At 41.2% G+C, this 144179-nt stretch overlaps 1 protein-coding gene across 6 annotated transcripts; it reads left to right on the top strand.

Moving 5' to 3' along the window:
* Nucleotides 1–41320: 41320 nt before the first annotated feature.
* On the top strand, nt 41321–140990 carry SLC24A4 (solute carrier family 24 member 4). Of its 6 annotated transcripts, none has more exons than XM_064142688.1 (18): nt 41321–42328; nt 44561–44671; nt 99789–99865; nt 101563–101637; nt 104430–104514; nt 107024–107127; nt 107815–107889; nt 108873–108898; nt 109562–109615; nt 110563–110705; nt 115926–116095; nt 118043–118187; nt 127147–127313; nt 130046–130160; nt 132253–132365; nt 132921–132986; nt 133553–133593; nt 134722–134807. In XM_064142688.1, exons 1-17 carry the CDS (start codon nt 42172–42174, stop codon nt 133574–133576), a joined length of 1707 nt encoding a protein of 568 aa, XP_063998758.1. In that variant the 5' UTR covers nt 41321–42171; the 3' UTR covers nt 133577–133593; nt 134722–134807. The 6 variants fall into 6 exon arrangements, 4 of the variants coding, with proteins under 4 accessions (XP_063998758.1, XP_063998729.1, XP_063998750.1 ...); XR_010302157.1 differs by lacking the exon at nt 133553–133593 and adding an exon at nt 138482–140990 and having other exon boundaries at nt 41323–42328; nt 134722–135668; XR_010302156.1 differs by lacking the exon at nt 133553–133593 and adding an exon at nt 138482–140990 and having other exon boundaries at nt 41323–42328; nt 134722–136133.
* Nucleotides 140991–144179: the final 3189 nt, after the last annotated feature.

Below are 144179 nucleotides of genomic sequence, written 5' to 3'. Positions count from 1 at the left end.
TCCCAAAATCCATGTGGTTTTGCAAAGCATGTAAGTCGCTCTGCATGTGTTTTGTCATATGAACAGTATTTGGTCCTGCTGGCACCTTTAAACTTTTTACATCTTTGAAATCCTTCCTATTTCATATAATTTTCACTGTTTGAATCCTTAAAAAAAAATTAGGTTCCCTTGTACTTATATTTTTGAGAGAAGAAGCTGTGCCAGAATGCCTTCACAGATCCTGAAAGTGGTAATTACATAAATGGAAGTTACATATACGTACCAGCAACCTGGAGCTGCACTGTTTCTAGCTGTAAATAGATATGTGGCCTAGGAAAGTTTAGTGTGGTGACTGTTGATAATAGAGGCATGCAAGAACTGTGGACAAAGTCAAGTATTTCCTTTTTTATCCCTTTTTTTCCTTTTTTTTTCCTTGATATTGTTTCTATTTTCACTACTACTTTTGGTCACACGTGGCTTCTCAGAGGAAAGCCCCCACTTAAACCTCTTACTGGTTTCTGTTTTTCACAAGCTTGTGACAATTTTAGTTGTAAAAGAAAAGAAAGAGGGGCTTACAGTGGGGAGAGCAGGACCAAAAAGGCTAATAGTGGGGAGAGCAAGCTCAGAAGGCTGCTAGATAAAGGAATGCCAACTTGGCCATGGTGAGAATTTATCTTCTGTGCATGGTAAGTGCTAATTAAAAATAGAATTAATAAAAATCAATGTTTTTTGTTTTTTGTTTTTCTTTCCTAGCAACAAAACTCCAGGAAACTCTCAGGTTTTCACCTTACCCAAGTTTATCTAGATTTTGACTTGTAAAAGAAAAATACATGTGTTATTGGGTTTTTTAATGCAGCTTTACTCAGGGAAGTATTTGGCTGAAAGATGCTCTAGTTTGACTGCATAAATCTTTCCTATAAATGATATACTGTCTATTGAAAAATACTTTGAAACTAAACTTCTGGGCAGCCTCATTTTCTGTACTTCAGTGAGTCTGAGGCCTGAAATCAGGCTGCATGTAGATTGCAGTTATGCTGCAAATTGCCTTCCTTCAGCATTTCTGAAGGTTGCTGTTTTTTCACTAAATATTTTTGTATTGGTAGCTCCTGGCATGTGGCAGCTTTTTATGTTGCCACAGCACCGACCCTGTGCTGTATATAGCTAATGCTGCAAGTGCTGTCTCGTAAGAAAGTGGGCTGCCTAGGAGACTGAAAACCTAAGGCCTTAGGCAGTAGACTGAGTTGTACTCAGAAGAGGAATCTAACATTCATAAAGGGGGTCCAGCACAGCTTTCGTAATTTGCAAGGTCTCGACGTTCCCCTAGCAAGTGTTAGTGCAACTTCAGTGCTGCCCTGCCTTGGCCTGGCTCATGATCACTCACAGCAGCACAATTATGCTCTTTGGATCTCCCCAGGGCTCTTCTGCAAACACTTTATGCCTACAGGGTGTGTACCTGGTGCATTGACAGTACCCAGCTTATGTGGTTTTCTCAACACTACCTGAAAATTTTACCATGCAGAGAATATCTAGCTGCTTCTCAGAACAGGTTTGTGATTTCTTTGTATTCCTGCAGCTGTGCACATGATTTGAGAGCTAGGATCCAGCCCTGACAAGCTCAGAAAGAAAGTCATGAGATCAATTTCTCCCTTTACTAAGGAATTCATATTAAAGTTGTTATTTTTATCAGATAGGTGACTTAGAGGGAAAAAGCATATTCAATGTAGGGCTTGTAGAAGCACAATATTGTCTTCGTCAAGTTGTAACATCACTGCTGATGACGGTTTTGCATCAGTGATTTCAAACAAGGACATTTTCTGCAGCTAATCCTTGAATAGATGAGCAGACACTAACAGCCTGAAGACATTTCTGTATATTCTGAAACTAATTCAGTATCTTGGTATTTTTTCTAACAAATGATGAAGTATTTATGATAATGAAAGCAATTGTTTTGTTCTTCCTCCTCCATCATCTTGTTGTAAATAATTTCTTTAATCCATGACAAATCTGTTGAAAGCATTCAGAGAAGAAGCTCTAAAATGCCTTAGCACCCAAAAGGGTGCTCTGTGTCACCATTCATTCTCACAGCCATTATCTTCTCAGTGCCCCAGTTCAGTGGAGATGGCCTCTGAAAATATTTCTATTGTTTTCTAGAATCCTTTTTGCAAGAATAGTATCCAAAAGATGACAGGAACATCCACCTATATTATTCACTCTTAATATCAGTACACTCTTTTGGTCTTTTTATAAGCGACCCTGGGTGAAGAAACCTGTGGCGATCTGCAACAGAGCAACCTACTTAGCTCTGCTTTGAGGTGGGCCTCTTCTGCCTCTTCTTAAATAAAAGGTGGCTCAAAACTTTTTGCAAATGCTATTCAGTAACTTTTTTCTTATCACAGAGAGGGAGCTGAGCTTAGTAAATGTCTTTCTTGCCTGCAATTGTTAGTTTTTCGGGTTATGAAAACTGGGATTTTGTAAAAAACTTGTGCTGGCTTTTCTCTGATTAGCCTCTACATTTCACATAGAAAAATATCTGATTTCAGTATTTCTTTTCTGAACACTCACTTTGCTGCCTGTTCCCTTTGTAGAGCAGTGTGTACCAGCATGCTGATGGCTCTGTGTCATTCAGCTACGACTCTTCTCAGAAAAACAGTCTGAAAAGATAATTTCAATTGCAAAATCAACACTTTGCTTCTAGATTCATCCTTCTCCACTGGTAACTAATCTAATCGAGGGTTTAGGTGGATCTTGCAAAGTTCTCTCCATTAGCAGTAGAAGCCAGGGGTGAGTGTACTCCTGGCTCTTGACTAAAATCTGAAGCATGGTGAGATGAATCTAGTTCACTGCCTCATGCTCTTTGTGCATGTTTAGTGGAGTTAAAAACGGCATCGCAGAACACAGGACCCAGTCTCGTGTACTGGAGACTGCTTTTCTTGTTCACAGTAGGGCCTTGCAGCAGTTATTTCCTGTGTGCTCTTTGAGCCCACTCTGAAAGCAGAACTGCTGTTTTCTGGGCAGCCTTTTTCCTGGTGCTTGTTGCCTGCTCTGTGGACTGCAGTGAATCAGTTACCTCATCCTTGGTTTGCTGTTACCCGCTTTTTGCTGATGATAGGAAACTGACAGAGTGAAAAAGTAAGGACAAAAATATCCATGATATTTAGGCTCTGGAGGTAGCAAGGTTATCTTTTAGCACTTCTAGCACTAACACTTTTAGGGCTAGTCCCCTCCTTGCTGAGGTGCAGCCCTTTTCTGAGAAGGTGTTTGGGTATAAGACTCTGTGTCTGTATAGCTACAAAAACCAATGTCTGGTAGTGAGCTTAAGCACTGAATGGTAATTACCAGTATCACTTAGTTGGCAGGTTACTCCTAGCTATGGCTGAGCTATATTAGTTGGCAGTCTTTGTGGCTAAGGGAAGATAATGCCTTCACAGGCAGGATGGAAGACACTGCAGCCTCTGACTCCCATCTCAGTGTCCTGACACACTCCAAGCCCTGCTTTCTTAAACTCTCCTGTGTGCCCTTATGCCATGCTGCATGGCACATATATTTCACTTGCTACAAAATTATCACTCTGCTGAAATCATATGATGTGTTTAATCTTTACATGGGCCTTCGAGGCCATGCAGGGTCAAGTTTATGCAGTGTGGATGTCACTCGGTGTGTGTTACCTGGCCTCAGTCTTGGTTATTCTGCAGTACAAATAAAGACAGAGAGTCTGGAGCCAGATATCTCTGTGGGTAAAGGGCAGTTGATGGGGGTGCCAACTGTAAGGCCTGGAGCTAAAGGAGCTCCTGGTGTTTAGGACAAATGGAGAAGAGCCATCTGCAGCACAGAGGAACTGGCAGAAGTCTCTTCTTTGGGCCAATAGTAATGTCATTCCAGGATTTATGCAAGGAGATTGGGCAGCCAAGAAAGTGATGCTCTGAAGGAAAGGCTGAAGCAGCCATTGCCCATTGGGATTTACCTGTGCTAGTTGCCCAGGTCTCTAGCCTAGATCTGTAGTCTAGGACAAAAGCCACGTGATTCATTTGTCCTGTATTAGGTTTCTAAAAGATCTTTAGATATTAGTGGAGTACACCCTGAAATCAGGTAGGCAACTACACTTGGATGAATGGCTGTCCCCTTTGTGCTGGGACTTCTGGGGAAAGTTGATAGCCTGAGCCTGTTTTGAGTTGTTGATTGTTTGTTTTTTTTCCCTCTGTGCTGTTTAGTACCAGAGTTAAATGCAGCAGAAGTTGCATTCACTAGGAACATCTGCACATTTGACGTGACTGTGAGCTCTGGCACTGACAGCTAAAACAGAGCTAAGATGAATCAACTTGATCACAGATGTTAATGTCTGCCTTTATCACAATGAAGAAGACAGGGGGGAAAAAAAGCTATGATTTCTGATCATTTTCCTTTATGCAAGTCTGCAAGTTGGTTTTTTTTCTGTACAAAAATAGAAAATGGGAAGTAGGTTTTGGTCAGACATATCCTCTGTAAATTCTATGTTTTGTGTTTCTTGAAACTGTAGTTACTGACTAGCAACAATAAAACTAGAGGGGAAAAATAATGTAGTGCTTCAGACTTGCGGTGTTTTGAAACCACCAAATGAAGTCAGAAGCTCATGCACTAATCTCTGATGTACATGGTAGTACTGGCAGGAGCTGGGTATGTATGTCTGTAATGTGGGGAGTTAAGAGCAAATTTCAGGTGATAGGTCTTGCAGTTAAACCAGACAGGGCCTCTCTAAATCCTCTATCAGCAGCATTTCATAATGCTCACTAGGAGGCATAAGTGAAATTTTGAGTAGTAAGTTACTAGCCTGAGGCTCTAAAAGCTGGAAATCACAGAGATTTATCAACTGATGAATGCAGAGTTATGCCCTGTCAACAGATTACCAAATGCTAATACTTTAGTCCTGGCTTTGCCCTCACAGTGCTGTGCAGTAATGAAGGTCATTCTATAGCTAATTTAACCTTTGCAACTCCATTTCCCTGTCACAAAATAGAACAGTAGGTGATCATGTTTGCAGAAAAGATCCACTGATGGGAAGAACTAGACAGCAACTTCTGAGTGTGGTTGTTTGCTCACATGCTGATCAAGCCTTTTCTTTATTCTCGTTCTGTGATGGCCTGCGTGTCCTTTCCCTCACCTTACATGCAGTGATCCTCCAAGAGGAACCGAGTGGGAAAGGCCATAGGAGACATGTATCAATGCCCCTGTATTCCTAGCCTGAGGATTATTCATTAGCTGACTTCCCCTCAGCCCAGTGACAGGCTCAGCAAATAACTCTTTGGATGTGCCTTGCTCTCTTCATTGTATAAATACAGCAGCAGTTAATTCTCTCTGAATATGGTCTATATTGTCAAGGAAAAAAGCCAAACCCCTTAATTTGCTCCTTTGGTGAAAGATTAGAGTAATGTTTACGTGACTTTCATTTGGAATCTCAGTTCCACTAGGTTCACTCAAATGTTTAATCAGCATTGCTAAAATGTTTTAGCAACTTCCTACTGAACCTCAAGACTATAATTAAAACTGAGACTGAGCAATTTATTTGCAAGCCTTTAAGACAATGCTGGAAATTATCTTCCTTTCAGAAATGCATCCTCCAGAAGTACAGAAAGTCATAGCTTTCCTTTCACCTGCAAAGAAGAATTAAATTTCATTTTTCATTAAGACTTTTGCACATTCACATTCTTCCTGTCGAGGGAACTTGTTCTGCTAATAGCTACAAAGATCTCCAAGCTCCCAGAAAAAAGCCAGAAAAGACTGTAACAAGCAGATGTTTCTATAGGACATCAGGGTTATGCATGTAAACCAGACATGGCCTATGGTTCAAATACTGTACCAAAGCCTTCAGTTCCAACAGTGCACCCTGCCAGTGCAGAGGCCCTGGGGAGAACTGGGGGGTTTAGATGGGTGCTCTGGTTCCCTTCCACCAGTGTAGCATGCACCAGATAAGGCTAAACAAAAGTCACGTACTGTTGCTGCTCAGTTCTGCCACTATTTTAGGGTCTTACCTGCAAAATCCTCTACTCTAACATTTACTGGGCTAGCAAATGCCACTGTCTGATGTTTTCTTGCATTTATACAAACACCCACTAATGACTGTGCACTCCATCTACAGTCATGTGGGACCAAGCCCCAGAAACAACTGAGGCCAAATTTTGGTGCCTGGTTCCCAGTCTGCAACAGTGGGATTCATTCTTGTTCTCTCTCCCTGTCAATACTTTCCTAACCTTGGAGGTTTCTAAGCTAATTTTTTTTTGCAGGCTCAATCAGGAGAACTTAATTTACTTGTGCAACAAGCTGTACTAGGTCTGGCTGCAACGGAGTCAGTTTCCTTCATCGCAGCCTGTGTGATGCTGCTGTGAAAAGCAGGTTTCTCAGAGGCACGTTCTGGTGATGTATTGGGTGTAGATGGCAAGTTTCTGATGCTAGGGAGTGGCATCTGTGAACAGAAGGATTGTCCTTGTGCTAGACACAGCGCATTTCAGCTGGCTCTGCAGTGAACCCACAGCAGGACTCAGCTGGGCCCTTTCTTGTGTTGAGGGCCCAGAACTGAACACAGTACTCCAGGCGAGGTCTCGCCAGAGCAGGGTGGCAGAATCACCTGCCTTGATCTGCTGACCATGCTTCCTTTGATGCAGACTCGGATGCAATTTGTCTTCTGGGCTGCAAGTGTGCATTGTTGGTTTGTGTCCAGCTTTTTGTTCACAAGTACTGGGGTAAAATGCAGAGGAGGGCAACGAAGCCAATGAAGGGCCAGGGGAATAAATCTTACAAAGAGCAACTCAGGAAGCTGGGGATGTTTAGCTTGAAGAAGAGGAGGCTGAGGGGGAAATCTCATTGCTGTCTACAGCTACTTGAAAGGACATCATGGAGAGGCTGCTGCTGGTCTCTTCTCACAGGTAAATAGTGATAGAATAAGAGGGAATGGCCTCAAGCTGTGACTGGGTGGGTTTAGTCTGGACACTGGGAAGCATTTTTTCACAGCGAGAACGGTCAGGCATTGGAATGGGCTGCCCAGGGAGGTGGTCGAGTCACCAGCCCTGGATGTGTTTTAAAAGTCATTTGGATGTGGTGCCTGGGGATATGGTTTAGGGGTGAACCTTGTGGAGTAGGGCTATTGGTTGGACTTGGTGATCCCAAGAGTCTTTTGCAGCCTGAATGTTTCTGTGATTCTGTGAAGTAACACCAAGGTCTTCCCTGCGGGGCTGCTCTCTACAACATCACCCCCAGCAAGTACTGATTATGAGGTTTGTCCCTATCCAGTTGCAGGACCTTGCACTTGGCTTTGCTGAAACTTATGAGATTCACCTGGGCCCAATTGTCCAGCTTGTCCAGGCTTCTCTAAATGACATCTCATCCCTTTAGCATATTGACAGCACCACGCAGCTTTTCACAAAAGTAGAATGTTAATGTGTTGTATCTTCTGACTTTGCACATTAGACAGGGACAGCTTGAAGACTGCAGCTTCTAAGCTAAACAAATCTGAGACAAACTTGCAGAGATCTAAGAGCATTCTCAGAGTTCCCTCCTGAGTCTTTTCTTCCTGTGCTATTCAAAATAGCCTTTTTAAAAGTCAGGAGACATGGGCTCCTCTTAATCCCTATTATACCATGTTGCATTTCAGTACTCTGGGCACTATCTCATAAATTGTTTTCTCATGAGGGAAAAAAAACCCTACAGGTTTTTTTTAATTACCATCACTCCATGGAAAAGAGAAAAGACTATTTCAGTTGGAAGAGACCCACAATGATATCTAGTCCATCTGCCTCACCAGTGCAGGGCTGATGAAAAGTTAAAGCATGTTGTTAAGGGCCCTGTCCAAAAGCCTCTTAAACACTGGTAGGCTTAGACCATTGACCACTTCTCTAGGAAGTGGTCTATGTGTTCTAGTGTTTGACCACCACCTTGGTAAAGAAATGTTTCTAATGTCCAGTCTAAACCTTCTCTGGAGACAAGGTATGTTAATAAATGACTTTTGTCATGGCTGTAGCTATCTTTACTTAATTAGCTCAATGAATTGTAACATTTGCTCACATATAACACTCTGCGAGTAGCCAGGTGGTTGCTTTTAGGCAGACAAGTTTGGCAGTAGCCTTGTGAGGATTGTGAAGGCTTTCTGTGAAAATCAGCAGTGTGGGCTGATATTCTTGGATCATCTGTGAAACCAGTTCTGATGAGGATATGGTCTTGGGCTATATGCACCTTTATTTGGGGTTTTCCAGTGATTTTTTTTAACTTCTTCATGTCTTAGTTTGAAGTTCCTAAGTCTGGTGCAGCTGCTGACTGTAGACAATTAGTTCAAGTATTTTTGGTGAGTTTCCTCTGAGTCCTGAAGAAATGGACTGTAAAGCAGCTAGCACTGGAATAGCCTCTTCAGATTAGTTTTGGAAGTTGTCTCTTTGCAAGTTATGAATTATTCACATACTAACAAAATCCCTTTAAAATATAGTTAAGTATTGAGTTTTCTGTTCTCTCATCAGCAACAACTCTGTCTGTAAAACCCCAGGGAGATCAGGTGAAAATCAGTGCAAACAGCAGTGGTACTTTTCAGACTCTGGTGATTGCTCAGGTGACACCAGCAGGTGGTCCATCCCAGTTGCAACTCTTTGTCAGTAGTAAAGTATCTGACTGTTCTCAGGTTTTGTGCATGTCTTGAGTCCTCCCTCTCTTTGGGAATGTGCAGTACTGAGCAACACAGCTATTTTTTTTTCCAATTAATCCAGTCATATTACCTACATCCCAAATGTCCTGATGACATACCTACCCGTTCTGGGGTCATCATGCGATTTTGCTTGACTCTGATCAGGCACATGTGCTGCTACATAAGGATCTGCAAACACTGTTAGCTCAAACATGTGTTCTGATCTATTTTGGGACTTTGAGAGAAATAACAAACCATCTGTGACAAGAATTTTTTGAATACTTGTGTTTAAGCTGAGTTATCTTGAAAGGTAGATGTGGGCAGGACCTCAAACTTCACATGTGAAATACTTTGATTATATCTGTTTTGTGGGGATGCTTAACTTAGGCACTTTGCATCTTTAGTTGACACAAAGAGTTAATTTCTTGTGGAAATACATATTTGATTCATATGGTAATAATATTTTTCTTCCCTCTTCCTCTATCTCTTGATTGGTTGAAAAATTCTGTTATTGGTCTGCATGTGTCAAGTGAGAGGACATTTCTTTGGCACTTCTACATGGACTTTGTGGATGATGTTTACTGTTCCTCAGGCTGTAACAGTAATTTTTCATCAAATGACAGAGTGAAACCTCTAGAGACTGAAATCTCTAAAATATGGAGCTTGCGACAGTGCCGTCCACTTTCTAGTGGTGTGCTAAATACATATGTAGAAATGCACTTTTCCTCACCTTTATTTATTTATTTTAAATCATAGAATCAACTAGGTTGGAAGAGACCTCCAAGATCATCCAGTCCAACCTAGCACCCAGCCCCATCCAGTCAACCAGACCATGGCACTAAGTACCTCATCCAGGCTTTGCTTCAACACCTCCAGGGACGGTGACTCCACCACCTCCCTGGGCAGCCCATTCCAATGCCAATCACTCTCTCTGTGAAGAACTTCCTCCTAACATCCAGCCTGTACTTCCCCCGGCACAACTTGAGACTGTGTCCCCTTGTTCTATTGCTGGTTGCCTGGGATAAGAGGCCACCCCCCACCTGGCTACAATATCCCTTCAGGTAGTTGTAGACAGCAATGAGGTCACCCCTGAGCCTTTGTATTAAATCTTGCTCTGGTTTAAGCATTAGTTCTTAAATGCTGGGTCTGAATGTCAGTGGTTTAGTTTTCACCACACAAGGAAATATTTTTACCCCAAAGTATAGATGGGAAACCTGAAGCAGAGAACTCCTCTGTAGCCATCAGTAGAGAAGGCTTGGTGAAAAAGTGGCAGAGAAAGGCCCTGTGGGTGTACAGCTGTGCTGGAGTCCCAGCTACCCAAGCAGAGCTAATGAGTTTCGAATTGAGGTGTAGGGTAATCGTTGATTCTCCTATAATTTACATCAGAGGAAGCTAGGAGCCCTCACTCTTTGGTTTTCAGTGCTACCTTGTAAACATAGCTTGAGGATCTGGATGGTGCAGAGCCAGGATGATTTAAATGCATTATTTAAATAGATACAGTGACTATCTTACTGAATCTCAATGAACTGCTTAGGTGTGAAACTCCAGTTGAAACGTTACCCCTAATCAAGCACCAGGAGAAAAGGAGCTTTCATATTTTCATTGAGCTCCAGTGTTTCATTTTATCTCTTAATAACAGTTTCCCTGTTTTATTTACTTTGTATTGAGCCTAAGATCAAAGGAATAACTTTGTTAAAAAGCAATCAATTCTGATCAATTTAATAAGCAGCAAAGTAATTGCTTTGAGTAAATGAAAAGCTTTTAGCCAAAACTACGTGGCTATCAGTCTGTGCTTGCTGGAACTGCTCTGTGCTATGTGTTTCAACTTCTCTTGGTTTCCACCTCACTCAGTCCCCGGGCAGTACAGGGCCTGCCCTGCAGCGCTGCAGGTATCTGCATGGTTTTCCCACTCTGGGAGTGTGAGCAGCTTTAGTCTACTCTACTCACGCAAGAAAGACCTGATTAATTACACCTTGGAGACTTTCTTGGAGTTGAGGATAAACAGCAAGCAAGTGGAATTTTATTAACTTCTAATCTAAGCAGAACTTAGCCAGCTCTTGGTATTAAGTGTAGAACATTTCAGTTTATGTCTTTTTCACTTATCAAGCAGCAAGTTAGTGTGTACGCTCAGGTCATTTACTTCCTGAGGCTTTCACATAGCAGGGCCACCTTTCTGGAACTCTTTCTATTCTTTAAGACATAAAGTTCAATTTATCTCCCAGCTTCTGGTATTAATTATGTTCCAGGCACTAAACCTTACCTTTTTTGCAGACCAGTTAGGACAAGATATTTCTTCCCCAGAAGAGACTGCTTTGAGCAAGGTTTTTCATTGTTCAAATTGTGCAACTACTCTGTAGTGTCAAGGCAAGTAGGTAATAACTGGCACTTGCATTAGCTTCAGGATGGGAAGCAACTCTAACTGACTGGGTCTGCCTCTTCTCTCCTGTTGGCTGTTTGTGATACAGACAAGCCTGCAAAGAGGAGCAGGATAGAAAAAGTGAGAAAAGCAAAATAAAGACACAAGACAGAGGCTGAAGCAACAGAAGACCAGCACCTCCTGTGGCCACAATTCAGATTAGCCAGTTAGGCAGGACACTTCAGCAGTGCTGCAAAGAGATGCACTCTTTGCTATAGCCAATGCAAGTGTTGCACCAATGCCTATATCCTGGTTAGGCATGCAAAAATGTATGTGAAAATGATGACCATTGTTGAGTCCCCTACAGAAAAATTGGATATTTGCCATTGAGGCTGGAACAGCTCACAGGGGTCTTGTGGCATGGAATATTTGACAACAGAACTGAATATAAGCAAAGGAAATGTCTTCAGTAAAAGGCCTGATCCAGCTGTACTTGATGAAGGAAGATGTCTTACCAATGATTTGGAAAAAAAATGAATTGAGCATGGGCAAGATTTGAAAGTTACTGATGGATTTTGATACTGCTATTGTAACATTCAATCCTACAAGTAGGCTGCTGTGACAGAGTGACTGGGTCAGACTGCATGGATTCACCAAGTGGAAGTAATGCTTGAGATATCTGATCATTTCCTATGATGAAATTACTGTCTTGATAGATAAATGTCAAGAGCAGTGGATATTGTCCACCAATTTGACTTCAGCTGTTGACACTATCTCTTAGAAGATCCACACAGAAAAGTAGACACTGAGGTGGACTGAAATTTGGCTGAATGGCTAGGCCCAGAGTGTGCTGATCAGTGGAACACAGTTGGAGACCAGTACCTAGTAATTCACCCAAGGGCTCAGATTTAGGTCCAATCTTGTTTAACATCTTAATGAATGATCTGGCTGATGGGGCAGAATATACACCTCAGCAAAACCGGGAATGGAGGTTGATATACTGGAGGGTCATGCTGTCATCCAGAAGGACAGTGACAGGCTGGACAAATGGGATGACAAGTACCTCTTGAAATTCATCAAGAAATGTAGTCCTGCACCAAGGGAGGAACAACTCCATGCACCAACATGTGCTAGAGGCCACTCATGATGAAAAAGCAGCTCAGCAGAAGAGACCTGAGGAGTCCTGATGGGCACCAAGTTGAACAGAAGCCAACAGTGTGCTCTTGCAGCAAAGAAGATCTAACAGTACCTGTTATGGGTTTGTCAGTATGTCCAAGGAGGCAATCTCTTCGGCATTGGTGAGTCCATACCTCAACTACTGCATCCAGTTCTGGGCTTCCCAGTACAAAAGAGCCTTGGACACACTGGAAAGAGTCCAGCGATAGGCTAGTAAGTTGATTAAGGGATTAGAGCATATCTGCTATGAGGAGAGACTGAGAGAGCTGGAACTGTTCAGCCTAGAGCAAAGAAGGCTTGGGGGTGGGTGGGTCTTATCAGTATATGTAAATACCTAAAGAGAGTGGAGCCAGGCTCTTTCCAGCAGTGCTCAGAGACAGGACCTGTAGTAATGGACACAACTGAAACACAGGTGGTTCCCTTTGAACCTCAATCATTTGGTGACCTTTCTCTGTAATGGACTGTGAAGGTAGAGGATGAACCTATAGTTTGAGTCAGACTTAATACTGAGCATCTTTGCTTTAGCTAATTTAATATATGAGAACAATTTCTTGGTGTAATTCTGTTCCCAGATCAAATAGGTTGAACTGGAGTGTATTAATACAGGAGTCATCTGTCTGAAATCTCTGGGGACTGAAGACAGTACTTTCAAAAGTGCCAAAAGTAGGTGTGGCAGATGAATGTGAGCATTTCTGTGTGCCAGATTACATGTTATATCATCATGCTTATCTTTTGCCACCCACGACTTCCTCAGCATGCACATCTTGGCTTGGGTAACATGAGAAGAGCCCTGAGGACCTTGCATCCTTCTTCAAAAGTAAAAGATGTGAAGCAATTCAGCAGCTGATGACTGGGCAAGCCCAGGTACAACAGGGTAGTGTGAGAAATGTACACAGACACTGAGTAGTTCTTTATGCTATTAAGGGTCTCATGCCATGGCACTTGGACTGTGCTTTTTGAAGTACACACCACATAATTGTGTTTTCATTGTGAAGCTCTAGAGATACTTAGTACAGGAATGTAACATCTCACTATTGTGCTTTCTGATGTTTGATAGTAACCAGCTATTCAACTAGAAAGTAGTGTCTGCATCATTTCTACTATAGATTGGTGCTATATAACCTGACAAATACATTAACCTGTTCACTTGACTGTAGTTTGTCTAAGTGGTTCAGTCTAGGCTTTCAATTCTTTTAGTCAGAGGGCATTTATTGCTTTTGAAGTAGAGTACCCTACTTGCCTTCCCTTTTAAATACTTCTACTATAAACCAGTTGCAAACACTAAAGCCAAACTAGAAAAGATTGTGGAAATCATCAGGTGAATACTATTATTTCTGATACAGCTTCAGGTAATTTCCCTAACAAAATAAGGGATATATTTCTTGTATTTCATACTGCAAGTCTTGCCGATAAGCCAGGTACTAATTAACATAGCCTGCATTTAAGATTCCCTAGAGACAATCAAAGAACAAAGGTCCTGAGAATTATCAACAACCAAAGCTAAAGGTAACTATTGAATTCAGATCAATCTGATGTTTACCAGAATGCATTTGGCTACAAAGACATGAAGTAACCCCTGTAATCCTTTAAGTGAGGTTACTCCAATCATAAAGAGGCCATAAAAATAGCACTTGAAATTTAAGAGGTTTATAGTGGTCAGTGCCCTAGACTAGTTGTTCCAAAGAAACATCAAAGGAAAATGTTCATTGCACATAAAGCTTGTTAGTATCAGGAGGCCATTTAACACCTCTGACAGCTTTCAAGCCGGGAGAATGGTGCTTCTTTTTCCTGTCTACACAACTGGTTAACTCTCGGTTCTGGCCCTTCCTCTGCCACCTCATCTGCAACAAACACACACAAGAAATCTTTTCTTATACAACATTTACATGATGCTCTTTCTTTGGAGTGTGCTGTTACACTCCACTATAAATGTGATCAAGTCTTTGCTTTTTCACCTTAATGTTCTAAATATGTCAAATCTCAAAGTATATTCTATTTTGGGAGCATTTTGGCATTCTTATATATCAAGTCCTCAGCAACCCCAAAGTAGAGTGATGGTTAGTGTCCAAGGCTGCAAATCAGCTTATCTTGGTTGCTGATATGACAGAGACACGTGTCTGCAACTAGTAATTTTCTCTTGCTAAGATGCCTTTAAGGGCTATAGGGAAGACTTTAACACATCCAAATTGACAGTTTCTCCCAGACACGTTACTTGCATCTTCTTAACATACAATTCTGGGGCTGTTAGTGTAGAAAAAGCAGGAAGAACAATTTAAACCTTTTTGAAATTGAGCAAATTGGATTGTGGTGGCTAAGTTCAAGTGAAAGCTTCTTGTATATGAAGAGCTTACAACTATTTGGCTGGCAGAAAGCCATGCGATCTTATAATTAGAAGGAGATTTCTAGATCGTCACAGTTCCTACTGCTCCACTGGCTGCATGTGTGCAAGTGCAGAATCACAGAGGTACTGAAATGGATAGTGACAGATGAACAGCAAGAAGGCAGGATGCCACTGCTCTGTTGTCAGGTCTGTCACTTGCTCTCCTTGTGACAACTCTGTTACTGTAATTTCCGCTCTTATTTATCACTTAATGCCGAAAAATCAGGAATGATCTACTTGGTTTCCAGTGTGGTAGGTACTTTGCAAACACAGGCCAAAAAGGCAATTTCTGCTTCTAACCCCAAGCTTGCCCTCTAAGAATAAGATATGGTCCATCAGGATGCAGACAGCTAAATGGGAATACAGTGGAGACATTATGCTTAGTATCAGAGGCAGGAAACTCCAGCACCAGCAGCCTAGCTAGGTGGTAGCATTTTGATGACACCACGGCAAAAGAGAATTTCAGGAATGTTTGAGAGAGCACATAAGCATATTTGTGTGGTCAGCAGGAGCTGGCAGGCTCCTGCTGATTCAGAGATACTCCTTGAGCTGTGCTATGAACAGGGTTTTCAGACATGCCAGTGACTACAGTGCAGATGTATGTTTTTCCTCCATTCCCCTCTGTTTCCTGGCACAGCACATTCTGCTAGCATGTTTCAGCAGGAATAGGCATCTGCAGAGGCTTTCCTTCTGTGTGGAGAGGAGGTGCAGTCCCAAGGGCATGAGCTTGGTCAGCCACAGTAGACAGGAGATGTTTTGAGAAAGATGTTACATCAAGGCCATTGCACTTTCCTGCCACCATCAGCACCTATTATCCCTTTCTTTTCTCCTCCATCTGCCTGCTGGAACAAGTCAATGAAAGAGGGATCAGAGAGACAGTCTGCCTGGAACAGAGCTGCTTCCTGGCAAGTCTGCCCACAGAAAACAACTGTGTTCAGTAGGACCAAGGTGGGAGAAGGCTGAGAGGGCAGAAGTGTTTGTGGAAAAGTGCTGCTGAAGTGCTACAGGAAGGCAGTATTTTTATGGACAGAGGGCCAGAAACAGTGGTTGAGGACTTTCAGTTTTAGCCAGTTCATGGTGTGAATGTCCCACCTTCTCTCTACCTTCCCAGTCATTCATCTACCTGTACAGGATAAGGGTATGCTGACTTTACTTAGAATCATAGAATCAACCAGGTTGGAAGAGACCTCCAAGATCATCCAGTCCAACCTAGCACCCAGCCCTAGCCAGTCAACTAGACCATGGCACTAAGTGTCTCATCTGGGCTTTGCTTCAACACCTCCAAGGTAGTGTTAATTGGATGCTATAAGGTTATACTGATACATGAAACTTCTTTATAATTCTGTTCTCAAAGTGTAAAAATGCAAAATATAACTTACCCAAATCCTGCAAATACATTTTTCCCACTCTTCACGAGTGATTTTGCTAACTAGAGATTCTTCCACTTCCAGGCACCTGTTATTATATCATTGCAGGTAGGAAAAAAAATCAAATTAACTTCATTAATTTTAGTAAGCTTTATTAGTCTAAAGGAACAGTCTGAAGAACATGAGGTTGTGGGGGAGGAAGATCTCTTCAGTTTCCTCTCTGAAAGACACCTTAATCTAGCCAAACTTGCATTAAGCCAACAGCCTTTCAGTGGTTTCCCAGGTTACAGTTCATTAGTGTTGGTATCACAGGGAACCAGGTAGCACACTGAAATAAGGACACTGCAGATTTCATTGTTGCGTGGTGCTGACACAGGACTCATCATACAGATGATTAGACAGACTGTGGTACTTCACATATTTTTAACTTGGGATCTGATGAGAGTTTTAGGAATAGGAGAGCTGGTATAAAGGGTCCCATGTAAATCCACAGTTCAGAGCAGCAAGTGGTGTTCTTCCAAGCTTATGGCATTAACAGCCACTATAGCATAAATGACACCTGTAGGTGAGGAGGATTAGTTTGCAGAACACTGCTGGCCTGCTCTTTCTAGAACCTGCATGCTGGCAGGTTTTGTGACTCTAGGAGGGATGGATTAAGGCCAAGGGGACTGCTGTAAAACTGGCATTGTGAGATAAGGCTCAAGTGTGTGGTTACAGGAAATAAACACACTTAGCACTGTCTCCACCCCAAGAAAATATCTCCTTCTGCTACATAACAAACTGTGCCATTTAAAGGTCATGGCAAGACAGTGGAGATTTTCTGCATTTTTGTGCATTTGGAGGAAAGGTGTTTTCTGTGGAGAGACATGGCATCTTCACAGGGCTCCAGCACCTTGTTAGTGCAATGATCCACACACAGGGAGCATCTTCCAAGGACCAGAGCCATCAATAACCAGTCTAGGAGTTGAGACTGCTTATCTTGGGTCCCGTGCTTGTCATACTGACTAGCACTGCTTCTTCAGCCTCTGTACCCTGCTCCATAGGTGTACCTCACCAGCTATCTTCCTCTAGCTCCTAGGGACACATAGCTTTGATAATCAGTGTTTGATGATGCCCATTGCTGTGAGCTCCAGTACAATATTTCTGTAAAGTAACAGCAGCAACAGAAACATGCAGGAAGGAAGAGTGCACCTTTTGTCCTTAAAAAAAAAGCAGCATGGCAATATATACTAAAGAGCTGACTTCAGAGTTACTAATAACTAAGCTTCATAGTGATTAAAAGCTACTGAAGGAAAAGATGGGCCTGGAAAATGAAAACAGGCTTCCTCAATCTTTTTTCCATTTGTCCTGTGAAGGAGAAAGAGGGATCTTCAAGATCCCTCCCCACCCAAACCATTCTATAATCTTTGTAGAGTCTATAATCTTTGTAGAAACTCTCTAAGAGTATATTCCTTCCTCAGTTACTTTCTTGGATTTGCTGATGGATGGTACAGTTCACTGCACAGGTTATTGGTACATTCAGGCACCAGTTTCAGTATTATTACTACAGTCTGTGGGCTAATTAGTTCTTGCACGGGAAGTTAATGAAATACAAAGATTCTTTACTGCTGATGGTCTCAGTGCAACAACTGTCTGGAACAGATGAAAAGGCTATTGACAGTAAAAAATTACCATTATAGAGAACCACATGAATATAAATCTCTCAGAAAAAAAGTAGCATACTTTTAATCATAGAATCATAGAATCAGCCAGGTTGGAAGAGACCTCCAAGATCATCCAGTCCAACCTAGCACCCAGCCCTATCCAGTCAACCAGACCATGGCACTAAGTGCCTCATCCAGGCTTTGCTTGAACACCTCCAGGGACGGTGCCTCCACCACCTCCCTGGGCAGCCCATTCCAATGCCAATCACTCTCTCTCTGGCAACAACTTCCTCCTAACATCCAGCCTATACTTTCCCCAGCACAACTTGAGACTGTGTCCCCTTGTTCTGTTGCTGGTTGCCTGGGAGAAGAGGCCACCCCCCACCTGGCTACAATGCCCCTTCAGGTAGTTGTAGACAGCAATGAGGTCACCCCTGAGCCTCCTCTTCTCCAGGCTAAACAACCCCAGCTCCCTCAGCCTCTCCTCATAGGGTTTGTGCTCCAGGCCTTTCACCAGCTTTGTCGCCCTGTGTACCTCTTCCTCTAATAGTGGCCCTATTAGGGTCCATGTGCAATATCTCCCTAATGCATACACTTGGGTTCTTGTTGGATGTCTGCATAGTTCAAGGTCTCATCATTCTGCAGTTCTGATAAAGTCCTGCTTACCTGCCATCTGAGACTTGTTCTTCTGTCTAAAAACTGCTTGACTCTTCCCAGTCTGAGTTAAATGTGTCACAGCTCATATGATCCCCGAGACAAACACCTGGATGGAATGGTAGCATTTTAAGCAACATTAATGTCACTGAGAAAACAAATGTCATGTGCCCTTCACCTCTGCAAGGTACTTCTGTACAGTGTTGCTAACTGGAGCTTTCATTCAGGTGGTAACTTCATCTGTCTAATAGATAAGGGCCAGCAAATCCTTGGACGTGGACTTGCAGGTACTTTAACTGCAAGGTAAATCAGACAAGATGGGAGTGGCATTAGAGCAAAAATTCTGCTTGAATTCAGGCAAACTAAGAGTAAAGGGATAGAGAGCTAGCCCATTGCATGGCCTGGGATGTCTGTCTTGATACTGAATAGCACAAAGGAAAAGAAGAGAAAAAGAATCACTATCAAGAAACTTTATTACAGCAACACTGTGGATTTTCTACCTCTGCAGGGTTGGACTTAAGGGAAGGATCAGTTTATTAGCACTAGCATGTAGATATAATGCTAATCAGACTAAGCTCAGCCATGCCACCAGCTGCAACTAGGGAAAACTTCTAGGTCTGTTAGGGGGAGCATCAAACCAAGAAAGACTGTGTAAAAGCCTAGTGCTGCTTTAAAAACCATTTTAACTTTCAAAAGATGCGATAAATAAAAGGTTTTGGGGATTTAGTGATAAAAGATCTGGAGAAACAATCAAACAGCATATCACAAATTAGTCAGCTCCTGGATTGTTACTTATAAAAGGTGAATGTGTCAGAAATAAGGATAAGGTGAATGTGGTTGACAAAGACTGTTCCAGGGGCTCACGTTAACTTTATTAAGAGCCACAGACATGTGCAATGAACACATTCATCTGCAAATGCAGAGTGTGAGCAGTGAAGAGACTGAGGTAATTAGTTGGCTCATGAGAAACAAGGAAAATACATTAATATATGTGCAAATGTAAAGGCAGATGAAGCAAATTAAATATAAAGGAAAACATGAAGATACGATGGAAAGTGGAGGAATGCTAGTGGAAAATGTTTTGCATATCAGATCATGTGTAGTAATTGCTGCTGAGTTTATAAATAAGTAAAAGGAAAAATAGAGAAGCTCCAAACTAAAACAAAAAGCAGCAAGTTCGAATGTGAGATTTAGTACTTGTATAACTTGATGGAAGGCAAATAATTTTCAAACATCTGACTGCAGAAGTCAGGCAGAGATACACAAACAAATACAGCACAACATCCAAAGACAGTACACAGTTTCTTTAAGACCAAGAGGCAAAACTGGAATGGTCACCTGGCAAAAACGAGTCATGTAATGGAGAGAAGAGAGTGAGGCAGATTTTTGGGCCATAGAGAGGATGGATAGCTTTCTTGTCAAAGTCAAGTAACAGCTGTCTTTCAGGAATGCTGGGAAAACTTATGTAAGCTCAGCAAAGTTCTCTAGGTACTGGATTCTGCACTGCTGACAGAGTAAAACTACCCTCAGTATGATGGAAGATGTTAGACTGACAAATCTAAGGATAGGGAGCAAATCAAAGCATTTCACAATTGCCATGAGGAACACAAAATGGTTTTGCTGAATGCGATTGGAACTGCTGCTCTGTTCTACATTACAAAAGAATGAGAGTGGGACAGAAAGACAGCTGTTGTCTTACCTAAAACAACATTCCAGAATGAAAAGACAGCAACTACTGAAATGATATGGACAAGAAAAGCCTGGATGAGGCACTTAGTGCCATGGTCTAGATGACTGGCTAGGGCTGGGTGCTAGGTTGGACTGGATGATCTTGGAGGTCTCTCCAACCTGGTTGATTCTATGATTCTTCTGAAATGTCAATGAACCAGTGAGATGAACAGAATATCTGTACAAACCCAACTGACTCTTCATACCAGAGATCATGACTCTTCATAGCAGAGATCTAATGAGCGAGGATGCAGATACATGGCCAAAAAATTAAGGTGTTCTGATTGCAAAAGATTAAGCAGCAAAAAGTACCCCACTTTTCCAAAGCAATGATTTTGACTCAGAAAATGGGCAAAGCTGAACACGTAGATAAAGCACGAAAGAGCTACTGTTCTAAACTGAGAAGAAAATATTCTCTGTTGCTAAGGAAAGTCAGGACTTAGTTAACTCGCCCTTTTTTTCACAGTGGATGCAGAATATGCCTCCTGATACACATTCATGGAATGATTGCTGTATGAACTTATGTAATATATGTAAATATGTTTTTTTTTTCATATATCTATATAATATATAGATAACTTTTTTCATAGATATTCTTCATGCTTAGTTTTGCTATTTCATTCTACTGTCATTCTTGAGCATAGCGTGTGGAGATGTTCCTTTACTAGCTTAGGGGACTGCATACTCTTAGCAACCCAGCGTGTGGTTTGTTGCCAGCTGATCTGGCTATTTACCTGCCGCCTTCTACATGTGGGCAGAACAGCCATTGGGCTGTCCTTACTGATGTCCATACTTAACTCAGTTTTCATAGAGACAGAGAAGAATTCCTCTGCATTTGGCAAACATGCCAGTTTTAGGTAACAGTTTAGCTCTTTCCAGGATAATGAAGTATCATCTGCTATAGTGGGAAGTCCAAAGCACCAGTACTGTTTTAACTCGCTGAGTATTTTTGGCTACTAGTCTTAGATTTTCATTCCTAGGCAAAATATGCATACATCACGAGCTTTATTCCTCCTTAGTACTGGGGAGTTTAAGGTTTGCTGTATGGACAGCATTTGACAGGTAGATAGTGCACTGTTCTCACTTTGCAGTCATACAACCCATATTTCCATGGACCTCCACAAACAAAGGCATATCACATACTGCCTGGTAGTCAGCATGTGAATATGAAAGGTTAACTTGCAAGCAGCAACAGAACAAAGGGACGCAGTCTCAAGTTGTGCCAGGGGAGGTCTAGGCTGGATGTTAGGAGGAAGTTGTTGGCAGAGAGAGTGATTGGCATTGGAACGGGCTGCCCAGGGAGGTGGTGGAGTTGCTGTCCCTCAAAGTGTTCAAGAAAAGCCTGGCTGGGGCACTCAGTGCCATGGTCTAGTTGATTGGACAGGGCTGGGTGCTAGGTTGGACTGGATGATCTTGGAGGTCTCTTCCAGCCTGATTGATTTTATGATTATGATTTATGAATGCCCCAGTAGTTAGAGAATTGACATGTGTTTTCTGCACTGCTGAGCACATTGGTGCATGCTGATTTTCTAGGGGTTTCAAAATATATCTTCCTCTCTTTCTTCTGTTAATAATTCCTAATGGAATGGAGAATCTGATGTGCACTCAAAAGAGACTTCCTTCACCCTTACTGTTTATATACATGCAACTGGAAAATTGAGCTTCCTTCATGCACTGTAGGTGCTGACTTAGTGGCACACCCTATAAATAAGGTCCAGTTTTCAAGGGCTTTGTTAGCATTTCCTTTGAGGCTTCTTCTAACACACAGACTCATGTTGTAAGTGTCCTAGTTTGTTCTTTTATTTTGCATGTAAAAATTCAATCCATTTTGTAAGTCATTCTCAGTCAAGCTGCAGGGATATCACTGTTTGGTTTTCATTTAACTTTGCCAGGATTATACTGCTTCCTGTCCCAACTGTGTAAGCTCTATAGCAGTTCTTTTGGTCTCTTTATTTGTAGCTAAGCTTATCTCAATGTGATTTCTATTTCTTTATTTCTGAAGTGTTACCTTTATTAAACTTTGGCTTTCTTAGATAAAATATGAAAGAAATACTGCAGAGGTGCATAGGGAAATCTGTTATATAAATGAGCGCTATCTCTTCTTTTCCTGCAGAAATGGAAGAAGTCTTTATTTAGGGAATTTCTCAAATGCATGAAGAGAATGAAATTCTGCAATTTCACTCCACATGCACACTGTTGATTTTGCTGGGGTTTCTAAAAAGAAAAATAAATTAACACCACCCACCCCCTCCCCCAAATTAACACTAGACTACTACTGAGAAATCTGTTGCTGGGCTCTATAGAGTTTTCCTTGATTCTGCTTCTCTGAAACAGTCTTGTAATACAAGCCTCAAAACTGCTCAAATAGAGCACTGTGATGACTTAGTGAAGCATATTATCTTTGATATTTTTCACGTTGCCCTGTGTACAAGTGTGTCTAATCAGATGATGATTTCGGAAGCCTGGATCCATCACAGTTGTCAGCTGAGGTTTGCTGAGTCTTTCCTTTCATTTGTTTTGTCTGCAGAGAGCCATTTGTAAATTGATCCCAAGCAGCTATTTGTCCTGCAATTACTACAAGGAAAATTTGGATAATGATGATCGGGCAGTATTCATTTATTACTCTTGTTCTCTTCTGCATTGTCATCTTTTTTATGGCTTGCCGTGGTGTAAGGAAAAGATCTGTTTCTTATTAAGAAAAACAATGAATTTAAACCCTATTGATTTCTCTAGGGGCTGATTCAGTTGTGCCCCATGTTAGTCACAACCTTGTCAGGGTCCTGATCACAGTAATCAGTGCATTGAACAATACAACTAGTGCTCAAACTCTGAGAGCTGGAACAGTTGCTGAACTGACAAATGAATCCTCAGTTTTCATGTTCTTCAAAAATGTTGTAAAATAGGGCTGGGAGCCATTCAAAGCTTCAATGTTTTGCTGTCTAATGAGAGCTTCTTATGACTATGTGGCTGTGTGTATGTGATGCTGTGGACCAAGGTAAAATATGAACTGTATTAGTGATTTTGTGTCCTATCTGTACTCTTCATCATGCAGCTCTTGCTCTCTATATGTATTTTGTAGGCAAGTATTTTAATTCCTACTGTGAAGTCACTTTTGGAGACGCAGAGAAGCTGATATTGATGCAGAGGTTAATGTATCTGCCTTGAGGCTATTCTTCACTTGGTTTTTTTTTAGCACAGCCAGCCCAGCCCTGCAAAGGGAAATAAGATGTTGGAAAAGGTAAATGGCTTTTTCATACTGAATAATGCCTTTTCCTGTGACTAGTTTAAAGGTACCCTGAAATACTCCTCATCTCTGATAAGTGATCTCATGGGAAAGAGTGAGAGAGAGTGATTTATGTGGGGCTTCTTGAAACCGAAGGACACTAACTGGGTTCATCTGGGGTTGCTTCCACCAGCCTCTGTGCAATTAATCCTCATTAATATCTGTGTGAGATGAAAATCAGTCCCCTACAGTATTGTTATAGTAAAGGAGAAATGTAGGAGGTGATTAAATTTCTTAGTGGAACGCTATAGCAGGAACTATGGGGAGATATTGCAACAACAGAGATGTGCATGACTGGTCAAAAATGAGTGTTTGCCTGGGGACTGATTGTGAATATAGACACTTTCTGTTTGAACAGCAGGAAGAAGGAGCAAAATCATGTGGAGAGGATGAGCAAAATGAAGACACAGCTTGCCAGAGGGCACAAAGAGTGACACTGAGAAAGGCTGTGGAGGTGGAGGGTTAGCCAGACCAACGAGGCAGTTGCAGAAGGAAATGGCCACCTGTGGCTTGGGGGTCTGATGTGATCAGCAGGACAGAAGTTCACCTAGCTTTTAAAGTAGATCTAGAAAACCTTAAGTGTGGATAAATGGCTGCAGACAGTGTATGGAAGAAAAAAAATGACAAAGCATATCAGGAATAGATACTCTTTTCTAAAAATTAAAATGCAGCATTTTGTAAAATATTCTCAATAGCTTTTCCTGGTGGACTGATAAGCTACAATATTTGGAGAATCTGAAGTTAGCAGTAGACTTTGTTCCAAAATGAACTTCTGAAATATTTGAGAATGTAGAATCATAGAATAGTTTATGTTGGAAGGAACCTTTAAAGGTCATCTCATCCAACACCCCTGCAGAGTGAACAGGGACATCTTCAACTAGAACAGGTTGCTCAGAGCCCAGTTCAACCTGACTTTGAATGTTTCCATGAATGAGGTATCCACCACCTCTTAGGCTGGTTCCTGTGTTCCACCACCCTCACTGCAAGAGGTTTTTTTCCTTATATCTAGACTGTATCTCCTCTCTGTTAATGTAAAGCCATTATCCCTCTTCCTATCATGACAAACCATTGTCCCCATCTGTCTTATAGGCCACATAACTGTTGCGGAGGGCAGTAATAATTCGTGGCCGAGTCGAAAATTTATCAAAAATAGATATTTTTTATTTTTACAAAACCCGCCCCCACAACTATATATATAAAGATTAATTTCGTTTGATAAACAGGTTAAGTTGCATGAGAATTCTACGAGGATACCATTAATAATCTGACTATATATATTTGGAAGTCAGTTTTTGGAAAAGGCTTTAGCTATTAATTAATAGCGGTTTCTTACTAAATTAAGCTAAGCCAAATAACTCACTCAGGCTGGCTCGTGCGGTCGGTCTTCCTCCTCCAGCGGCTACAGGAGTCGTTAAGGGTCGTTAAGGGTCGTTAGGCAGACAAAGGTGTGCCTAACACCAAAGCAAGTCCTTAGTCTCTCTCTGCAGTCCAGGCACAGGAGAGTGAGCGAACTCGTCCAGGCACACGCAAAATCCAAAGCGGGAACCCCAAAGGCGGGAAGACCCCCAATATTTATACCCTTCGCTAGACAAAGGGCAGAGTTACCACACTTTAGGCGCGAAAGCGCACGGCCAATCCCAGCCTGGCTCCAGCGCGGGAACTCACGGGGCAGTCGCCGCCCCCTTCTCGGCTGCAGGGCAGGCGAGGGGGGGGAAACCAGGCGGCTTTTCCCCTTCCCCCCCGAAGTCCGGGCAGGAGAGGAATTTAGGGGTACAGGACTCCAGGACAATAACATATAAGGCTAAATTCTGGAAGTCCAGAGACATCAGCAAAGCAGACACAAAATTTGGTAAGATCAGGATTCTAGAGACTAACACACTTGAATGTGGCTTGTGCACTGAAATTGAAAATGACAGAATAAAAATGTGTAATTGCAAGGGTAACAAGATGAGGGAAGAGACTTCCAAAAATAGACATACATACATTTTTGTTTTCCAGCTTATTTTCTCCTTTACTGGCATTGACAAACACATCCTGGAGCAACCCATGGTTTTTCCTCTTGCTCTCAGTGCAGGGTCATAAAGACCTGAAAACAGTCCTCTGTGCTGTAACTCCCACCCATCCTCTCCAAACCACAAAGCCACGTGCTCCGTGATGATTTCTCCATGCCTGTTTCTTTCTTTTCCAGTACTGGTGAAAATGGAATGACTAATCATGACAATGCAAAATACAAGAATCACTTGGGTTTAGTATCAATGTTTTAGTGTAATTTCATCACCCACTGGAACAAAAATGCTAACCCAGTCTCTGACACAACTTCCGCTACTACAGTACAGTGTGGGGCTCAGGAATTACATGGTCCATGGAAGTGCATATTCTGCCTTCAGCAGCAGCCTGATAAACTAATAATTCAGTCCCCTTCTGAGAAAGCATGGACTAAGGAGGAAGTTGTCCAGCAGATCACACAGGAAATCATCCTTTCCAAACTTCTCTGAGGAGATGCCATCCTGGAGAAGATGGTTGTATAGAATCATAGAATCAACCAGGTTGGAAGATACCTCCAAGCTCATCCAGTCCAACCTAGCACCCAGCCCTAGCCAGTCAACTAGACCATGGCACTAAGTGCCTCACCCAGGCTTTTCTTGAAGACCTCAAGGGATGGTGACTCCACCACCTCCCTGGGCAGCCCATTCCAATGGGAAATCACTCTCTCTGTGAAGAACTTCCTCCTAACATCTGGCACAACTTGAGACTGTGTCCCCTTGTTCTATTGCTGGTTGTCTGGTAGCTTCATAAAAAGCAATAGACAAACCTTGGGTTTGCTCACATTTGGTATTTTCTCTGACTTTGTTTTTGGCTTCCTCTGCTTCTTTGCCCTTCACTTGGACTGTCCTCTATTCTGCCTCATTACATGCAGTGTAATGTGGAAATTCAGACAAAGCATGAATGCTGCTTTGACAGCATGAGGCATGTGGTAGGTCTCTGTGGGGCAGGACAGAGTGTGCTAGGAAGGGATTTACTGCTCCCAAGCTCTCACTGTATCACAAGGCTGCAAAATACACTCATGTGGGTTTCCTCAGTCTTCAGGAATAGCATGTAGTGGAATTACTACTCCCAGGTTCACATTTCCTTTTGCCCTGAGCTGCTGTTTTGCATACTCCTCCATGAAAGGGTACATTTCTTCTTGGACACAGCTTTCAAAAATAAATGCAATAAACATATGACTTCAGCATCTCCTTACCCCCACACACTGCATCATTGTACCAATCTTAAAGCCCCGAAGTATAATTATACATCTGGAAAAAAAATCTTAGATGCATTCTCAAAAAGAAAATACATTTGTCCACAGAGATTTTTAATGGAAATCACATCAGTTGTCATTTCATAAGCAAATATGTGCAGTCCTTCACAAGACCTCAGCAAAAAGGAGAAAACCTGTGAAGTCAGGTTAGGAGAAACACCCTGCTAACAGAGTAAGAAATTAGCAAGACTCTCACGGAGAGGCTGGATGTCTATGAGTATAACTGTTACCCTGACTCATTAGTGTGGTGGTATGGCTGTTACCCGCCCCCCCACACTTTAGAAGGTACCTCAGCTAACTCAGCTGGACTCTGGGAATATGAATGAAGCTATTTATTTACAGCTAGCACAATATACAAGCAGATATTTACAGTATATACAGTTATATACAGAAATATACAAGGTAAAAGTAATACAGAAACACAACTCCCCTCCCAGAAACCTGAGTCCCCAGGAGGGGCTCTCAACCACCCCTGCACCTTCCCCCTGCCCCTCTCAACCTTACCACAGTCCTAAGAAAGAACAGAGGTTCAGCCAAGAGGTTAAGAAGCAAAGGTGAGTGGCAGGAGATGTTAGGGAGATTCAGCTCAGTCAAAACCGAGTCCAAGAGTGAAAACAAAATGGTGAGAAATGTTGTCTAATGTTTACATTCTTCTTCAGGAGTCTCTGAGGGAAGGAGACATCACCAATGTTTTCCTTTCACAGCCAATTATCTACTTTTTCTTACCAAAACATTCTAGCCTGCTTCAAACTAGCACAATTAGCTACTGTAAACTGAAAAAAAAACCCAACCCAAACAACCCACAAGAGTAAAAATCCCACCAACTCCTCAAGTTTCAGAGTTGAAACTAATCTCCACCTACCTGACACTAACAGCCAGTCTTCTCGTTGAGATTCAATTTCTTCAGCCTTCTTTTGCAACTATTATTACTACTTGGTGCTCAAGACATGTAGTGGACTAGCTTGATTTTGTATTTGTTATCACCTGCAAAGTTTCCCATCTTTAGATAATTACATTCTTCAGTCCTTTGCATGGTTGGATGGTCGTTAATACTGATTCTTATTAAGTCTCTACATACACACTCACAAACATATATCTATATTTACAATGTGCAAATTACTTTCATTTGACTTAATGGAGTGATGTATCGAGGCATGACGGTGTGTGCACGTTGTAAACAATTCAGAAGCGAAAGAAGCTGCATGAGCCTTCAGAATAAATACTGCACATCACCTAAAATCAGATAGACATTTGATTTCACTTCCTTAAAATTCTTCAGCTGGTGAAAGGCCTGGAAGACAAACCCTATGAGGAGAGGCTGAGGGAGCTGGGGGTGTGTAGCCTGGAGAAGAGGAGGCTCAGGGGGGACCTCATTGCTGTCTACAACTACCTGAAGGGACATTGTAGACAGGTGGGGGGCCTCTTCTCCCAGGCAACCACCAATAGAACAAGGGGACACAGTCTCAAGTTGTGCCAGGGGAGGTCTAGGCTGGATGTTAGGAGGAAGTTCTTGCCAGAGAGAGTGATTGGCATTGGAATGGGCTGCCCAGGGAGGTGGTGGAGGCACCATCCCTGAAGGTGTTCAAGCAAGACTTGATGAGGCACTTGGTGCCATGGTCTAGTTGACTGGCTAGGGCTGGGGGATAGGTTGGACTGGATGATCTTGGAGGTTTCTTCCAACCTCCTTGATTCTATTCTATGATTCTATGATTCAGGTTGGAAAACAGATAGGACTGAGAAGTTTAAAAGTGCAGTTGAGCTAGAGCTAAAATATTTCATCTCTCTCCCCTCTAAGCCTGCTTCTCAGTAAAGTCTGCGACTGTAAAATGTTTTACTTGTTAAACAGCACTAGAGCTTTTAAAGTGTGATGATGCCCTATTACCTTTGAGCTTGTCAGAGAAATAATTTCAAATGCCCATTCAAACTAGCCAGATATTTCATCAAGGCAAATAAAAACTTCCAGTATTTGTAATTGTGTGGTCATAATTGTAGTGTTACAGTTTAGCTGTCTAGAAGTTAAAAAAATAATGGCTAGGATACTGACCTGTTATAAGTCAGCATTTGAAAATCCCTGATGTGCCAACACTCTGTGTCTGCTTATCACAACTAACTCTCTAACCCTGTCCACAAAGCTCTGAGCCAAGAGCACTGTGTCAGTGACAGCACAACCCAGTCCAGATTTCATATAACTCCACTCACAGTAATTGGTTCACCTTCCTGTTGAAACACAGGAAAAAATAATTCAATTCTGGGCATGATTATTATTCTGTGAGTGACTTTAGGTGTGGGTTTTTGGTTTTTTTTTTTTGAATAGTGGCTTGCTTACAGACTGGATGATGAGCTGAAAGATTTTTATTCTCTTAGGTCTTGGCCCAGGGTCCATTAGAGTCAATGACCAGCAACTTAGACAGGAACACTGAGAAAAGCAGAAAAGTAATGAGATGTTTCAGACGAGAGATCAAACAGCTCTTCACTCAGAAAGGGTACTTGGTGTAACCATTCAAGGGAGTAGTAGTGTATGTGTTTATCACCACATGTTCAGCAGTACAAATCCTGAAGTCTGAGCATTGCTGTGTTCCCACCTTAAGTGAGCAGGCATGACAGGATGTCTGCCATGGCCGCTAGTGCAGCCATGGCACATGGAGTTGGAGCCGTGCCAGGCATGGAGCAGAAGGAAAGCAGGAGGCAGCCTTGCTCTGGAAGCTTCTGATCTGTTCTGGAGAGACACAAATAAAGCTGTGCCCTTTCACTCAGTTTTCATGGCAAAGTCACAGCTAAGCCTCTGGAGATTTTGTCATTTTGCTTTGCATATAATTAAATATTCACTAATTAAGTGTAATTTAAATACTGAAAACTACATTTTGAAGAGTATCTGAATCTTCCACAGTAGTTGCCTTATTTCTGCTGGATTTTGTATTGTTTTGTTTGTTTGCTTGCTTGCTTTTGTTTTGTTTGTTTTAAATTTATTTGCTAGAGTTTGGAAGGCTAAGGCAGAATACAGTTCAGTTACACAATAGCTTGCTAACATTCACCTCAATGATCTGATTTGCTTCCATCTTAATAATCTGGGCAGGAAAAATATGATAGATTTCCAACAGTGAGGAAAACAAATTGCATAAAACACAGCTCATCTCTTCCTTTGCACAGTCAGTGTCAACAGCGTAACTAATTATGTGAGAGATTCCATCAGTCACAGGGCTAAATACGACTCAGCACTTCAAAAAATGATTGTGAAATGGACAGCAGATCAGTTTTCTCCACATAAACATTTATTTAGCTGTACTGTTGTGCTAGTTCAAAGAGATTTGATATAATTTATGTGTGTCTAGAGAGAATTGCATAAACTATATTTTATTGAAAGCTATGGAGTGAATATCTTTCATGATGACCATTGCAACCTCTCTGATGCCCTGATGTGCTGCCAGCCTGTTGTGAATTGGCCTGGCTGTACCTCTCCATGGGTAGGATCTGCTTCTCAGGTTTGCTAGGAGCAAGGTCTCATCAATGTCCCAAACCTCAGGATATCAGTCCTCTCACACTCTCTCATAGGTTCTTTCAGTTGTGAGCTATGTGGACATCTCATGTAGATATCCAACCCTCCATCCAACCCTCCAGGAGCAAGGCACTCTCAACAGTGAATGGTTAGATCAGTGTTTCAGGTCAGTAGGGTATGGCCTGCCCTTTCTTTCTTCAAGGTGCTCCTAATGTGCAGTGGCAGCTGTTTACCTGCACAGAGCAGACCACCAAGTCTCCTATACCTGTAATGCTTCTGTGTCCATGTGAATCCATGTGAATTAGAAAAAACGTTGCTCCAAACAGAAAGACTCTTGAGAAACTGAAAGTCAGTAAAAACCTCAGTTGGCCCTAAGGGCAACCCTTTGGGCAGGTGCTGGGCATCCCTCCTGAGAAGGCTAGCTGTGGAGTGGCTACTACTGGCTAGTCTGGGCACCAATAGCCAGGTATGCAGCATGCAAAACAAGCCAGAACTGGTGGTTTGCTGGAGATGTATCCCACTTTGCCAGGCCACAGTGATAGAATTCTTCTAGTGGCCACTGATGGTAGGAACAATTCTTTTAATCATCAAGGTAATTTCCAGACCTAAGGAGAGGTTTTAGACATTGCCCAGGAGCCTCCCTTTGCTCACAGGTGAAAGTGCAATGTTTTTAAGCATGGTCTAAAGGAATAGTAATCAAATGAAGAGCAATCAAAGCTCAAGTCTAATGTTCTGTTTCTGCTCTGTTACGAATGGAACATTTTGTGTGGCATATTTAAATGCACTACATGTTTCTTTGTTCAGTTTAACAGTGTTTGAACTCAATATGATCTTCATTACATAGGATCTTCTTGAGCTTTTGTTGCCTAATACACTTATATTTTCCTTTCTTACCCTCACTGCAGACAACACCACACAGTTCAGTAAAGCTAAGGCTGTGTAAAGATGCAGGAAATTCTTTTATAATGTGAGCACATAGCCAAGAGCTGTTCCTTCCCATAATTGAGAGAGGTAATTACGGTATTTCAGGATATATGGTGACAGATTGACAAAGGTATGCTTTTATATTTATCCACAAGGATAATTTAATACCCACTTCTAAGCAGAATGGCTCTGTGTATTCATTTGCATAATTGGAAGGGGCTTGCCATATCTAGCTGCATTTTTGCTTCTACTAATGCTAAGCTTCTTTTTCCTGTAGTCTGATTAAACTTTCAAATGTCTTGGATCACAACTCTCCAATGCTTGCAGCCCACTGCTACTGATAGGGACTGCTTTGTTTGATGAAGCTAGTGTTGCTGACCCTTAACAACACCGTTTCAGTTGCCTGACCTTGCTGATGACTAACTCCAGTGGTTATCTCCAAAGAGTGGTATTGTCTCTTGTATTAAAAAGGCCTTTAGGCACCCAAAAATTTGCACAAGGAAATGTTATTGTCTTGTCACAGTCTAAAAGGTGGCCTCTTATCACTATAAGAAAGGAATAAATACAAACACATGCTCAACAGTAGTCCAATTAATTATACCATTTTAAATCTCATGTTAGCCCAAAGCACATCTCTAGATTTACTGTTGGATGACTTTCTTTCATGTTTACTGCCTCCTTGCTCCATTGTTTCCATGGTAACACTTCTGAAACATGCTTCTTTCTGAGGAGGTGAAATGTAAAGTGGCTGGAATATCTGAGTGTTTAAATATTTAGATGAAAACAACAAAAAGATGGTGGGGTGAGTCAGACATGACAGGTAGGTGACACAGTAGTTGCTATCAAATTGGACTATGCAATAGTGCTGCCTTTGCAGTTCTCCTACTACAAGCTGAAATGAGCAGCCATCTCTGAGGAGCTATGCTGAACCTGGGTTAAGAGGCAGCTAAGCACACATGACCAAGGCTGGCTGAAATCCATCTGGTGGTCAGTACCAAGTGGTTCTCCCCAACACTCCGTACTGGGACCAGTTATCAGCGATTGGGACAAGGGGATTAAGTGCACCCTCACTAAGTTTGCAGATGACACTAAGCTGGAAGGGAGTGCTGATCTTCTTGAAGGTAGAAAAGACCTACAGGGGGACACAGATAGGCTGGATCAGGTGGGCTGAGACTAATTGTATGAGATCTGACAAGGTCATGTGCTGGGTCCTGCACTTGAGTCACAACAGCCCCATGAAACACTACAGGCTTGAAGAAGAGTGGCTGGAAAGCTGTGCAGGAGAGAAAGATCTGTGGGTGACACCTGGCTGAATGAGGCAGCAGGATGCTCAGGTTTCCAAGATGGCCAACACCATCCTGGCCTGTATCAGCAATCGTGTGACATGCAGGAGCTATACTCAGCACTGGTGAGGTTACATCTTGAATAGTGTCTTCAGTTTTGGGACCTTTACTACAAGAAAGACACTGAGGGGCTGGAGTGTGTCTGGAGGAGGGCAATGAAGCTGTCTGGAGAACAAGTCTTATGAGGAGTGGCTCAGGGAACTGGGGTTGTTTCAGCGTGGAGAAAAGGAGGCTGAGGGGAGACCTTATTAGGAGACTGTAGCAAGGTGGATGTTCATCTCTTGTGTCTAGTATCAAGTGATAGGATCACAGGGAATTGTCTCAAGTTGCACCAGGGCAGGTTATTAGAAGAAATTTCCTCACTTAAAAGAGTTATCAAACACTGAAATAGGCTCTCCAGGGACATGGCTGAACCACCATCACTGGGGATGTTTGAAAGACCCATAGATGTGGTACTAAGTGACAGAGTTTAGAACCAGACTTGGTGGAGTTAGATAATGGTTGATAGGTGTTTTCCAACCAAAAATGATTCTATGAACATATGATTCTAAATAGCCCACTGCAAGGAGTTAGGAATAGCAAAGGCACTAATTTGCAGGAGTGCTGTATTTATTATTTGAACATTAAGTGATAAATACTTATTGTTAAAATCAGCAGTAGCTAGGCATTGTCTTAGCATTTTACTCTGAAGTCTGTCAGCAAGTTAATGTGGAAATACTGTAAAATGTGTTAAAATATGCCAGCTTTTGCTTTGACCATGACTTGTCATTAATGGTGATGTTGCCTGGGTTTAGAGGAGACTCTGCTGTGGATGTGGCAGGGTTCATAAACTTAAAGGGAGCTTTCAAGGAGAATGTTCTTGCAATACTGCAGCTAAAGTGATGCCTCTCTCTCCTGCTACACTGACTCTTTTCAAACTTGCAGTACAAGACTTGGTCTTCAAAGTGGATGTAGTGGTGTTCACTTCCCTATCTGAGCTCATTTCACTCACCTTTCCAATTCACTTTGATTAAGGTCCTCTTTATCTGCACCCACAGATGGCTGTGCCTAGCCTACTTGCTTAAAACAATCTCTCTATTCTTGTGTACCAAAGCTCTCCCTTCCTTTCCTCAAATTCTCCTCAAACAAACACCTTTCCCCTTGGTGCTTTGAACCTGGACTCTGAACCAGCATTCTCTGGTTTTGCCTCTCCTTTCTGATCATAATGAGAAGCAAATTAACTCTCCTTTCTTATCCCTTCCACAGGAGACAACATGAAACAGCAATGAAATAAATGACCTGAATTCCTCATACAAAACACTCCACTGAGCACTGTTCCCACTCACTTGATTTCTGTGATTGCCATTCCCTCCAGACTATCATTTAACATGATTTTATACATTGAATTTATCTTCCCAGGGCAAGGTTGTTTTCTTCCTACTGTCTATAAAGGCTGTAGCCAGCCTGCTCTAGGGTAGGGTGTCCCTGCCCATGGCAGGGGGGTTAGAACTAGATGATCCTTGTGGTTCCTTCCAACCCTGACTGATTCTATGATTCTAAATCTTCCCCCTCTCCAATTGACAGTTACAATTCCTCTTAGCTTTAACATGAAAGATTTTCAATGGAATATATTTTCTTTTTTGAAAATCTGTGGTCAGATGAGGGGGAAAATTCCCAGAAGTCTCCAAGCTCTGCTCACTAACAGTGTTAAAAAAAGATGCTAGCCAAAGTGGGAGGTGTAAATTTTCTTGATGTTATTCACCATCATTTAAAAAGTTTTGATTGGCAGTCAAACAGCAGTTTCAGTATCAAGACAGATATGAAGTTTTGAGCAAGCCCACTCAACCTTAAGGAGAGTCCATACTGCCTTAGAAAAGGGGAATGAATGGGGTGACCTTTCCAGGTTCCTTCTAGTCTCTGCATAAAGACAGTTCTCACCTTTTCAGTATTGCTGTTTCAAGGACATCGACTGCCAGGACATTCTTTCCTATGCTTGCTTATGTTTGTGTTTGGAGTCTGCAGTTTGTTTTCTTCCACAGTCACTAAGGATGAATCTTTATTCTTCTTTTCTTAATGATTTCGACGGACTAATCTAATGAGGGAAAGGAGCTGCCCTGTTGAATCTCTCTCAGCTACCCCAACAGGACTTTCACTGAATCTCTTCAGCCTCTGGGCTTTCAAGTGCTGACATCATCTGAGGCTTTTTTGTGTGTGTGAATTCTCCACAGCTTCCTCCAGTGTATGCATAAGATCACAGCAGCCCGTGGTTTGGGCTAAAAACATATAGATGTTGAATTTTTTTTCTCACTGTAATGAATCAATTTCACTTAGTTAATGATCCTTCTCCTTCTGAGTGACTAGCAAAGGATTTTGGAAACAGAGCCTAGCAGGTATGAAAGCTGAAGCTGTACAAAAGTATGATTGATTGAAGTGCATGAAGACATCTCCTCCATAGCTGTTTTGAACTTCACTTATTTTATAGACATACAAAAACTTTCCACAAAGAGAACAAATGGAGAATATTTTACAGAACCAAATTTAGTTCCTTTATCTGGGAAAGGAATGAGATTATGGAGAACTGACAGAGACATTGCATATTAAGGTATAGTTAACCTGCAGAGCTCAGACCAGCTGGAATCCCTCTTGTTTAGCATGATGGTAGCTTAGCTCATTCCTCATGGTTATAGGTAGGCAGTCAAATTTCTCCAAGCCTCTGGGAACAGGGCTTAGAGTCAGTATTTACCTCAAATCCATGCGTAGATTTATGGGGAAATTTGAAGAAGAGAAAGGAATTCTGTTTACAGAGAGTGAAAGAAGTGAAAAACTTACACTGGGCCCAGATCAAGAGATGGTGAGCAAAGTCATGTGAAGCAAACAGAGGAAAGAATACGAGTAGCTGAGAAGTAGGCAAAAGCAAAATTGATTGAGTGTGGAGAAGAACAGAAAATCACTGACAAAATGTAAAAAAAACAACCAACAAACATAAAATCAGTTGAAGCTGTGAAGCTGGGATACAGTGGGAATATTAAGCCTGAGAAACTGAGACAGAAATGGTGTGTGTGTAGAGGAGGACATGCTGCAGAACAAAGTCCCTATGGTTTAACCCTCATTTCAGTACAGCTTTATGCATGTGCCTGAGTTTTTCAAGCCTGACAAGCATTTAAGCAGATGCCTGTATCCTTGGGAAATGTAGTGGGCTTTAAACATAGATCCTGTGATGAATTTGGAGGCCTTAGATAATACAGTGTAAGCAGCTAAATATTGAAGGCTTTCTAACAAACTCCCTTTTACAGGTATGTATTGATGGAGACCTTATGGGCAGATGGGCACACTGAATCCTACTGATACGGACAATATCTCTCATTCTATGCTTCAAGAAGACCTTTTGATGGGCTTAGAGAAACATATAGCACCAATGCACCTAAATTAAAATGTGTTAACAGCACATGTGGGACATCAGGAGTCAACTGATCTTATTTTCTTATAGCTTAAAGTAGATCACATTAAGAGCCTAGATTTGGTTGCTACCTTTTGTTCTTATTGTATAGCAAGAAGATTATATGTAGCAGCCTGACCTCCTTCCTGAGTTTATGAGGGGCTGTTTATGGCATGTAGGATATGAGGAACTCTTGCTTGTACCATTCCTGCATACTGTGGGAGAAACCCTCAAGTAGGGTCTGGGTAAGTGTGTGGCTGCTAATCAAGTGCTGAAAGTGGAATGTAACCATAGATGTTCCTCAGAAATAGAGGAACTTGAGATTACTGAAGAGAAATCAGCAGCAAGAAGAGAGAGCACGATACAAAACACAAGGGAGGAGTTGGGCAAGTTAAAAGAAGATATTGTTCCATATTACAGTGTGAGACTGACTGGTTCAGGGTTATTTACAGCCTTTGAAGCAAAACAAAGGTCTGAGTTAAGCTAAAAAAAAATGTATTAAGGAAAACATCTGCCTTTGAACTGTGCAAAAGTACAATGTGGTAACATAGCTGGAAACTGTCCACTTGAACTGAAAAATGGATGGGAGGTTAAAATCTGAGAATGAGTAAAAAGATGCTGAGGATCTTAACACAAGTCCTTTGATGTGCCCTACAGCTGGAGTTTCTCTGTAAATCCAGTGGTCCCATTTCAGGGTTTACCCACTGAAGAGACTGGTGGAATCATCAGTGCTGATGCCAACAGTGGATGTGTTTTCTAAATTTCAGGTAGGGTTCAGAAAGCACCTTTGATCAATGCTGAAAGAGCCACCTGGGCATGCCCCTAAAGACATATGGTAGCCTACACTGGATTTCAACATTCTGATATTGACATACTAATATTTGCCTTCTGCCAGCGAGGGATGACATGGACTCCACACAATTCCATGTGAATCCACTGGAGACCTTTATGGTTTGTTATGACCCTGTTTATATAGTCTAGAGCATACAGCACACGCCTACACATTAGCATAATCTAGGCACGTACAGCCTGGTCTTTTACATACATCACACCTTGTTCTTCCCCTTAACCAGATGTACCTTTCTTCCCCTGTGGGAGGCATCCTGGAGCTGTGGGAACATAGGTCAAAATGCTCATACACTGCTTGTTATTATTCCCTCTCACATTGCATTCCCACAGCCTTCTACAAATTTATATTGTCAAGTCATACTACCACGTGCTTCTTTTCCAGGGACTGGGTTCTATAAAGGCACAAGACTGTCCTCTTCTTGACAGGCAGGTGATTATGGACAGCACCAAGCTAAGGTTCTCTCCATGGCTTCCTCATATGAACCACCCTGAGCAAATGGCAAATGTAGGATTCCATTCTCTTGCTTCATCAATGCCTTTTCCCTCAGCTGAGTGTTTATGGCTTATAAGAGATTTTGTGATCTCTTTTGGAGGGAATATTGTTGGCTTTTCTTTGATACTAACTCTTGACCTTGCAGACACAGGAGTTGATACGAAGGTGATGGTTATATTAGTTGGGAAAGCTGGACCTGAATAGGCTTCTAGGGCTAGTTAAGTGTTTGTCACAAACAATTACCCCCTAACCCTCTGAGTTTCTCAGCTGATGACACTCTCAGCTCTTCTGTGTGGATACAGTCTTCATGGCCAACTAACAGCCTCAGTTTCCAGATACCCTGCTTTGCTGCTGCTTTTCCTCCTCATTTTAGGGGATGCCATAGAGAATGAATCCATACATACTTCTCTGACTCTCAACAGCATCAATATTTTCTTCTGAGATAAGCTTCTCTCATGGATCTCATGCCATCCAGAGGGACCTTGAAAGGCTGGAGAGATGGGCCCATGCTAATCTCATGAGGGTCAACTAGACCAAGTGCAGGGTCGGGGCGTCTGGGTTGGGGCAATCCTAAGCACTGATATAGGTTGGCCAGTGACTAGCTGGAGAGCAGCCATGAAGAAAAGGACTTGGGAATGCCGGTGGATGAGAAGCTCAACATGAGCCCCCAGTGCACACTTGCAGCCCAGAAAGCCAACCATATCCTAGGCTGCATCATGAGAAGTGTGGCCAGCAGGTCGAGGGAGGCAATTCTCCCCTCTACACCACTCTTGTGAGACCCCACCTGGAGTACTGTGTCCAGTTCTGGAACACCTATTACAAGAAGGATATGGATGTGCTGGAATGTGTCCAGAGGAGGGCCATGAGGATGATCAGAAGGCTGGAGCACCCCTCCTATGAAGGTAGGCTGACAGAATTGGGGTTATTCAGTCTGGAGAGGAGAAGGCTCTGAGGAGACCTTATTGTGGCCTTCTAGTATCTGAAGGGGACCTACAAGAAAGCTTGAGAGGGGCTTTTTAGGATGTCAAGTAGTGATAGGACTGATGGGAATGGATCTAAGCTAGGGGAGGGTAGACTTAGATTAGATGTCAGGAAGAAGTTCTTCACCATGAGGGTGAGACACTGGAACAGGTTGCCCAGGGAGGTGGTAGAAGCCTCATCCCTGGAAGTTTTTAAGGCCAGGCTGGATATCGCTCTAGGTAACCTGATCAAGTGGAAAGTGTTGGAACTAGATGATCCTTGAGGTCACTTCCAACCCTGACAATTCTGTGATTCTGTGATCTCCTGTGAGCTGCTTCCCTATTTCAAACTGTTACTCAGTTCAAGTTACTAATTTTGCTTGAGATGAAAACCATGCAAAATTGGCAGTGCTGGATGAAGCTAACATTAGTCTGTGCTACTAGTGAGGCATTGTAGTGTGGGATATACACAAAAGTTAAATGTTCACAAAAATAGGCACAGTAATAAGAAAGACTGTTTCTTGCACCTGGCTTAGTTTAAGAGAAGTGCTACTTCATATTTTCATCTTAGGCAGTCCTAAGCATTTGCTTTTTTGCCTCTAACATTCTATCACCACTCTCTCATACACAGATACATGGGTATCTCAAATCAGAGCAAAGGGGTGGGACATCATCATGATCTCTGTGTGATTGACTTGAACTCCCCAAACAGATCCTCCAGGTGTGGGTCCTTCCTGCTGTTCAAGGGAGAGGGAACTGCAGCTGAATTCTACAGCACACAACTTCCCTTTAAGACATCCTACGCAAAGTTACCCGATGCATTTTTGCAGGAAACACCAAAACTGAAGTAGTTTGTAATTCTGTTCTGAAAGTTTAGTATTCAAGAACGATTCAGGCTGCCCTGTGATCACCAGACTGATTAAAAATGCTAATCAGAAGCTTGTATGATTAGGAGCTTAGTCCTGTCTGAACTTTGAGCTGCCTCATTTGCATACACAAAGGAGAGACACACACACAATCACGCTGAGAACTGCCTTCATAGGTAGCAGATTTCTTTTCTGTAAAGGATGCACAGAAGATCACACTTTTTGGGTTTTGTTTCTTGCTTTCAGTTCCTCATGGGGACAGTCCCTGAGTTTCAACAGTCACTAACTGTTACCCCTGAAACAAACAACTTATTAACAGCCAGAAAAAGTAAAAACCCCTGTGTCAAAAAGGGCAATATACGACTTGCATTCCTGTAACTGACCATGTGCTTTGGTGTGATCCATGTGATGTTCATAAGACCTGACAGAATTAATGAAAATCCCTCACATGTGAAGCCTAGAACCTCTAACAATGCTTCAATTCCATGGCCTGTGTGTAAACAACCTATGGACACACAAAAAAAGGGGTATCTGTGAATCACAGCCTCATCTCCATACCCAAACATCTCAATTCCAGACAAACTTCTTATTGCATGTCTTAATATCAGTAACTCTTCATATCAGGACTACCATGGCTTTGAAAATTTCTTCTGAGTAAAGAGCAAGTAAAAGAATAAATCTGATAAATATGAAAATCAAAAGCAACCTTTGTCATCTATGGGGGCAGACCCAACCATCAGGACAGACTCTCCGAAGCCATGGTCCTTGTCTACTTTATCACTGAAGACTGTAAACTTAGGGGAAGTGGATACTGAAACAACAAAAAATCTTGACAATCTCTTCCAGTATCACCATTCTTCCATTGCCAGACAAAACCTTCATACAGCAGACTACGATCTTGTCATCACTGCAACTATTATTAAGCACAGAACAAGAGGATGGCAGACTGATAATCACATTGCCACTCTGACTGGAAAGAGAGGCTTTAGTTCCAGAAAAGAAGTGATAAAAGCCACGTGAAGGTCTGTCTGTTACAGGCATTATGACAGCTGACAGGTTATGCAGTGGCATCTGCCTATGCAGTGGCATCTCAACTGACATGGCCAACCAACCTCCCTGGAGCTTAAAGGTCTTTAGTGAAAAAAACAGAGTCTGTTATAATTAATGGTGCTAATTTAAAGAGCTCCATTGCCTTTATGCAGATTCCTATGCCTCTGTGTCTAATTAGCCTGTAAGTTCTTTCAGCCAGGGATGGCTTTCATCATTCTGGGTTCAACTGTGAGAGTTCCTACATGGCCATGGAAGTAAATAGAGGGGCATAAACTGACATATAATCTTCTCTACTACCTTTTTCTTGTAGTATGCAAGAGCTTTCCGAGTTACTTTTCCTCTCTCAGTAGCTACAGAGGTAATTAAAGAGAGAAGACTGGGACATGCCTTAGTGCCTTTCTTCTAACATGCAGCTATTTTCTTCTTTACTGTAAATCACAAATGGAAAGGTTCAGCAGAGCCTCAGCACGCTTGGAGCTTGTACAGTTAAGGCACACAAATTTCTGTAGCTATGTGCGTGCAAGCAAGCAACAAGGTTAACACAACTACTTCTCTGGTCCTCCATCTTGAGGAATCCCTCTGCACTGGAGGAAACTGGTCAGCCTTCAGCATGAATCTAGAACAATTTCACATACAGCATGTACATGGTCTAGTTGATTGGTTAGGGCTGGGTGCTAGGTTGGACTGGATGATCTTGGAGGTCTCTTCCAACCTGGTTGATTCTATGATTCTACCCGAACACCATGCTAAGACACCTCACCAGAGCAGATAAAATCAATAAATATAATAAAAGCCCATTTGCACAAAGATGGGAAAACGCACAGGATTAGTGCTATTTCAGGTGTAAAGATTTGCTCTTGTAGCTTAGGATATCTGTATTATAACGGTGGCACCAATAACAATGCCAGATACAAAGCGTTACACTTTCTTCAGTACAAGGTTAGATCCGGCAGAAATCACCTTAAAGGCCTTTGGCAAACCAAATGCTGCATCAGAAAGCTCAGATGAGATGAGTTAATCTCGTTGTACCTCCACACGCTCCCTGACACGCACAGCATCCTGGATCCCTGGAAGGAACACAGAACCAGTGCCTGTGTGGTTACAGGAACTTTACGGAACTGTTGTCTTTGGCTAACAGCAATCATTTAATTAATGCAACAAATTGTGGTTAAAATAAATTTTGCTTCAGGGCAGCCTGGAACTAACCCCTTGTAGGAAACGGCTCGTTCCCCTTGCTGTCCTAAACACAACGCCACATGCACTTCAGCGTCAGCTAACTACAGCGGGGATGGGAGAAGTGCCGCGTTCCCTCAGGGAAGTCCATTTTGAAACGCATCTCCTGGAGACAGGTGGAAGAACCCAGGTGCCATTAATGCCTGGCTGACTCCATTCAGCCTCCGGCCCCTGCCCGCCCTCGCCCCTAGGCAGTGCGAGCCGAGCGCCAGCCCTCCCACCTCCCCAGTGGTCCCGGCACCGTTAGTCCGAGCCACTACTTCGGCATGGGTGTCACAGCACCTGCCACTGGCTGTTCACCTCCCTGGCCGGATAGTCCCCCCACCAGCGACGCCTAGAACGGGTAATTCCTGCGGCGTTCAGGGGAAAGGATTAATTTGGCCGGTTAATTCCGCCCCCTCTCCTCCCCCAGGAAGGGAGGTACGTGAGCGTTGCCATGGGTGCTGAAGGAGCACCCAGAAAGTTGCAGGAGAGGGGCGGGGAGAAGGGGGCCGGGCGAGCAGCCGACGGCCGAGGCTGCTTGCTCGCTCAGCGCTGCTTGTAGAGCCTAGGGACCAGCTGCTCTCGTGGCGACGGCTGTTACGGCGCCTGCCCTCAACGGCTAGCGGCGGCAGGGAGGAAAGGGGTAAACTTGAAACTTGGCCGGGGCAGGCAGGGCGCTCCATGGATGTCCTCGTCACTCGGTGCTGAACCGCAGCCCGCAGCGTTTTGTGGGGAGGCTGCTGCAAGAGGACCGCGGGGTGCCGCCGCGCCGTCTCCTCCGCCGTCGGCCATGGTGCGTGTGGGGCGCGGGGCTCAGCCCGGTCTCGGAGAGTGACGCCGCGCCCTCCCCCCGCTCCGTTCTGCCGCCTCTCTCTTCTCCGCGCCCCCGCCTGCCTCCACCTGCCTATCTGCTTCGGCGCTAACGGCCTGAAGCTTTGGGCATCGGCTTCTCTCCGCGCTGCAGCCCACCCGACATGGAGCCGTCTGCGGGAAGCTGCCGGGAGTGATTCTCGCTTTTCGCCCGACCTGCTGGCCGCCCCCTCGGCGCCTGTGCTTGCTCCGATGGAGCTGGACGAGACGCGACTCGCCCCGCCGAAGACCATGCTGCTTATGCTGAGGAAAGTTCGCAAGAGGCGGGAGATGCTGCTGCAGCAGCTGGGCTTCATCTGCGCCATCCTGTTCTTCGCTTGGTGCATGTCCAGCCTGCTCTCCAGACTGGGTGAGTGGCTCTGGCGGCGGGACTGGCGGACCCTGGCAGCACAGCTGGAGCGGCCCGGGGGCTGTCGCTCAGTGGGGTGACCGGCACTTGTCGGGGTCGAGCGTCCGCGGCTGTGCCCGCTTGGAGCTGGCGGAAATACCCCAGCGGGTGGGCAGTGCGGGGGTCCTCAGGAGGACCCCCCGCGCCGGGCAGGTGCGCGGCTGCAGTCCCGGGGAGAAGAGGCAGCAGCATCGCTGGCTCCTGGTGGCTGAGGGCTTCCCGGTACCGATCCCGCCCTGGCGGCGGTTCCCCGTGCCTCTCGGAGGGGGCTTCACGTCGAGTATCGAAGGGGAATCACGGGGCACCTGCGTGCCTGGGAATGGCCCTGAAGTAGTTTACTCCCTGCTACTGCACCAGAGCTGAGTCCTCTCCAGTCACTTGTGGTCCCTTCTTCAACTTTGGGCCACCTTTTCGTTTTTATCCTTGGGTTGTAAATTTATCTCCATCAACTACCATGCTCCTTTTCTCCACCTTTTTCCTCCAATCTCTTTCACCTCTTCCCTCCATTCTTCCCTAAATTACATTGCGGATTTGACAGAAAAATTACTCGTGTAGGCAAGGAGCAGCGTTAACTTCATGTCTGTAGACTCTGTTGCATCCTTTGTGCAAGTGCAGTGTTGGTAAACTGACGAATTCATAATTAACTACGTTATTTCCAGTCTTTTAATTCATTTTCTCTGCCACTCCCTGTTTGCTGGCACAGTTTGGGGTGTAAGTGTGCAGCTTTAGGCCCTCTCCCTGAAATACGCTTTTCATCCCCCAGATAGGAACTGTAAGGTTGCTGGGACAGCATAAATTCCTAGGAAGGACTGGCAACAGTCCTTCAGGTTTTAAGAACAAACCCAAACTGAGCCCATGTTGTGCACATGTTTCATGTAAGAAAGTCAGTGTTCAGCAGAATTGGGCTGTGTTACCTGCTTTAAAGCTGAAGTTAAAATGTGTGGTTTAAGGAAGAATGTGGTGAGACTTGGTGTATTTTCTAATGGTCTTCTGCCCAAATTATTGCCTAGGTTGTTTGAAATGTATCTAGGAAGGCAACAAACCACCCATATAAGACTTCAGTGTACTAGTCCGAAGTACCATACTGTTACTCTTAGTAATTTCAACTGCTTTTTTTAAGTGTGATTTATGCTGTTGCTTTATTTAGAACTACTTGTCATGTCAACACTTTTCCTTTTTTTCCATGCACCAGCTATTTATTTTCATGAACTTGCTTTGTAAAAGCAAGTAATTGGGGTATTATGAAGTTTACATACTTCAGGGTGGTGGTTTTTTTTGTTTGGTTGGTTGTTTTTGTTGTTGCAGACAATAGTTTTTCAGAACTGTTTCATGTTTATGTTAAAGATGTCATGACTAAGGGAAGTTATTAAGTTCTGGGTTATCAACCCTTATAACCTAATTTCTGATGGTATGCTGCATCAGGTAGTTTTCTTCAGCTGGATAATTCATATTGCATCCATGAATGCTGTGCATCTGTTCTCTGTGTTTCTTGTGGCTGTAGCATGAGCGTATTGCAGCAAATACTCTAGCCATACTAACTTCCAAGATTAAAGAAGTATTAATAATGGCAATCTAAGATTTGCCCTAATGAAGCACAAGCAATACATGGTGATTGAATATAAACTCTTAAGATCAGCTGTGGAAGAATTGTTACTATAGTATGTTCATGTGAAGTGGATAAGGTTGAGATGTGATTTAATTAAGAGGTTCTTTTCTTTCTTTGATTATTATAATTGCATACCCTGCATTATCACAAGTGCTCATTCTTTGTTCAACAAGTTGCATAGGGAATGCTTCTGGAATGCAGATGACTAAATGGAAGGATGATGCTTGTGACAGTATAGTCAGGCTACTTTCATCTGTAGAACCATTAAGTGTTGAGTTTCTTAGGTGTAGGCTTCAGAATTTGCTTGGTGCCGAATATTACTCTGTCGTGGGTCACAGCCATGCATTCTGATAGCTGAAGCATGCTAACAGCTCTGATAACTGCACCTTCATTGCTAGTTTCACCTATAGTAGCTAGGGGCACTTTGTGTATGTACGTTGGCGTGTGCCGCAGTGACACCTTGATTTTGCTGTGTTACTTACTAATGGTCTGCACATGTTTCTCACTAGTGGGGACATAGAATCCAGTTAGGTTGATGCAGGAAAGAAATAGTGGCAATGGGCATAACCTCTTTCTGTTTAATGTAGGCCGGGAATCAACTATTGCAGACAAGCGTGCTTTGTCAGGAATATGGAGGAATAGAAGGTTGATGGCATCACCTAATGGGACACATGAAGGAAAGAACTGTACAGAGCCAGGTAAGATGAAGCAACTTTGTGATGTCTTTTAAGTCTTCATGCATTGCACAGTGCTGTCACGACCAAACTGCAGTGCTGTTTTAAGGTAAACATTTAAGTGTCCAACTTAAAAACCTCCGGGACTGTTCTGTGTAGAAATAAGGTTTGTTGTGCAATGCAAGCCATAACTTTAACAAAGTTAATGCTCGCATATAGGAATGATTTGGGCTCATAATGAAACTTGTGCTGACAGTTTGATTTTTCTGACTTTGTCTCTTTTGGTGGTTATTCCAATCTACCTGATGCTGTACATATTGCACTGGCAATGAGAGGTGTATTCTTGAAACTCTGAGTAGCTAAACCTGCTATATTTGAGATACCATCTGAGCACAGCTGTTTCTGTTCATTACCATTGTACATTTAATCATGTTTTGCTTATTTTATAATACACTGTGTATTCAGAGTAGGAATTTTTATTGTGTGGAGTGGGATAATGATGTAAATAATATGGAAACCCTGGAATCCATTTTACTTTATCATATCTATCGTGGACAGGTGGTGATAATTGAGGGCAGGGACAGATGATGCATTTTAATACCAGTGATGTCCATAATGCTTTCATTTCCCCATCTGTCTTTCCAGTGTGTATTTCCTTTCACTCTGCCTCTCTGTTTTTCATGGCATGTGGGAGACAAGATATTTTGCCAGTGGCACTAGCCAAATTAATTTGAGGTTCAGATTTTTTTTTTTTATATATGACTCTTTGAACATAGCAGAGTCTGTGCCTTCTTGCAAGCAGTGAGAGTATGAGATCTGGGATGCTCTCAGCCTCGGGCACTAGAAGAGTTTGAAGCAGTACTCCCCCTCTTCAGTTGCTTTGTTGTAATGCTGAAGGACCTGCTGTGTAGAATGAGGGTCACTACTGTACTTAATGCACTTCTGAGAGAGAAGTGGAACAACCTCGCACAATGTGGTGCAAAAGCTTTAACTTCTGTCGTCTTGTCCACTTCTGTTGCCACCAGCATAAGAAGGACATCAGCTGCTGGGAGCAGTTCCCGAGGAGGGCCAAGAAGGTGATCAGAGTGCTGGAGCACTTTCCCTGTGGGAATGGGTTAGGAGGCTTGAGGCTGTTCAGCCTGGAGAAAAGAAAGCTAAAAGGGAGACCTTATAGCAAGGCTGAAGAGGACCTACAAGCAGACAGTAACAGAACAGCTGGAATATCTGAAAGTGAATGAGGAAAGCGACTTTTTGCAAGGGCTTGTAGTGATAGAGAAGCGAGGGAATGGATTGAACATCAGGGAGGGTAGATTTTAGACTAGATCTTAGAAAGAAATTATTCACAGTGAAGATGATGAGAAACTAGAATGGGTTGCACAGGGAGGTTGTGGATGTAAGGTTGTGGGGAGGGCCCCAGAGTGTCAAGGCCAGGATGGATGAGCCCTTAAGCAGTCTGGTCTAGTGGTAGGTGTTCCTGCCCATGGCAGGGGGGTTGGAACTAGATGATCTTCAAGGTCCTTATCCACTCAAACCATTCTATGAGTCTATGAATCTTGATGTCCCAGAGCTTCACTGTGCTTCTGTTAACAACTTTGTGGGTTGATTTACTGCTACCTGCATCTGTAACCTTAAGGTGCTGTTTATTTGTCAAAGTTGTATGCAGTTGATAAAGACAAAAATGACCTTACATAAACATGTAATTATTCTTGATGAATAGTAAAAAAATACTTTTATTTTTCTCTGTATATGTGGATGCATCAATGTGACCATGTCTGAACACATGCTTCCATCCAAGCCAGCAAAGGCCACAAAACCATAGAAGCTGGGTCAAGGAAATACCTATCCAAGCTTCTGATGGGGATTTCCATTAAATATGAGTGATAATAGTTTTACAATGACATGGTAAAACTGCTGAGGGAAATATGTATACTTATATGTAGGAGCAGTGCTAACTTCTACAGATGTTTAGAATAAATACCTGGGCTCGCTCCATTCCTCCAAAATGTAAGATTAGTTTAAGAATAACTGGAATAAATAAATACAGCTGGCTTATTTTGATATGTTTCCTGAAATTCAGATCACTGTGATGAACTTCCCTCTGTAACCACAAGAGCTGAATGTGTGAGGCCCAAATATACCTTGGGATGCTGAGGTTTTAAGAGAAATATCATGAGGCTCGCTGTAATGATTTCTAGTCACAGCGCTGGAATTAGTTGTTTTCAAAGATGTTACTTCTTCTGGAACACACATTTACAGATCAAATCTGTCTCAGGATTGCAGTTGTAGCATTTTTAGTTGTTTCCTGTTATTCTGAGATTCTGTACAGTTCATCTCTGTAGTCTTCAGCTGAAGAGGGTCTTGAACAAAGCTGGTGAGGGGCCTGGAGCACAAATCCTATGAGGAGAGGTTGAGGGAGCTGGGCCTGTTTAGCCTGGAGAAGAGGAGGCTCAGGGGTGATCTTATTACTGTCTACAACTACCTGAAGGGGCATTGTAGCCAGGTGGGGGGTGGCCTCTTCTCCCAGGCAACCAGCAATAGAACCAGGGGGCACAGTCTCAAATTGTGCCAGGGTAGGTATAGGCTGGATGTTAGGAAGAAGTTCTTGCCAGAGAGAGTGATTGCCATTGGAATGGGCTGCCCAGGGAGGTGGTGGAGGCACCGTCCCTGGGGGTCTTCAAGAAAAGACTGGATGAGGCACTTAGTGCCATGGTCTGGTTGATTGGTTAGGGCTGGGTGCTAGGTTGGACTGGATGATCTTGGAGGTCTCTTCCAACCTGGTTGATTCTATGATTCTATGATGCTGCATGAGTGGCTATATGTAAGACAGCTGCAAATGAAGGAGATAGCTGAAAAAACCTGGAACTGATGCTTGTTCAACAGGAATGGTGGTTTGGTTGTTATTGTGAAGTAACAGCTTCTGTAGATTTGGGGGGCTTAAGGTTGGTTTGGTGGGGTTTTTTTGTTGGGTTTTGGGTGTTTGTGGGTTTTTTTTCTTTTGATAGACTGTTTTGGTTTGCTACCTTCCCCCAGAATGGGCTGCCCGGGGAGGTGGTGGAGTCGCCGTCCCTGGAGCTGTTCAAGGCAGGATTGGACGTGGCACTTGGTCTAGCCTTGAGCTCTGTGGTAAAGGGTTGGACTTGATGATCTTTGAGGTCTCTTCCAACCTTGGTGATACTGTGATACTGTGAAAGTTGGTGAGAGTGTGGCTTTTCAGTTGGAATATGCAGGCTTGCAGTCATATGCTTATCCCAATGTAATGAAAATCTCTGGAATGTGCTATCAAACACTTTAAATGCCTAGACTTTATTTTGGCCTGTTTTTTTTTGTTAATCTTAAGAGTAGATACTTTATATGTAGTATGAGGACAGTACTCTCTCTAGGCTCCTTTATGAGAAGAACTTATTATTATCTGTGTCATTTCTGTAACTGCCTTAAGCAGCAGGGACCCTGCAAATCCATGTGTGTGTATATCGTATATAGCAGTTTTCTTATGTGTGTTTAGGATAAAAGAATTTCATAATACCTTGGGAAATGTAAGTTCTTGCTGAGAGCCTGTTAATCCTTTGTGTCGTCGTGGTGCCATTGCTGTGTTCCCTCTTTATTAGCTTCCCACACAAGTCTGAAGCTTTACTCCCCTTTTCCCAAAGGCTTTCAACAAAGTGAATTTATTGCCACTTCACCCACTTCTTACTTGCAAGCACATAAACAAAAATAAACCATTTTTGTCAGAAATGGAAGCTATAGAAATCTACAAGACCTTGCATTTCATGACAGTGGTGAGAAGCACTTGCCATTGGTAATGTATCTTGGGAGAGAAACTCCTATGAGCTTCTAGAAGCAATGTAGGAAGTCTGTGAAAGCTGCTTTCTGCTAGAAGCTCACATAGCCTACACTCTGTGAGAGTGTCTTATTTACTTCTGAAAACATTACAGGTGCTCCTGAGGCCACTGTGTCAGAACAGAAAAAACTTTGCAGTCTTGGCAATGTCACTTTGAAAAAGAACCCTGAAGTTCTGACAAAGGAAGGAAAATGCATGTGTGTATATATATAAATAACAGATGAGAAAGGTTTTCTGCCATTTGGTGATTGGAGGGACTGGTATTGAGGAATATCTAAGGTGCTACACATTTTTTTTCTGACAGTGACTATTCTTCAGCCATAAAGAGTTCTGGATACTTCTTATCCCTTAACAGCAGCAAAGGAGCTGTAGGTCAGCTGCCAGGAGGAGATGGAGAATTTGTGAGCACCAAGCCAAGTTCAGTTGTGGTCTGGACTAAAACCAGATCATCACCTAAGTGAACCTGTCATATTTAGGTTGGACTGGATGATCTTGGAGGTCTCTTCCAACCTGGTTGATTCTATGATTCTATGTTCTGCAGCATCTTTCATTAAAGACCTTTATTGGTTTGAAAGTATCTCTTTGCTGGAAGTTCCTTGGACATGAAAAGATACGAGTCTTTGTATTGTCCTAGAGCTGGGCTAGAGGGCTTCTAGGTTGTACATGGAAGGCTTTGTGCTTCAGAAATTTCTAAAAGACTTGAGATTTTTGTATTGTGAATCTTAAACTTCCTTTGTATTGAGTAACTATCTGGATGGCTGCTGTGCATGTCTCTGAGGGAAACCAAACTATCTCCATGGCTTCGAAAACTTTTTCCAGGGTAAATATCCGTGGGAGGAGAGGTTGATTTAACCTTCAGTTAGTGCTGAGGTTCACTTATATCATTCAGATATTCCAGCTGTTCTGTTACTGTCTGCATATACCATTGCTAATGACAGTAATTGGATTGATTTAGATGGTGGTTAGTCCTTTACATTGCACACAAAAGAGGAAACTCCATTTGGAATTTGAGAAGACATTGGTCCATGTAGAACATCAGAAGGTTTGAAGTTCGGTTTCATTTAAATAAACCTGAAAATCTGCATTGGTGACAAGTAATAGGACAAGAGGAAACAGCCTTAAGTTGTGCCAGGAGAGGTTTATCTTGGAGATTGGGAAGGATTTTTTTCCCCCAGAAGGGCTGTCAAGCCCTGGAAAGAGTCTCCATCTCTAAAGGGTTTGAGAAGCTGTGTGTAGATGTGGTGCTGAGGGACATGGTTTGTTGGTGACCTGGGTTAGTGGTTGGGCTTGATGATCTTAAAGGTCTTTTCCAACCAGGATAAATCTATGAATCCTTAGCTCTACTTTAAGTACCAGAACAGGAGAGTAGTTGTCTCTAGTGTCTTAACAGATCTCATTAGTTTGCAACCATTTTTTTTTGCCTTATGCAAACTCTTCACTTCCATCTGCCATTGCCTTGCTGGGCAGATGGCACTGCAAGCTAGCAAGTCTGATTTATATCTTTTCTGCTCCAATGGCTTGCCTTGTTGTTTCACAATGTTCCCATGACTCCATGTCCTCCAGAACTCTGAGTAACGTTTCCAGCACAATTGCAAGCTGGGGTGACTGGGTGGTGTGATGTTGCTAACCGTGTGACTCCAGTAAGGTCTGCTAGCTGCGAAAGCAACTGATCTGGGCTCCTTTCTGTTGTGAGTGGTTTGAAGTAATGTCTATATACAGTACAGAGACTAGTTAAACTTAATTGCTGTGAATTAGAAATATTTCAGAATACATTTCCATTCATCTTTTGACACTAGCCTTGAAACTGGAAGAGTCAGTGCAATTTTCTGACCATTGGCATGTCAGCTGTAGACAGTTCATGAGCTACTTGCAGCGACTTTGTTCAAGTGTACTTCTCCCATTATTATCAATAGGTAAAGTTGAATTGTGGGCTGAGAGAAAGGCAGGGGTTAGCATTGCTTTCTGAGCCAGACATTTTTACTTTAGAATTAAAAGGCACCTTGTAGTGATGCTTTCTCTTCCTGCAGTGAGAGAGAAAGAGTCAGTCCTCTAAAGTGAAATAAAGTGTGTTCCCCAGCAGCATGTGTATAACTGAGTTCTGACTTGGCATCAAAAGTCATTAAGTCTGTGTATATTTTACACTGTTAGTTATAACTTTGGGGACTCGTGTAGGATATGATTCACTGCAGCAAAACTATGGAAGTCTTAAGACGGTTTTGTTAGCACACCCTCACTCAGATTGACACACGTGTTCTCTTACTGTGCAGTACCTAACACAGAATGCCATGGTCTCATCGATGCAAATAACACAACACAGCTCCAGTCTGTAGTACAAATATTCCTCACTAGTCTAGCTGTCTGCCTTACTGCATAGAACATGTGCAGCCATCAGTAGTGTGATAGATTTCACAGTTGCATACCTTTTGATTTAAGATGTTTCTTTAATGTCTAATAGCCCCAAAGATGAGGAAATTTACAAACCCTAAATATTACATTCTTGTACTGATTTAAAAGGAAATGGAGACAAGGAAAGTTAAAATAAAAACGTAGTCTTGGTTGGTTTTTACATATAGGTGCAGTGTCCAGCAGCTGTGTGAAGCATGGAGCTTATTTCTGTAGCCACTTGTCATATACTTGGGGGGTTTTATTTGGTTTGGGTTGTGTCTGAGCTCACTCTTGTCTCTGCACATGCTGAGTGGTAAATGTTACTGATTGTGATCTCTCTTGGATGGTTTCTTGTTTCCAGGGTAAGACAGATGTGTGACACTTTAAAACTACTTTTAGTGCACTAACGTGTAATGGCAAGTTTTTTGTCTGTGGCTTCCAAGGACTTGTAATCAGAATTCACAACTAGATTTAGGTTGAACTTCTGTCACTCCTGCCTGGCTTATTGATGTCGGTACTAAATGGGTTGGCAGGTAGATCTGACTGAAGTTAATTGGGAAAAGTGTTTTGGTTTATTTTTTTTTGTGAACCAGTTTGGGAAATGTGCTTTGTCTCTGTCTAGAATTTTTTAAATAGCCAACCTTCTCTCTGAGCTGTTCATTTTCTATCAGTGTATTGAAACTGACACCCAAAATAGCAGGAAGAAATGAGACAAACATCTCTCTGTGCTTAGGCTCAACTTGCCAGCGGCATCCCCTGGAGAGCAGAGAAGGGAAGACAAACTCTAGGGTAATTTATCCATTTCCCCAGGTCTGGGTGCCAGGTTTGCAGGAAGTAGTTTAACACACAATAAACAAGTGTCTGACTAAAATGCCATTTAGAGGTGCAGAAACCTAGGGCAGATGAAACAAAAAGAAATACTGTTTAATATATGATTCTACATTAAACTTAATAAAAATGTTACTTGCTGTAATCTTAATTTCTTATGACTGAGATTTATTTACAGTTGATTTTAGTTCAGTTGAAGCCTGCTGTTGATAAGAATTTTTGCAAGTTGGATCTGTGATGTGAAGCCAAGAAACAAAAATGAGAATTCCTAAAATGTAGCAACTCCAGAAACAAATTTAACATCTGTAGACACCAGCCATTGCCTTCTTTTGATTTTTGCCTATATTATAAACCATATTCCTGCAGCGTTTCTCAAATGTTAATGTAGTAGTAGTGCAACATCTTTTTCCTGTGGCTGCAGACAATCCAGGCAAATGGCAGCTGTGTAAATTAGTGACCTGAGGCCAGAGAGGAAGTAACTGGTAGAACAAAGATTCAAACTGAGATACCTCAGCCCTGATGTAGGCTCCTGCAAAGGTGACTCTTCAACAGAAGTTTGGGCTAATGTGACCTAAGGTTCTATCCAGACTGCATTTTCCTGTGATCCAATATGGAAACAAAATGAACTGCATTTTACTGAGGACATATTTGCAGTCCTGAACTGTGGATTTCAAAGTCAGTGAGACCTGGGCATGCAGAACTCCTTGGTATTGCTGACTGTCTCACCCTTCATGTGGGATACTGTATGAGTATTTAGATCAGAAAGACAGTTTTCTGTGGAAATGTGTTCCATTTTCTGCTTGGAAAATTGTGCTCTTGGTATAAAAGCCATTGTTTAATTTACCCATCTCTGTATCTATAATAATTTTGTTTTCACTCCTTGCTATTTCCCTTCTTGACTGTGACATGTTGCCATGTACTGCAGCTGCCTTTATATCATGCACAAACGTTACTACACATCACTTCACTGTTGTAGGAAGCAGGTTAAAAAGGTGTGGTACCTGACTGTGTGAGCATTAATCCATGTTCTTGGAGTTGGCTGAGGACAGTGTCTTGATGAGATCCTGAACTGTTTGATAGATGTTAACGTTCTGTGTCATTACTTCATCTCTGTGCTCTCAGTGTGTCATCAGTGCATAACTTGCATCACCAGTGTGGATTGGTCAGACAAAACTGACCAAGCACAGAACTGGATTGTAGGGAAGTAGATTGTGGCAAACATATGGAGGTAGGTAATGGTCACTGGAAATTGCAAGAAGGATAGGGTGACTTGGAGGTTTGCCACTGGGTGGTAGGTACTGTCCATCAAGTTAAGTTACAGAAGGGCCATGTTCTAGCCTTGTGTTTGGTGTATGAAACTGGAAATAATTGCACTATACATTTTAAAATTTATATTTTAGTTTTTTTTTGTTTTATCTTGTGCTTTTATCATGGATTAGATACAATGAAGAACATTTTCAGAGCTTGTACTAACAATACCACGTAGATATAAGGTAAGATCTTCAGTAAGCTGAAGATGAGCCATCAGTGTGCCCAGGTGGCTAAGAGAGCCAATGGCATCCTGGCCTGCATCAGGAACAGTGTGGCCAGTAGGACAAGGGAGGTTATTCTTCCCCTGTACTCAGCACTGGTCAGACCACACTTTGAGTACTGTGTCCAGTTCTGGGCCCCTCAATTCAAGAGAGATGTTGAGGTGCTGGAACATGTCCAGAGAAGGGCAACAAAGCTGGTGAGGGGCCTGGAGCACAAATCCTATGAGGAGAGGTTAAGGGAGCTGGGCCTGTTTAGCCTGGAGAAGAGGAGGCTCAGGGCTGATCTTATTACTGTCCACAACTACCTGAAGGGGCATTGTAGCTAGGTGGGGGGTGGCCTCTTCTCCCAGGTAACCAGCAATAGAACAAGGGGACACAGTCTCAAGTTGTGCCAGGGTAGGTGTAGGCTGGATGTTAGGAAGAAGTTCTTCCCAGAGAGAGTGATTGGCATTGGAATGGGCTGCCCAGGGAGATGGTGGAGGCACCGTCCCTGGGGGTCTTCAAGAAAAGCCTGGATGAGGCACTTAGTGCTATGGTCTGGTTGATTGGTTAGGGCTGGGTGCTAGGTTGGACTGGATGAGCTTGGAGGTCTCTTCCAACCTGGTTGATTCTATGATTCTAATTTAGAAGCCTCACCAAAACCTGAGCCTCAAGTCTGAATCTCCACGTTTGTTTTGACATTCAGAATGACTGATTTAGAAATGTAGTTGGGCACAGTGTGCTTTTTCATTATAGTAAATTAACTTAAGATATTGTTCTGCTAATCTTTTAGATAAGAATCCTCATAGTTGAATTTTTTTTCACAAGTTATGAAATTTTATTATATGCATCTTTAGGGTTTGAACTGAATGACCTTTAAAGGTCTCTTCCAACCCAAAACATTCTGTGATTCTTCAAACACCATAAATTAGTTTTTACAGAATAGATGTGGTTATGCACCTAGCAGGTTGAAAATATAGTATGAACCTCCTGACAGTTAAACCTGCATCACTTCTATTCTCCAGGATGGCAAGACCTTCAGGCAGTAGAGTGATGGTTTAATTTGTTCTTTAAAGTTGACAAAAACTAAAGATATTAGAGTAGAAAATGTAATAGCCTTAGAAACTGAGTCAAATATATTTCTGCTGGGGTTTTACTGGTAGGTTGAAGTAGAGCAGAGCATACACTTCAGGTGGAACACAATCTATGTGTGTGTGTTGATTCAAGTGTTTACTTTTTTACTGAAATTAGTGGTTTAATGTTAATGACAGGTGTGTTAATGGTCTTGAGAGTCACATTCTCTACTCACTGTGGGGAACAGAGGGCAAATGCACCACTCTATGGGCAAGAAGATAATTTGGATTCCATCTTTTCAATTTTTATACTTGCTTGTGGACTGTTTGTCAAAACCTGAGGAATTGTTTTTCCCCTGCAAGTGAGGTACTCAGTTCAGTGGATTGAGGGTTCAGTGGGCTGTGGTCTTTTGCACAGAGATGTTTAAACCTTTGATAGCAAGATATGAATATTAACAGATGGTGGGAAACATTGACACTTTGGGAGTGGTAAAGAAGTTCAAAGAGACTACATTGGGGAAAAAAGGTGTGTTTTTTTTCAGGTGTGAATCAGCTTATGCTTTGAATTTTGTGAGTTCCTAGCTCAAAACAGACGCCAGAAGAGACATTCATTCTTCAAGGCTACTGGCAGCATATCTCTGCTGGTCTGCAGTCTTACAATTGCCCTTATAGCCATGATGGTTTACAGCAACTAAGGTTTCTAACCAACATACTCATTGCTGAATGGTGAGATTCTATTTCTGATTTAGCTATTTGGTGAGAATCCTCTCTCTTCATGGAAACGTGCAAAGAGATTTAATTGATTGATTATTTCATACTGCTTCAGTTATGCTCACAGGATCTTTGACTACTGTTACCTAAAATTCTTTTTCTTACATTCTCGTGCTTTTCACAAGCCTTCTCTTTCCCTGTTGCTGCTAGTCCTTGTTTGTGTCCTTTCACTTGCACTGGAACTCTGAGATGAGTTTCCAGTGTCTGTTTGCCTTTTCTTATTTTTGTGTAGCCCCTTGTAGAGTAGTATGTGAAAGAAACTTAGCTGCAATATTATAGTTCTCTCCTTTTTTGAATCTTTTCCTGAGCTGTGAGTAGCATGGCACTCTCAGGAGACTGGCCAGCCAGAATTGACTAGACAGGGAAGAAGTCAAAGCTACAATATTAATCAATCTTGTTTCATTTCTGCACAGAGGCTTCGCTAGTTGAGGGTGGAGGGAGATGATGAGGGTCCCTATAGAGAAAAAGGGGAGGACAAGACTGAAGAAGGCAAAGTAGCTTTCCCAAAGTCTGCAGAGAGGGTCAGTAGCTAAGCTGCGTTATTATTTATTTAGTTATTTTTAGCCCCTTAATCATGAACTGTAGCCATACAATGTTCTTTGGGCCTGGAGCTGTTGCTGCTCCCACTCTTTCTGTGTGTTCCTTCCTGGTCAGCTCATATTGACTTGACTCTTTTATTGGGTGGAGTTTTTTTGGTGGTGCTTTTTTAAGATGAGAAATGTAACTTCTCAAAATGGAGAACTTTTTCCCCTCCTGCATCCTTTTAATGAAGCCTAACATGGGGCACCAAGACTAATTACTAGTATGAATGAGGCAAGGATTTACCCAGAACTGCTTCAGCATGCAGAATGTTTCTGCTTCTCAGTAAAGGTTGTCAAGGGAAGTATCCAGCTTGCCTCTAGAAAGTAAATTGATTGCCATCATCATGTCGTTGAATGGTAAACTACAGAGCAATTAGCATTTCTCTTTCTTCTCTGCCTAGAAGGAGAAGTATCAGTGAAGGAACCTTGGAATGTACAGCTCTTTTGGGATGCCTGGCTGGCCCATCTGCCAGTCAGCTGCTGGCCACAGAGAATGGAGAAGAAAAATTGTGACTAGAGATGTTGCAAGTCACAGTCATGGGGATTTTTTTTTTGTTTGTCTTTGTGGCTTTTTGTTTGGTTTTGTTTTTCTTTTGAAGCACTGTGGGAGAGGGGCTGTATAAAATACTAACAGTCTTTTGCCATACTGTTGGTAGTGAGCACTACTTGTTGCCTACAGGATGAAAAAGGAAAGAAAAGGCATTGCATAGTATTCTCTTACGTGAGCAAACCTTGTGTGTGTGCCTGACTGGAAGTGTTTTGAATATTTTTGTGGGTTTTGTTTAATTTGATTTGGGCCAGGAAGTGAAAAGAGGCTTTGTCTTGGCTGTAACTGCCTTTTGAGTGAAGAACAACTACTTCAGATGTGAAGTTAATCAGTTATGGGGTTTAATTCTGTGTAGTTTTACTATAGTTATTTGATTGTCCAGGATTGATTAGTAACAACATGTGATGGGAGTGTTCTTACTTGGAAAGAATATCTGGGATCATCTCCAGAACTGCTTTAATCTGTGGATATTCAGGGCAACTAAGGTTAGTAAATACTACTTAGGTAATTAAAGGTTGGAGCTGGGCTGCTTTCTCTGTAGGACAACAGTCTAGCAAAGGGAAGTTAGGCAATGTGGTTCAGTATTATCTTCTGTATGGGATGGAGTCTGGTTTCACCCAACTCAGAGTGTGGGTTGTTATTTTTGTGTCATGGGGTTAGAATAGTGGAAGTAATATTATTCTTCATACAGTCTTGATGGTAGCACCAGTAGCACAAATTTCTTATGTTGGAGGGACTATTTGTTAGTATTTGTGAAACAGTGGTATCAGCTTTGCACTCTAGACTCAAATTTGCTTTGAAGAAAAAGTGTGGGCTGGCTAAAGAATGGTGAAGTCTCTGCTAAATAACAACCATGGAATTGTCTTTACTTCTTCAATGGTTTGTACATATAGATTTTAAGGTACTGGGCAAATCTGTACATGTAAGAGCCATGTTACATGGAAAAACAGACAGTTGCCTTGACCATGCAAATACTTGGGGGTCTTAAACCTCATTGGCTGTTGAGATTAGTGAGATATGATGGAATGCACAAAATTCTGCAAATAAATTCTTCTGGTTTTGATGGTCACTTTCAAAATGCAGTGTTTTTTTTTCTCAGTTCCAGCCCTGAAGGGTTGAATACTGTATGAATGCCACTAGCATTACTACTCTGCTGGAATGAAATTCCAGATGGAATGGGAATAGTGATGCTTGTTAAATAAAAAAAAGTATAATCTTCCTAACTAAAAATTTTCCTTTCCATCCAGTAACTGATTCCAAATATTTTTGGTCATATCATTCTGCTGACTTCAGACTGAATTTTTACAGTTGTGCACTGCAGAGGTTCCACCTTTGACAGATACTGTTTTGACAGGGCACAGCTGTGATCCTTGTGTCAATTCTGTACTTCTGCAAAGGGTTTTCGTCTGTCAGGGGCAGCACATCTGATAACGTGGCATGTATCTGAAGTGTAGAGTGGAAAATGGGTGTGTTGGACAACATTGGCTGTGTGCCTGCCTGTGCTAAGGCGCTTAGCCCTGTGATATCTCGCTGTGCTCACGTTGTAGTAGGGGGGTAACATGATTCTGGGGTGCCTGCAGATATGACCCCTAACTGGCATCCTGATCATTGTTGTAAAAAACAGATTATCATCTGTTGTGTAGAAAACTAAGCTCAGTCACCGTACTAAGCAGAGAGAGGGTTTTTTTGTGTTCCTACTGTTTGGAGTGTTTGCTGTGAAATTTTGCTCCTTGTTTTCTAAGTTACAGATGTGTTTCTTTATTTGAATAACTGTTTTAATGCAGTAGCTGAAGCTTGCATTCAGTAGTTCTGTGCCTTGACATGAAATAATGCTCCTGCAGAAGTTTATACACTAGTCTTACAATCATAGAATTGTTTCAGTTGAAAAATACCTCTAAGATCATTGAGTCCAACCATCTTTCCTGCAGGAAACCAAGATCCAATGTTTCCACATGGCATGAGGACCAGGAAATCTGCTGTGGCTGCAGCAGAAACTGACTTCTGTGATTTCCTTTGTCTACATAATTTACTTTTTTTTTTTTTTCCTTCCCCCAGGGAGCAAAAAAAATCATTGAACACTAGTGGGGAACCTTGATCCCTTTATCTCTTCTACAAATATACCCAGTAAGATTGGGTTCTGAACATGAAAAACATCTTTATGCTAGTAAGCATTGTTCTGCATAGAGAATGAAGCTGATCCTGGCTTGCCCAGTGATAGATTGGCAGCTACACAAGTGCAAAAAAATCTTTTTACAGGCAGATAAGGAGGAAAATTTATCTTTAATATGGGGAAAACAAATGGATTACTTGTTTTAAAATAGTGTATCAGATTAGGCCTTTATGGGAGTAATAACTCAAAGTTTTACACTCATTATGTTCCCAGTGAATGCATTTATATTCTACTAAATGTATTCACCTGTTAAGGACACAATAGTAGCTCACTTCATGAGGGTGATTACTAAAAATGATCTTACTCTTGTTTGTTTCAGTGGTGTAGCATACCTTTCAGTGACTTGCTATTTTAGATGCACAGTGACTTTATACACTTAATCTTGGAGAGGCAACTTGGATCGTATTATTTAACAGCTGTGGATAAAAGCCTCTTGCAATTATGAGATTAACCAGAGTTACTCTATGTTTTGATTCTTCCTGAAGTCTGATAGGTGAACACAGGAGTGCTTTGATTGGACATGTGTTTTGACTTCTATTTTTTTTCAAGTTGTTGTGGGTTTGTGGGTTTTTTTTTTTCCTTTTAGCTTTAGAGAAAAATTCTGTTAGTTGAAAGACTTCTGGAGAATTTAAAAGGTTTAAATTTCATGGATGTTCCTTCAGATGCTGCTACGAATGCCAGGCAGCTCTGCCACTACAAAATAGCAACAACAAATGAGATGAGGAATTTGGCTTGGTCTATGTTTTATGAGAAAACAATTCAGATCACTTGATTTTCTTTGAACTCAGGAAAGGGTTGTACTTTTTCCCCTTTCAGGAAAATACTTGCTCTCCAATATATTGAGACAGAAACACATAAAGTTGTGAGAAAAATGATACTGTTGTGAGATATTAACTGATGACAAAAATATCTAAAATACTGTTTTGGTTTGTTGTTTGTTCTTCTCTTCCTCCTCTCCTGGAATACAAAAGTTACTACATGATGTAAAATAGCCCTGGTTTTTAGAGCATGATGCATCTTTTTATTTCTTTGCTCTTACCAAAAAGATTTATGATGTAAAATATTTTTTGGGGGGAAACCTGTTAATTTAGATGGTTGAAAACAGGGCCAGGTTGACGTTAATAAATCAGTGCAGCTCGTATTTCTTGATGTTGTGTAACAGCTACTGATGTGATGCTAGAATTTAACCTCAGAAAAAGCTGATTAGTGTAAACCTCCCACACTGCATTGAGGACAGGCTGGAGTGACATCTCTGCTAAAGTGATGTGACCCACACAAATGTGGTTGCACTTCACTATTGCAGAAACAGTTCTTTATCTCCACATTTATCTAAGTGTATGGTTTGTGTTTATTTACTTTGGGTGTTTGGATTCATTTTAATTTAATTGACTCTGGTTTTGTCCACTTTTTTTGAAACTGAGTCTAGGAAGTGAAGTTTTGAAGTTGAGTTAGTGGCACATGAACAGCAGTTCCTGGATAGTAGGTCCAGTTCATTATTTCTCTTCTCTTAAGCAGATGTTCTGACTAGTACAGCACTTCGGCACAACTTTAAACATGTAATTATCCTGAAGTTGAAATTACTGATCCTTTCTCAAAATTGAGACATTCCCAATACTTCCAGTATCCATCAGGAAGGATAATTCATGTTTCAGCTTGTGGTAAGGCAGATTGGGGGACTTAAATTCACTTGGAAATCAAGGTTTTTGAGATTTTATTTTCTTCAAAGGAATGCTGTAGTGCTGTAGCCCCACTGGCCCTTCCTAAGACACATCAGTAGGATTTCTACACAGCAAATGCAGCATTAGACTGCTTCATCTAGTCAAATGGGTCTTGCTATTATTACCTACAGATGTTGCGTGCATGCAGAAGTGGAGATTTTATGTTCTTGTCTATTTACATGGTCTGTAAAGCTAGTAGTGTGTGAGCTGACCATCTAATGACCTTTAAAAATGCAGCCTTTGGAGACATGAAAAGGGATTTGTTAGTAGACAGATTTGTTCTATCAAGCTCCAGGTTATTTATGGAAGTCTGGAATTTTGTGCTCTTGGATTTAAAGTGTACTGTGTAATTTAGATCAAAGGCAAAGTATTAACATCTTAATTCCACTGAGAGAAATTATCCTTCTTTTTGGCATTCTCAGAGATACTACGTTTAATTCTTGCTACTAATACAATTTAGAGAGAAAGAAGTTTTCTCTTAATTTGTTGTGAAGGCATATTTCTTTCATAACAGGACTGCATAGCAGTCTGTGAAGCTTATTTGTGATTTTAAACAGTGAAAGTCTATTCTAAAATCAAATAGTACAAAACCAGAGCTTGCTGTCAGTTGATTGTATTTCATCTGCTGTGATATGCTCAGTGGATTTATTCACATACTGAAATAATCACTATATATTTGATATTATCTTAGATTGTATTTACAAGTAGCAGGAATAAGGGAAGCTGGGGAAAGGACATTTCACAACTTACTTTTGGTGTTCAGGAAGACTGTTTAAAATCAGCATAGATGGAAGATGTTAAACTGGCTTTCTGTGGACTTCTACAACCTACTTAAAAGTAATGATTTATATATCTGAAGAAGATCACAGTGAAACCGATTTGTCTTGTGGAAAGTAAAGTAGCCCTTGCTTTAAATGTTTCCCTCTCAGAGAAGGAGATGATGAAAATTAATTACTTCCGAGCAGTCTCCTTATGCTATCTTTTGCATAGAAGTACTTTGACTCTTTGTAGGTTACTTTGGGTGGTAAACCAGAAACTGTAAATCTCTTTGCTGCTGCTTGTTGTCCTTGGCCTGCAGAAAAGTGCCAAGTAACATTAGCAGGTGTTGCATGTGGTCTGAAAGCAGTATCCTTCTTAAAAGTTGATTTCTTTACCTATTTTGTGTATCCAAAGATAGGGAACTCTACTGGGAGATTATCAAAACAAAATACTGTAGTATGAGTTGTAACCCTGTGCGTAGAAATTGGTTTTTTGACAGTGAAATAGCTGACATGTTACTGAACACTAATTGATTCCATTCTTATTGAACACAATAAGGAAAGTTCCCTTGAGCAGAAGAGGGAAATGGGATGTATAGTGGGATTTGAAGGGTGTAAATACCTAGATATACACAAATTCTCAGCGAAACCTTTGGAGCAAAGTTTCTCAATTCTCTGGCTCTCATTTGAAGTTAGATGTCTGGCAACCACATGGAGTACATCCTTAGAATTACTGGATACCATGGCACTTCAATGGTAGTGGAGAAGTTGGAGAAAACTTTCTGCCATGTTGTAGAAGAACTATATTTTTCTCTCTGGAGTGCTGTAGGTATCTAACCACAAATCATACCTGCAGCACTCCCAGTGAGGTTGGTGAGAACTTCAGAACATAAGTCCTTTTTTTTACTGGTACTTCAGGTAGGATTGGATGAGTTTCCCTCACACTAAACATAAGGAGCTGTTGAGATGGGGGACAGTAAAGCAGCAGAGCCAAAGTCTCTGACTGTAGGGGAAGACTCATGTTGAAAAGTCAGAAATTCTTGTGGAGCAAGTTGCTGAGTGTGAAGCTGTATGCCTTGTTAGCATTGCTTTCTCACTCATTTTGGACTGTCTTTATTAGTAAAGGTGCAAATAGACAATTTAGAAATATACAGATAACCAAAATTCCCTCCCAAACAAAGCAGCTGCCCAGAAGGGGCTTAAAGCCATACTCTCTCCCCACCTCTCTCTTCCAGACAGACAGTCAGCAAAGCTTACTTGTTATCTGTTAGTGGAGAGATTAAAGCGAAGCAAAGGACAAGCAATTAGATCTAATGCTTAGGAGCGAAGAAGGCAGAGGAAGAATAAGTTGTTCACATTTTGGCTTTTTCCCCCTTTCAGCAAATCAGTGAATGATATAGACTTTATTTTCTTTTTTGCAAGCAATTATCTAATTTCTCTCATTAAAATATTTCAGTTAGCCTCAAATTGGCACAGGGCGGTTAGCAGATTTGTAATGCTGTTTTATTCTGTTACTGGAGAGAAGTGTTGCTCAGGTACAAGCATGTTGCCACTTTCCCCAGATGAAGAAAGCTCTGCTCACGTAGCTGAAATTGTCTAGGGAATCTGTAAGATAAACAGGCAGGTGCTGAATTCTGTTTCCTCCAGAGATAGGTAACTGCTAGTGTAGGCTTCCTGAATCATTTATTTAGATTTATTTATTCAGGTTCTTTGTTAGTCCTGCTCTAAATTTGGTGGTTCTGATCTAATTCTCTGTGGTGCAGGCCTCATTTACAGAGTTTGACTAGAAATAATTTTGTCTCGAGAAAGTACAGTGAAGTCACACACTCTAGGCTGAGATGCTTTGCTGCTGTAATGGAAGCTGCAGAAATACTGCAAACAGAAAGACAGTCATAGCTTCAGAATACTCATCACTAGGCAGTTCTTATAGTCATAGAATCAACCAGGTTGGAAGAGACCTCCAAGATCATCCAGTCCAACCTAGCACCCAGCCCTATCCAGTCAGCCAGACCATGGCACTAAGTGCCTCATCCAGTCTTTTCTTGAACACCTCCAGGGATGGTGCCTCCACCACCTCCCTGGGCAGCCCATTCCAATGCCAATTACTCTCTCTGCGAAGAACTTCCTCTTAACATCCAGCCTAGACCTCCCCCAAACACAGCTTGAGACTGTGTCCCCTTGCTCTTTTGAGGGTTGCCTAGCAGAAGAGACCAGACCCCATCTGGTTACAGCCTCCCTTCAGGTAGTTGTAGACAGCAATGAGGTCTGCCCTGAGCCTCCTCTTCTGCAGGCTGCACACCCCCAGCTCCCTCAGCCTCTCCTCACAGGGCTGTGTTCCAGGCCCCTCACCAGGTTTGTTGCCCTTCTCTGGACACCTTCCAACATCTCTCTTGAATTGAGGGGCCCAGAACTGGACACAGTACTCAAGGTGTGGCCTGAGCAGTGCTGAGTACAGGAGAAGAATAACCTCCCTTGTCCTGCTGGCCACACTGCTCCTGATGCAGGCCAGGATGCCATTGGCTCTCCTGCCCACCTGGGCACACTGCTGGCTCATCTTCAGCTACTCTCTACCAGTACCCCCAGGTCCCTTTCTTCCTGGCTGCTCTCAGCCACTCTGTCCCCAGCCTGTAGTGCTGCTTGGGGTTGTTGTGGCCAAAGTGCAGAACCCTGCACTTGGCCTTGTTCAGTCTCATCCCATTGGCCTCTGCCCACCCATCCAGCCTGTCAGGGCACAGGTACAATGTATCTCAAGATACATTTAAATTGAACATTGCATTTTTGTAGTAACTTTCCCAAAAATATTTAGTGACAAAATTACAAACTTTTAAAATTACATACTAAATGTTATGCTATAGTTACTGTATTTGCAACTTTTAAATAATATTCACTCAAAACCAATGAGGACTGCAGCCTGTTGTTTGGTTTGGGTTGGGGGTTTTGGTGGTGTTTTTTAAACTCTTGAATATTTGGTCTTGAGCTTATAGTGAGCACTTACTATTAAAAGTTTAGTTCCCTGTAATGCATTTGAGGAGAGTGAGTTCCATGTGCCATTAGCCATTTAAAATTCAAACTTTTAACTGTGTAGACCAAGAGAAAGGCATCCCAAACAGCTTGCATAGTCAGGGCTGTTAGAAAATAAGCAGCCTTCACAGGCAGTGTTATATGATGCAAGTATGTTTTGGTAGAAGCCCAGCTAAGACTGTGGGAACACAATCAACCTCTTTCTTCATTGCTGTTGAGTAGTATTTTTTTTTTTTTACATTTTGCTTTGCTTTGTCTTAGGCTTTTGTGAATTGCTTTCATTAAGACACCCGAGCTGGGCCTGTTTAGCCTGGAGAAGAGGAGGCTCAGGGGTGATCTTATTACTGTCTACAACTACCTGAAGGGGCATTGTAGCCAGGTGGGGGTTGGCCTCTTCTCCCAGGCAACCAGCAATAGAACAAGGGGGGACAGTCTCAAGTTGTGCTGGGGTAGGTATAGGCTGGATATTAGGAAGAAGTTCTTCCTAGAGAGAGTGATTGGCATTGGAATGGGCTGCCCAGGGAGGTGGTGGAGGCACCGTCCCTGGGGGTCTTCAAGAAAAGCCTGGATGAGGCACTTGGTGCCATGGTCTGGTTGACTGGCTAGGGCTGGGTGCTAGGTTGGACTGGATGATCTTGGAGGTCTCTTCCAACCTGGTTGATTCTATGATTCTATGATTCTACTACAAATAAGGTTTCGGAAGAATATGGAAGAACTTCATGTATGTGTGACCTTGAAGGACTTTGCAGTTTGCGTTGTTGAAGGCATTTCTGCTCTCAAAGAACAATTGACAAGAGATGTGTAATATAGCTAGGCATTTCTACTATTCATTTCTTACTGATTTCCTGTAGCACAGGAGAAAAGTTTAGAAAATAAAAATTAGGACACTGTGCTTATTGTCACCTTCTGCATGTGGAGAATGTGATTTCAAAGCACTAATTCTTTCTCCTGGATTCTGGCTCTCAGTGTTGGATACTAGGAGTATTTTAGGACTCTTGTATTCTCCATGCTCTTCCAGGACTGGCAATTTTCCTCCTAAACGTTGATAGTAGTACCCTAGACTGACTTTTCCCACCAAGAATGCATTGCTGACTTAACTTCTCAAACACCATTCGTTGCTGAATTTGACATGCGAGGTTCCTTCAGTCAAGCAGTCAAGCTGCCACTGCTGCTGTCACTGAGTGCTGCAGGCACTCTTCACGTGGGACTGAAACCTGCACTAGAGGATTCAATTCTTTTGAATTCTAAGTATATAGAAGCTGAGACTGTTCATTAGACATTGTCTCATACATCACCTTACTGGGTTTTATCTCCTACTGTGTACGTTTCGAGCACTTGTATTTTTTCAGAGCATCTACTGAGTAGCAGCATTATTCATACTATATTGTTCTAAATTCTGCATTTAAACAACTCCCAGTCTTTATATCCCCTCTGTGCATTATCAGTAGCTTGTGTGTGCAGCGTCACTAAAACGTGGGCAAACTGCAGGCTTTCTGCATGTCTCACTGTTTCTTGGTCTTACTTGCCAAGTATGTTACAGCTGAGTAGCTGAGGTAGTAATTAGACTTAATAATTTTGGGGCATGTATAGCAATGCTGCTCCTATCTGAAGAACATAAACTGTGATAATTTAGAGGTACTTGCTGCAGTGTGTATCTCTTTTTAACTAAGAGGAGTTGAACGGAGAGAGCGTATTTAGTGGAAGTCAGGAGGACATTGGTCTGTCACCGGAGAGTGATGTGGTGATGCTTGTGCCTTTCTCCCTCTGCACTTACAGCTCCCCCTCGTGTCCGCAGAGATGATGTTTCTGTCTGTATCATTTCCTTAGGGAAGCGGCAAAGCTGAAACGTTTGTTCCTTTTCTTTATGGTATTAACGAATTCTGTATTCCCTCCTCTTTGTGAAAAGCAAGTTCGCTTCCTATCAGTCTGGTAGGTGCAGTGCGGCACAGGAAACAGAGATTTGACTGATCATATCCCTAAAAAATCTATGGAGCCATACAACATCTGAGGATACAGTCAAGGACAGGGCTCAGAACCACGTTCTCTGCATCAGCAGAACATTTCCTTTATGTCCTGTTACCTTTGGATTAGCAACCGAACCTGTCCGTTTCAGGCAGTCAGTGGTCAGCATTGTTCTGTGGTTGCAGATACTTGTATGTAGATTGTATGCCTCGGAGCACTTGTTAAATATAGATGGCTTCAGGGGGAACCCTAGGGTTTGAACGCTGAGAGACCAGACTGCAGCAGAAGTCATGTTGCTGTAGCATAGTTAGCTAAAAACCCCTAGTGCTGAGACTCTGAGCTGAGAGATCCTGTGATGTATGTCACATGCCTGCCATCACTGATGTGTGCATGTGTGGTCGGCGACTGAAGCACAGCTGTGTTTTGCCATGTCAATGTTTTGTTAGCATCTCCAGTGTTTGAATATACCGTGGAGTAATACAGGTCATTCCAAGTGAATATTCATCAAGTCTGCATACTGTACCGTATTCTACTCCAGATATCAAAGTAAAATTGCTCTCAAGTAGAATATTTAGAAGGTTGTAATATTTATTTATCAAAGATGTTGTTCTCTGTGCCCCTGCCTTGTAGAGCAGAGAGACTCATGAGTTCAACAAGCACAAGCTTCCAAATGGAATTGCTATTAGTACATCTTTGCAACCTCATTAAATGATATAAATTAGCTTAATTATATAATTCTACATCTGTGGGTGTTTTAAGGAAATATTTTAAAATAAACTGCCTGCTTAGTCTCAGGCAGTACCTTATGAAATTATGGCCCCAATTCAGGAGAGCGTTTAGGAATGTTGTGAACAGGCTCTGACAAAGGTAGAAATTCTGATGCCCTTTCACAAACTGTGAAACAGTACTATTGAAAAGAAAGATTGCTTGTGTGAGAAGAACCAATATTGATCTTCTAATTATTCTGTGTTCCAGGCACGCAGTAGATAATGCTCAAGATTAACATAGATGGGTACTTTGACCCTTAAGGAGCGAATGTCATGTCACCATTTCATTTCTTTTGGGTTTATGACCAAAGCTAGAGGTTTCTTCTTGCATGAATTATTGATCCCGTTCCAAGTGTCTTCACTCCTCGAGCCTCTCTAAAGAACTGATCAGCAGACGTTGCTCTAGGGAGCCCAGTTGAGTATATGCTCTATTAAAGTGTGTTTTCTACATAGGCGGCCTACAGTGCTCTCTCGTGTGAGCTTCTCACTTACTATTAATGTAAGGTAATTTATTGTTACAACCTGTGCTGCTGCTATGGGCAGAGAATAAGTGGGCCATATTTACAAACAGAACTAAGGTCTGGAGCAAATTCAAGCACAGTAAGAACTGAGACTATGCCTAAGATGAAAACAAAAAGGTTTGAACAGGATATGAGACAAAATATTTTTCACCATGAGGGAAGCCAGGCATTGGACCAGGTTGCCCAAGAGGGTGTGCAGCACCCATCTTTGGATATTCTAAATATGTGGTTGTATAGGCACCAGCTTGTCCTGCATTGAGCAGGAGGTTGGTCTCTGAGGTCGCTTACAGCCTGAATTTGTCCAAAGTCTTGTGATCCACAAAGCGCAAGGAGAGAAAGAAGCACCAGAGTTTATATCAGAGTTCTGGTCCACACTGGATATTGTGCATGTTCAGTGTTGAGGTGCCAACACTATTTGCAGGCCTGAACTACTTTTGCAGATGTTTTAAGTGGGGTGTTTGGAGCATATAATTTCACTGAGATATAGGGCAACAGTGGCTGTTTTCTCTCAAAGCTGTAGCTGAATGAGCTACAACAATGCCTGCATTTTGTGGAGCTTTCTAGGAGTTAGAAAGCTTTCTTAGGGAGTGCATAGTGAGCCTCATTGTTTCCATCACAGCCTAAGCAGGTTCGAAGGAGCATGCCCTAATGAAAGGACTATGAATTAGCCTGACTGAGGGTGTGGTCCACCCTTCTGGCTGAAGCTGGATGACTGTGCAGGCAAAAAAGTGGTGCTAGTGTGCCTAAGCGTAAGTGTAGGTTAAAAAAATCTATTCATTTCTACTTTATGTAATGCATAGTTTAGAATTTCTTGTCTTTCCTGGAACTGACAGATGACAATTTGATCAGGGAAGAGACATGCCTTACTCTATAGCCCCTTGATCGAGCCAGCAAGTTGGAGGGGATAAGTATATGGGGGATTATTTACATGTGTTTTAGGTGCTTTCACTGCCAGCTTATTTTTCAATGCCTGCATACAAACCAGACAAACTATAAAGCTCAAGAAAGAGGAGTGATTATTTTACTGATCCCCTTTAGCATACCCATTACTTCACTATTCCTATTTCTCAGGCTGCTAGCTAACAGAATAGCATGCAGATGGTTGGCATCATACAACCCCAGCATCTTTCCAGCTGTTGGTTTAAGAAACAGCGTGTGGACCTGGTGCTTAAGATCATGGTTTAGTGTTGACCATTCTGTGCTGAGTTGAATGTTGGACTGGATGATCTTTGAGGTCTCTTCCAACTGGATGTATTCTGTGCAGTTCACAGAATTACGTTCTTCATCAAGGTCATATGCTCTTAGCCTAGATATATATTTTTGTGGAAACTTTAAGATTGTAGTTTTCTTTGTGCACTTTTTGAGTGGCTCAAATACAAATGAGGAGCTACTTCAGCTTCTCTTTGAAGTTTCTTCAAAACATTCAATTTGGCAAAACCAGAAGCAGTTTTTTTGCCAGCATGCTATTTTTGTAGATGTGTGGCTCTTTTTAATACATCTCTTCTTAGTGTATTAGCAATAAATGGAAATCACACCTCCCCAAAACATCAGTCTTATAATATGGCTAGCCAATAAATTAAACATTCAGAGCTAGTGGGAAAACAAAAGAGTTGAAAGAGCGTGCACCTCACTCTTAGTATTTTTCTGTTCTTCTCACTGTTTTTTCTGTTGAGTCAAATTATTAAGTATTTGTCAGAAAATTGAGTCATCTGTGAACACATGCTCAAAGAAATTGTGGAGCACATTTTGATCTGAAAAGCATTGTAATTGTGAACCATCAAAAGCTTTTCCAGTGTGTGTCTCTTGAAAAAGCGTACCTGCTGTACTGTAAGCAGGATAATGCCTGCTGTTTGTTAGTACTACACATCAGTAGATGTCTTGGAGCATTAAAGCATCTAGCCAACATTTTGCTCCAAATATAATGTGCCTCAGTTTCTAAAGGGGTTATTTTGATTTTGTTTGTATTGTGCTTTCTGACCATATATGCATGAGAAGCATTGATAGCGTAAGAAAATGGAATGCGAAATGTCTGTACTCACAATTACTGAAATCCACATTTATTGCACACGCAAGCATGTGTCAAATCCATTATGTAGTTAAGCCCCACACATATGACACATGACACAATTAAATGCAGTGGACCCTGCTTTTATTTTCTGTAGCATTTGTGTCTGCATGGGTGAGTAAAGGGATGTGTACAGCTGTCCATATGCCAGTACAGGCAATCTGTCAGAACCTGGCCTCAGGCGAGGGTTAGTAGTGCTCGGCTGCTATGTCTGGTGCTGTGCAGCTGAGTGGAAATTGTCTGGAATTATGTGAAATGTTCAAGCTCCTTCTGTGAGATGCTGCAGCAAAACTGACTTAAGAGACCTAACCTTTAACCTCTTGTTTTGAACTCTTTACTCTCATTTACTGTTGCCTTTTATTGTCCTGTAAAACAGCTCAGAAGAAGTTCAAGGTAAAGAACTGCCCTTATTTGAAGGCATCTCAAAACAGAAGTATATGCACAGCTGAGATGGTGAGGAGAGCAAAATTGGTAAAAAAATGATGTGGCAGGGCAGATACAAGGCAGGAACTTATTATTCCTGCTTTGTCATCACTTGAGGCATGGATAACTTCTTTTTCCTTTTTATTGCATATGGAGTTACAGCATTGGTGCAGCATCACCCAGGAGGGCAAACCAGCTTCCTAGGCCTGCCTTGATCCCCTATTGTGCAATACTGAAATGCCCATAGCTTATCTATACAGATGTGCCTTGCTTGTTATGGGACCAAAAATATCTGAGCCTGTATATGATTCTTCCTCTAGCAAGAAAGTGGCTGCTCTCCATACCCCAGGTAAACAAAGGACTAAGGGATACTTCCTGCTCTGAGCTTTAAATATTAAAAACAGAAAATGGAATTAACTTCAGCTTTCTAGAAGGATGGTAGACACAGAGTATAGATCTGATAAACACTGTATTTTGAAATCTGAGCACACATGTGCAGGCTGGGAATGCTGATTGTGTTATTTAAGTACAGATGTGCAAATTTAAGTGCTTTGTTAAAATGCTGTAATAAAGGAATGCAGGTGTAAAAGTTATGAATTAACTTTTCATCACCATTAGAACGTTAGTAGCTTCTGTTGATTCAACTAAAACTACTGTGTAGGTTGTGAAAAACTCAGTCAAATACAACTGTTTGTTTTGCTGTAGGTTGACACACTGAGTGTAGCAGGTTTGTCTTCTGGGGTAGGATGTACTCTTAAGAAATATTAAAATTGCTGTAATATTTTTGAGGACCAGAAATAGTTCAGTTTCTTGTCTTTTATTGACCAAATTCTTTAATATCTTGACTATTCCATTGGAGTGGTCAAAGATTTCTCCACCTTAAGCAGGATTTTAAAAATCTGTTCAGTTTTATGTCTCAAACTTCCCTTTGTATCCAGTATGCCAGAGGCACTGAAAATAAGGATTTAAAGCTGATGCAGAACTCTCCACATGTCTAGGGGTTACAATTATATAGAGTGCCTTCAGCATTAAATGGTGCTGCCTGCAGTTGTTTCTGTCATGCTTACTAAAGAGCTTGGAATTCATTGTCCATGAAATTTGGTCTGGTTTATATTGAATCAAAGCTCCATTTGGCTACAGCCAGGCAGGATTTAGGGTAGATTTTTATTTCATGACTTAAAGTTAGGAAAAAGGTGGTGGTACTGCTGAGGCTTAAAGATGAGCTCACTTTATTATTAAAGGATTATTACAGATTGATTTATTCCTAGTTTAACCCCTATTCACCACACTGTGCCTCTCACTTATTTGATCAGGTGTAGTAATTGAGGTGCTTAAGCATTTTATGCAAGGTAACAGCTTGATTATTATTGTTAGTAGAATGCCAGAACTCTAACAGTGATAAGGAGTAATACTGGTCTGTTTGATACATGTTCACTTTGCAGTTATAGAAGTATTTTTAATCCCTAGAATAACCTAGACTTCAGTGCTGTAGGCATTGCTCAATTCTTACTAAAAAGCCTAATTGTTGTTTAAATCCATTAGTACCCTGTTTAAGTGTTTTAGTAGCTGCCCAGGCCTACATATTTTTCTCTCTAGGTACTTCTCAGTGTGATCTCTTATCTGTAGTGCCTAGTTCTCGCTGAGCACTGAGGAATTAAAGGCAATTCCTACGCATCCAGCTGAAGAGACTGGAAAGAGTGTCATTGCAGGAGGACCTCTGCTCTTTTAAATCTCTCTCTTTTAAATGCACTTTGATAGAGGACCTTCTCACTACATATAAATAACATGGATTTTTTTTTTTTCCTATTGAAGTGCTGTTAATTGTTTTTTTTTTTTTTTCCCAAAAGTAATTGTTCAACTTCTGTCATCCTTTGGGATCCCTCAGGTGTCTGTTATTGACATTCTCAGTTCTCTTCGCTCACTCTGCCATTTTTGTGGCAGTGACTCTCCTTGTCTTTCTTTTACATTTCTCCTGTGGCTGTCACCAAAATCAACCTGCATTTAAGATTTTTTTTCCCTCCAAATGCACTAAGAAACTCCTTTTGTTAGCTCAGACTGTCAGCTTTTGTGAGATCTCAAGAGAGACATAAGCCTAACAATTTCCCTTGTGAAACTACAGTAAAGTTCACAGTATCACCAAGGTTGGAAGTTAACCTGCTTCGTGTGTATAGGACCTAGGTAACTTGTTTTTGTCTAAATAAGTAGTGAATTAATTTGATGCATCTGGTAATTGTTTTGTACAGTGATGTCTGACTCTACAACTGAGATACCCTAGTGAGTAAGATTTTACACTAATAAAGTACTATTTATGTCTGTAATGTGTGGATACCAAGAACCCCTAGCATGAAGAGCCCCTGCTTTTACAAACACTGAAGGACATACACTTGGTGTGAGCCTCTCTGAGACTCAGGGACCCTGACTAAAGTAGCCTATCATCTTTTTTCTCTTGTGTTGTGAAGGGGTTTTGTTTGGGGTTGGGGGGACAAAATATGAGGCTGAATTTAAAAGGGTTTAAATAATTTAATATTATATACACAAGGAATTCCCCCCCTTTCCCCAAACTTATATACAGCTGCCCCACACAAGTTCTTTGTATGCGGTTGGGAAATTATATTACAGAATGTCTATTTACAGCAAAACATCAGAAATTTAGTAGAGGTTTTGGAGAGGTTTGGATAGAGAGAGTTTAGTGGCATAAACGTGCCACAGGTAAAGTCTGAAAGTCTATGCTGCTCAAATCAAGGTTGCTCAGTTACTCACTGGCTGGAGTCAGTCTCGGGAATCCCAAAATAGGCATAGCAAAGCCACGTTGTTGACCCTCGTGGGCTTGAATAGTTCAGTTCCGGGATTATTGGGGCGCGCTGTCTGAGGCTCCACGGGCACGGTCGGGCTGGGAGCGGCGGCTGGCCGGGAGCGCCTTGGTTGATCTTCCCTGGGCCGGTGCGAAGTGCCATGGGCTGGAATCAGGCAGCGGTGGTGGCCCCAAAAGCGGCAAAGAGGCAAGGAGCAGTGGGTGGAGGAGAGTGGCAGGAACACTGAATTGTCCCTTTTATGAGATGTGTGCCCAAGATTGATGATCCTTGGCCACAGTGCTGTCCAGTAAGAGCCTGGCAGCAGGCCAAAACATGCCAAATAAGGTGAAATCCACGGGTCTGGTACCCCCAAATATGGAGAGGGCTCAGGTGGATCCCCACCCTAGGCGCATGAGCTTACACATTGTGTTTACCCCAACCTTGCAAGCAGGCAGCCCAGACTCGAAGGCACCAGGCTAGTTGTGCTCCTTTGGCCCCCTTGGTTTGTTTTCCCCAGGCTTGGGCAGGACAACACCTTTTGGGGGGACAACATGTCCGGGCAAGAATAGGTTTGTAAGCACGGCCCTTTGGGGCCTGTGTGCCCTCCACCACATCTTGTTACAGAGCTGAATGCCTTAGTGCCCATATATTTATCAGTAATTTGGCATGATTTGTTAGATTTTTCTAAATCTTGCAGTTTAATGTATCTCATTATGAGGACAGGCTACAAGAGTGGGGACTCTTCAGTCTTGGTAAGAGAAGACTTTGAGGAGACCTTATAGTGGCCTTCCAGTATCTGAAGGGGACCTACAGGAAGGCTGAGGAGGGACTATTTAAAAGGTTTTGTAATGACAGGATGAGGGGTAATGGGTTTAGACTTGAAGAGGGGAGATTTAAACTGGATGTTAGGAGGAAGTTCTTTACAGTGAGGGCGGTGAAACACTTAAACAGGTTGCCCAGGGAGGTTGTGGATGCTCCCTCCCTGGAGGTGTTCCAAGCCAGGCTGGATGAGGCCTTGAGCACCCTGTTCTAGTGGGAGGTGTCCCTGCCTATGGCAGAGGGTTGGAACTGGATGATCCTTGGTGTGCCTTCCAACCTGTGCTTGTTTGAAGCAGGCTAGAATGTTTTGGTGAGAAAAACTAGATTACAGGCTGTGGAAAGAAAACAATGGTGATGTCTACTTCCCTCACAGGCTTGCCGAGATGTGTAGGAACAAGAAATAAAAACATTAGATAATCACTCTCACTTGGGCTGCTGGCTGAGCTGCATTTCTCTAACCTCACCCTCCATTTTGGACTAATCCACTTTGCTTCCTAACCCCCTGGATGGACCTCCATTCTTCCTTGGGACTAGGGTGAGGTTGAGAGGGGCAGGGGGAAGGTGCAGGGGTGGTTGAGAGCCCCTCCTGGGGACTCAGGTTTCTGGGAGGGCTGCTGTGTTTCTGTATTACCTTCTACCTTGTATATTTCTGTCTATAACTGTATATACTGTAAATATCTGCTTGTAGATTGTGCCAGCTGTAAATATAAGCTTCATTCATATTTCCAGAGCTGGCTGAGTCTAGCCTGGGTGATTTCTAAAGGGGGGGGGGGGGGCGGGGGGGAACATCCAAACCACAACCTAAACCTTTCTGTGATTATATCTTAAGCAGTAGTGATGCAGAACTATACACTGCGATGTGGGAACATTGACTGATGCAAACGAATATAACTGCCCTGAAGTCTTTGGGAAACTGGCACTTCCATCCAGCAGGAAATGGAATTCACAAAGCCAAGTCTGTGATAATTTCACAGTAAAAAAGCAAATGAATGTTTTAACAACAATTGTAATCTGGCTTCAAAAAAGATTACTTAGCAATGTAATGTATTGTCTTTAAATCCAGGGTGGATTAATAAACAAATTATTATGTGGAGTTTCTTGGCATAACCTGTCCTGTAGTAGGGTAAATAGAATGTTAAGATACCTTATCAGAAAGGCCCCTTCTAGCTTCGAAACATGCAGATCTATAAAAACTTATTAGCAAAGAGGAAAAAACATTTGCTATAACGTTATTCTAGGATATTACCTCACTGATTTTTGCATGTGCTTTTGAGAACTTGGTATGAAATACTCAGAAGACAAAAAACACTGCATTTCTGATTTGAACTTTTGGAGAGCACTGGAAAAATGATCTCAGATCAACAGGACCATTTAAAAGAAAACACAACAGTTGCTGTTTGTAAGAACAGTAGTTGGAATTTGGAAACATGATGTTGAAGAAAATAATCTTGCCCAACATAGGAAAGGTGATCACTGCTTCATATTTTGTCTTTTTAATTTTAGACCTTATTCCTAGGAAATGGGAAAGCACACAATAAGTGAACAGAAGAGTTACTGAGACAATTAGTACCTTCCCCCTTTTAAATTTTTTTTTTTCTTTTTTTCTTTTTTTTTTCTTTTTTTTTCCCTTCGTTATTTTTTATGTTATTTGAGACTAATTGTTCAGATTCTTGGATATACAACCAGTCTCAGTTGAGAGATTGAAGGCTGAAACCTTTTTGTTAGTAGATTTCAGCTTCCCTGAAGCAGGACCACTTGCAATGAACAATGTAATTCTAATGATGGACTAAATGGTTTGCTTTCTCCCTTCCAGCAGGAAGGCATTTTTCCAAGATCTCTGTGTGCTAAGTCACCAGTTCCAATAGACCAGCTTAGATAAGAAGGGAAAAATAGACTGCAGCAAGATGGACACATTCTAGGTTCATCAGTTGCAAGGTCTGTGAGACTTCTTTAAATGGTTTTGCACATACCTGCTGTCGTAAGGTACATCTTTTGATTCTGGCTGGATGTTAGGAGGAAGTTCTTCCCAGAGAGAGTGATTGGCATTGGAATGGGCTGCCCAGGGAGGTGGTGGAGGCACCAAGTCTTCAAGAAAAGACTGGATGAGGCACTTAGTGCCATGGTCTAGTTGACTGGATAGGGCTGGGTGCTAGGTTGGACTGGATGATCTTGGAGGTCTCTTCCAACCTGGTTGTATCTATGATTCTATGATTCTAAGTAGAATGCAGGTCATCATTTACACCACTTTTCTGGCAGTGTGTGCTATTCTTGGTAAAAAAGCATCTGTTACTTATTTTTATGGTAGCGTTGAAGTTGCATTTGATAACCATTGGCCATAAAAGTCGAGACACAGAAAATGTATAATATGATTGCAATAATGATATACTTTATTCATTAGTACAAATCCAAAAGCACTTGATCTTTCCTTTTCTCTCTTTTTTTTTTTGCTTTGTATTTGGTTGAATCATATGTCACACCAAAAGAGAGATTTTCAAGGCAAATTGGATTTTACAGAGGAGGTGAAAGGTTCTTGTCAGCTTACTTTAACAAAAGCATAGACTTAATTAGTTTTTCAGAATACTGACAAAAAGGGTTACAGATATTTTGCTCACTTAATTTTCTTGCAGAGGTAGTAGTTTCTTGGGAAATGATTTTCATAATTACCTGATATTGTTTTACTAAATTTAATTTTTGACAGTTGATGATGTTTTGGCAATGCATACTTCTCAACCTCAGAAGGAAAAAGCTGAAAAAAATAAGTGTCAGCTGGTCATAAGAGAAACTTTAATGACTTAGGTACCTATAAAATGAGAAATTAAGAGGATAAGCAAACAGCAGTATGAATTTTGAGTATCTGAGCATTCTGTGTATTTGTCACTTACTTTCATGTGATGGTTGGTTTATATTTTTGTTTGGGGCTTTGTTGAGTTTTTTTGTTCTTGTGTGTTTTTGTGTGTGTGTTGTGTTGTGTGTTTTGTCCCTACTGAAACATACTGCTCTGTTTCAGAATAACTTGGCAGCTGGTGTCTTTTGGGTAGCAGATCTTCAAAATTAAAAATGTAATACAGGAAATTTTACTGGTTCCTTAAGGCTGTTTCAGCTTGAGTCACAGTTCTGACAGTTCCAGGGCATTATCTTATGGGACAATGGGTGATGTATGTACACAAGCTTTTTGCATACAGACTCAGAACTTATGCAAGTGATTTAGCTTACCAGATTCCTCTTTGTAATGGCATTTGAATTACAAAAATAGCCCAAAAAAATCAAGATCCAGCCCCAAAACCTATTTAAAAATGGCCAAAAGTGTCTGGCAGAATGAGAGGTAATTAGAAACTTATTCATTGTAAAGACATGCCTGCCTGCAAGTGTCTTGGACTTTGTCCAAACTTATGACAATGGCATAGCAAGTATGTGGATAATACTTCTATGGAGTGTCTTAGGCAGCAGCTGTATCTATCCTTTATTTGTTTCACCTCTTCTTTTGTACACGTTTATGGTGAGAGTTACATGAAAGTTGCGTTGTGATTAATGTGTTGAGTTCTGTTCTCTTTGCAGAATGGAGAGCAGTAGATTACTGTATACAGACCCTCCCCACCAGTTATACACTAGAATTTGGCAGGATTAAATAAGATTCCTGTGTTCCTTTCTAAACTTCAGCACTTCTGTATGACTAGACAGATGCCAGCTTGTTCTGTGCTTAGCTAGAGCTGCACCTCCCTAAAAGTAGCCAAGACAAAAATTAAACATGAACACTGCAATCTCTGTGTATTGAAGAGATTGAACATACCAGCGTGTTGTCTCTGGTGAGAGAAAGGTCTGGCTGATGATGGAGTAGAGGCTTTTGGGGCAGAGTTTTTACTGGTCTGCACCAGTTCCTATTCTACTGGATTTCCTGCCATTATTCTTCACTTATGGCAGACAAATATATAAAGCCTTTAGTTTTTTGGATTGATGTGTCACACAGTATCACAGTATCACCAAGGTTGGAAGAGACCTCACAGATCATCAAGTCCAACCCTTTACCACAGTGCCCAAGGCTAGACCATGGCACCAAGTGCCACATCCAACCTTGCCTTGAACTGCCCCAGGGACGACGACTCCACCACCTCCCCAGGCAGCCCATTCCAGTGCCCAATGACTCTCTCAGTGAAGAACTTTCTCCTCACCTCGAGCCAAAATTTCCCCTGGCGCAGCCTGAGGCTGTGTCCTCTTGTTCTGGAGCTTTTTTAGCAGTGCATGAAGTTCCTTTACTTTAAAACATTCAGAACAGTCTTAGTAGAATTTCTTGTTGGGTTCACTAAGTGTAGTATCTCTTGTATTACACTGCATGAGGAAATGAGAATTTTAGACTTTTTTCCCCTAGTATAATGGAATTTGAACTTGCTAGCTGAAATGTCTCATGTTGATTTAAGGGATTTTTGGCCCTGAATTTCAGTGAAATCAGAATAGAAATAAATCCTCCAGTCATCTTTGCAAACTTTGAATCCTCTTTTTTTTTATTAGGTGTCACTCTTCTGTGCTGCAGTTTTGTAAGACCAAGAATAATGGCTCCAGCTTCTTAACTGCTTCCGTTAATTGTAATAGTAAAAACTTTAACTCAGTCCTTTTGTATCATGTTGTGACCAGAGCTGCCTTAAGATAACAGTTTTTGAGAACTTCTAAAAGGTGCAAATAGAAGCAGAAGGGGGAGTTATTAGTTAGGCTATACTGTAATACAGTGTAAAGACTTAGAAGAATATATAGGAAAATGTTACATACCTTTGCTCTGGCTAACAATCTATTGAAATAAAAAGGCTAAATGTGGCAGCAAATGGTCAGGTTGGATAGTTGCTCAGAAGTAGGTGTCTATGATCATGATACTCAGACTTCATTGGAGGCACCTGTGCTTGAATAAATCAGCCCAATGGACCTTCAGCACCTTCAGTCAGAGAAACACAGTGTAGGAAAAAAAATCCGGGTCATCTAGATTCATTCTGCATTGGGACAGAACTCGAACACAGAGAGCAGATTCAGGTCTTAAAACTTCCGTCCCATGCTAAAAGCCTTCTTCCTTCCTTTGACTCTCCAACAGTTTTATTTGAATCAGTGTTACGGTGGAATTTAGGAGCTGTATAATTGAAAACATAATCGCAAGATTTTTAGCAGTTACAACTTTGAAAGTGGTATTTGGTGGCCTTCAAAAATGTACAACTGTGCTCCTAGTGCTGAGATCTTCCTTTCTTATTTTTATCAATTGTTGCTTTCAAGTATGGCTGTTCAGCACAGCACTACCTTCTAGTACATCTGTGACAACCATTATATTGCTTGCTTTGTGTTTAAAAGCTAAAGAGTGCATGTTATTTTACACTGAACTCAATTTGATCTCAGCTGTTGAAATTCTATTTTCCTTTCTTGAGGACAGTTACTCAATTGATGTGGTTGTATGGGAGAGAAAAGATGTATTAGTAGATTGTGTTAAGTGAGGGTTTACTTGTACATGGTTGCAGAGGTGTTTCAAATGTAAGCTAACATGCTCAAGTTTGAATGCAGTACAGGGAAGTCTGAAGTAGAAGAGGATGATTCCAGTTCACTCAATTCTATTTCTTGCTCAGTGTGGTCAGTTTGCTTTTTACCAGGTGAGTTGAAACAGTACTGGTTTTGCTCCTGCAATTCAGATCTCTTGCTGGTGGAAGGGCAGATGCTAGCAGGATCGGATAGCATTGGAGTTTGTAGAGTTGGACACTTCCCAGCATGGAATGTTGTATTGTCTAAAACTGTTTTCTCTGAGACAACAGTGGGTGTTTTGTCCCTCTGCACAGCACGTACTTGCATCACAGTGGGTTTTTTCTTTCTTTTTTTTCTTCCCCCCCACCTTGATGAATTTCTAGTTAATAAAGAGACAAGATCTTGAGACTATTATATTTAATACCACAAAAGTCTGGAATGTTTCCAACAAAATCACCAGAATAATACACACATGAACATACATGGACACACATTAAAAAATAGATATGACTAGCTCACATCTGATACTGCTGATACAGATGCAAAGGCTGAAGTAATAAGTCTGTCTTAAGAAATATCCATGTCTCCTGCATCTTGAAATTGTATTCTTTATTCTTACTGGGATGTTTGTCTGCTATTTAGTGTAGATGCTGTTTACCTAATCTTTAATTGTAAACCTTCTTCGTATCTCAATAGTCAGGAGAGACAAAATGGTGAAGAAGGGAAACAGATGACAGAAGGGAACAGAATAGTAGCGTAACTGGAATAGCTTATTCATAAACACTGTTCAAATGTTAGCCAAAAAGTGATTTCAGTTTTGGCAGAGAAAAGATTCTTAAATCTTAAGGAAAATGGTCTTGGCTTGGGCTGAACTCTGCAGTAATTTTTCACCATGAAAATCGTTTGGTGTAAGTAAATACTACTGTGTTTGTTGTGCTGTGTTTTAGAATTCAGTGTTGCAAATTATGGAAGCCTTGCAGATTAACTGCCCTGAACTGCAAGTGTTACCTGACTGAAGGTGTTTGATCATGTTCTTTCATGTGTTAATTGTTTTCATGAGTTCTTTGGTGGGAATTACAGTTGGATTGTTTTGATTAAAATGTTTTGAACATCTGTGGTTCCCACAGGTTCACTCACAAAGAAATATGTGGGGCAATTGCCGTTTGTTTGTGTGTGTATGTTTCCTTAGGGAAAAGGCTGAGGAAGTTCTTGACATATCTGTATGCTTCCTCTGATGCTGCTGCCTCTGTTTCCTGCTCTTGTCTTTCTTTGGTGTTGTGCTCTGTTAGCTGTCTTCTACTTTGCTTATGGTTTCTTTGGCCTTTTTCTTTTGATATGATTAGTATTTCTTCTTTCTGTTGCCTTTGCTTCTTTCTCACACCTTTGTCTCTGCTCTGGTGGATTCAATTATAACTTCTCTGGTGGTAGTTTCCAAATATGTGTATGTGTGCTTACTTATTACACGATTTTCTGTTCTCACATCTTCAACCTTCAGGCATTTTTTCCTGGATGTCCTCGTGTCTCATCGCATCCCTGAATGTTTAGACAAAATGGTACATCTTTTTACCTCCTGGTAGTTATTTCTTACCATGTGTGTTTTGTGTAATTCCCCTCTCCTCATTTACGTTTTCTGTACTTCCTATATACTCCATACTTGTTTCATTCCTCTCTTAGATATTTTTGTCTTTGTAGAGGGTATTTTAATTTCTTCTCCAGTATATGCTGATTTTTCCTTTTAAAACCTTTTACTCACACAGCACTTCTATCAGTGGCAACAAAGCTGGTGAAGGGCCTGGAACACAAACCCTGTGAGGAGAGGCTGAGGGAGCTGGGGTTGTTTAGCCTGGAGAAGAGGAGGCTCAGGGGGGACCCCATTGCTGTCTACAACTACCTGAAGGGAGGCTGTAGCCAGGTGGGGGTTGGCCTCTTCTCCCAGGCAACCAGCAATAGAACAAGGGGACACAGTCTCAAGTTGTGCTGGGGAAAGTATAGGCTGGATGTTAGGAGGAAGTTCTTGCCAGAGAGAGTGATTGGCATTGGAATGGGCTGCCCAGGGAGGTGGTGGAGTCACCGTCCCTTGAGATCTTCAAGAAGAGACTGGCTGAGGCATTTGGTGCCACGGTCTATTTGACTGGATAGGACTGGGTCCTAGGTTGGACTGGATGATCTTGGAGGTCTCTTCCAACCTGGTTGATTCTATGATTCATTCCATGTAGTTATGATCTATTCTGTGATCTTTTTGCTTTAAAACATCATTGTTATATTATTATTTACATACCATTTACAAATAAGGTACATATAATAATGAATTTTAAGGATGCTGTGAAGATAATCCACTACTTCAGCTTCTCCTGATAAGGAGAAGATGCTATAATGATGGCACAAATTTTGTGTGAACTGATTCATAGGTCTGTTTTGTTGGATTTGAACTGTAGGGAATTGCTTGCAGCATTAGGCCATTACTGTAATTATTTTAAGCACATACAGGCCCGTGATCTCGCTTTCATGTCTCTGGGATGTCAATATGGTAGCACTTTAAGCCATACTTCAAGTGCACCTAGCACTTAAGCCAAATGCTTGTAAACTGGCTTTGTGGAATCTTCTCCAAACATTTCTCCTCTGCAGTCTGTAACACAGAGCTACGTCAGGTGAGATTTGGTTGTGTTGTATATTTTTTTTAAGGAAAATGAATTATTTGATTGTATATGAAATATGTCGAGGCATGTGACATTGTAAAGGCTATATATGGATTTGGCTTTTTTGTTGTCATTGTTCTTGTGATATATACATAGTTTTCCTACAGTGCTCTTGCTTTCACTACTTTTAATAGTAGTTTATTCATCAGACATTGGTCAGTGTTCTGATAGCTTTATAAGGCTGCGCTTGTTCGTAGGCAGAGCTTCAGCGTGATCTGTGGTTGTTCACATTGATTGGTCATGAGTACATTGTTCTTCTTGAAATATTAATTTTAGGAAATTGCCACCTCCTCAGCTTCTTCCAGCTGCCGCTGCCACTGCCACTTCAGTCTGCTGGCACAGCTGAGCCATCCTCCTTTCCTTGGAAGCTGCATGTGGTTTTGGTTTTCAAACGGTTTTCTTCTCGCTTGATGGGGTGTCCCTGGAGCTGTTCAGGGCAAGATTAGACGTGGCACTTGGTGCCATGGTCTAGCCTAGAGCTCTGTGGTAAAGGGTTGGACTTGATCTATGAGGTCTCTTCCAACTTTGATGATACTGTGATACTGTGACAGTACCGTATTGCACCTCCTTGGCTGAAGCTTCTCTGACATGACTACGTGTCACTGTAAAGCTGCAGTTATTACCATATCTGTCAGAATCTGTCATTTCCTTACATTTTTACCATTCACAGCCCAGTCTTAAGTTTGGTGTGCCTCATCTGAAAACCAGGGCAGGCTTCTTCCTGTGTCAAACACCACTCGTGTGTTTGAGTCTTCTGATCTCTTGTGCTTCAAGTACTTCTGCAGCAAACTGGGTTTGTCTGAGTTGCCCCAGCAACCCTTGAGTAAAAAAGGTGAGGCTTAGCTTGGGGTGTTACCGTATATGCTGAGACTTCTTTAATACTCAGATGTACGCTGTGCTTTCTGGAGGTGTAACACTTAAATGGCTTTCTGCAAGGAAAGCGTGTCCAGAGAAGGGTGACGAGGCTGGTGAGAGGCCTTGAGCACAGCCCTACGAGGAGAGGCTGAGGGAGCTGGGATTGGTTAGCCTGGAGAAGAGGAGGCTCAGGGGTGACCTTATTGCTGTCTCAATCTACCTGAAGGGTGGTTGTGGCCAGGAGGAGGTTGCTCTCTTCTCTCAGGTGGCCAGCACCAGAATGAGAGGACACAGCCTCAAGCTACGCCAGGGGAGATTTAGGCTGGAGGTGAGGAGAAAGTTCTTCACTGAGAGAGTCATTGGACACTGGAATGGGCTGCCCGGGGAGGTGGTGGAGTCGCCGTCCCTGGGGCTGTTCGAGGCAATATTGGACGTGGCACTTGGTGCCATGGTCTAGCCTTGAGCCCTGTGGTGGTAAAGGGTTGGACTTGATGATCTGTGAGGTCTCTTCCAACCTTGGTGATACTGTGAATTTATCTTAGGTGTGGCAGCTCTTTTGGCATCACATTTTAAGAGAGTGCCAAGTAATTCAAACCATGTCTATGCAGGGCTCACACTGGTTTTACCATGCAGTTAGTGGAGCATAGTGCCCACAATTGGAATTACTGATTGCAATAATTAGCCTGGTCTCACAGAGGCAGGTTATTACTCTTCCCCACCAGTTGTGTAGAAAGCTGTATCTGGGATGAATGTTTAGCAGAGCTTGTGGACTACTTCAGCTTAATTTTGTCTGTGCTGTTTTTATAGTAGCTTCATGAACTGGACTTCTGTGAGTCCATTAGAAAAGGCTAAAACGTCAGCATTTGCTTCTTACTATCAGATTTTGTTTTGCCTGCCAGTGATAAATCCTTATGATTATTCCTCAGTGTGCTAATACTGTAGTCTAGCAGAATGTGGCTTTGCTGTTTAGTTAGAGTTCAAACTGTCTTCAGTGAAACAAATTGCAAGGGCAGCTATGTCTTCATGTGGTGAATTTTTTTAAGATCATCACAGGAGCTTTATCAGAGTATGTAAACAGGTGCCTTATTCAAAAACCTCAATAAATCTATTTGAAATGCAATCATCATTAACTTCTGTAACCGGTGGGGTGGGTTTTTGCTGATGACCTTACAGGGTCACAGCACTCACATTCTGTTGTGGAATTTAGGTCTTTGCTTTGTGCCTTGTAGCTGTTACAAAACACCATGAAAACTGTATTTCTGTCTTTGCTCAAGCATAGCATCCACATACCTTTCCTATTTCAGAATTCTTTTGTCTGGTTCTAAATTCATGCTTGAGAACAACATCATGCACTTAGTGTTTGCACTGTTTATGCCTCTGAATCTTTCTAATTAAAGAAAAATATGTGGGCTGCCATCTCAACCTGACGTAACTCAGCTGAACTTCATTAACTTCTGTAGAGCTGTGCTTCTTTGATTTCAGTATTAGCCTTTCAGCAGGATTACAGTTAAGAAATAAGAGTAAAAGAGAACAGGAATGAACTGAAATGAGTTTTACTTGAATTTATGTCTGCCAACTCCAAGTATATTAAAATCCCCATGTTGACAAAAAATAATATAAAAATCCATACAATTATTTTGTTCCCTGAACCATTTAAGCTGCTGAGTCATCTGCAGACATTTCGAAATCTCCCACAATGATTGAATTTAGGAAAGATAAAAAAACAAACCACCAAAGCAACCCAAAGTGAAAAAAACCCAAGCTGTTACTTGGTCAGCTGCTCAGTCTTGTGTTAGACCACACTATATGCTTTCACAGTAAAAATGAGAAGAGTGTTGTGTAGTGAATAAAACAGTGGCTGGAAATACTTTTTGATATTGTTCCCAGCTGTGGCATTAACTGCACCTTGCAGTTGGAAAAATCACTTGTGTCTTCGCTGCAAAATTAACCTGAATGATTTGTTTTGGATTATCCTAACATAGATGAGAGCAACTGTACTGGAAAACAAATCAAGAGCTTCACACAGTGACTGAATGATTGCAGTGTGATGGTGTTAGTGGCTGAGGAGATGTGCTAATGTAGGCTGTAACTAGAGCTTTCTGTCAGGCTAGACAATTTGAATCGACCTCCAACTATGCTCAAAGTTTTTAAAAGGTATAATCCATTACTAAGCGGGAAAGGTTTACCAAGCTTTCTGTTTCACAAACCAGGTACAACACTTTCTGCCCAACGTTCAGTGAATTCAAGGTAACAAAAGAAGCATTTTCACAGAAGAAAAGACTAAAAAAATTGTGCTCCTCTCATAATGTCTCTTGATGTTTGTAACTGGTTTGCAAATTCTTGCATCATGCAAATAGGCCAGGCAACTTACTGCATTGATCAGCTGCATTCAGACAGGCTCTTGAGGAGTCGGAGTGGCTGGAGAGCAGCCAAACAGAGAGGGATCTGGGGGTGCTGATGGATACCTGCCTGAACATGAGCCAGCAGTGTGCCCAGGTGGCCAAGAGAGCCAGTGGCATCCTGGCCTGCATCAGGAATGGTGTGGTCAGCAGGAGCAGGGAGGTCATTCTGCCCCTGTACTCTGCACTGGTTAGACCACACCTTGAGTGCTGTGTTCAGTTCTGGGCCCCCCAGTTTAGGAGGGACATTGAGATGCTTGAGCGTGTCCAGAGAAGGGTGACGAGGCTGGTGAGAGGCCTTGAGCACAGCCCTACGAGGAGAGGCTGAGGGAGCTGGGATTGGTTAGCTTGGAGAAGAGGAGGCTAAGGGGTGACCTCATTGCTGCCTACAACTACCTGAAGGGTGGTTGTAGCCAGGAGGAGGTTGCTCTCTTCTATCAGGTGGCCAGCACCAGAACGAGAGGACACAGCCTCAAGCTACGCCAGGGCAAATTTAGGCTGGAGGTGAGGAGAAAGTTCTTCACTGAGAGAGTCATTGGACACTGGAATGGGCTGCCCGGGGAGGTGGTGGAGTCGCCGTCCCTGGGGCTGTTCAAGGCAAGATTGGACGTGGCACTTGGTGCCATGGTCTAGCCTTGAGCTCTGTGGTAAAGGGTTGGACTTGATGATCTGTGAGGTCTCTTCCAATCCTGATAATACTGTGATACTGTGAGTGGTACAAAAAAGTATGAGGCATTTTAATGCATTTAATCTTCCCTCTGGTTGTGAAAGAAAGGACACGTGATACATTGATGTTGTAAGTTAACAGATTTAGGAATCAAAAATTAATATATAATGTTTAAATGTTAAGCCTGGTTCTCTAGGCAGGTGAGATGTGATCAATTAGATCAGCAGTTTAAAGTCATCTCTCTTGCTTTGGTCTTTTTATCAGCTCAAAGCAGACGAAGTTTGTGGTGAGGTTCTGCTCTTTGAGTACTCGCTGTCCTTGTGTACGTTTCTTTTTGTTGACCATACGGATCTTTGGGCATGCTTCTACTCCTGTGGCCATGTTCTGTCAGATTTCTTACTATGATTTTGGCTCTGTTGCATAGCAGGAATAAAAGGAGACACCATATTTTTTCATGTGACAGTTCGAAGTAAACCTAAACAGAGATATGTACAGAGAATATACTCTCTATATATGTATTTATCTCTTCTGTGTATTTCTGATACATATTAGGAAGGTGAGTTTTCCTCTTCCATCTGAACAGTGGTAGGAGAGCAATAATAGTTTTTTTTAACCACCTGATGCAATGAGACAAAGATGATACAAGCTTATTTTAAGAAAGAAAAGCACTGAAGTGTTGTTACGGGCAGGTGTGAAGGCATTCTATGTGTTTTGCAACTGGTTATCTTGTGCGGTCTTACTGCACTGAGTAAATCCAGTTCTGGGCCCCTCAATTCAAGAGAGATGTTGAGCTGCTGGAAGGTGTCCAGAGAAGGGCAGCAAGGCTGGGGAGGGGCCTGGAGCACAGCCCTATGCGGAGAGGCTGAGGGAGCTGGGGGTGTGCAGCCTGCAGAAGAGGAGGCTCAGGGCAGAGCTCATTGCTGTCTACAACTACCTGAAGGGACATTGTAGCCAGGTGGGGGTGGCCTCTTCTCCCAGGCACCCAGCAACAGAACAAGGGGGGACAGTCTCAAGTTGTGCTGGGGTAAGTATAGGTTGGATGTTAGGAGGAAGTTGTTGGCAGAGAGAGTGATTGGCATTGGAATGGGCTGCCCAGGGAGGTGGTGGAGTCACTGTCCCTGGAGGTCTTCAAGAAAAACCTGGATGAGGCACTTAGTGCCATGGTCTAGTTGACTGGCTAGGGCTGGGTGCTAGGTTGGACTGGATGATCTTGGAGGTGTCTTCCAACCTGGTTGATTCTATGAAATAGTGGGACCCTAGCATCACTCAACTGAAAAATATTTCCTTCAACCAGCTGTTTCTAACTGTGTTTACTTTGCTGGACACAATCTTGGTGTGATGCTTCTTGAAAATATTTCAGATGGTGCTCACAGATTCTTTTTTTTTTTTAACTTGCTGTATGTGGTCTCAAAGTGCTTTATAATATCTGCCTTAAGTACTTGCTGCTGTTTAATGTGATTAGATGAGTATGTAAGTTTCCTACTTATCCTCTTGCTAACAACTTACTGTATATATTTCACTGATTTCCCCCCCGCTTAGCTTTCAGACATCGATCCTTTTTCTACCATGTTCTGAGACTCTCCTGAATTTGTCTTCATTTTTATAGTTACCTCAGTGATATCTGTAGGCAGTGACTGTTTCACATGGGTATCTTTCTGAGACTCCAGATAAATGTACCTTTCCTGGCGCTCAAGGCCAGACCAAGTAGTCTGCCCATTGAGCCAAGTGCAGATGTCCGTTGGGTACAAATACATTTCTTGTGGTGCTGATTTAGGATTTTCTCCTGAGGGTTACTCTTGTATCTGGTGTAGTAAATCAGTGCAGAGGAAACTGGAGAGAGCTGTAGGTGCTGTTTTGGTCAGTTGGCTGGTCAGCCAGTTAAGTTTGGAAATAAGACCGAATCTGTTAACATTCCTTAAATTTTGTGCACTTCTGATGGATGCTTGAACATGAGAAGTGCTGTTCTTGGTTTCAGGCAGGTTCTGCAGCACTGAAACAGAAGCTGCAGCTATGACCTACATATAGGATACTAAATCAGTGTACCTTTTCCCCTGCTTTCTTTCCTTTTGCTAATTTAACTTCTGTGGCCTTTGGCCTTGTACTCAGTTTCATGTATGCACTGCTCAGAGTAAAGATGATGTCTCTTTTTCCATACATGAATTAATATGAACTTCACTGCAATGTTATTTTCCTATATTAAATAATTGTGGAATTATGTTTCTTGTGGGTGAAAACAATGTGAGAAGTACTGTAAACTTGGATTGTGAAAATACTGTAATCTTTGGGGGTTTTTGCCTTACAGAAATTAATTCTTCTGCTGTATGCCTATATTCTGGATTAAGTTCACTTTTATTCTGGAATAATTATTATGCATTGAGGAAGAAAAATTACTCTCTGCTTCTTCAGATCTTAACTGCCACCTAAGACACTGTTAAATATTTGGAAGCCTTCTAAGTTTTTGAGAAGCTGGATTTTACTTACCTGATTTCATATCAAATGTGAGGCTAATGAAGTATGCTAGGACTTGAACAGCAGTAGTTCTTGAAGTAATCTAATATTTTTTACAGCTCCTTATTGGATTTCTGGAGTAAGGAGAGTGCCTCAAAGTTTTGTCTGGGGAATAATAACAGAGAACTGTGCAAATCTGCTATTTGAAAAATTATTTATGAGTAAATGAATCATTATATAAGAGTTGGAAGGTTAAGTCTTGCTTGCCTTAGATGGGATTATTTGTGTGGAAAGGGCGAAGTAGACTTTAGCCTATGGTATAAGAAACACGTTGGCAAAATTTTACATTGTTGGGCAGAAACTGTATGCTGAAATGTGTGTGTGTGACCTGGAGCTAAACCTAGGAACCAAGGAGTAGTGTTAGTAATTCTCTGTGCCCAAAATGTAAACCTGGCCCAAAATGATCATGATTATTTAAAAGACAAACAAGAAGCTCGGTCTCTTTTGTCATCTGGGATTTGTCTTCTTTGGGCCACTTACTACAAGAAAGACGTTGAGGTGCTGGAGTAGGTCCAGCTGGTGAGGGGTGTGAAGAATAGCTCTTCCTAAGTTCAGCTGAGGAAACTAGGGTCATTTAAAGTGGAGAAAAGAAGGCTGAGAGAAGACCTTCTCATTCTCTACAACTACCTGAAAAGATGTTGTAGTAAAGCTGATGTTGGTCACTTCTCCCAGGTAACAAGTCATAAGAAGAAATGGCCTCAAGGTGCCCCAGGGGAGGTTTAGGTTGGCCATTAGAAAAGAATTCATCACTGAAAGGATTGTCAAGCACTGGAACAGGCTGCCTGGAGAAGCAACTGAGTTACCAGCCCTGAAGTATTTAAAAAGATCTTTGGATGTGTCACTGACTTAGGAACATGTTTTAATGATGGACTTGGGAGTGCTAGGTTAAGGGTTGGACTGGATGATCTCAAAGGTCTTTTCCAACCTGAATGTTTCTAAGCTGTTTCTAAGCTTCTGTGTTTTGGGGCTTGGGCCCCTTTCCACAAACACAGCATAGAAGTGGATTTTTTGTTGTTGGTTATTTTTTAAGTGAAAGCTGATGTTCTAATATAATTCCATGAGTCCAGGACCATGGTTTCAGGAAAAGTGAAAAAAAAACGCCAAGTATTACATGGTTTACAATGAAATGGTGAGAACTGGCTACACCCCAGGAGCATGACTTACAGAGAGAAACTATTGTACTTTCGTTTGTCCACATGAAAAATAAAGTTTTCAAAATACCAAGAGGTACATGGATCAAAATACTACTATAAATATTCAACAGCAGAACCTGACTTCATTGTAGATCCAGTGTGTTTTAGCACTGGGTCTTTTCAGAAGTGTAATATGTGCAACTTAAAACAAATTTTCAAAATTCAGCTTTCATCCAAAATAAAGGAACTTTTCAGAGAATGAATCAACTGATCTCAGCTTGTGGCATCAACAGCCTGATTTTTATACAGGCTGGGCACGGTGTCCATGGTGAGCCAAATTCCTTCTTGTCTTTCCTGTGCTGAACCCTCTTGGGAATTCTGGCCCCATAAAGGTCACCCTAATGAATAGCCTTGAGTGATTTCCTCTCCTTTATTATTGTGTCCTTGTATTTTACCTGTTCCTTCTTGACTGATGGAACATTTTAGATAAAGAACAGGGAAACCCACTGCTGGAAATAATCCTCAGTTGTCAGGACATGGAATAAATGTTTGAGTAGATATTTTTACTGCTGCCTTCCAGCACTTTCCTTCTATATCCAGAAACAAAAACTTCAGAATAAAGTTCAAACAACACTCATACTTTATTCTTTTTCCTTTCTGTGATCTCTGGAGGCCTGACTTAGTCTGCTGTGCTTTTGCTACCTATGCCCATTCGTTTTTAGAAACCCAGTTTATCTAACTTGCTTGGAACTTGGTGGAAGACATCGTCTGTAGTTTTTGTGGCATTTCACCTTGGAGACCAGTACAGTTTTCCTGGATGATGAAAATCCCTACTTGTATTTTTACCCTTTTTTTTTTTTTTTAGTAAATCTGTATATTGCAAATAGTGAATTTAATTTCCTTTTCCATGCATTCAGGGAAAAGGAGTGATGTATACTGATACAGTTAAGCCATATTGCAGCTTTTGCTGCAGTAGAAGGCATTCAAATACCTCTTACTATGTACTAAGTGTGCTGAAGACATGATGGCACAGCTTCGTTTGAAGTGCACTTCTATCCTGAAAGATAGCTGCTCTTTCAGCCCTTGAAGTTCCTTGATTCTCCCTTCTCAATGTTTTCTACATGTAATCTGTTCAGTTCTCGAGTAACTTAGTAGATTTTCTAGCTATCAGTAATTCAGATAATAGTCTGACTTAGGTCAAGTCAAATTTTGCCTGTTATTCTGCAGTTTGAATGTCGTTGTCGCTTCTAAGGATGTGTCAGGCAGGAAACAGCCTTGCATTCTGTGTTACATGAGCTCTGTCTCCAGCAGGTGTAAAGGGTATAAGGAGGTAGTAACGCCCTATTTTTTTATTCACTGAAAAAGGCTAGGGAGAAAGTACTTGGTATGTAGAAAAATACTTTAATGAACATCTCTACTTGCAAACTAACTATAAAACAGTTCTAAAGAAAACTGTTGCTTGATGCCACTCCAGCTATACCCATTTGTAACTGTGATCATCTTCCATATTATCTCTGTCACTAGTAGCCAGCTTTTCCTTTTTGTCTGCAAAAGACCATTTTGATCCCATGTGGCCGTTTAAGCTGATCCTCTAGCTCAGACATAGGAGAGAGATGAGCTAGAGGATCAGCTCAAACGGCCACATCCCATTCTGCGTGGCATTGGTGGAAGAATAATGCATCCCAGTTTTGAAATGGATGATGTCTGCCATATGAGCTTTTCAGATGTTTGGGCTAGGATAGAATTAATTTTCTTCATAGTAGGATGATGAATTTGTTTTGGTTGGAGGAGACCTCTAAGACCATCCAGTACAACTGTTAACTGTGCCGAGTCACCACTAAACCATGTGGAAGACACCAGTGCTGCTGGCTGTGTTAACGTTGTTTCATGGTTATTCAGTCCTGAGTGGAGGCTGAACCATAAGCTGGCAAATTACATGTCTGAATAAGCTGGGTCTGCGCTGTACCTTGCTGATGTGTGAGCTGCCTTGGTGGCCCTGGCTCAAAGCATTGTAACCACAGCTGAGGTGGTATGTGACAGTAAGGGAAACAGGGGAGAAAATGGAAAATGTTGTAGTGTCTTTGTTTAGGAATCTGAGGTCTAAAAGAAAAAGGTTGCTGTCCTTGGGTGGACTTTAGAAGAATACAGATGTACTTTATGGTATATCAGTACCTGAAACAGGGAAGATGACAACAGAGTTCAGAAGTTCTGTGGGTGGTCATTGAGACCAACAGCTTATTTCCCATTAAGCTCTGGAGAGCTGTGAAATGGAAGCAGATTCAGGGCACTACACCAGATTAAAATACTTTAATGTTAATTGTTCTTAAAGTGGAATGAGACTAGGTGTTGGTGATTTCACTGTTGTTCAGCAGTGGTTTAGAGGTGTTCATATCCTCATTCTTAGTTGAGTGGAGTTCCCAGTTTGATCTGAAAACCTGGATCATCCTAGAAGTGTTCCAGGGAGGTTCCAGCTGTCTTCTATGAACTGTTACTGTGCAGTGGTAAAGCTGAGATACAGCTGTATGAAGACATCAGGCAAGAGCTATCCATATGGAAAGATAATATGAAATAACTGTTGACAGAAAGAAAAAAAAGAGACTTACTATGAGATGAAGTTCTCAGTCCCTAGCTCTTTAGTGGCAGTTTCCAGAGAATTTATCAACTGGAGGCCAGAGAGGAAAAAACATTCAAATCCATGATCCCAAAACATGGGATCCTTTTAGAGTTATCTTTAGGACATCAAAACCACTAACACAAAGTCCAGTATATGTGAAATGCTGCTTTCTAAGACATTAATGCACCCTCATGTTGCAGTGCTTGAGCATCCATGTGTTGTCACTGACTCCCCAGATTGGCAGAGCTCCTCATGCCTGTTTTCTTTTTGTTGACAGGTAATTGTTAATGCACTTTTATTGTTTGACATTGTCATAATGAGTGTAAATATTTTTAATAAAAAGGGTACTTAATGTACCTCCAGGGTTTAACAAGATATTAATGTTACTTTGTAGCTAATTCAGTCTTGAGTAGATATTTTCATAATTTCATACCGATTGAAGAAGAGTTCTGAAGTCTGTTTTGCATGGTAATGAATTTAATATTTTAGAGTCGAGTCAGTTACTTGCTTCATAAGCTGCCACTTAGCATTGCATAGATAATCGCATTTGGCAGTCCTCTTTGGGTTGAGCAATGCAAATTGAATTAACATACCACAGAGATAAAATTTGCTTATAATTCTGCTGGTGGTGAGGTGAGGGCTGTGGAGGAGGATGGTTACTCGATATCCTGCCATATGGCACTTTGGTGGTAAGAAGCAGGCTTGATCTTTGGCATCACACAGCGTTACGTGAATGCACAAACGTCTCTCAGGAGTTCGCTGGTATTTCACTGCACTTCATTTTGGATGTACTGTTGCTGTCTAGGTGGTATAATCCATGAAACTAGTTTACTGAAGAGTTATCCCTAAAAGAATTTCCTTGCAGAATTTTTCAAGTAAAGACATGAGTTTATTTGAATTGCTCATTTCTGATATGCTCTGACACTGATCCTGTGCTTAGATTCATATTCAGCAGAAGCCAAACTGAGTAGTTGAGGGAGAATTCACATGTCGTCGTGCTACAGAAAACTAAGAATGACTGTTTAATGGGAACTTAATGGGCTGTCCAGGGAGGTTGTGGAGTCCTCATCCCTGGAGGTGTTCAAGAAAAGCCTGGATGAGGCACTTAGTGCCATGGTCTAGTTGATTGGATAGGGTTGGGTGATAGGTTGGACTGGACGATCTTGGAACATCTCTTCAAACCTGATTGATTCTATGGTTCTCTTTTTTAAATGATGATCATCAAATTGGTTGGGTTTTTGTTTTTTTATTCTTTGGGCATTGCAACATTTTTCTCTTAAGTTACTTGTTTTCAAGTATTAAAGCACTTGCCTGATTATACCATTTTTCTCTAACAGTTCAGAATTAAGGGCATGTTAGGTTGTGGTGTTAGAAAGGGTTATTTTAAAATTGGACGTGTACATGATTTTTAAATTTTAAAATATTTTAATAAATTTAGGCTTTCTGTAATACTAGGGGAAAAAAAACAACCCAGATTTCACATACTATGGCACATCTGTGATCCTGTAATGACTGATACATTTATTACATCTGATTTGGGCAGTACTGTTAATAAGGATGATTTGCACAGAACACATTTTCCATATGACTAAACTAGTTTCACTGTGATAATATGGTCATCTAGTTGACTGTTTCCAGTGTTAGCACTGGAATTCATAACTAAAGTCAATACTTGGCAATATGCAAAAGGAACTTGTCTCCTCTTTTCTGAAATATACAGTTGCTGTTGCAACACTGGCATTGTGCAGGTTATGTGGGAGGATCGGGTGAATGTATTATGCCATTTCCCAGGGCTGACTGCACATCTCTTTGGCTGTACCGAGCTCACTACAGACATTGCCAAGAAGAATTTCTTCCGTTGCCATTAGGATGCCTTTTAAGTGGCTAATCATTCTGCAGCAATCTTCCCAGTGCATTGATTTTGAAGAACACTGAATGCTAAAGGCACAAATGTTTTGAAAGCAAGGCTGGCTTATCATTGCAACTTGGTTGGTATATAATCCCTGAATTCAAGGAGACATGGTTGAAAAAAGTGATGATTGTTTGAATTCCACTCAAATCTCCTAACAGATTGTATTGGTACAGAACTACATATCAATGCAAGTGGGAGTGAAGGCTGTTACCGTTTCAGTTCTTGGAGCACAAACTGTTGACCTCTCACTGCTGACACCAAATAATGCATGCATTTGCTTGGCGGTATAGAGAAGCTCATTGTTTGAGGAGATTGTTTGCTGTCACTGAGACACAAATACCTGTGCATGAGTACAACACCAGGCCTTTGGGAAGATGAGACTCTGCAATATGAAAAGGGAATTGCATGTAAGCAGGGGTGCCTAAAGCTGCTTGCACTGCTTAAATCATGCAATTTTGGAATATTCAAACTGGATTGTGAATATTATAGAAGGGATAAAAATGGAAGTATGTAATTCTGACTTCTATCTGTCCTTCATGCCTGTATATCTCTGCTCTGAGTGAGTCTAATTATAAAAATCCCTTGAATATCAGGGCAAAGGTGTAGGAATTGCAGACTGTAGATTTAAACATATGCTGAAGACGCAGAGGAGCAAGATGCAGGCATTAAAAAAGTATTTGTGTGTGTTTCATTTGACTAAACACCTTCTTGCAGAGACAGAGTGGAGCCGATCTTGTGTGTCCTTTCAAGCGGCTACAGCTTCCTTCTCTTTATGAAGAGAAATTCCAGAGTTGTAACAGGCTTGAATGCTCAGCAGGTATTAAGAGTTCCCACGTTTGTTGCTTCTTTGAGTAAATCAACTGCTGATAGTATGAAGAAATCACATGTCGAGGCGGGTTATAAAACCACAGATCCACGTGGTCACTGAGATGTTTTATCAGGATTAGGACATCTGGAAACTCAACTTGGTTGTCAGGCTACCTGTCAGAGTATGGACAAGGCATATGGTAACAATGTGCTAATGGAACAGCCAAAGTCTGGCCAGGTGTCACTGGCATGCCTGGGTTACCTCAGCTGCTGCGTAGCAGATCCCTGCCTTATGCAGACAGCTTGAACTGCAGCTGCTATTGTATTCTATTCTGAGATGTGCTGTTTGCTTGCCTTGTGTAGCTCTTTAGCCACAGACAGCTCAGACAGAGCTTTTTATCAGAGGTGAATCATCTGTTCTCTCATGGCATAATCGAGGATTTTTTTTGTTTCCATGACTCAGAGAAAAAGGTGGTGCTGTGTCCTCCAAGTCATGGCTGCATGAGCTGCTTTTGTTTCCCCACTCACTTAAAGACAAGAGAAGGAACAAGCTGAAGAATGACAGTTTCATTATAGACTTAACTTTCTTGGTACCTTCCTTTTCTCCTCAACGGAACTATGCTTTGTAAGATGAGCTGCAGGAGCCATGGGTTTTGCAATAGTACCAGCAGGATAAATATTTCTGTATTTCTGGTTGATTTGAAGATGATTGGGGTGTGTTCCCCTCCTTTTTCTGGCAAAGGTTACCCCTGTTAGATGTACTGCTTGTCGTTTCCTATCTTTTTCCCATCTGTTCTCTTTTCAGTAGAAGCAGAGGAGGTGTAGCTCCCATTTGGGCTGCCAGATAACTTAGTGTGAATCAGAGTAGTGCTCTGGTGTGTGCACACATGAGATTATACCAATGGGCAGACTGTGCTCTCTCAGACTCCATGTCATGCCCCCTTCATCATCTCACACAGATTAGGGAATACTGCTGCCCCCTGCCTTGTATGATCTGGATTCCCAGGCCTAAGATAGGAGCCAAGGGAATGAATCTTTTCCTGAGCTGAGCAAGCAGGTTATCGCAGCAATAGGTAAGGAAAACAATCCTTCATTTGAAGTATTATAACTGTGATATAACTATTAAATAAAGGACAGTGCATGTAGATAATGTATTCAAAATTTATAGATTACAATTCTACAAAGCCAATGGTATTATGGGCAATAAAGCCATAAAGACAGCAAATGCTTATGCTAAAGAACTCCAGACTGTCTTGGAACTTACTGACTGGTGGCTGCTTCGTTAAGAAATAAACCTTACTTAGTGAGTTTCAGGGCCTGGCTTTATTTCCCTGACTTTTAAAGGTTTTGTAATGTCTCTGTGTTATCTTTAGGAGAACTGTGTTCATATTACTTGATTTAAAATTACCTCTGTGAGGCAAGCAGATACTGGCTGCAAGATACTACAAAGAGGGTATCACCAGGCTATATATTAAGCAAGATGTTTTGTAATGAAGCTGCTTTGCCGTAGCTTGCTGATCAGATGCCTAGGCTTGTATCTTGTAGCTCCTACCTTTGGTATATACTGGTCTTCTGATTTCTTGTTTAAGTATTAACCTTGAATAAGTTAACTTGCATTAGAAAAAATAATTACTCTTGTTGATGCTTCTTGAAACTTCAGTTTGTGATAGCAAAACAGTTTTTATTGTTACGCTGTGAAATGTTTTACAGTCAAACTGAAGGAGATTATCACATAGATAATAGCTGTCCAGATGGCATATCTGTTCTTCTAGGGACAAAATCGCTTTACAATAAGGGACATGGTGTTCCTGGCCAGGCACCTGTGATGGGAGCTGTAAATCTTTGCACAAGATTGTGGAAGGATGTACCTCATGTTTAGGGTAACACTGTTAGAAATTGAGACTGGAGCTCTGTTTTCTGCTGTCCTTGTGTGCTGCTGGAGTATGTGTATCCTTGCAGCCACAGCTCTAGTGGAGGGGACAGAGAGCAAATGGGGGATATAGTAAGAAAAATAGTATACATGCCCTGAATACATCCATGCAGGCATGATATTCTAGCTGGTAATGCAAGAACAAGCATCTTGTATAAGATGCCAGCATCTGTAGCTCTCTTCTCCCAAAGGTGGCAGCTCCTTAATGATTGTAGTTGATTAATCATTTTAGCTAATAGTAATTGTTCATGGGCAGAATTTATTTTAAAACATATGCTTTGAGTGCTAATTAATTTTTTGCCATATTTTATTTTGTGTGGTAGGGAATAACTTCTGAGAAATTTTGCTTTTGGCAGCTGGTGTAGCTGACGAAAGGTTCAGTAGAGCTCTAGAAAGGTATTCCTTCCTGACTGCTACACAGGGGAATGATATTACTGTGTTCTACTATATATAGCAGTATATTCCTGCAGGGAACCTGCTTGACTATTGCATGTGTGTAAGGTTCTGCTGGCATATTAAAAGGTTTATCTGTAGATAAAAGCATAGCAGATTGCTGTATCTTGGCCAGTAGTTTGTGGATTATCCTGCACTGTCTTCCAGTAAAAGAAAGTCAGTTTTAAATATGCAGTGTCTCAAAACTACAGTGCAACCAAGTTTCTACCACTGTATGCATATTTCCTTTTCCTCCTTTCAGTGTAAAAGCCATGAAAACAAAACAGAAAGGAAGATGTTTACATATTTTGAAGTACTTGAATTTATTTGTCTCAGTAGGCAAATGTCTTTCATTTCCAGTGTTGTTTGAGCTTGTATATCAATGCTATTTCTTCAGACTGTTTCATAAGGTCACAAATCCCTTGATAGTGCAGATGACAGCCTTTGAGGATTATGGAGCTCTCTAGCAACCCTTTTGTGAAGCTATTCGTGCTAAGCACTGGTGTTACAGTGGTCTTCAGACACTGAAGTACTCTCCATAAGTTTGAGTGGTATTCAGCAATTCAGTGAATGATTAAGGTTTGTGATGTTGTGCTGATGCATTTCTATATATCTGCTATAGCTTTCTTAGAATCATAGAATCAACCAGGTTGGAAGAGACCTCCAAGATCATCCAGTCCAACCTAGCACCCAGCCCTAGCCAGTCAACTAGACCATGGCACCAAGTGCCTCATCCAGTCTCTTCTTGAAGATCTCCAGGGACGGTGCCTCCACCACCTCCCTGGGCAACCCATTCCAATGCCAATCACTCTCTCTGGCAGCAATTTCCTCCTAACATCCAGCCTAGACCTCCCCTGGCACAACTTGAGACTGTGTCCCCTTGTTCTATTGGTGGTTGCCTGGGAGAAGAGGCCATCCCCCACCTGGCTACAATGTCCCTTCACGTAGTTGTAGCCAGCAATATGGTCACCCCTGAGCTTCCTCTTCTCTAGGCTAAACAAGCCCAGCTCCCTCAGCCTCTCCTCATAGGGTTTGTGTTCCAGACCTTTCACCAGCTTTGTTGCCCTTCTCTGGACACGTTCCAGGAAAACTTGGAAGGAGTAGGAAATTACAGTTTGGTATAGACTTAGCTTATGTTGTCTGAATGGGGAAAGTGCTGATATCAGTTCCATTCAGAATACAGCAGGCAGAACAGGCCTTATTGAAAAGTCTAATGGAAGTCAGTAAGGGAGTTGCAGGCAGTCATTGCTGATGAACTTTTATGCCAGATATTTCCATGATGGTTAGTATTAAGCAAAATTATAGTGACATTCCGATACGAGGTTAGAGGAGATAGAGAGATTTCATTAAATGGCAACTGACTTTTGAAAGGAAGGTATAATCATTACTATATAAGGTTTTAAGCACTGCCTGCTGCCAATGTGCTAATTAAAACAAACAAACAAAAAGTGTTTAGTAGTGGACAATAAGGGGAAAAAAAGGAGCTATGAGATCTTCAACTTTGCCTGAGGACATTGTTCAAGTCTTTGTGAAGGTAGACATGTGCAACATATTACAAAATAGAGCTATGCAACATAAGTAGGTGTGTGCAATACAGATGAGGGGAGGCATTTTTGTGTTTGTGGAAAACTCCAAGATTGAGGAGATAGGTCATTGGTCTTTGAAATTAGATTTTACTCTCACTGCAGCTAAGGTTTTCCAGTCTGTTTGATGATTACAGGTACCTTAAATTTAAGATGCTCAAAATAATCTTCAAGGAGTTACAGTGCAACATTTCCTGAAAATAGGACTGGTTTAGAGTGCTTCAAGTTCAGTAGCTAAAAACATGAACCATGAAGTTTTGGTTTCTATATTCATAGGTATTGCTTGCAGGATTATATTGAGAAAAATACTATTGAAATTGTAACAGCAAAAACTACAATTTATTGGTTTCTTAGGCATTTCTTTAAACTGGCAGAGTTAAATATGGGAAAAGGTGATGAGATATTCTGTTTCCTTCCCTAAGTTTTGGTATATTATGGTAAATCACTTAGAAACTTATAGAGCTTGTCTTCTCAACCAACATCTACAGCTCCTTGCAGAATGGAAGCTCAGATTCTGAATAATAATGTAATGATTTTAGTGCATTTGGATTCCAGTGACTGAAAATATTTTCCCATTTAAGTTTCCCAGGCTCCTGTCTGAGGCACTTGTAGGTGTCTGTCCCTGCCTATCTTGTCCACCTGGTTACTTTTAATCTTAGGTACTTTTTCAGACATTTGACTTGGTTGTCTTTGTCTCCACCTTTTGGAACTCTTTTTCCCATGCTGTTGCTTTTGTTTAGAGCATAGACACTTTAACTTCACTGTCACCATGAATTAATTCCAAAACTCATATCTTTGCTCATTCCCATCATCTGCCTATCATTGCTGTTTCACTCCTTTTGCCAGATTCAGGTAGTCAACTGCCTGGAGAAATACTTGAAATCACTTTAATCTTTGTGAAACGGTTTGCAAGACTCTGTTGCCCTATAAATTTTGTGGTTAAGAACCATTGTGGTTACAACCATTGTGTAATTTTTCAGGGAAGGCACTCTAGAAACCAGAAATACTTGTTTTGAGGATTATTTTTTTGTGTGCCTGTGCCAGTCAGTCTGGAAGTGTATCGAGATGGTCAAAATAAGGCATTGAGAATGTGGAAGTTAGTAAGTAATGATAACTAATAACACTTAAGTGTCAGTTCTGGTTTTTCTATGGAGCAGAGATTCTGAGGTGTGAAGCTGTAACACAATTGGAAGATACAGTCATAGAATCATAGAATCAACCAGGTTGGAAGAGACCTCCAAGATCATCCAGTCCAACCTAGCACCCAGCCCTAGCCAGTCAACTAGACCATGGCACTAAGTGCCTCATCCAGTCCTTTCTTGAAGACCTCCAGGGACGGTGACTCCACCACCTCCCTGGGCAGCCCATTCCAGTGGCAAATCACTCTCTCTGTGAAGAACTTCCTCCTAACATCCAGCCTATACCTACCCCGGCACAACTTGAGACTGTGTCCCCAACAGTCATGTTTGGTCATATATTTTTATCTGCAGATGCATTTATTTTTTACTATTTTTCATTCTTTTGGTTTATAGGTGCTGTAATAATAATATTAATGTATATTTCTATTTCAGCCATTAATGAATTTCCTGAAGATATATTTACAAATAAAGAACGCCAGCAAGGAGGAATTCTGCTTCATATCATTGCTGTAAGTTTTCATCTATTGTGCTTCACTTTTGTTTTCCTTTTGTCTTCTGAGATGTTCATCATTTTACTGGCCCTAATAAACAGATCTCTGTATACATCAGCATGTTTCTAATACTTGATTTTTGTATTTCTAGTCTGACTATATAGGTACAAATGCTCAATATCTTAGAGATGTGCTTTGTTGGTGAACTTTGTAGTGCTAGATTAATGGTTCAACTTGATCTTAAGGGTCATTTCCAACCTAAATAATTCTGTGATTTAAGAAAATGATGCAAGTCTGAATTTGCCATGCCTGTGGATTCATCCTCTTGGATATAAAATCCTAACTGCAAGACTTGTACTTGTTCGTGTTTGTTTTATCTTGTGTAAACAGGATTTGGAATTCTTTTGATGACATCAGCCATGATGTGAAAGATTCTTGGTGTTCTCAATTTCTTATTGTGCCTGTATGCAAAAGATGGAATTTTAATTGAAGAGAAGGCAACCCTGAACTAATACAGAAAATGTCTTGTGGAGTTTTATATTTCATTGTTGGAAAAGCCTCAAACCAAACAAGTGAGGCCTGCTGGCTCCAGTTTTTAATTTGCAGCTCAGGGAAACTGAAGTTAAAAGGAGTTGTTTGATGGACAACATCAGGATAGCAGGATTAGGCCCATTGCATAAGGGCAGCATGTAAAGCAACATAAGCGTGCTAGTTTGAAGCAGGCTAGGATGTTTTGGTGAGAAGAACTAGATTACAGGCTGTGAAAAGAAAGCAGTGGTGGTGTCTACTTCACTCACAGCCTTACTGAGATGTGTAGGAACAAGAAATAAAAACATTAGATAATCACTCTCGCTGGGGCTGCTGGCTGAGCTGCATCTCTCTAACCTCACCCTCCGTTTTGGGGTAATCCACTTTGCTTCCTAACCTCTGGCCAAACCTCTGTTCTTCCTCGGGACTGGGGTAAGGTTGAGAGGGGTAGGGGGAAGGTGAAGAGGTGGTTGAGAGCCCCTCCTGGGGACTCAGGTTTCTGGGAGGGGAGTTGTGTTTCTGTATTACCTTTTTGCCTTGTATATTTCTGTCTATAGCTGTATATACTGTAAATATCTGCTTGTATATTGTGTCAGCTGTAAATATAAGCTTCATTCATATTTCCAGAGCCAGCTGAGTCTAGTCTGGGTGATTTCTAAAGTGTGAGGGGGCAGGGAATACTCAAACCATCACAATATGACAGTGGGACAATCGGATGTATATGGGGAAACAGGATAATTCCTCAGAGGTTTGGAGCAGTGGTCCATGGTCAGGGTCTACTTATTTCCAGATGTGATTACTTTTTGAGTATTGTAAATCAGCATGGTGTTACTACTTCATTTGATCCAGTCATTAATTTAAAATATAGGTGATGCTTATGTAACTTTGCAAGCCTAAGTCATTACTTTCTTTTATATAAAGTCATTTGTGATGCCTTGTCCTGTCAGACTGTGGTACCTTTCGTTTTCTAGGGCCTGGCAAACATTTTTATTTTAAACTTTATCTTACATTCAAGAATCTGTTTTTATGCCATTAATTGGTCAGTAGAGGGTTTTTTTTTAATTGGAAAGGAATAAAATAATGAAGGTAAATAGTTCTGCTAGTCTGAATTAGTATAGCATTGCCTTATTTTCTGTTTCACACACAGGGAAAAATCTGAAGTATTTGCTGACTTTATTTTTTTACAGGCTCTTTATATGTTCTATGCTTTGGCTATAGTATGTGATGACTTCTTTGTTCCATCCTTAGAGAAAATTTGTGAGGTATGTCAAAGATTTATATTCTTCTTTCAGAAATGTTTTTTCAGACTATTCTAGAATTAAACATTTTGTGCCATAATGTTTCGAGTTTCTTCCTGTCAACTTTCTGACCTTGGTCAAATATACCTTAAGCATGTAGCTAGGATGAGTATGACACCTGGCTAAGTTTAGTTTATTACTGTACTCTTAGTTTTGAGAAGTCACTTGTGAAAAGAGATGGTGCACAGGCAGATTAATGTGTTGGCTATGCAAATGTTATCGCACATCTACCACAGTATCAGCAAGAAGAAAGCAAGCATATGTGCCCCTGGTGTGAAGTGAAGTGAGAATGCAGGAAACAAGTGCATACCTTGGTTTGATATGGTACAGGAATACACATTTTACTTGTGAAAAATAAGTAAGTGTAATTCCTTTATGTAATTCTTGAGAAGACTTGGCAAAATTATGTGTAGGATTCTTACTGAGTTGGTTGGGACAGGGTAGGTTTTATTCTTGGCTCGTAAGTACTGTGTTAGATAGGGTAAAATGAAGACAAAATACAAAGCCAGATTTTGAGGGCAAAATGAAAAGGTCATTTGCTTTGCTTTTTAACAAAAATATCACAGTATCACACAGTATCACAGTATCATCAGGGTTGGAAGAGACCTCACAGATCATCAAGTCCAACCCTTTACCACAGAGCTCAAGGCTAGACCATGGCACCAAGTGCCACGTCCAACCTTGCCTTGAACAGCCCCAGGGACGGCGACTCCACCACCTCCCCGGGCAGCCCATTCCAGTGTCCAATGACTCTCTCAGTGAAGAACTTTCTCCTCACCTCCAGCCTAAATTTCCCCTGGTGCAGCCTGAGGCTGTGTCCTCTTGTTCTGGTGCTGGCCACCTGAGAGAAGAGAGCAACCTCCTCCTGGCCCCAACCACCCCTCAGGTAGTTGTAGACAGCAATAAGGTCACCCCTGAGCCTCCTCTTCTCCAGGCTAAACAATCCCAGCTCCCTCAGCCTCTCCTCATAGGGCTTGTGCTCAAGGCCTCTCACCAGCCACATCGCCCTTCTCTGGACACGCTCAAGCATCTCAACGTCCCTTTTAAACTGGGGGGCCCAGAACTGAACACAAATGCGTGACCACTTTCTGAAACACTTCCATAGCTAGTTAAAAAGTCTATTTGCCTATGGATATAGATGAGGGGGCTGGAGCACAAACCCGACATGGGGCAGCTCTGGGAGCTGGGGTTGTTCAGCCTGGAGAAGAGGAGGCGCAGGGAAGACCTTATTGCTGTCTACAACTACCTGAAAGGAGGTTGTAGCCAGGTGGGGGTTGTTCTCTTCTCCCAGGCACCCAGTGACAGAACAAGAGGACAGTCTCAAACTGCTCCAGGGCAGGTTTAAGCTGGATGTTAGCAAGAAATTCTTCATGGGAAGAGTGATTGCCCATTGGAATGGGATGCCTGGGGAGGTGGTGGAGTCACCAACCCTGGAGGTGTTTAAGAGGAGGCTGAATGAGGCACTTAGTGCCATGGTTTAGTTAATTAGAAGGGTTAGGTGACAGGTTGGACTGGACGATCCTAGAAGCCTTTTCCAACCTGGTTAATTCTGTGATTCTGTGATTAAATTCTTATTAGTGTTGCTCAGAGCTATATACTTATGATAGAAGAACAAATGAAAGAATAAGGGAGGCAGCCAAAGATAGTAAAATACTCAATAGGGATGTTCTGATTTCAGCATGCACCTTATACACCATCTTTAATTGTACCAGTTAGGTCGTACCAATTAAGTTGTCACTGATCCTTCATAAAGTCTTTGCCTCTTGTCTCATGTTCTGCTGAACTGAGACAGCACAGTTATGTTTGAGTTTCTGCAGCATTGTGCTGCTAGTAGATTAAATGGTACAGTAAGGATTTCTGTTTTGTCAGGTACTGTAGGGTGCCATGTTCATCAACTCAAAATGTTGCACAAAGCCTGAAAAATACAGGCTTCTGTAGTGGTCATTTTGTCAGTAATTACTTTTCTATCCTTGGAAGAAAAATACGGTACTAAAGATGAATCTAGAAACTCCCAAACCCATGGGAAAAAACCCATCTTAAACCCTTTTATAGTTCAAGAAAAAGATCTTCAGACAGCATTAAATCGTTGCAGCTCACTTGTAGAGCTTAGTGTATTTCTGCTGGTCTGAGAATAAGTACTTGTCTATATCCTGTTAGAGTTCAAGGGACGTGGCCGTAAAGATAGGTCTGTTTACAGCACATAGGCCACTTCTTGTCTAACTGAAGTAATGTTTTTCTGGCAGCAAACTTACTTTTGATTAATACAGTTGTAAAGTGAAGCCAGAATCATGCCTGCTGTTTGAAAGATTTTATTTTTTTTTTTCCAAACAGAGATTGTTTTCTTTTCTGGATTGTAATTGTCAAATGTTAGATGCCCAAATAATTGACCTTCATTTTTTTAATTACTCTGTTTAGAGTTCTAGAAGTAAATTAATAAAACTAATTTGAGCTGTTTACCATCTTTCTGAATTTGCAGAGGTGCTTTAATCAGCTGTGTGTAAACCACAGTTGACTACTGAGTTACATGTAGGCAGGCAATTTTGTCTGACACCTTGCTGAGTTAGGATATAAACATTTTACCTGCCTGTGGTACATTTGCCTTTTCAAAATGCAGTGTCTAATTTTGTATCATAGTGATTGTTCACCCTTTTAATAGTACTATGGCCAGAGAATGAGGAGCTGCTATCTTTGCTGCTGTAGAACAGTGCAATGTAAATGCAAGACCAGTGTTGAAGTTGCCAATGGTTTTCTTCCAGAAATTACATTTGAGTGAAGACGTCGCTGGAGCTACATTCATGGCAGCAGGCAGCTCCACTCCGGAACTTTTTGCATCTGTTATAGGTATGGAGCTCAAATGGTAGCTTTTATGAGATCTGCTGTTAAAAAATCAGCAGCTGATTAAACAGAGGTATCCAAAAGTACTGCCATTCTGTCAATTTATAATCAGCAATTGGAGCTGTCAGCTAGTCTGTGGTTCATGGTATAATTAACTACTCAAAATACCTCAAGAAACTCTGAATTTCCTCTCAAAACATAGAGGAATGGCTGATTGTGAACATAGGAAGTTAAGAAGAGATTTATTGCAGTCCTCTGAGAGAGAATTAAAGATATTTGCTTCTTTGGTTTCTTTCTTCAAATAAAGGAAATTTAATTTTAGCGAGGAAGTAGGAGAACAAGGAACATGGGAGAAGAGCAAATTAATGTATAGATAAGTCAGATCTGTTAAAAGCAGAAGAACGTGGTGTACATCACAGAATTATTTGAACTAATCTCTGAAATACTAAGGATTACTGGTATAAAGAGGATGTCTAAATGGCAAAAGCAATACCTATTAAGAGAAGAAAGGACACAGGATTACACTGAAAGAAGGGGGGAAAGGAGCAAGTTTCATGGAAACCTGTAATCACACAATGTTAGAAGGGCCTTCAAAGGTCATCAAGTCCAACCCCCCTTCAAGGAGCAGGGACATCCTCCACTGAATCAGATTGCCAGGGCCATCCTTTCTACCCCTTTTAAAAATGAGTGGAATCACAGCCTTTCCCCAGGGCCTTCGGCTGACTGATGTGACTTTCCAAACATCATGAGAGTGGCTCAACAACTCCATCAGCTGATTCCCTAAAATAGCTGGGATGTGTCTTGACAGTTCCCATTGGCTTATGTATGTTGAGATCCTTCAAGTGATCATGGACTGCCTCGAGGTCCATTCACTCAAGAGGTGTGGCAAAGAGAGGTTGGTGGTGCAGACTGAGGCAAAAGAGTTGTTGTGTATCTCAGCCTTCTGTTTGCCTGCTGTTACCGGCCTATCAGTCTTGCTTGTTGGGGTGGGGGAGATCATGTGCACTTTCTTTGGCCTTCTTTTTCTGACAGACATATCTACAGAAGCCCTTCCTGTTATTCTTTGCAAGCCTCGTCCTGTTCAACTGCAGACGTATCTTGGCCTTCCTGATCCCATCCTTACACAACTGGGCAGTGTCCCTACACTCTTCCCAGGATACCTGTTCCTGCTTCCACTGTCTCTTCATTTCCTTCTTGTCCTTTAGTTTGACCAGTGGGTCTTAACTCAGCCATGCTGGTCCCTTTGCCTTTCTTATCTGATTTCTAGTATCAGAGAATCAAGAGGACTCTCGCCCTATGAAAAGTGGCCTTAAAGATCTGCCAGCTGTTCTGCTCCCTTGTCCCTGCGGGCAGTTTCCATGAGAATCTTACTAACTAATACTGAACAGCTGGAATTTTGCATTCCTAAAGTTCAGTGCCCTGATTTCACTCTTCACCCGACCCGTATACTTCAGGATCTCAAACTCCACCAGTGCATTGCTGCAGCCCAAGCTTGCTTCTGGTGTTGCATCTGCTTTGGTAGGGCTGTCTGTTAATGTAGATGAAGTTATCAGTGCATTCCAAGAGTCTCTTGTATTTGCCTCCAGATTACCATGTTAGTTTCCAGCATGTCAGGATGATTAAGTCCCTCAGCAGGAGAAGGGTTTGTGAGCCCAGAGCTTCTTGTAGTTGAAGACGTCTTTCTGGTTGATGTCTACTGCAGGCTGCTTATTCAAGGTAGCCTACTAACAAAGTTCCCGTTGTTGCCTCAGTCTCTTAAATATTACCTGTAAGCTCTCAAACTGCCTGTGAGTGTGCTTCAAGGACAGCTCTAAACAACAGATTCGTTTCTTGATCTGGGAGGCAACCTTTCCTTCCCCTCTGAACTGCCTGTAGCACTGATAGCTGCATTCCAGTCACCAGGTTTCAGTAGTGTCAACTAAGGGGTGGCTTTCTTAGCAGCACGGGGCCTTAAATTTGATGAATCTGCCTTTATTGAAGCCTTAGCAGGCTTTCTACTGCTACCCCAGCTGACATTTTTGCAAACTTCTAGGGAAATAGTCTAAAAGAATACAGTATAACCCCACATCCAACTTATTGAAAATCAACCAGTGTAAGCCTTTAAGGCTTCTTTAGCAAAAGGCAAAATACTTATCATCTAGGAGAAAGGCTTCTTTGCCTTCTGCTGTTTGAAATAAATTCCACGCTTCTCATGTGACTGAAGATGCTTTATACTTGTTTGAATGCATTACTACACTGCTACCAACCAAATTGAAATACAGGACTTACAGCTGAACTAAGCAGTTAATATTTGCTTTTAATAAAAATAGAGTCATGGAGATGTTAAGCCAAAATGGAGCTGCTAGTCAGACTAAAAGCACACAATGTTTTACAGAGAAGTGAGCATTTATTATGAAACATACTTCGGTTCAACTTTCAAAAATCATCTTCTTCCTAGGTAGAGCATGTTTAAGTAATTGCCTGTGAACTAAATGAAATCACAGAGGTAATAATGATTGTATTACTCCCTCTGCAGGTGTGTTTATCACTCATGGAGATGTAGGAGTAGGAACCATTGTTGGTTCAGCAGTTTTCAACATCCTCTGCATTGTTGGTGTCTGTGGAATATTTGCAGGACAGGTTAGTAAGATTCTATCTTTATGGAGTTCAACTGCTTACAGGTTAGGGGTTTCCATGAGTATGCATTAAGTGATGAATAAAAAAGAACATTATTCAAAACTGAAAATGAGCTGTCATTGTGAAAAATGTTGGAAAGAATTTGCAAATGCTTTACAAATAGCAAATGTTTCCAGCAAGCTCGACTGTAGCTTCAAGCACTCTGAACGTGTATCATATAGAGGACATTGGTTCCTCTTTGTGTGTAATACTGTCTTCACGGTCAACTGATTGTGGCATCTGCTAATCTTTCCTGGTGCTGCTGATGATCAAAGGAACTGGGACACTGGCATTTAGATTTGCTTCATCTGCTCAGTAGATGTGTATCATTTTTTTCAGGCATTAACTCTGATATATCTACAAATATAACGAAGTGGGTGGGAATCAATCATTTGCTACAGTAGAATGAATTGTACTTTAGAATCGAATGTTTGGCCAATTAAAATACCATTAGTAAGAAATCTAATTCATTAGTGGAAGTTTCTGTATGATGGTGGTTATAGATTCATTGTCTAAAAGATTAGTATGCCTTTCTGTTAGCATGAAATCATGACTGGTTCCAGAATGGCTGCTAAAAGTAATTCTATTCATGCACCTAAGTGATTGCCTTTGTTTTGTCTTGTAACTGGCTGAAGGTCTGATATTTTTCAGGTGGTTTGTCTCACCCAGTGGGCAGTGTTTCGGGACTCTGTGTACTATACAATATCTGTGATTGTACTTATTGTTGTAAGTAGCTATCTTATCACTTACTGTGTTTCGTGGTTCTCTTACCAATTAGTTTTATTACTTGAATTTTTGGAAGACCAGCCTGCTAACCATCAATGTACACTGGTAAAGTTATTTTCCTAGCCAGTTCTAGTTACATCTGGAAGTGAGGGATTGACTCCACAATATGGTCCAAATATGAAAACATCGTAGAGCCCCACAGAATGTGTGTCCATCATGTGCACTGATAGCCGTTTATTTTGTACCTACCTTGCAGGCTAGGGGGCTAAAGCTGTACAACGCAGTTACCACTCTCTGCTAGCCTAGGAGACTGCTTGTTGTGCAGATGAAAAATTTTGAGCTGTACTGCTGTTTTAAACAGGGGAGGTGGCTGTTGCTTGCTTCTGCACAGTAATTTTATTTCACATATAGCAGGTAAAAGTTTGTAAGTACAGTACAGATAAGATACCGCTCTGCTTGACCAGAGCAGTGCGGTAGTTCCTGAATGTACTCACTCACCGTGTGTGGTGGTGAGGAGGGGGAAGAATCCACTTGGTTTGTCTTGTAATGTCTTGCTGCCCATTGAGTTGCTGGGGTTACATAGGGTGGAGTAAAATGTGTGTAACCACTAATCCTAAGAACAGAGTGCTGTCTGTTCTGCTAAAACTGTTGTAGATGTTAAGAGTACACAGAGTTAAGCCTCGTCAGAATACTTGGCTTTGCAGTCATTTACGTAGCACAGTGTTTGGCTACGTGAATCTGTCTTTCACGTGCTTGCACTGCTTTACTAAATAGTATTTGTAATGATCACTAGGAGGGTTCCAAGCTGCATTCACAAAATTTGTGCTTTTTGAGGGGTACAATCCATGCAGTGCAAGTTCTGGTTAGAAAGTGTTAAAACTCAAGTAGCTTCAGGCTAGGGATGACTCATATTAAATAAATTCATCTGTCTTTCACAATAGATTAGAGAAATGGTCAAATTATGTGTTTCCTTTTTCTTCTAGTTCATATATGATGAGAAAATAGAATGGTAAGTCATGTAAATTATTCTCTGCAGTCCCATATTTGCCATGAGACTGATCAGTAAATAGATTTGCAGTGTAATTAGCTTTCATTCATACATGCTGTGAGTATGAGCTTGACTTGACACCTGAGAAAATCCTTTTTTACATTTTTATGGTGATCAGGAAAAAACTAAAGGAAAACTTAAGAACCTGGAAACACAAATGGAGTTGAATAGGCGATTTATAAGGCCTGGGGACTCATGTATAGAAAGGGTAACCAAAGTTCTCTAGCTCTGATTCTGGCTGTTAACGTTATTAGGGTTTTGGTGTCTCAAGTGGCATCCTAGTGGAAGTTCATAAGCATCTTCTCAGAGAGACTTGTCAGAGTATCTGACCTGTACTTCAGCAGTGAAATGACTAAAGGCCTTGGCGTTACGAATCTCAGAGAGCAGCTATGGTTTCAGTCTGTGCACCTTTCTAGAATATGCATTACATTTTATTTACATGTTTGTTGGACCTTGAGAGTCTGCTCCCTCCCATTCTGCTGAGATGCCATCTCATCTTAAATGATGTGAATCCAACGTACACAGATTTGACTTGTATTAGAGGTTTAATGCACATTCCTATATAAAACTTGTAAAGCATACAGCTGTTTGACCTCTTAACAATTTTTTTTTGGTCTCTTTGAGGTGGGAAAGCCTTATACTCATCATTATGTATTCATTCTACATACTTATCATGAAGTAAGTGTTTTTCTCCTCCATATGTCCTTTAGGTGTTAATAGACCATGATTCTTGTGGTGTAGTTTTGTCCTTGGCCTTCCTGCTGAGGACACTGCAGTCAATCATGTTTCTGTGTAAGATGCTTTCTTTTTTTGTGATTAATTAGTTTTGCTCTAGATTTATACTTGGTCAACAGCAAATATTTTCATGCCTCCTTTTCATAGTGCACTGAGGTTAAGCAACTTGCATAAGAAGTTGAGAGAAAATGTCATTTATACAAAAATACAGAAAAATTCCACTGGGTACTTTGGATTGTGGGGACACATCAGCTGTTACACATTTTGTAACCTCTGAAGGACAAGGTCAAGGAACTTTAGACAGACCTCTAAGCATATAATGATTTTTAAACCATTTTATACCAGATTGCATACTGACATCCTTCTCCTATAGTGTCACTGCCAGGACAGTCTGAGGTTTGACTTAATACAGGAGTCTGTGCATCTACCCTTCTGCACTTTGCTTAGACTTAACCCTTGGTGCCCTCCTCTTACAAATCCCCATTTTTGGAACTTGAGCTTCCCTTTTTTCTACAGCAAGCCTTGACGGAGTTCTGACAGCCCTTTTAGGTCCCCCTCTAGTGCTAAAATAGATGCATTCTTTCTTCAGAAGGGTTATGGTCAACGATCTCAGAAATACTCAAACATCTGCTATAGGGAACACAGTACCTGAGAAGAACAGTAAGGTTAACTGTTGATGCAGGAGGAAAGAAGCTATTGCATAGTGAGTGCCCTGGCTCATGAGAGATGCCAAAGAACTGCATAGTCCTTTCTCTTAACTTCCTGTTAGTTGTCAGAGAACATACATCTGGGCTTTACTGCATGCTTGCATGGGTTGTTCTGAAGTGCTTCAAGTCTGAGAAGGAAATGCAACAGTCCGACCTTTTCAGACCTTTCCTTTGCTCTTGCAGGTACAATGTGAGGATGCAAAATTTCTTCACCCATAAAACCAAGAATGTTGGAAATGGTGACACAGCCAATAATGAGCTGGAAGATGGTAATAAATGTTTTGCCCCTAATTGTGATGATCCATCCATTCCATTACTATGGAAAGGTAAGGCTGAGCAGACAGGACTTGGGAATAGTAACTCACAGGATGCCCTTTTTATTTCTTTAATGTGGATGAAAACAGTGTTGCTATTCAATCATAAGCAGGGATTTTTATTCTGTTAACTTGACAATTTATCAGTCAGATGGCCAGATGAAAAAACCCAGTCAAAATCTTTTTATGTGTTCTGAAAACAAGCTGCTTGGCACATTGGCAATTTTACTTCATTTTTATCTCCAGTGATGAGCTACTGCATCCTGAAAGAAATAATTTTGTTGTTTTCTTCCCGCAGAGAAGCTAATCTTCACTTAAAAAAATAGTTCAGAGCTAGAAGCTCAGATTCAGTGTTGAAGGAAACGATGTGGGCAGCACGGGGGGCAAGAGGGAGTCTGTTGAGTTGAGATTTCTGAAGACTGACTTTCACATGCCTTGTTAACTCTTCATACATTGTCAACCACATATGCAACATTGAGAAATGCAGGTTCTTTGTTTGCTGCACCTTTGTCATAAAGGGGCACATGATGATACCCAGCCTCTGGTACTGAAGGTAACCAAATACACCTGGGTACTTTTGTATTTTTTCGTAAACCTGTTTTTATCATTGTCTTATCCCTGTCCATTTCCATTCCTAGAAGTGTTCAATGACCTTGGGCAACCTGGTGTAGTAGGGGACGTCCTTGTCCATGGTGGGGAGCTTGGAGCTGGATTTTCAGAGAGCTAGTGGAAATATCCCAGGGAAATTTACCAGGAATGAGAGAGGACGTGAAGAGCTTAAGGAGATGATAGGGTTTGGAGGAAGCAGTGGGGCATGAGAATGACCATCTTAGCCTAGCCGCTTTGTGGATGGATGCTGAAAAGCTAGCATAGAAAACCACTACATGGCTGCTTGTTGTATCTCACTCCTGTTGAGTCAAAATATGCCATGACTTATCAGAGACTTGCTGTTAATTGGCACTTCTTTCCTTTACAAGCTGAACTGCACTTTCCCCAGCAGCTCTCAGAAACAGGAGCACTGCGAGTAGCAGGGAGAGAATCTGAGCTGGCTTTTATGCCTTACCTCCAGCCAGTGGTTAGCAAGTATCAGGCAAAACTACCTTCCTTGGCTTCACCAAGTTGTAGGTCTACCTTTAATCTGATGTTTCACAGGAGGAAAGTCTGATTATTTCCCCAAAAAGAACAGTTACTTTGGGCCAGTCCGCAGCACAATGTGCAGATAAACGTGTGAGGGGTCCCGTGTTGCTCAGCTCTCTTTTACATTTCTAAGTTATACTGCTTCCAAGAGCTTCAAATTGTGCAATATAAAAGCTTCTATTGGTCACGTTTCTGAGACAAAAAGGAGAGCTTTTTGCCATAAGGAAAATTCCACTTCAAGTGTGAGTTGTACATACACAGGTAAAGGCAAAATATTTGTACTTTGTGAATAATGCACCTATTATAAAAGTACAAACATGTGACTCTGCTCTTGGCTTTTACTACGTTGACCCAAATTTCCACCAGGTGGCATGGTTCAGTTCTTGCGTGAAACCAGAAACTCTTGGAAAAAGTGGGTTTCTGGGGGCCCGAGCAGGAGTCAGTCCAAGTGCCTAAAATGCTTTTTGTTGATTTTTGACAGGATGGTCCCCTGTGGTAAGCAAGGACTTTAAGCAGTTTGTTGAAAGGAAAAGCCATTCTCAGTTGTTTAATTTCTAAGGAATATCACAAAGGAGAAGTGAAAAAGTTTGTGAAAACCACTTTTGCAGTTTTGAAGTGGAGCCTGTTTGTTTCATATGAGGCTAAGTGATGTGTATTTATGGGCATAGGAAGTAAGACTGAAGAGCTGTTATGAAAATATAAGAGCAATGTGCTGCAGTAAGTCAAAACAGCTGCAGTTAGTTATGGGTATCATAGAATTGTGTGAGTTGGAGGGGACCTTAGAGATCATCTAGCTCCAATCCCCCTGCCATGGGCAGGAACACCTCCCAGTAGACCAGGTAGACAAAAGCCTCCTCCAGTGTGGTCTTAAACGCTTGCAGGGATGGTGTCTACAAGTTCTCTGAGCAACTTGTTCCAGTGTCTCACCACCCTCGTAATAAAGAACAACTTCTTAATGTCCAATCTAAATCTATCCTGATGTAGGTCAAAACTATTACCCCTTGTCCTGTCACCACATGCCCTTACAAATAGTCCCTCTCCAGGTTTCCTATAGGCTCCCTTCAGTTACTGGGAGGCTGCTATAAGATCTTCCTAGAGCCTTCTCCTCTCTGTGCTGAACATGCCCAGCTCCCTCAGCCAGTCCTCATAGTAGAGGTGCTCCAGCTCTCTGATCAGCTTCATGACCTTCTTCTGGACCCTTTCCAAGTGATTCATACCCTTCTTGTGTTGAGGGTTCCAGAGTTGGATGCAGTACTCCAGAACACAAACAGAGCAGAGGGAGAGAATCACCTCTGTTGACTTTCTGGCCACACATCTTTTAATGCAGCCCAGAATACGTTTGGCTCTTAGAGCTGCAAACTCAAGTTCCTGGCTCACGTCAAGTGCCTCATCAACCAGTACTCTCAAGACTTTTTCTGCAGGGCTGCTCTCAATCCCCACTCATCATGCAGCCTGTTTTTGTGCTTGAGATTGCCCTGAACCAGGTGCAGGATTTTGCCCTGAGCTTTGTTGAGCTTTATGAGGTTGGCATTAGCCCACCTCTCCAGCCTGTCAAGGTCCCCGTGGGTTGCATTCCTTCCCTTGAGCGTGTCGACCAACACTATACAGCTTGGTGTTGTTGGCAAACTTGCTGAGAGTTGAACGCTTTGCACAAGCCCAGGAAGATGATGTCAGTTGTTCTTCCCTTATCTACTGTTGCTGTGACCCCATCATAAAAAAACATCAAATTTGTCAAGCAGGATTTGCCCTTGATGAAGTTATGTTGGTTGCCACCAACCACCTCCTTGTTGTTTTCCATGTGCCCTAGCAGAGTCTTCAGGAGGATCTGCTCCAGTGTCTTACTGGAATGGAGGTGAGACTGATTGGCCTGTACATATCCATGTCTTCCTTATCTCCCTTCTGAGAATGGGGTTATGTTTCCCCTTTCCTAGTCAGTGGGAACTTCACCAGACCACCATGACTTAAGATATGATGGGAAGTGGCTTTGCAACTTCTTCTGCTAGTTTCCTCAGGACCTGTGGATGGATCTTGCCAGGTCTCATGGGCCTGTGCACCTTCAAGTTCATTAGATGGTCTCAAACCTTACAATGGGCAAATATTCTTCCAATCCCCGTCCTTCCCTTTTGCACCTTAAGTCTTCTTCATATCCTGTGTGACCAGGTCCCCCCCATTTCCTTCTGGAGAGGGCCCACATTTCCTCTGTTCTTCCTTTTGTTACTGATGCTATCTTGATGTATTCTACATTAGTGCATAGCCTTTTACCATGGTATTTCATCAAAGCTCAGTATGTTTGGTTACTGTTTCCTTTAGTGCTCTAAGAAAACAGTTCCAGAGTAATAACATTGCTGCCATGATTTTCATGACACTGTAAGATAAAGAAGCACTTTGGAGATTTCACTGGAGTGACTCACTTAAGAGCAGTTGATCTGATGATGTTGTTAGAAAGATTCAGTCTTACCAAGATTGCTGTCAAACATTTCTTTGTCTAATTAACACAAATGTTAACCTACTGTATTTGACACCTCTTCTGTGAGGATGAGTTCCTAGGAAGCCTATCTGGCTCTAAATTCTTTGTCATAAAAGCTGCTACACTCTGTAAGAGTTGTTGGAATGGATGTGCTCCTTATTTGCATCATCAGCTGCAGTACTGAACAAGGCTAATGTGTTTTAGCTGTGAGGATACAGGGAGGATAATTGCTCCTTTATGTTTACCAAATGCAAAACTGCTACCGATTATATTCTTTTAGAGATACTAAGCTGCCAGGCAAGATGACAGAGTGGATTCTTGAGCAGGGCTTCTTTGTGAAACTAAAGATCTCTATGATACTTCAGGTGACCCCAGTGCACTCACTGAAAACTCAGTGAAACAAAGCAAAACTCTCAAGTGCTGAAGGGTAAAAAGATGCAGCTGTTTGCTAGTGATTTATAAGCTCGGTACATTTTTCTGTTGAATTATGGAAGGGTATTTCTTAAGCATCGGATATGTTAGAAGCTGCTTGAGCCAGCAAAGCTTTTATTGTATGGTGTGATTTGCATCCATGCATAGATCCAGTTTTTCTTCCTGAAAAATAAAAATATTTCAAAACTGTGAAAACGACAAGGGGAAAATAAATACAGATTTCTTTGTCCGTTTTAATTTCTTGGAGTTTAATGTTTTCTTAGTTTTCCTTTGCTTCCTGGCTGGAACCGTGCACTAATAATTATCTTTCACTTACACCTCCTAAATTCTCTGCCTCTTCTTAATGTAAGTAACTTACCCTTAAAGGAGTTTGGGATGAAGCCAAGCTTAACAATGCACCAAAAAAGCAGCAAAGAATTTTGGTGGGTTTTTTACTGTACATACTATTGTATATAATAATTAATATATGCATATTCCCTGCCCTGCTTTCTAACATCACATAGGTATGTCTCCTGTCTGCTGAGCCTTGCTCTGCCTGCCATGTGTAGCCTGTAGCATTTGTGAGAATATTTGTTCTTGAGCTGTGCTTGTGTTGATTACCAACATAATTTTGTGTCACTGTGTTCTTAACATAGTAGAACGAAAGCGTTAACCTTGGTACAAGTTCCTTTATATTAACAACACCTTACATACGTGTTCATGTGTGACAACTTTTTTGTTCTGTTTCAAATCATGTCAACTTAGATATGTTGTTAATATGTCTGAAGGTAAAGTGAAGATGCCCAAAAGGAATGAGGACAGCATTGGTCCAGTGGGATAGCTTTAGAGATTTCAGAAGTGCTGTCTACACTGCCACAGTGCAAGTGCGTTTAAAGCACGCTTACGAAACCGTAGTGGAACATAAGCAAATAAAACTGGTAATACAGCATGAGTGGCTGGATACAAACTGCTTCCACTCATCCGAGAGTGAGTTGGTGGCTACCTTAACAGAACGAAAACCCTTTTTGCCATGTGATATAAATGAAGTGCACAACTGAGGATCAAATGAATTCGCCAGGCTGCAGAAAGCGGTTCATAATAAATTCCAGCATTGAGATGAATATTGCTCCTATCCAAGCCTGAAAAGAATCAATCTGGGTGATAGGAAGCATGATAATTTGAGTTCCACAACTAACTCTGTTCACTGTCATCACTAGTGAAGGGCATGCAGCAGTATGGCAAAAACAGTGTAGTAATGGTGGATGAGATCATCTGCTCCAGTCCTCCCAAATACCGGTTCCCCGAAGCTGGATTACGGATTATGATTACGAATAAGTTTGGACCGCGCACCAGAATGCGGATGGCAAGCCGGCTCATCATTAATGAGGTGGGTTGATTAAAGAAACAGCAAATGACTGACAGGCAGGGGGACTGCAGAAGACCTATGCTCATAGTGATTTTGGAATTCAGAGTTCCTCAGTGTTCTCGGGATGGGCTATCAGATCTGAAGATGGAGTGGTTACCAGTTGACGATGTGACCTGTCTTATTTGGAGGGGGGTCACAAAGAAGGAACTCTCTTATCTCCCTGTCAAAAAATGTACATTTCAGGATCTGTATGAGAGTATGCATGCACATCTGGGTTTTATCTGCAGCAAAGAGCTGGTTTTGATCATTACAAAAGTGGTCAGATTAAGAAAGGGTGATTGACAGGGCAACCAAAAAATCTGTAAAAACTATTAGCAGCACATCTTGGATCGTATCAGGTATTTGCTTGTATCTTTAGTCCTCAGTGCAGTCCTCAGCACAAAATGAAAACAAACTAAAATATGTGCACAGGGGGAAATTTGCCCTGCACAGTTTCAGTTAACTGTTCTTTGTATACGTTGTCACCACTTATTTGAGACTGTGCAGTTTAAGTGACAAGAGCAGCCAAGTGATGTTTTTCTGGGCTTTTATGATGTACTTGGGGTGAAATCTTTGGCCTGCCAACCTTGGCATCTATCGAGGCAGGATTTTGTCCTTTGCTCCCTATGATGTCATGTATAAGAGATTTTTACTCTGGCAAATAAAGCAATTTCAGTAGTTCAGAAAATACAAGCTTTAGCAGGTACCTAGAACTGGAACGTCATAACACAATGTGTCCACTGAGCATTGTGAGTAGCCCCACAAAGAAAGCAGCACTAGTATGTGTAAGAAAAGTCTAATTTAAGAGTAAATCAGGGAATTGCTTAGTAGGAAGCCAGCTTGGCAGCATTCAGTCAAGAGCAGAAGATCAGAGAGGGTACACAGCAACAGCTGACACTCTAGAAGTTGTGCTTTCAAGGCAGTTCATTGATCAGAAAACTAAAATCTTTTTTTGGTGGATATGTGCACAGAATGCTGAGACTTGCTAGTTCAACATCTGCAAAAAGCATTCTCTAAACCAGAGCATTTTGGATCTGTTTTCTTACGTCTTCTCACTGCCAAAGTTTTGTGCAGTATTCGGACACGAGTTTTCTCTATTGTTGGTTACAGTGTATTAATATTAGCTTCAGAATTTTTTATATGTCCTGCAGTTACTTTGTTTTTTAAGGCATTTCAGAGCACTTTTTGGGAAGATGCAGTAATATATTATGAAACACAGAACATTTATCAACCCTGCAGTACTTTAACAAACTAAAAACATGGTGTTTTTTTCCCTAAAAAGCAGGAAATTGGTGTTACATGTCACACTCTCCAGTGTATTTAATGTACTGATGATTAAACCTATCCCTGTAGTTGTTACACAAGGTGTTTGTACTGTAGCAGTCTTATACGTGTCTGCAGGGGCAGTTACAAGCTTTGCAGAAGCATACACTTGGACAAGGGCAACAGGGGTTAGTCTTGCTTTTGAAATTATAAATAGGACTTTTACCTCAAGGAATGGGAATAGGAAAGCACTTGAGTAGGAGAGGTCCTAGGTAATGACCCATTCATAAGGCAATTCTGTTAGTGTAGAAATGTCTTGAGTGTTATCGCTAGATTATGCTGCTATTGCTGATTTGAGTAGGAACTGTTGAGTGGTAAAGGTTTCAGGGTAATCACACCTGTTAAAGCGTAGTGTGGAAGAACAGATATGGCAACTTCCTGCATCATGAGTTGAAAGACTCCTGCCAGTAGTTTTGAGGTGTGCATTCAACACTGGCCCAGTGAAGACAAGTAGCCACAGGCAGATTTGTTTGTTGCTGTCTCAAAGGAAAGCTTTGTGGAGAAACATCACAGCTCTCATGACTGGGACTGACAGACAGCAAAAGCCATATTTTACTGAGTTGATACTTTCCAAACTATGGCAGTTTTGTCTTTGACACTGTGCAGCGTCAGCGGCTGATCCAGTCTGCCAGTTGCTCAAACAAACCACTTCAGAATGGAAGACACCAGAATATTGAAAATGGAAATATCCCTGTGGTGAATCAAGAGGAGGAAACTGAACAAGACAATCTCTCTCCCTTTTCACTGCCAGGTAAGACTTACTTTCCAGGTGTTTATAGCAAGGGAATGGAAGGCAATTAAAATGCTGAACGCTGGATTGTAAGAGAGGACAACGTATGTGAGAAGAGAGGAGAAAAGTATCGGTTTGACTGTCTGCAGGCTGAATCTGATAACAGTAAAACTGGACTGGAGATTGGACTGGAGATTGCGTGGCTAAAAGCACATCTTAAGAAAGTGTTTTCCAGCCATCATGCACAATAATAGTAGGAGTGCTCATTTGTCAGAGAAGGAAGTATACCAAGTTTATGTTAAAAGTCATGTCAGAACAGCCTGATGAGTGCTGCACTGCTAGTCATTTTGAAGTCACAGTTAATAATGACCTGCTGGATATTGCTAGGCTAGAGGCATATATAATGTAATAAATGTATAGGCATGTGTAACATAACAACACGATTTAGGGACTCCAGGTGAGGTTTGGATGAATAGGGAGAAGGGTTTATGGGGAGAAAGTGTTTACTATCTTTGGCAAAGCTGAAGTGTAGTAATACTGTTTTAACTCTTTGGTGTGAAGGGCTGTAAATAGCCAACCATATTGTATTGGTGCCCTTAGCATCTTAGGTTGATATTTTTTCACCAATGTGCTTTGGAAGTTAGACAGCAGAGACTGGATCACCCCTTACAGACATTCAGTTAGGAGTCATCTCTCATATGGTTACTGTTCAACACAAGTATTACTTGGCATAAATGAATATCACATGTAGTGAAAAAGAAGGAATAATTTTCCATCCTGTATATGATTTTTATTAGGGATCCCATTGCTTCAGTTGCTCTTACTTTAGCAGAGAGATTTGTGATGGAACAAACATTGAAGCATACTATGTGAAGACTGGATAAAACTGTATGGTTTTGTGTTACTGTACCATGTGCTTCTTGCAGTCAACAGTTAATGTCTTTCATAGGGAATGAAGAATGGAAACTGATTCACTGAAGATAGGCTCATTAGGTGGGCTCCTGATAATTGAGGAGAAGTTGTTATTATTGTATGGTGAAAGCATTGATATGCTTGTGCAGCTGAATGTATTAACCACACAAACAACAGTAATATACAACGAAAACCCCAAAAATACCTCCCCAGACTACCTTAAAGATGCAGGATATAGTATCACAGTATCATCAGGGTTGGAAGAGACCTCATAGATCATCAAGTCCAACCCTTTACCACAGAACTCAAGGCTAGACCATGGCACCAAGTGCCACGTCCAATCCTGCCTTGAACAGCTCCAGGGACGGCGACTCCACCACCTCCCTGGGCAGCCCATTCCAGTGTCCAATGACTCTCTCAGTGAAGAACTTTCTCCTCACCTCAAGCCTAAATCTCCCCTGACGCAGCCTGAGGCTGTGTCCTCTCGTTCTGGTGCTGGCCACCTGAGAGAAGAGAGCAACCTCCTCCTGGCCACAACCACCCCTCAGGTAGTTGTAGACAGCAATAAGGTCACCCCTGAGCCTCCTCTTCTCCAGGCTAAACAATCCCAGCTCCCTCAGCCTCTACTCGTAGGGCTTGAGCTTTTAAAGAAGTTTTGATTCGAATTTTAATTAGGTCAGTGCAATTGTGCATTACATTCCAGGACAAGACAGAAATCTTAATGTGTGTCAAGTGTTACCTGGAGACCACATTTGGATTTATTCAAGAATCAGACAACTTCTTTATGAATTAAAAAAAAATAGAAGTCGAAGTAGAGCTTCTGAAGTGTTTGACATTCTCAATAGACAGAGTGCTTTGAAGTGAGAAGAGAGTTGTGGGCCTTTCTTGAATGCAGTTTTTCTGCATTTTTGGGAAAGTCTTTAAAGATAATGGAGGCATAACAGGCCAAAGTGGAACCACTGATGATACAATCTGTACTGGAATGGATCAGAAGTGAAAAATTAACTCAGAGTTGCATAAAAATGGTAAAGTGACTGTTAAAAGTCTTTATCGTTATCTTTAGGCTTTGTTACTCCTGTTGTCTGGAAATTATCTATTGGTTGGATTCTCATCACTCAGCTCATATTCTGAGGAAGAACTATTTTCCCTTTCAGAAGTACCACTTTAATAAGTTTGGAGAAAATATAGAGAGTCAGCATCATGCTTTGTTGCTGAAGTATTGTGGCACAATCAATAGCCTAAAAACAACCTGATGTTTGAAACAGGCTTTAGGGAAAAGGTAGTTGGCAGATAGTTTCCCAGAATCCTCTTTGGTTTTCTTATAGTTTATTTTCAGGCAAGAAATAAGGCACATACATTTTCTAAAGATCAGAAGTTCGTGTACTTTTTCAGTACTAGAAAGATCTATATGAAAAACAGGTTTTCACTTGCAAGTAGGACTTGCCAAGTCAACAGCAGAGGATAAGTAGAAAAGCCACGCCACTGTTTTAAGACCTGCAGTAGAAATGGATATCAATTGACTCAACCTCTTTTTTCCTGCTCTTCCATAGTCACCTTTTCTAGCCTAGTTTGGGCATTGAGTTTTCTTCTTCAAATGGCATATTCTAGATCCTTTTGCAAGAACAAGGTTGTTTTTTTCCTGAAACTGATAAATGTAAGTGGACTTGAAAACACTGCATCATCTATGAATGATTCTCAGTAGTCATTTGACATCTCTAAGTTTTACTTTTTTGCTTTATTTTCTATCAGTGGCAGTGCTGAGCAATACATGTAGGGCTTTAGCGTGCAGAAATAGACCATAAAATTGTTCCATGAAAACAACTTCAAATTGAGCCTAGATCCTCTGTGTCAGATGTCCAGAGGTATTCACCCCAGGACGTGATTCAGGCCCATCTTGAAGCAGGAGGTAGGATGTAGCTTTTATGGAAACTACCTATGGTATCACATAAACCAGCTTTTGCCTTTGGTTGCTGTGTGTGAAAATTCAGAGTCACAGAATATTAGGGACTGGAAGGGACCTTGAAAGTTCATCCAGTCAAACTCGCCTGCCAGAGCAGGATTACCTATATCAGATCACACAGGAATGTGTCCAGGCAGGTCTTAAATATCTCCAGAAAGAGATAAACGCTTTTTTTGGAAGGACCCAAACTTTAGACCATGATGATTATCTTCCAAGAGCTTGTTTGTTGCTGTACAGTTTGATTACAGTTGTTTGGAAACAACACCTAAACTGTAAAAAAACCCAAACAATCTCCCTACTGAACAGAGTAAAGCAGAATGAAACTGAACAGGCACATGCTGACAACCAAGTGATGCGTAAAAACCCTTGTGTAGCTCAGTAGTCTTTCAGAGCCCAGAGTCAAAAAGCACTTCTGTGTAGCTCTTAATGGGTGCTTAACCTGTCACATGTCCAGGCAGGATCCCTTAAAATACTGAGTGTTCTCTGCTCCTGCTGGTTTCACAGAGGTAAAAAACGCCTCCTCTTACACGATTGGACCATGAATGCTTTATATAAGTCATGATGGTGTTAGCTAAAATAAGAATAATAATTCCCAGAGCTAAAATGAGATAGCAATAAAGGAGATTAGCAATCCTGCCCATTTTTTGTGTGGATCCAAAATACAAAGACAGCATGTAGGATAGAAGCAAAAAATAATTAACAGGATCTAGTGAAAATGTGAAAAACGTTGGTGCTGGTCAGATGTTTCTCTTACCCTGTATACTGACTCCAGGCATGACATAAGACAACTGGAAAGAATGAGACAGGAGAAGTTGGCCTTCAGATGTTTTCAGCTCAAGGAACTTCATGGACCAAGTATTTAAAAATCCTTCATGTATTGCTTTTTCATTAACCTAATTCTTATTGAATCTTTGCAAAAGTTTAACACACACACACACACACACGCACATACACCATCCTGTAGGAAGGAGTTTTGCAGTTATGTGAAGAGCTGTCTCCTTTTATTTGCTTTGAACCTGACTACTTCTAGCTTCATTTGATGTTGTCTTTTATGGGAAAACGCAAAGCAGGCCCCGTGTAGCTGACTTGAACACTCAGGGTGATGTAGCTCTTTGTTATATCCCCAATGGAATTGCTTGTTGTTAAGGTTAAGTTAGGGATAGAGGAGAGTTCCATGTGGAAGCCTCTATAATTTGTCTCTGCAGACATTTCTTTTAGCTTCTTAGCAATGCCTTTAGCTTCTCTCGGGGCTCCTTTGTACTTTGATCACTAGTGGATCCAACAGACAGCATTTGAAGTAAGAGATATTGTGAATTTTGGTTCTTCTTTGTAGTTGTTTTTCAGATTCTCTTTGGCCTGCTTAGTGGTGCTTTTTTGGCAAAGTTTGGAAACATCACTTAGGTGGCTGACTTAGGAAGGGAACTAGTTTCCATAGCTGCTTTGATGATGCAAGAGAGAAATTCTTCCAAGTGGGTAGTTCAGTGCAGGACCTAACTGTAGTATTCTTTTTTTGGAAGAGCTTCCTCTTAGCACTACTTCTGTAACACCCCATCTACTTTAGAATATTATTTCAGAGCACAACTGTGCTTCTGAGGCACATCTTGCTTTTGTACTCCTATACTGCACTTTGATTTGCATTGTGGTGTCAGAGCTCATGAACCAGACTGCTTTGGTAGAAAACTACATAGGAAAATTTCATTCCAGAAGAGCAATGTTTATGCTTTACCTTGGGAGAGGTAGAGAAAGAATAAAATAGAAGTGCACAAGGATTTAATTTAGTAACTCATCACTTGACTTGAGAAAATCTGTAAATCCCAGTTCTACTTAAAAAAACCCAACATTCGTAAAGTAGACAGCAAAACTAACATAGAAGATCAACCATGCCAAAATCTAAGTCTCTTCACTGAGAGAGTCATTGGACACTGGAATGGGCTGCCCAGGGAGGTGGTGGAGTCACCGTCCCTGGAGCTGTTCAAGGCAGGATTGGACATGGCACTTGATGCCATGGTCTAGCCTTGAGCTCTGTGGTAAAGGGTTGGACTTGATGATCTGTGAGGTCTCTTCCAACTCTGATAATACTGTGATACTGTGATATCAGACATGGGGAGTACCTCTGCTCATTTACATTTTGTTGAAAATTGTCCTGTGGAAAACCTGTTGTATTTCAGAGAGCAGAGCTTGTTCCTGCATACTGGACAAAAAAAAACCAAAATTTGCCCAGTTCCCATTATGCCAAAAACTATTGACATAAAGTGTGGCAAAGGTACAAGCTGAAAATAGAAATCTGAATTGTTTGGGGCAGATCTGATAGTCTGGAATTTGGAACTTGAATTCTGGAAAATGGAGCTTCTGAGAAAAGTTTGAGTAGCTTGGAAAATTCTCTTTTGGATCAGTGGGAAGTAGAACCTTCATATTTTCCACAGTGGGGAGAAGAAGAAAAATGTTTCTGAGGCTCTGTTGCAGGAGAATTGCACTAAAACATTTTAACGTGTTGGCTGCCCACTTGGAAGGCTGACAAAGGCTGGGCCTTCTGGGATACCCTTTTACACACTACATGGCCTGCCTAGGATGGTAACACAGTCTTTTGCCTCCAAAATTCATAGGGAAAGTTGCAATTGTGAAATCCATGAGGATTTTCTAAGAAGGTGGAAGGGCAGCTGCTGTGTTAATTTTCCTAACAGCCAATTGAAAAGAATTTTCTCAGAAATGTTTCAGTTTTGCAACAAAGTAAATTTTCAGTCAAAAAATAATTCTGATGTGAAACTCACAGTGGATCTAGTTTTAGTATTTGAGTTTCAGATGTTTCTGTGCTTGTTGCCATACTTCCTGTGGGTTACCACAGTAGCTTTCAGACCCAGGGCTCACAAAAGTGGCCAGCCAAGGTCGTGTAATGGGACAGCTTGTCTGTCTTTGCAGAACAGCTATATCTTGAATAACAGCTTTAATGAGAATGGTAATTTTCTTCCTTGCAGAGCTAAGCAACAATCATAAAACAATTTGTCATGAACTAAAAGCATGCCTCAATTAAAGAAATTTATTGCTCAATGATTTCAAAGATTGTTAGAGTGGGTGGTCAAAAACACAGCAACAGAAGCACAGAAGTTATTTCAAAAGAAGTAATTATGACTTTCAAGGTGTATGTTATTTGTTCATTCATCTAAGCCAGGTGATGTGAATGAAGTTACCCATTTTCTGGGGAAATAAGAACTCACTTTATTGAGGTTGCTGCTAAACTTGCTGAATTATTACATAACTAAAGAGTTGCAGTATGAGAGTAGGCATCTTTAGCACTAGGTGCTGAACACAAGTTCCATGATCTGGCACAGCAGCAGCTGAAGAAAATGTCCTGAGGCAGAAACAAGGTCAGATATCCTTAAGGCTTTATAGAAACATTTATAAAAGCTAGCAAACTGGCAGAAGAGATAAGCCAGTGTCTGTCAGATGGGCTGCTTTGGCCGCCTTGGTTCAAAGCCGTTCAAAACTAGCTGCAAGTGGACAGTTATCTTTTCTCTTAACCCAGCAAAACCTCAAATTGCATGCATTGATTGTTCACCAAAGTCTCAGGCCTGATTGCCATTTAGTGAATGCAAATGACACCTTCACAGCCATCTATCTGTAAAACACAGTTCTAGCTCATGATGCTGTGTGGATAAACCATCATCACTTAACGGAGCCAGGAATTTTAATCTTCAGATACATCCTTTCAAACTGAGCAAAGATAAGGGAAAGGCACATCCTCCTCCACTACTATTTTGGGCTTCCTGGAACTGAGCAAGCGTAGTCATGTTGGTGGCAAAATAATTCTCGCAGTTAAGCAGTTGTGTAGGTAATTCAGGGCATTAGACAGAATCCCTGACAAGATACTTTCCCTGGTAGAGAGTCTGTTTGTTTTCTTGTTTGCCAGATAATATTTTTTCTTTCATTCACATTACCAAAAAAAGAGATTGGATTGAATCTACAGCAGTGCTACACACACACAAATCGGTCATCTTTCAGCCATGTGAGATCAGAATCAGATATGTATTTATTTCCTGACAGACAGCAGCCCTACATTTGTAATTGCTCACTGAGGAAATTAATGGTCTGGGCCATGCAAAGGTGGTTGACTTTGGACCAAGATTAATAACTTAGGAGACAAAGAGTACAGATTAACAAGCTGAGCATCTTTTAATGGTCCAAACCGTAAAAAATTGAACAGGAGGTATAAATTACCATAGGATATTTACAGCCTTGTTAACAGAATTAGAGACCTTAGAGAGATAGGAAGTGTCATTTTCATGAAAGAACAGCTGAGTGTGAACTGTTTTAACAGAATTTTATAGCAATGTATGTACCGATAGGGAAAAAAGGTCTTTTCTGTGAAATGTGCAATAGATCCCAGTGACATATCAAATACTTCAGTTACTTGATGTGTTAGAAGTTCCACAGCCACAAGCTGAATGAGAATAAAACCCCAAGCTTAGTCTAATATTTCCTGGTGAGGTTGTTGGCATCACAGAATTTACAGGGAAGTATCAAGTTAAGGAAATGATTCTTCATTTAAGCAAAGCAATTTAGTACTAGAGTACATGTTAATCATAGAATCAACTAGGTTGGAAGAGACCTCGAAGATCATCCAGTCCAACCTAGCACCCAGCCCTGTCCAATCAACCAGACCATGGCACTAAGTGCCTCACCCAGTCTTCTCTTGAACACTTCCAGGGATGGTGACTCCACCACCTCCCTCGGCAGCCCATTCCAATGGCAAATCACTCTGCCTGCCAACAACTTCCTCCTAACATCCAGCCTATACCAGCCTCGGCATGATGTGAGACTGTGTCCCCTTGTTCTCTTGGTGGTTGCCTGACTTGCATTGGACTTCCCAAGTTAAATTAGACTAGGAAGTAGCCTCATAAATTACAGAACTATTACTAATCTTTTAAGGTTTTTGTTTAACACATCTGATGCATATTGGTTTCTGATGCATACAGTTTTCAATCTGAATTCTCTGCAAAAAGTCCCATTAAACAAATCATATATCTGGTGTCTTGTCTGAAAGAAAATTTCTGAAGAAACTAATGCAAGTTTTCACTGATAATTACCTGCTATGTAACTTGACTGGAAAATGTATCTAAATATTTTCTTCAGTGGGAACAATTATTTTGTTCAAATTGGCACACTTTGTTAGACCTCCTGCATATCGTTACCAGTTAGTGATGGAAATCCTCCCAAGCATCGTTCTAAACCAGTGTAAAATCCAAGTTAAACCCACCATGCTGTTGGTTTAGCCTGATAACCATATTTGTCATCCTGGTTAAAGGATACCTCGTGAAATGTATAACTATGAGTGCCACATGTATGCATAGTGATAATTGGACGTATTGGGATGTATGTGCACATTTACAATGGTTTGCATTTTTAAGGAAGATGTGTACTTGTCTTCACTAGTGACAGCTCTCTGGTATTTTTCAGCAGTTGGTTTGTGAAGAGCTGTATGAGGAAAGTCAATATCTCCAGTTTCCCTTTATAGAGGATAAGAGAACTTTTTGAGGTAGTGCTATATACAGTTGGAGAGAGTTAACAAGCTTCTATCTCCTCAGTACCAGTTTAAAAGTTTTTCTCAATTGACCACAGCGAGGTGTATGAACAAAATTTGCCAGGTTTTACCTTGAGTCTGTGCTTCTGTTTTCTGTAGAAACGTTTTCTGTTGCTGCGTAGATGGTGCAGGCTGTTTTCACTACAAAGATTGCCGTTTTCCTTCTCAAAAGATGAAGGGGATGTTTGGGTTTTTTTTGAGGGTTTGCTGTTGTAGTAGCAATAGGGGTATTTGAAAGAGCAGCAAACCTGGCTGATAATTTCGTTTGCAAAAATCAGTCATGCTTATTATTGGTTGTAATTCTTTCATCTACTTACATAGACCTTGGCAGGTTTAACAGTAAGATTTTAGATGTGCTTGTAGAACTTGGCTGAGTATGAAGAGACCAAGTATAGATGAAAGGTGCACTGGAAAATGATATGCACAGTTGTATACATCCTTTTGGGCTCATCTGCTGTCTTCAGAGATGTGTAACTGGACATGGGATAGTAATAGGAAAACTAAACTGGTTCTTTCCTTCCTTTATCCTGCAGATGGAAAAATGAACAAAATTAAATGGCTTTTGACATGGCCTCTGATATTTGTGCTCTTTTGCACCGTTCCAAACTGCAGCAAACCACGCTGGGAGAAGTGGTTTATGGCGACGTTCGTCTTGGCTACTCTCTGGATTGCTTTGTTCTCCTACTTCATGGTGTGGATGGTAAGTGCATTTGGCAGAACTTACCACACTGAGTGAAATGAGTGTCTCAGTCTTTTGTGTGGTTGTTTACGAAAAGCATGTAATTGTAGCCATGTCTTTTCAGTTCATGCTCTTAATCGTTATAATTCTAGCTTTCTGCTGCTCTTTTCTGCACAGATAATTTGCCTTTACTGTATAGGGCCCAGTACAGTATAGGGAGATGCCAGCTCGATTTTCAGGAGAATGAGGATATCCTACTAGTAAAGTGGATTTTGAATGAAAGTTTTTTAACCCTCAGAGCTGAAACATCTTCAGAAATTTGCCTGCAGGGTCTGATACTGAAACGTGCACAAAAGGCAGTTAGATGGCAAAATGTAAAGATGCAGAAGTGGTATAAAACACTTTGAGTAGGCTGGACTAATGCAAGAACATCTCAGTGAAAAGTATTACAATTACTGACATGTTTCTGTTCTCCATAGATTTCTGAGCAGTAGTGTATCAGGTGTAGATCTCTGAATTGTTGATTGAGGAGCATGCTTACTTGAAGATTTGAATGTATTCCTTTTTATTCTTTCTTACTCTCTTACGGTTTCTGAAACTTATGCCTTCAGTCAGAGAACATGAGCACAAAAGATCTGCAAATACTTTGATGGAAAAATTAGGCATACTTTTAAACTAGAGAAAGTGAACCTTTTTCTGCACTAGAAGGTTGAAACCCAAAATGTCATATATACATATAACAGAGAGACTGGTAGCATGTGCTGTTGAAGAGGTTAAATGCCCATTTTTCCTTTTGAAGTAAAATACAGTAAGGAAACATCAGCTGGTTTCATAATGGCATATGTCTAATCTCACATTATTTATATGTATACACACAGACATACACATGACTGAATGTACATAGGTATTTATTGATATGCTCTTCTAGTCCTGCGTACAGAGGAATTCTTATTCATGAACTTCTGTGATGGTTTGGGTGTTCCCTGCCCCCACACACTGTAGAAATCACCCAGATTAGTCTCAGCCAGCTCTGGGAATATAAATGAAGCTATTTATTTACAGCTAGCACAATATACAAGCAGATATTTACAGTATATACAGTTATAGACAGAAATATACAGGGTAAAAGGTAATGAAGAAACACAACTCCCCTCCCAGAAACCTGAGTCCCCAGGGGAGGCTCTCAACCACCCCTGCACCTTCCCCCTACCCCTCTCAACCTTACCCCAGTTCTAAAGAAGAATAGAGGTTCAGCCAAGAGGTTAAGAAGCAAAGGTGAGTGGAAGGTGAGGTTAGGGAGATGCAGCTCAGTCAGAAGCCCAAGGCAGAGTGAGTGAGAAAATGGCCAGAGTGTTATCTAATGTTTTCCTTTCTTCTTCAGCAAGACTCTGAGGGAAGCAGACATCACCATTGTTTTTCTTTTTACAGCCTGTGATCTAGTTCTTCTCACCAAAACATTCTAGCTAGTTTCAAACTAGCACAGCTTCTTACCTGCAAAGTAATTTTTTTTTTGGGTGGAGAACATCTCTACCTTCCTCAAATACGCTAGGCGGTTGCATACTGCGTTACGTTTCCTTTCATGGGAGGTTGTGTTTTCCGTATACATTTTGCAACTTTCTCTGTAAGTTTTACATTTTAAAATAATCTTATTTTCTCTCCACATAAGCTCTGTTGGAGAGGTTCAGATGGCAGCCACTCCTCCTGGCATTATGATGCCAAAGCCACTAGTTAATTTCATACTGTAGGGCCTTCACAAGGGTGTGCTCTTTACCTTCGTTTCATTTGTAGATTTCCCCTTCACAAATGATAGATGTTCTCATGAAGGCTTCAATACAGCTTATATTAAGAGGCAGACAGACAGACCTTAATACCCTGTTATCATCTCTATCAGGAGAATCATAGCTGCTCCACAGCTTGTCTCTGAGAATAAAATTTGCGAGTTCCCAAAATACATGTTTTCTTTGGGGAGAAGTCCAGTTTTCCTCATTTAAGAGGTAGGCAAACTAGTTCAGGAAAACAACACTAGAGCCTGAATGATGTCTGCCCTTCAGCAGCCTCAGTAGGGAAGCAGCTGCCTGTCCCTAATTCAGTCTTCTCACTCCCACAAGGCTATTTCCTTCTCAGCTGCCTGTTCAGCTTTTTTTCCTTGACGCTTTGTCAGCTGTCTGTGGATGTTCCAGCTAAATACAGTTCCCTGTCCTTTCCAAGAACTCTTCTAAAAGCTTCTGCCATTTGCTAAGATCTTTTAAAGCTGCATCTGGATTCTCAGGGTACAATATAAGCAGCTTTGCTCACTTAGGAATTATATCAGAATTCATGCAAGAAACTCTTTTCTTCATGTGTTGGGTTAAAATAAGTTCTTGTATCTCTGCCCCTCTACTACAATACAATCTAGTTTCAGTCGTTTTGAGAACAGAACCAGCAAGAATTTTGCCATTCTTGGGAGTAAATAGATTGGATTATGCCTGCTCCTCCTTAAAAGACTGCTATGTCCTCTTAGAATTGCAGAAAATAGAGCTTTTTCTTTGCTCATACAGTGTTGAATAATATGACCCAATGTACTTTTCTTTTTCACAGGGCTAGTTTTAGGCTGATTATTCCCCAATTATTTAATTTGCAGTAGTGGATAAGTATCCTGAGTCTAATCCTGTTAGGATCCACACCAGAAGTCGAAGTTAAGAATATGGCACAGCTGTATTGGAATGAGAGACTTTCCAAACACAAGAGGTTAATCTGTTTTCCTCACTCTTCAGGTGACTGTGATTGGATACACCCTTGGGATACCAGATGTCATCATGGGCATTACTTTCCTAGCTGCAGGAACAAGCGTCCCAGACTGCATGGCCAGCTTAATAGTAGCAAGACAAGGTACTGTGGCTGCTGAAGCATAGCTGCACTCTTACAGTCATACACACAAATTCTCAATGCAGTTTTTTCTTTCTTTTTTTTTTTTCTGTTTCAGGGCTGTGTTAAATGTCAAAATACTTAGCTAATTATTCTGAACAAAAAAAAAAAGGGGAGAAAAATCCCTGTCCTGTTATTTTTTTGTTGTTGTTTATTGGGACTGGGCAGATCATAGCATTGTAGAAGGTCATTCAGTACTAAGGTATCCCATGTGTGGTATGTATCAGTCAGAGTGAAAAGATAAAAGTAGCAGACAAAACTAGAATATCAGCCATTAAAAGCTACATTGAAAGACTGTATGGTGAGCAGCATTTGTCCATGTAAAACTTGCACTGATTTCTAGATCATCTCTGGAACCAAGGGAAGTCAAATGATGTAAGAGCTATAGCAGAAGTGGTGTTGCTCCAGGCACACTTCTCATCCAAATGCAGACCTCTTTCCCATTAGAACACATGAATAGCCACGCTGGAAGAGGTTTTAAGTAAACATCAACTAGGTCCGCATCAGCTGTTCAATTGAAATTGTCAAAGACCTTCTTACATCTTGATTAAGGTTCTTTGTTTCCTTTTTAACTTGACAAATGCCTGCAGCCTTCGTATTGCTGAGAAATGTTAAATCTGACAGTGTGACTTCCTGAACTGCAGTAGAGTAAAAAGAGATCCTAATGGTATTTTTTTTCACTATTCATCTAGTTTTGGGGTTTGTTTTGTTGTTTTTTTCTAGATGACATCTGTAGCACACATCATTGGGCAAACAAGGGTCCTGAAGTGATAATTTAAGTACATCACAAAGCTCCCCTTCTATAGTTTGAGATAGGAGTAGTATTTTTAAGTGTTGCTTGATTGAAAAGAATTATATATTTTAATTGTCCCGGCTGTAGTATTTGAGTGCTCGAAAATGTCACAAAAAGCAGTACAAAAAGGCATTCAAAACTCTTTTGGAGCCACCTTCCTACTAAATTACTATTCAAGTGAGCAGATTTTTGCACAAACAGAAGGAAAACTTTACATTTTAAAATGAACAGACTGTTTCTGTAGATTAGATTAGACCTTCAGTATTAGGCAAAACTGCTGTGGAGTGTTTTTCCCTCTGAAACTGAAGGTGAGCACTGGCTTGGCAAAAAGCAGCCCCATTCTCTCAAAGACAATACAGGGAGTTTGCAGTACTTGGATTCAAGAGAGATGTTTACTAACAGACTGCAGACAAGTATCTAAAAAGTAGACATGGACACTACTGTAACGTGGATCAAAACCATGAGCTTGCTTTCTGTAGCTTCCTGCAAGAAGAAAATGTACTGAAGGTGTGGTAGTGCCTGTCTCCACTCTGTACCCTCAAAGAGGTTTTGAGATGTGACCCATTTACGTCAGAGTAGTTCTTCCTTTCCAGTATTCACTTTTTTGAAGTGATTTAATAATTAATTTCCTCTCAGCACTGGCTCATCAGGGTCAGAGAAGAGTTGTGACTTCCTCACATCCTTTGATACCAGTGCAGAATGAGATGTAAGCCAGCAGTGATCATTAGGAGGTGCAATTCCTCCTAATGCCTAATATCTTAACCACCATTCACTTGTTTTGTTTTCCTTTCCTGTAGAATTTTATTATTCCTGAAATGAAATCATTGCTGATTGAGCCCCACAGAAGTGCTTTGTATCTTTTGACTACTATTTGTTTTGGTTCTTTTCACAATCACTGTCATCACGTAGGTGAGATAAAGGGGCTGCCTGCCTACATACCAGTACATAATCTCCAGGTTTGCTGTGGCTGCAGGCTATCTAGAAAAATACTTTCTTTTTTTTTCCTTTTCCCAGTTACATTGACCCCAAATGCTGAAAGGATACCATGCTCTGTAAAGGCTGTCCAAGATGCAAGGAAGATGTAGTTGGAGTGAGCAACTTTTGTGCACTTATTTCAGAAGTCATGCTAAAATTATGGACACTTTCCCCTGACCTCAGATACTCTGGCCAGTCCAAGGGGGCTTGGATCAGTAGTTTCTTCTAGTACACAGAGTGATGGTCCTATACTTTGCTTTTACCCAGGAGGTGTTTTTCTCTCTGCAGGCCTTGGTGACATGGCAGTATCCAACACAGTAGGGAGCAACGTCTTTGACATTCTGGTGGGCCTCGGTGTTCCATGGGGTTTGCAGACCATGGCAATTGATTATGGATCAACTGTATGTATGCTTGGCATATCTTTAATGTGTTCTTTTTACTAAGGAAAAAAAAAGGGGCATGCAAATAAAATTGGGAAAAAAAAACAAACAAAACAACAGCCTGCTGAGCATGGGAAGAAATAATTCTCTTTCCACAAGCTGTAATTAATTCTCAGTTTCTCAACTGGAGTTCATTATACTGTGGAGCAGTAAATAGCACTCATTCAGTCTCATTCAGTTTCAAGCACACCTGTCAGTCTTTCCCTGTATTTTTGTCTATAATATGAGAATAACAGTATCTCTCTGTTCTCTCTCTCATCTTTTAAGATAGAATCTGTTGTAAATGCTGATTTTTTTTTTTCATGGGAGTGGGATTTCTTAAATGTTTGTTTTGGTTCCTTAATATTCCTGCTACTCATAAATCTGTCTTGGATTTGCCGAGTTTAAAATGTGCAAGTCAGTCACTACTCAGAACAGAAAGTGGACCACAAATCAATAAATTGATTTCTCATCTCCAAAGCATAGTCACAATAAGCTAAGCATTTTGAAGGTCTCTTCTTTATCTGATTTCCACAGGTTAAGATAAACAGCAAAGGACTGGTTTATTCAGTTGCACTTCTGCTAGGATCAGTGGCGCTTACAGTAAGTATCTGAATGTCTGCAAGTATTTCAGTTGCAAAATGCATACTAGGTATTTACATGTTACAAAAGGGAAAAAGGAACATATTATCCCCAAAGCATTGATTCTTGTAAGGTATCATTCTTCTGGCAGTACCATGAGTTGAGGAACGTGGTATTGTTCTGGGTGAGGAAATCCAGTGTTTGTAAGAGAGATGCTGAATATGCCTAGGTTCCATTGATTTCAATGGCAGTGGTAAAGTCATCAGATCCAGTAGTATTTTGGTGCCCTTGTGTGCAGCTGCATACTCCAGTCCTGTCTCTATGGTGGGACAAGACCTAAGTATGCTTCATCACCCTTTGCTCTTGTCTCTGATTTCCAAAACTAGCCTAGACTAATCAAGTGTTGTAGCCACAACCCTTAGTGAAGATGACTTTGTCAGGACCATGAACCTCAGGACATGAAAGAGGCATGCTAAATGTCACTAAGCATTAAGATGCTTATCCTTGTAACATATGACTTGTTAAGGTGAAACAATAATTCTGTGTCAAAAGTCAATTTTGCTGATACTTAAGGTCTGATCCTGCAGACTCCCAGGGAACCCTCCCTCTGAAGAATCAAATCCCAAAGGTATAAAAATATCCACTTGTACTAATGTGTCTCACTGATTGCTTGTGGATGCTCTGTCGAGGTTCTGTAGAAGAGGGAATCATCACTGGAGGTTTCAAACTGTTGCATGACTAGGTCTTACAAAACACATCACACGTGCACGATTTCAGTGATAGAATGTCCAAGGCTGTTCACTCTGCCACTAACTTCCTGATGCATCTGGTGTATAAGCTGTGGGAACCTGTTCTTTTTTTATCCTCTGTTCTGCCAGTGTTCTGTAGGCATTTGCATCTGATATTGCTGCATGCATTTTTGAAACAAGCACTTTAGGGAAATAATGGGGTGATTATGCAGATATGTTGCTATGCCAGCTGTCCATGCCTTTCTGAAGAGTATTTTCGTAGCAGAAGCTGGATCACCTGAATTTGAAGCAACCTATTACTGTCTCGTTTGTTCTGCTAAATGCCCTGATTCACACAGACCCTCCTAGCAAAACTCAGTGGGAAGTTTTGAGCAAAGCAAATAATAACTCAGAGGCACTCAATGCCATTGTAACTCTAGATGCTTTTGTGAGGAACTCATTGCTTTGCTATCTGTAACTTGTAACTCCCCTTACTTCTGGAAAACTTCAGAAAGCACCTTTCTTGAAGCTGACAAAAGGAGGAGCATTAGGTGCTGGTGTACTACTGGGGTATAAAGGATCTGTAGGGAAATACTGGAGGAAGCAGCATTCCTGCAGTTCAGTGCATTCCTTTCGTTCATACTGAATCACTGAATGCTGTCTGACTACTACATGCCCCTGTGTACTGCAAATGCACCACAGGCTGAAACTGAGCACCTAGGGTCCTGTTTCTGAGTTGCGTGAAGAGCTTGTGAAGTGATCTTAAAAAGTTATGTTCATTTAATGTCTTGCAAAAGAATCTTAGGACAGCTGAGAGTCAGGTCAAAGTCTGATTGCTTTGTTTGAGCTTTTACATTCCTTTTCTTGATCAGAAAATCATACTTTGCCTTTTTGATCTGTGAAATACTGAGAATATGTTTTTAGTTTCATTCATTATCTCAAATTCAAAAGGCTCTTATTTTTACCTTATGGTTGTTTCCAAAAGTCTCCTTTGGGGCTTAATTAACTAACACTTTGTTTGCTTGCAGGTGCTTGGAATCCATGTAAATAAATGGAAACTTGACAGGAAGTTAGGCATCTACGTGTTGTTTCTTTATGCTGTTTTCCTATGTTTCTCTATATTGATAGAGTTTAATGTCTTCACCTTTGTCAACTTCCCTATGTGCCAAGAAGAACCTTAAACCACAACAAGGAGAGAAACTGAAATTCTTCTGGTTACATGTGCTGTAAATGACAGCAGGCATTTCAGTTTTCTACCTTCTTTCCATCAGTAATTTGAGTGTCACCAGCTGACAAGCACTTTTACCCGTGTGGGAGGATAGCAGACCTTTCTTTAACATGCGCGCTCGAGGCAACCAAAGCATCTTCCTCTTCCTCGGTACTGCTGCTCAGTCAGAAAGCTGTGCGGATCTTATGCAGCACTCTAGAATGACTCCTTTCTGGGACCTTCTGTTGTGGTTTTCTCCTTTGGAAGACAGTCAGCCACCAACACCAAGATTAGCAAGAAGATGGGAGGAAAACCTTTGTAGTTCTTTTGGTTTTGACATTTACTTTCCGTGGAATAATAAGAGGCAAGTTCAGAACTTTTCTTGCTTCAATCAAAATATGTCAACTTAGAGGACCAGAGAGTCCAAGGCACATATTATGGCATGCACTGTTGAGGACATGATTTCCCCCTTCAAGTGCTCTGCTTTTATAGAGGAACTACACTGGCAGTTTTTGATGGCAGCGATGAATATTTATCGCTCTTTTCAATAAACATGAGCAATGTGGCAGAGAAAGAAGAGGAAATGGTTGTATGTTGTACCACTTGTGGTGATGCACACCAGAAGAGAGTATCTGCATATGGAAGAAGATAATTACATGCAGAACTTCATACTTGAAAAATATGTTTTACCACTAATGAGGAATGCTGTATACATAAACTAACACTTGTGGAATGTTACACCACAAGAAAGACTTTGCATTGGCCCTTGTAAGTCCATTGTGTGAATTTGGAAGAAGCTAAAATAAAATATAACTGAGTTCTTAGTAACTATCAGTTCTTACCAGCTGAGAGGAGTATCTCAACATAATCCAGACTTTCTGACAACAAAACCCACCCTGACTATGATTTTATTTGATTGTTGGGGGAAAGAAGCTTATTTCATCAGCTAAGAAGCTGGTGTATTCCTCTCCTTTTTTATTTATTCCCAGAAACTTAGAAAAGATGAGTGTTGGACACTGAGAAGCGCAGATAAGAAACACCTAGACAAAACCAAGTCTGTCAGGAGTATCTGGTCCTTGATTTGACTGCGTGCAAGTTTTGAAGCATGAGATCCTTCTTTTTAAGCCCCAGTAGAAGCCTAGTTTAGATGTCCTTTCCACCAGCATAAATCGGATATAAGGAATTACTCTGGATCTAATGGACAGCAGGATCTGGCCCAGAGTATTAAAAACAGTGAGTGGCATCCCATATTGTAGAAGTTGTATGGGTTTTGAATTACTACTAAGCTTTATTTATTTTAAAGCTATATGGGAATGAGCACATAAAGTTTCTAAAGAAGCACAGTTAACTTTATACATAGGTTTTTAAAAAAATAATGTTTGTAAACCACAATAAATTATCAAATAAGTTGATGGATTTTAAAATCTATTCATATTTTACACTTTATATATTAAAAAAAATCCCATTCTTTTGGCAGTGAGAACATAGCTATAAAAGCTTATCAAATAAGCACTAAATCAGATGGTTCCTTATTGTAATGTATGTGGCAAATAAGTCTGTTTAGCCATCTCACATGCAGAACACTGTTTACATTTGGCAGTGTGTTTGCAATTAATGGTATTTAAAGAGTTCTTTTGGTATATATTAAGGAGTGTATTCTGCTGTTTACTATTCTAATCCTAAATTAATATTTAATATTCTAATCCTAAATTTCTAATCCTAAAGAAAAAAAAACCCAATGTATTTATTTGCTTCACCCCTTGTTACAAATGTCAGTATTAGTATCCATTCAGGATTTCTCACCTTACTGGAGTAGTTATGTGGTTAAACTAGCCAGTCCTAAAGATGGCAACAACAAATCCAGCATTATTAAAGTGCTTTATTCAATAGACAAGGGTGACAGTAAATTTAATTTCAAGTATGCCAGTAATCCCATTTCCAGGCATTCAGGATTTTGCTGCAACATAAAGCTGAGGAGATAAAATTATTGTTCATCTTTATATGTCTTCTGTTGCAGAAAGGCTGTGAGGATACTGCTACACCACCGTAGGAGCATCCCTCTCTAGCCTCACTCTTTTCCCTGCTATGTTTTAGGAGGACAGTTTGCTGCTGAAAATTTTGTGATGGCTTAGATACGAGACTGAGAGGAGGAGGGGGAGAGGCTGAGTAATTTTTTTCCCTCTGTTCTGCTGTTGAGTGAGCTTGGAGAACTAGCTGTGTGGAAGCAAACATTTGCTCTTCTGTGCACAGCTCAGGCAGCTCGGATGTCTTTGCTGATGAGTAGTTCTAAAATTTAGTTTTGAATGCCTGGTGATCAGCTGAGTTCACAGTGATGAGGTCATTAATGATTACAATGCCAGACCCAGCAGTTTGTACCGTATCTTCACACTTCTGAGCCAGGCAACTTGAGAAGACAAGGGCCATGGCAGATGTGCTCAAATATGCATGGAATTGGTTGCTTCTGCCGTGAATCCTTCAGATGTCATTTAGAATTATTCTGCCTAAACTGAATGTCACCTGCTCCAGTACACCAGAGGATTCTGTTGTAGCAAGAGACAGTCTCAGAAGGTAATACTGATCTTAAATTGTTTGGCCAATCCTGTCATCTCTAGTCCTCCTTAAAGCATAGACCCACTTGAGGACAATTTATATTGAATTCTGATGCTGCTTTTTCATATAGTGGTCTAATACATGTCTTCTGCTATGAAACAGGTATCATGGCATGCTTATTGTTATAAATAACACTAGTAGAATTCTCTTCTGACATCACCACGACCAGGGAAGTACTATTTGCCAAAGAATTATTAGATACTTTATCAGGACGCTGATGGAACATGATCACATGAAGTAAAGAGTCTCTGTGTGGTAGCTGTCTGTCCAATAAAATAAAGATAGATGGCAGTTACAAACCAAGCTGTGCAGAGAAACTAAACAGCTCAGGAAAGATCTGAGTGACAAATTGTTGTAAATTAGATAAACCCACATGAGAATGTATCAGTAATTCAGGAGGTTATTGCCAAGTAATAGTGGACTAGTGCCTTTTCATGTGTGTACAGAAAAAATTCATCTTGATGTGGTCAGGAAACTGTTATGGATTTTTGCCATTTTCCAGTCAAGAAAAAGAGTGATTTGTGCTTGGCTGTCTGCAATTAGTACAGTTCTGTATTGCAGCTCCTCAGATTATGTCTGTAAAATTTAGTGGCCACTTTGTTGTACTAATCATTGCAAAAGTTAACTGGCTGAGTTTGGAATGTGTGTCACAGTGTTGTATAAGTTAATGTTCAGCTCAAGAGTAAAAAGAAAGCTGATGCATGTGAGAGGGAAAACTGTTACTGTGATCTCAAAATTGCCAGCATACTAACACTGAAAAGTAATACAGCTCAGAAAAAGAGAGCCCATATCCAGCAAAGCTTAATTTCAGTAGAATTGATTCCATGCTTAAAGCTAAGCATATATCCAAGTGCCTTGCTGGATTGTGTCCTAAGGTGACAATGGGGCACGGGTGTTCTAGAATATTCAGATCTTTTAATATTTTATTTGGGTTATAGTCTAAAGATTTTATTTCTTTCTCAAATTAAAAGGTTTTGCCAGAATCTGTGGACTTCTGCTCTGCTGATTCCACTTTGGATTTCCACTCTTGTAAATAAGAGAACGGGCTCCTTGTTTCAGACTTCAGAACTGTGCATCTGCCCTGGTGTACAAGCAGGATCAAAACCGAATTACAACTGGCCAAGGAGAGCTTTTAGCAACTCTTTTTCTGCTGCAGTTCCGCTGGAGCAGCACAGTCCCACATAGACCCGCAGGGTGCAATCCTGTCTGCAGTGAGCAAGTAGGAGTGTTTCCATTGAGTTCAGTAGTGTTTGGTACCATTTATTTGCAAATAACAAAACAATTGTATGCATTATCAAGTGTTGCCTGAGTAAAGATTTCAGGCTCCAGATCTACATATCTGACTATAGAAGGCTGCAGTTACGGTTATCTCAGTGACTATTTGATGATCTAAGGGCTGCTTTCTGGGCCAAAGTCTAGCCTAGAGGAACACCTGAAGTCTTCCCAACAGGTACAGCATAGTTGACCATATTTCTCCTGGCTCAGTCATTGGTGTGCCTATCTTATTTTATTTTTATATTCTTGCTGTGGCTATAACAATGCTGTGATTAGTTTCTGGCTTTCAGTTCCATTTGTAAACATTCTGTCGACATAGAAACAATTGGGAAAGGCGTTTAGTAATATATGACTTATCTATCTCATTTCCTTTGTGGTTGTGCATAGATTAACACACACTTGTTTCTTTAGTTGCACAAATCCCCCATGAGTTTTGTTGTCTCCCTGTCTTGGATTTCTTGCAGTTGTAATGCCATTTATTTGCATCCTACACTTAAGATGTTTTTGGTAGACTGCTCCAAGCTGTGCTAAGGACTGCCTGATTTATTCATGCCAAGGAAAGATCAAATCTAATGTAATATGAAACAGTAAACTAACGCTGATAGCCAAGTGAAGCCAAAGAATCATTCCTAATTGAAATGGATCACCTTTTAACATAATGTTCCATCATTGCAAGTCTCAGGTCTCTCAGTTGCTTGTGTTTAAGCCCTCAGAAGAAAATCTGCAGCTCACGTATTCGCTATACAATTCCCTTTCTGTGTCTTTGAGTCTGAACTCCAGATTTTTTTTAAGATGGTTGCACAGTTAAATGACAGCATTTAGTTCCAGCAGTTCTGCACCAACCTTTTATTATTCCCAGCCTTTATTATCCACTTGAACTATTTTGAAAATCCAATATTCAAGTAACCAGTGTTCCTGAGAGGAATGTCATTCAACTGACATGCATTCCAGTTTCTAACCTACGGTTTATATGTTTAAAAACCCTCTTTTGGATGACCTGAGGATATGCTTTTCTCACATTTTTCCCTTGTGTGGGATATTTTCTCCCAAGAGAAGGCTGTGAAAAACCCTACACATCCCTGTCCTGAAATGTGAGTTATATGTAGCTCCCTCTCTGAGGCTGAGATGTGTGTTGATTGTGGCAATTTGTACATTACATTGTTCTGCTTGCTGCCGTATTTCTGACATACAGTGCACTGTCTGAAGGAAGTGAATTATTATGGGAAAACAATGCCATTTGGATATTTTCTTACAAGAATTACCTGTTTAATTCCACTTGTATTTCTTTTTACTTGCACAAAGAATGTAAGTGATCATTGCCATCTTATCACTGAGTTGATCTTCGCAACCTCACAAAACAAGTAAAAAAGGTAGGTCTACAGCAGTAGGCAACTGCTGTGAAATCTAAAGGTACCAGAGTATATCAAAGACAGGTATAATCTCTAGGAAAAGCTAATATCAACTGAGATGCTTCCCTTTCAGAGGTTTTTTTACAGCAAGATTATGGCCTTCATGCATATGCCACTTGTGTGTGAAAAGAACACTTGCAAGTCTGCTTCCTCAGCAGCATCTATGTTCCAAATGGGTGAAACTCTGCAGCAGCTCTGGCCAAATGCTTGCCTTCGTGTTCTTGGGAGTGGTGCCAGTGCTCACTAACGTCTTGGTAGTTGGCACAAGTTCATATCAGCGGAACTGAGAGTAGAATTTGGCTCCCACTGTATCCCCATTGTAAGAAAGTATTTGGAATTGTTTGATTGCTTAAAGTTCAGATTCTGAACCTTTTAAAAATTCCCTGTTTCATACTTGGAGGCATTTGCAGCGCACCCCTAAGAGGTGCAATACCTCGTTTAAATACTATTCAGACTTTCTAGAAATGCTTACTTTGAAAACAGAAAGGGATGGGTTTGTAAACTGTAAATAACAGAAATCTATTTATCACTTTATTTATTTTTTCAATGACTGTGACCTTATGCACTGTGAATGCTCTGTGATATGGGGTCCTTTGTACAGATAAATATGTCATGAAATCCAAATGGGTTTAATGTGATAATTTGTTACAAAATGTTGGCATGATATCTGATTATTTTTGTTGTGAAAATTCTAAGAAATAGTTAAGTCAGCATTTATAAGAGATGATAGAAGTCAGTATTGTAATGCACTATATAAAATATGTACACTATCAATAAATTATACCAACAAGAAAAATCTGTGCTTTTTTTTTTCCTCAGATGATGAGAAAGCATGAAACATTCTCTTATTTATTGTTGAAAATCTAAAATTTCAGGACTCAAATAGGATATGTGCCTGTACTTTCTGGTGGAATCTGGATGCTGCTGAACTGAAGGACAGAAGGCCCCCATTTTCATCTCTTCAGGAGTGTCACCATTATTTCAGGTGAGTGAAGTGTATTGGTTTTGTTGGCAGCAGCTCTGCAACACACAATTTGCTTGTTTGGGATTTGAAATACAGGGTTTGCTGAAAGCAGTTTGCTGTACTGGGAGAGCTTAAACAGGTATTTTTAAATACCCAAATTCCTTTTTACAAGTAGAAAATAAAGACCATTAGTTAATGAAATTAAAGGCTGTCCTGTTTAATTGAAGCAATTGTGGCAAGCTTAGGAACACCCTGATCAAGAGTGTTTTGGCTGCTTCAACCTGTAGTGTGCTGATAATCCAGCAGGTTCACACTGAGTGCTGGATGCTGATGAGAGGGGGTGGAAGCAAGGTCCAAAAGCTTTGTAGTACTACTTTCCTTTACCAGAAGAGAAAGAATAATCTCTCTTGCCTTCAGTGGCTTATTTCAAACATCCATGTAGTCCACCTCAGGGTTTATGGTGACTTCTGATACCACAGAAACCATTCCAGCCATGCCATGGCCTTCCTTACCTCATCCCTACATAAGTAGGTGACATCCCTGTATTCTTCCAAGGATACTTGTTCCTATTTCCACTGCCTGTGCAATTTCTTCTGGCCTTTCAGCTTGACCAACAGGTTTCAACTCAGCCATGCTAGTCTTTTCCCTTCATAGTCTCAGGTACAGTCTGATCTGGCCTGATTAAAATCTTTTAAAGGCACTTCTTGGAGGAAGAGGAGCTAAGAGTTCCTTTCCTCTTGTGCACTGGTGTATTAGCTTAGACAAGAATCTTCTCATTAATATTCCTAGCCAGTTTACTCAGAGGAGATTCAAATAAAAGCAAAGCTTGACCTTATTTTTCTTAGCTGCAATGCCTGCTTTTGGAATCCCTGTCATTAGCCATTGTGGGTTTTGTGCATCTAACAGAAAAGTCTTAGTGAAATGGAGAAAAGGGATGTTCTGCATTCTTTGATTTTTTTGTGTCAGGGTTCATTCTTTGGTATATGCTAGGCTAACTTCTAAGCTGAGGAAAGGAAAAGATTCCTTCTTGCACGCAGAATTAACTTCTGAAAAACCCAAATGTTAATGTGGAAAATGCCACTTCTTCTAATCCTCCATAGGCCTGACATAGTGAGCCATCAGTATCTGTTATGTAATAGGCTCTATAAAAGGCACATAATCTATGGCTTAGTGACACAATAGCCATGACAATTCCTACGGACTCTTATCACATGCCATCGTATTGAGGCAGCTACTTCCCACTATATGGAAAGCAGAACTGTCCTGTAATCTCTGCATATGCTGAGAGCACTTTATAATAGCCAAGGTGCTTATTGTACTCGAATGCTCATAAAGCATTTTTAAACCTTTCCAATTTGGCTGCATAAAAATGCAAACCATGGCTGTGACATGCTGTGGCTTCAGATGGAAAGGGTGAATCAGTCCTAGGAAAGACAGGAATTCTTCCATTTGGCTTGGATCTGTCACAAGCAAGTGACATTTTGCAGTAACTGGATATTATTTTGTCATTTATCTTTTGTGTTACTGTTTATTCCCAAAGCCTGGTGATAGCACAACAAAGTGTCACATTTCAAACCTGTCAGATCTCTACCTTAAGCAAATGCTGAGTAAAGCTCAAACAAAATTTCTTACATGAAAATTAGTCTTAATTTTAATATTTTAAGTATTTTACTTTAATATTTTAAGTATTTACTAAACTATGCTTCAGAAATACTAAATATCTTGCAGTAAAATGTGAGAATTTCATGAAGTTTGGGCAATATCTTCAACAAAACTGATTTCAGAAGTTCCAATTTCTGAAGCACTACATTCTTATAAGTACAAATAGTGAGAAAGATTTCATGAGATAAAAAACTTGAGCTCGTAAACTACACAAAACTGCAGTAGCACCACAGTATTGTATGTTTGCATTCTGTCTGCCATTTTATTCCTGGGTATTTTTAACAATTCTGTTGGGTTTTGTTTCTTCTTCATTAATAACATCTTTGGAAATGCTTACTACTGTCTGAAACTGATGTTCTGCAGTCACAAAATCTTAGGTCTTTGCCTAGGATGGCTGCATAGTTATGTGAGCACAAGCCTTACGAGGAGAGGCTGAGTGAGCTGGGGTTGTTCAGCTTGGAGAAGAGACTCAGGGAAGACCTTATTGCTCTCTACAACTACCTGAAGGGAGGTTGTAGTCAAGTGGGGGTTGGTCTCTTCTCCCAGGCACCCAGTGACAAAACAAGGGGACACAATTGCAAGCTGTGCCAAGGCAGGTTTAGGCTGGACATTAGGAAGAAATTCTTCATGGAAAGAGTGATTGGCATTGGAATGGGCTGCCCAGGGAGGTGGTGAAGTCACCATCCCTGGAGGTGTTTAAAAGGAGACTGGGTGAGGCACTTAGTGCCGTGGTTTAGTTAATTAGGAGATAATAGGTGATAGGTTGGACTCGATGATCCTAGTGGTTTTTTCCAACCTGGTTAATTCTGTGATTGTCCCACCTGGGTGGGTCCATGCAGAGCAGCACACCTTTACAGATTCTTTTTCTCAGCAAACTTATTTTCCAGCGCAGCAAGGACTAATTCTGGATGGGCCTGCTCCTTCTTCAGTTGAAAATGAGGGAAATAAAAACCTGAAGGAAAATGAGTTTGTGATTCATCTAGGAGATTATTCTTATGACAATATCCAAGGTCCATTTTGAAGGTGCCCAGCTTGTGAGCTGATCCGGAGGATATTTTTTCCCTGGACCTTTACAGATTCAATGCTGAGATTGGACAAGCCTGCAGTGTGTGATAAGTGGATCTCAGTTTGTCTTAATTCTTTGTTAAGCAAGTTCATCATCATCTGAAAATGACTCTGTGAGTTGGAGAAAAGAGCTCCTTCATTTAGTAGAAAAGAGCACTGTGAGATACAGTAGCTGAAATGTAGACAAGGAAAAGAATTAAGTGTGAAATAATATCAGCAATCAAGCACTTTAAGACACCTTACAAAAAAGGATGGTGAATTTTCCTCATCATACATACTTTTTGATTTTCTATG

Source organism: Pogoniulus pusillus, chromosome 1, assembly GCF_015220805.1.
Source record: "Pogoniulus pusillus isolate bPogPus1 chromosome 1, bPogPus1.pri, whole genome shotgun sequence".
Classification (NCBI taxonomy): domain Eukaryota; kingdom Metazoa; phylum Chordata; class Aves; order Piciformes; family Lybiidae; genus Pogoniulus; species Pogoniulus pusillus.
This window is presented reverse-complemented; position numbering and strand designations above follow the sequence as displayed.

What these genes read in the sequence shown, in the direction of transcription:
- SLC24A4 (XM_064142659.1), top strand. Translation starts at nt 42,172, where the DNA reads ATGGAGCTGGACGAGACGCGACTCGCCCCGCCGAAGACCATGCTGCTT. An exon ending in GTGGAATATTTGCAGGACAG is followed by an intron (nt 107,128 to 107,814) that starts GTTAGTAAGATT and finishes GATATTTTTCAG; the next exon opens with GTGGTTTGTCTCACCCAGTG. An exon ending in CTTAATAGTAGCAAGACAAG is followed by an intron (nt 130,161 to 132,252) that starts GTACTGTGGCTG and finishes TTCTCTCTGCAG; the next exon opens with GCCTTGGTGACATGGCAGTA.